Genomic DNA, 144,179 nt, shown 5'->3' with positions numbered 1-144,179 from the left:
TAAAAGTTGCTACTTGACCTTTCTTTTCTTTCTTTTTCTTTTTCCCCCTTGGATTGGCACAAACCTTTAGATTTCCCTTCCTTCTCCAAGCTCTCGGGTTTGCCACTCTCTTTCCCCTCTCTTTTGATTTTTCCTTGATCTTTCCACTCAATATGAGTCTTAGAAACCTTACCTTGATCAACAACCTCATTCTTACCTTCTTGAAAGGATGGTGAAGCCGTTGGTGCCATACTTGCTTTTTCCTTAAGCTTTTCGGCTTCTCTCCTTTGTTGCATTTGTAATTGGTCTTTATAAACCTCTTTAGGAGATAATGGTTCCAGCTTGACCTTCTTCCCTTTAAACCTGAAAACAATACTATTTTCTCGACCAAAATGAGTAGCATCTTTATCAAATTGCCATGGCCTACCTAATAGTATATGTTCAGCAATCATGGGTACAATATCACATAAAACTACATCCTCATATCTACCTATATTAAATTTTACTTTGGCTTGTTTATTCACTTTTATTTCACCACCATCATTAAGCCATTGTAATCTATAAGGTTCTGGATGTTTAATAGTTATTAAGCCTAATTTATCAACTACAATGTTACTAATTACATTTGTACAACTTCCACTATCAATAATCATACTACAAATATTACCTTGAATTTCACATCGGGTGTGGAAGATGTTCTCTCTTTGAATTTCATCCTCATCTTTGTATGCAGCAAGTACTCTCCTAGAAAGCAAGTTTAATTCAGCATTGGATGCTTGCAAGGTTTCGGGTTCATCCTCCAAGTCCTCCTCCTCTTGCTTGGCTTCATTCTCACTTTCTTCACTTTCCGATTCAAGCTCGTCATTGCCCTTTAACACCATGATTCTTCTATTCGGGCATTGGCTAGCAATGTGTCCTCCTCCCTGGCACTTAAAACACACAACATCATGAGTTCTAGAAGGTTTAGGATCTAATTTTACCTCATTCTTTGGTGCTTGGACAGATTTGGTTCTAGTCTCCTTCCTTGGCCAGTTTGAACTTTCTTCTTTGGCTTTCGGCTTTAGCTTGCTTTCATAGATGGGATTGTTCCTCTAGCCACTTGAATTGGACCTTATACTGTTGGAAACACCTCCAAACCATGATCTTACACCCCTCCTCTTGAATTGATGCTCTAATTTAATAGCCACATGCAACATCTCCTCCAATTCCACATATTGTTGCAACTCTAGTCGATTGGCTATTTCACGATTCAAACCACCAAGAAACCTTGCCATGGTTGCTTCCCTATCTTCATTCAAGTTCAATCTCTTCATAAGCATCTCCATCTCCTTGTAATAATCCTCCACGGATCCATGTCCTTGAGATAAAGATTGAAGTCTTTGATGCAGCAACCTATGATAGTTCGATGGTACGAATCACTTCCGCATGGCTCCTTTCATTTGTCGCCATGTAGTAATCAAGTCATCACCAACTCTCCTTCGGGTGTTTTGCTCATTGGTCGACCATTTGAGTGCATAATGGCCAAACTCCATTGCTGCCAATTTCACCTTCTTAGCCTCTGAATAATTATGGCGGTCAAATATCATCTCCATCTTTTCTTCCCACTCCAAATATGCTTCGGGGTCACTTTTTCCCATGAATGGTGGGATGTTGATCATGATATTGCTAAGATTGTCATCTGTTTCTTCCCTCCTATATCTTCCATGGCCAGCTCTATCTTGGACAGCAAAAGTTTCATCCATACCTTTTTCAAAGTCTCCACCGAATGGCTCCTCATCAAATTCCTCTCTCGGTCTCTCGCGACCTCCTCGTCCTCGGCCTCGTCCTCCATGGAATTCTTGCCTATTTCTTGTGTTCGGAATTCCTTGGGAAACTTCTAGCCTTCCCATCCTTTGATTCACATGCTCAACTTGAGCACTAACCCGCTGTATTGACTCCAAAACAGCTCTCATGTCCACTTGGTCTCCGCTCCCGGTAGCTCGAGCATTGCCATGGTATGCTACGGACTCCTCCTCATTGATCCTCAAAGGTGGATCTCCTCTCCTCATTCTTGATTCTGTCATGTTAGTATAATAATGCAATAAAAATAAAATAGGACCTTACCAATTTCACTCCCTTACGTGTTTCACTATTAAAAACAAATTATGAACTATTATTAATTGTTGTAATTATTATTATTGTTAATAATATTGTTACTGTGATTATTACTGTTTTTATCATTTATTTATTCATTATTGCTATCATTATTATTACTTGTTTTTATTATTATTATCATTATTATTTTTATTGTCATTATCATTTACTGTTGTTATTATCATTATTATCATATTACCGCATTCGGATAAGTATCATAGCTTACGGATAGAAACAATAACCTTCGGACAAGTATGTTAGCCTTTAGATAAGTATGGAAGCCTTCAGACAATTATGTTAGCCTTTAGGCAAGTGTGAAAGCATTCAGACAAGTTGTGCTATTATTGTTATTGATGTTATGATTATTATTAGTATTACTGTTGCTGTTTTATTGCCTTCCTATTTACATTATGCATTGGTACGTTTGTAAAATGATATACGATGTAGTATGGCACTAAGTGGGTGGTGTGGGGGGCCGCGAATAATTAAAGGTATTCCTCATTTATTAAATTATTTATGATATATGTACATCTATATTTATATTTTGTTATCGAAGTGCTACCATCTGTGGAATTATTTGTAGTAAGGTGGGAGTAATAAGGCGGTACCGTATAGAAGTGTGTTTTCATGTATGTAATTTTTGGAGCATGCTTTACCCTTAGAGGAGATGTTGACAAATTTTCCGTAAGATGGTCCGATAGAGTTTCCCCTAGAATCAATGCTTATCTAAGGTTCCAAAAAGGGATCCTATATGGATCCTGACAACAGTAACATCATTTTAATATTAAAACATTTTTATGACTTTTAATTCTATTAGATTAGTATAGATAAATAAATAAATAAGTAAACAAATAAATACATCAATAATTTATAACAATTAGCTTTATGAAAATCATATACACGCAGTCTTTTATCTCTCATATATAAATGTGTATATATGTATAAACATACTTTAATGACATATTCACTTATATCATAATTGAAATTTATGATAACCTATTTCGTAAATAAAACTATAAATCGAAAGTTATTTTATTTTTAAATTAACCTAAGTATCTAAACCCTTTTTGAAATTGTATAAGGTACCCAATTAAAAATAATTGGTTAAATAACTTCTTTAAATTCAACTTTTAACAATAACTAATTAAATGAATAAATACACACACACACACACACACACACACACATATATATATGCATATTTAATTATACACATCTACACACGCATATGTATAAATATATATATATATATATATATAGAGGTGAATATAAATAGATATATCTTGCAAATCATAAATATAGGAATATGTGCATATGACTAAATATAACCTGACACTCTATATATATGCACACATATGCATACATATATATATATATATATATATTACATTAGATAAGTGGATGATAAGCATCCTATAACATCCCTACTCAGTAGTACATTTAAAACCTAAACCATCAAGAATAAAGAAATAATTTATTTAATTAATCAAAAATGTAAATAAATGGATAGTCAAATAAATGAATGAACAATAATTTAGCTGAGTAAATAATGAAAAATTAAATAGCTAGAAGTTTAACCAAGTAAACAAATAAATAACTGAATAAATAAATAAATAGATAAACAAAATTATTATTATCTCTTCCGTTTTAGTCCTATGATAACACTAGTTCATATTTAGCAAATCCTACGCTAACACTAGTTCATACTATCGTAGCACAACTTTAACAAAACATCCCATTGTCAACCACAGTTTATGAACCACTTTTGTTATATATATATATATATATATATATTCACAATCTTTTAACAAATATATAAATATATATATATATATATTTATTTATTTATATATTCACAAATATATATATATATATATACACATCTACACACATGCCAAAAGTATACACACAAACATTTATATATATATATATACAAATATATATTTACAAACATACATTTTTAATACTAAATATCATATCATCCTCTTCTCCACCATCCCAAGAAAAATCACTATCAAAGCCAGTACTATACCCATACTGTATACCATCCTTCAAGGTTTGCCAGGCATACTTTAAAATAATCTAATCTTTATAATAGTTAAGACCATAATACCAAGCATGATTTTAAAATAAAACACTCACTACTTTATATTTGCATACTCATATATACACACATATATACATAAACATGTATATATATGTACAATTTAACACAATTTCCACAATAAATATAAAAATTTATTCAAAAATGGAAAAATCCCAAATACCTAACCAAAATTTACAAATTATATGTCAAATGAAAGCTTGAGTGATAAGGATCAAAGATACTTAACTCAAACTTGCATATCCCATCGCTAGTGGCCAAAAATTGGTCGAAGATTTTTTGCCAAATTTCAAACCTTTATATCTTTTCAACCATTTGGAATTTGAAAAAATGGAGGCTATACTTGGAATTAGAGGGTTGAAATCTAGGGGAGGGATCGGCCTTATTGCCAGAAACTACTGGAAAACCAATGAACTGGTCTACACTAGCTGCTTGCGTTTAAACACTGATCCTAATACGTCTGCTAGCCAAACGGCTGAGGATTTGGCTGCCGGTGTCTCCCAGCCATGGGCCTCCATGCCAGCTAGCATGTGTCGGCATCCCGTGGCTGGAGCACAACCAAGTCGCTCGGTTGGAGAGAGAGAGAGAGAGGCTATTTTCCTTCCTATGTGCATGGGGAGACTGGAGGGAGAATGAAAGAAAAGAAAAAGAAAAAGAAGAGGAAAAGAAAGAGGAAAAAAAAAAAAGAAAGATAATATTTTATTTTATTTTAATGTTTATTTTAAAAGAATTGAAAGCTGTCCTTAAAATTTTAGTATTGGGTTTTCTTAATTTTTTTTGTTATTGATTATTGATTTTTGGGTAATACTTAAATGGATAGAGTTATGTTTGATGTTACGGATATGTAAAATTATTTGGTATGTTTAATCCTTATTACTCTTATTTATTTATTATTTATATATTTTATTTTATTTTATTTATTTAAAACATTTATTTATAGTTTTAAAATGTAATTATGGAAAATTGATGCTACCGTATTTTATGTTTATATGTAACTAGTTGGTTTAATGATGCTTCATATAGTATCCATGCTCTTGATATACACATGATTGATATTAGCACGTAGGTTATATGTAGTCATTCTTTATGCATTGTGGCGAGCGAGAGTAGATAAATATTTTACAGTGATAGTATTAGCCACCTTGCCCATAGCTAAAGGATAATGGGCTATCTTTAGCGATCCCACGGGCGCTAAAATGAGCGAGGATAAGTAGGTATTTTTGCAATGACAACATTAGCCACCCTCCTTTTAGCTATGTTATGGCAGATTGTTTAGCATTGGTACCTTTGGGATGTTAGAGGGGCCTTGTGCAAATTTTCTTCCCCCGTAACACCCCCCCCACACACACACACACAAACCCAATCTGTTAAGTGGCATTGGGATGCCAAATACCACTTGGTAATCCTGGTATATTGTATAGTATATTAAGTGTCTTTTCGACATATATATATATATATATATACACACACAAATATTAGGTGTTAGTGTACCATATCGTACCGAGGCAACAACCCGGTTAGACCCATGAATGGTTTAGTATTGTATTTCTGCTGTCTACGATATTAGTGAGTTGGGATCATTGTAGTAATCATCCTTGGATGTATTGGCAACAGTATACCTGTGGATGACTGATATCATGAGACTGTGCACTAGTATATTATATGGTATATCGGATGTATTCCCACTATGAGTAAGCAACCTAAATAACATATTTATTATTTTTGTTACTTTTAGTTTCATTTTATTATTATTATTACTGCTATTGTGATTATTGTCAATTTCATGGTTGTTGTATTCATCTATATGGATAATTTTATAGATTTAGAAGTATGCATAACACCTCGTTCCAAAATTGACCAAGCGGGAGCCATTGTAACTTTTTTTCCATGGGTAGAATTTTACATTGATTGAGGCATCATGGAGAAGTACACATCAACCCAAATTCATAGACTAGTAGCATGTCAAAAACAAAGCTATCGTTCGAAAGTGATGGGCGAAACAAGTTGCGGTCAGGACTATTCAAGAGGTGCCATGTTGGACTTTTCATTTATTTAAAATTTGGCCTTGACTTGTACATTATTGTAAAGTAAAATACTTGTCGATACGAGTTCATGGACTAGTGACACGTTTATTTAAACATTTCATTAAAAAGTTATGGATTTTTAAAATTTGATAAATTTTTTCGAGATTGCTTTTATCGAATACCAATTTGTATATGTGTGAAAAAGTTGTGCATAGTGCTCATCAACATTGTGCGTGTGTCAACCTCTTAGCCAATCTTGTGTGTGCACACATGGGAGGCTTTATTGGTGGAGAAAAAGGAGAGAGAGAGAGAGAGAGAGAGGAGAAAGAAGGAAGAGAGAGGAGAGAGAAAGAGGAGATAGCATGAGTGCACAATGTATTTCATATTTCGACGCTTTAGAAGTCCATTGCAGATTGGTTACACGTGTTTGAGACTCTCGACATCAAGTTGAGAGAAGACTTATCATATGGGGAGCAGCCACTGTCGATCCTATATCACGAGGATCGAGTGTCGCACAACAAGACCATCCCATTAGTCAAAGTCCTTTGGTGGAATCACTTAGTTGAGAAAGCAACACAAGAGCCCGAAGCATAGATGCGAGACTAGAATCCCTACCTATTTTAGTGAAGTACGAAATTTTATGGATGGAATTTTTGGTTAAAGGGGTAGATTGTAACGTTCTATCTCAAAATACACCATAATTTTTCTTGCACTAACTGCATTGATCGAATAGGCCATGGTTGACTTTTTACTGTGGGTAAAATATTACGTTGACCAAGGTACTGACGTGAATTACATGTCAATCCAAGTTCATGGACTAATTGCACGTCGAAAATAGAGTTATGGTTCAAAACTTACAGGCAAAATAGGTTGCGGTTCGAACTTATTAAGTGGTGCCGTGTTTGACTTTTTATTTATGTAAAATTTGGTTTTTACTTGTACATTATTATAAAGTACTCATTGATATGATTTTATAGACTAGCGGGGCACTTAATTAGAATAGTTGATGAAAAAGTTTTGCACCTTCAAAGTTTTATAAATTTTTCCAAAACTACTTTTACCAAGTACCAATATGTTTGCCACATGTTAAGATATTAGCCAATCCTGTGAGTGCAGTGACACCCACAGAAGGCTTGATTGATGGAGAAGGGGGGGAGAGAGAGAGAGAGAAAGAGGAGAGAGGAAAGAGAAAACTATGGGGAGGATGGATAGTGCCATTATTGCAAAATATCTACTTACTTTCGCTCACTGTAACACAAAAAAATGACTTTATATATATATATATATATATATATATATATATCTATACACATATAACCCATGCAAAATTGGTCATATGTATATGGTGCATTTAGAAATCAGCTAGTCACGTATAAACATATAAATATGAACGCATCGATTTCTCACATTTACGTTTTAAGATCATAAATAAATGTTAAAAAAAATTAAATAGATGAATAAAATAAATAAGAAACAAATAAAAATAATAAGTTTTAAACATAATGAATAATTTTACGAATTCCATAAAATCAATGTAAATTTAACACTTAAATATTACCCAAAAATCAATAATAAAAAATAAACAATTTTGAAAATCAAAAAATAATTTTTAAGAAAATACACCACATTTAAATCATCTTAATATTGGATACTTTTATAACTTTCAAAATCTTTAAAAAATCAACGTTTAAGTTAATAAATAAATGAATAATAAAATATTATATAAAAAATTCTTAAATTTAAAAATCAATCCAAATAAATAAACACAACCATTTCCCATAACTTCCATTTTTATAAATCATAACTTGAAATTGTTTATATATTAGGATAACACATACACATGGAGGAACTACCAATGACAGTGATAACGATAATGATAATGATGAAATTCGTTACTTCATTAAATAATATTTACATGAATAACTGAATAAATAAATAAACAAATACAATAATAATAACAGTATTTATAATTGAACATAATGATTGAACTTATATATTTCATTAAAAGATAAACGTAACTTTACTCATTTAAATATTATTCAAAATCCAAAGTTGGCTATCCATAGGTCATGAAAATTTAGGGGAGGCTCATTTTTTGGGTCAGAAAGTGATGGTGGCAGTGACGAAGCAAGACGGTGGTAAGAGAACGAGAAATTGGTTGGCAAAGCCAAAGGCCACCGCCACTGGAAATTGTCAACACATCGTTGGCCGGCTTGCAGTGAAATTTGATAGGTCGATGTGCCATTGAGTGGGCAATATGACAAGGTGGTGCATGTAGTAAACGGTGATTGGAGGTGGGTGATTTGGCAGGAGAAAGAAACTCGTCTTTCTCTCTCTCTCTCTCTCTCCCCTCTTCCTCTCTTTTCTCCTTTTTTCTCTCTCCTAGATGGCCCAATTGAAAGCCACTTGTGGTCCCGCTATACACTCATAGGATGGGCTGGTGTGTTGACATGTGGCACCTGTCAATGAGGGTCAAATCTTCCACATTTTACACTTGTCAAAAACATAGTAGGTAAAGCTAGTTCGAAAAATAAATGAAATTTTATAGGTTCATAAATTTCAACCATAAGTTCAAAAGCATGTCGCTAGTCCACAAACTCGTATCGATTAATACTATACAATGATACACAAGTCAAAACCAAAATACATACAAATAAAATATTAAATATTGTTATGATCATAACTCATAACTTTCTAATGTCAGTTTTGATTTTGGAGTTCATAGGTACTGTGCCAAACAGTTAACTGTTGGTCAATCCGATCAATTCCAACCAAACTTGATCAAAAATTTAAAAATTTAAATTCAAATTACAATAGTAAACATTATGGAATTTCATACTCTTTTGTCTCAAATGATTTTTTATTACTACTTTATTTTGTTTTGTTGTTTTCTTTTTATTATTATTATTATTAATTTTTTTTTTTTTGGGAATTGGAAAACGCAAATTTCATTAACGATGAGAAAGAGTTATATCTTTGCTAAGAAGATTATTCAAAGCAAAAGCAATAAAAAATTCCCAACAACTACGAAGACTTCAATCCAAAGCCTGAGAGAGGCAATCCAATAAACTATTTTATTTGTGGAATGAGAAATATGTCTAAACTGACAAAATAAAAACCTCGTATGTAGAAACAAGGTATCTTTGATAATGATACCAGAGCCCCAAGAACTAGTATTAGAACAAAATATCACATTTTATATCAAAGGCAACATAAATCATTGAATAAATAAAAAATTATTTACTGACAAATAATGAGAAATTACTTATACTAAAAAATTTATCCATTGACAAATTAGTTACCATTTTGAAGAATAATCTCGACCCAGGCTTATGAGGCACGCTAGGGGCACGCACCAACAAAGGAATACCCTAAAAAAAATGCATAATAAAAATAGTGCCAGCATCGTAAACATATATGGTGTATAAAAGCTAGTCCCTTCTACAACAACTTGGCACATCTTGGGTGGCTGAAACTCAAATAACAATGTTGACGTTTGGTTCCACGGAACGACAACCCTGTATTCTTCATTGCACATTGCCCTGATAACGCTTGTAGTTTTCAGCAACATTTGTGTAACACCCTGTCCCGAACCATGTCGGAATTTTTGCACGTTGACCGAAGTTGACTGTTGACCGTTGACTTTGATTTTGACCGAAGGGGTCAAAAGTTGACTTTTTGACTCGATTGGAATTCTAGGTCGACTGAGGTACCGTTACGAGGTACACGTTGGCACGAGTTTGTAGACTAGTAGCACGCTGAAAACGGAGCTACGGTTTGAAAGTTATGGACCTGTAGAGTTTTTTTTTTAAATACTGTGTTATTTTAATATTATTTTTAAACGCGTAACGATGTTTCACGTGTGACTAAATAAATGTGACCATGTGTCACCACAGTGAGGTGCCACATGTCAACCATGTATATTATCATATTAGTTTATTATTATTTTATATAATATTGTTTTAATTATTATTTAATTATTTTTATTTTTATTTTATTTTATTTTCCTTTTTCTTTTTCTTTTTCTTTTCTTTTCCCCACGTGGGAAAACACCTTCTCCTTTCTTTTTCCTTTTCTTCCCTTCTTCTTCCCCGAGCCCGACAAAGACAAGAAACACACAGCAAGGGCTCTCTCTCTCTCTCTCTCTCCTTTGACTCTCTCCCCCGCTCTCTTTGACCGGCCTTTTGGCCGGATTTCAGTCGCCGGACGGCCACACGCGCGGGCCACTGGTGAAGCCCAGCTCCCTGCGACCTCAACCTCCAATTTTCCCAGCCACTCGCCGCCGGACGCGCCCAGATCGGGCCGGTGAAGTCGGCGGTGGCCGGTTAAGTTTTTCCGGCGATTCTCGCCGTTTCCGGCCAAACCAGCTCGACCCATACCTCTATTCCATCATTTTCGACCCCTCTGATTCCATTTCCGGGGTTAGATTGCCCAAAAGCCCCACCGTTTGAGAGATCCCTCAAGTTTAAATTCGGTCGAATCTTTCCGACCAAATTCCGGCCACCGCCGGTCGAATTGAACTCAATGGAAGTCGGTAATGTGATCCTCATCTCACAAGCTTTCCATAGACATATAAATTGTCAATTTTGGATAACGTTTGTGTTTGACCCCCCGGGTACCGGGTATTATTTACCCGAATAAAATATTAATTTATTTGACTGTGTGTGAATTGTGTTTTAGGAGCATCGGTGAGTCATGGAATTGATCCCATGGTGGATCATGGTTTAATTGCGTGCTCCAGGTGAGTGACCCACCTTGAAAACTGTTTTGGGCAATTAATTATATTTATGTGGTGTTAATTTGATATCTGCAGTTATGCTCATGTGGTGGAATTTAAATATAGTCGGGAAAAAATATTATCTTATATATATTTACCCATTGGTGCTAAATGGAATTTTTGGGTTATTAAGAAATCCTCGATTTTTATTATTGTGATTAAATGGTATTTATTACACATGAGCAAGTATTTTCAGTAATTCGTTGTGTTTGGATTTTATATTATTTTTTGGTATAATTGGTTTGAATATTTTAAGAAAATTATTTGTTCAAATTGGTGGTTTAATTTTCATAATTATGCCCGTGGTATATTATTTGTTGAACCGCGTGTTGCAAGGAAAATTATTTTTATCCGTTATCGATGTTTTCGTACCGATTTGTTGAATGAAAATATGTGGGATGGTAAGTGTGAAAATTTGGTATATTTTCCACGGTAATTTTGGAAAACGGTACGGTTGGTTTAATAATTATTTTAGACGCATTCACACAGTATTGGTGTTCTGGTATATGTATATGTGGTTCAGCACGCAAGTATTATTATTTCTCCCGTGAGTTGCCATTGGACCGTGGGCAGGCAAGTCTTATATAGTGCACACAGCCGCCCCCCCTCCTTGGCCGGGATGATGGTTTCAGCAGTGGTACTGTCGGGACGCCGAAGTGCCGTTTGCAAGTTTCTCTCTTTAATCTCCCCGCTAGTCGGTGCTCAGGACGCTGGGTATCAGAGGGCATCATTGGTATATGGTGTGGTGGGTCATGTACAAATTTTTCGGATAGAAATTTCAAACCCCAAAGAGTACAAAATTAATTATTATAATTTATTGCAGTTTATTTATATTTGGGGTATTTATTTATTTATTTGTTGTTTATTAATTTATTTGGTCCCTTGGTTTTTGGGAAGTACGAATATCGGGTTTTGTGAAAATGTTTTAAAAGGGGAACATTTCCAACGGAGTGAATAGTGAGGGTTTTGAGAGAAATTGTTACCTCAATTGTTCGGTATTGATTAATTAAATCCCTCTATTTGGTATATTATTAATATTAAAGGTGTTCGGTGGTTAGGGTCACTCACTGAGATGATTAGCATCTCATGTTTTTAAATTCCGTTCCCCTAGGTCCAGGTTGGAGACGTTGATTGTCCGGGGCGAGCCCAACATCTCAGTTCGTTGCCGAAAGTTCAAGAAGTATTTCTTCCCTTTTTCCTCTCTATCTTGTATTGCCTCTTATCAGTCATGGTATAAATTCCACATTTATTGTATAATGCTCTGTATACTGTATTGGACGTGTAGTTATTATTTATGCACTGATTTACTGTTCTTTGAAGTGCTGTAAGTTTGTGGAATCAATTTGTAGTAACGTGGGAGGAATAAGGAGATGTTTATAGAAGTGTGTTTTCAATGCAGGAAATTTTTGGTTAGTCCTACCCTTAGGGGAGGTACTGCCGGATTTTCCATTGGAAGGTTCGGTGGTATTTCCCTGGGATCAGGGCTTGTCTAGGGTTCCGGAGAGGAATTCTGGACAGGTCCTGACATTTGTGTCCTTACAAAACCCACCAACTCAAACTTGAGATACGAAACCCCAAATTTCTCATTTATGTGTTCGTGATAGTGCTCCACATTCACAACCATGCCTTCAATTCGAGCCTGCATTCTTCCTTTTTCTTTCCACCGATAAAAAGGTGCAACTGTGACATTCGCAAGGAGTTGCGTGCGTTGGAAAGCCATTACACTGACATGGTAGTAAATATTGCTGCCAAGAAATCATTGTTTTGTAATGGAAAAACTACCCAAATTGGAGGTTACCTGATTGTCCGAGGTTATTGACTACCGCAAATGACATTGATTCAATCATGACTGAAGGCGCTCTAGGGAATATAAAACCACCTAATATACCTAAAACAACGAACGCAATAGCAAACACTAAATATAAGAACGGTTCCAAGAAACAGTAGCCTTCACCTTCGGTGTTGTCAGAGCGACCGATCAACGGAGTGGACTCGGAGATGGTGGTGGCTAATTTGGAGGTACTCTCTTTCTGTTGATGATTCGAACATGGCAGTCCAACAGGTGCTACTGGGTAACCGATAACCATATTATCGTGAGGATTCGAAGGAGATTCTGGAAATTCCATTGTTTTTGAAAATTTTCTTCCATTTAATCCAAATAATATATATATATATATATATAAGCCAACCCATTAGGGTTTCGTTGAATAAAGTAATCCAAGAAGGAAATAAAAGCTAATGGAAAGATAAAAATAAAAAAATAGAATTTATTTTAGTTTTTGGAAATTTGGTAGAAGTAGAATTCGAGCGAACTACCTAAAAGATGGAAAGAGTGCTTTCAAGGAAATAATTTATATAATATATAAAAGAAGAACCGTATATGCGATACGTATCAGTATATCTTTCATCCAAATTCTCTCCAAAAGCACCATTTTTATTTTTTTATTTTATTTATTATTTGTTATTATTTATTATAGTCATTATCTTACCACGTATAAATATAATCAAATATATATAAAATTAATTTTTGATATAACATTCCATAACTATCAAATAATTGATATTACTACATATGGTAATAATTTTGAAATAAATTTAAAATAGTTAAAATATTTCATTTTATCTTATTTACCAAATATATATTTTTAACTTTTGAAAATTATATATATTATTATATATTATTATTATTATAATTATTATAATAATATTATATAAGCAGGAATTATATATTACCTTCCTTTTTAGAAGGTATCGTGACTTCTTTGGCTAATTATATATTATATAATATATAATAAAGAAATTTTGGCCTAATTATGATATAATATATAATACAATAATATATAATAAGATGCACTTTCACATATAATATTTGATTTTATTTTATTTACCAAATAAGTTAAATATATTTAGCTATAAATATGTAAGTGACACCTTCCGATTATTTAAAATTTCGGTATTCAATATTTTGTTAATTTTTAGTCTCTCATATTTGGTTTTAGTTGTTCAATTTTTTTTAATTCTCTAATTCCAATACTTTTTTTTTTTTTTTGTGGATCCTAACATGATCTTGTTAATCATAAGCATGGACATGAGCCATGCTAGGGATTTTGATCTAAATTGAAGATGCTGAATCAAGACATGATGATCAAAAGAAAAAGATGCTTCTAACGAAGAATCTTTAATTATTGATTCACTTTTCTCTATCAATTTTTTCAAGATGGTGGAGAAGAAAAAGATAAAAAAGTGAAGACACAATATATTATTCAGATCGAGGGCATGCAAGAAAGAGAAATACGATCGTTTTAGCAACCAAGTTGCCGGAATTTCCTGACTTCGAGATAATTTCATTGAATAAGAAGTTACTTAAGGAGATTAAGCGTTTGTCCTAGATATTATGGTTTTTTTTTTTTCTCTTATTAAGCTTTTTTTTTTTAATTGGGATTGAACTTAAAAAAAAAAAAAGAATGTTTTTATTTTAGTTAGTATAAATTATAATATAGTTTTTTTTAGGCAGACAATTTTTTTTTTTTTTTGTATTTGGTTAATATAATTATTCCGATATTTAATATTTTGTGGTTTGTTTTTGTTGTTTTAGCTTAATTTCCCTCTATTGAGTACCCTTAATTTTTTTAAGAAGAAAGTATTTGGAATAAGAACAAATAATTTTTTTATTTGTCTATAGATGACTCTCTAATTGCATCCAATTGTAAGATATGTCCTGTGGATATTATGATATCACCAATTATATTTATATTAATTAAGTGCTAAAATAGGAGAGCATCCAATACCATTTGCGATTTGATCATACTAAAGACCCGGGATTTCACTAATTGGATAATCTTAATTAAGTATTAATTTATTTCGTTTGAGCATGAACTTTTTTCTTTTTAATTATGTTGACTGTTAATTAATTTAATTGATCCAATTAAGTAAAAACTTTATTAGCCTTTTTTATATTTAGCATAATTACATAATTACATATAATTTAAGGGAAAAATCTTTATCCTTTAATTATGGAAAATAACATATATTAATTTAAATAAGAATAAATTCTCTAATGACAATTAGTTTTGAATAATAGTATATGCAAAATTAGAAATATTAGTTGCAGTCTTCCTTTCTAATTGATGTGTCTTAATGCCATGGTCCTTATAATTTATATCCTGAGTAGTAGTTATATTTTCAAATTAGTTTAAGGTTCCAATTAGCTTCTTCAAAAAAATAAAAAAAGTTCCAATTACCAGTGCATTTTTCCAAGTAGTAATTCTTTAGAACATGTTATAATTTTTTATCATAGTTTTTCTTCATAACATATTAAATATTAATATTTACAAAAACAAAAAAAAAAATACTTTAAATTTGTACATAATAACAGAAAATCTAATAATTAAACTATTTTATAAAAGAAGAAAATCATTTTAATATGTATATAACAAAATATATATATATATATATATATATTGTTCATCGTTACTTATATGTATATATAATATAGTTTTCTTCTTTTTGTTTTCCTTCCTTTTTTAAAATATATAATTTTATGAAAATATAAAAAAATAAAAAATATTTAATTAAAATAAGGAAACTAACTACTGATAAAAAAATGTTGACCTATTTAATTAACCCTATCACTATTAGTATAATTATTTTACTTGAGGATAAATATCAATTTTTTCAATAAATAACTTCTTTCCATAATTATAGTTTTAGGGTTAATTAACCTCTTTCCATGATTATAGTTTTAGAGTTAATTATTTTAGGGTTAAATATCTCATAATTTGATTACTTGATTATCTAATAAAAAATATTCTATATATTTTTATCCATGAATTTACTTTCCTTTTTAGAATATATGTATGGCAATTTTACACTTGGAAAATTGAAAAATTGCGAAGTATAAAAGGTAAATTATAAAAAGTAAAGTATCGAATTGCAAAGTAAATTGGTAAAGTAAAGTATATATTGGAAATTGCAAAGTATCAGCTACTGAGTTATATATGCATGTACATATCTTCACTTGATTATTTAATAAATTATTCCCCATTTCTATGAACTTAAAAAAGTAAAAAAAAAAATATAGAATATTTTTTATTAGATAATCAATTAATCAAATTATGAGATATTTAACCCTAAAATAATTAACCCTAAAACTATAACCATGGAAAAATGTTATTTATGGGATAAATTGATATTTATCCTTAAATAAAATAATTAAAATTTAAATAGTTTTAGGGTTAGTTAAATTGGTCAATATTTTCCTAATTAGTAGTTAGTTTCCTTATTTTATTTTTTTATATTTTTATATTTTCAAAAAATTATATATTCTAAAAAGGAAGGAAAATAAAAAGAAGATTACTATATGATATATACATATAAATAACGATAAACAATATATGCATATATTGTTAATTTGTAAAGAATGGCCCTTGATTCCTAAATTGATGCCAATATCGTCCTTCTCAAATTGGATCTATGAATTATTTTATTACTAAAAATATTTACAATTACAGTTTGCACAATTAGGAATAGGAAAAGAATAATCGAATAGACAACATTACTCACATTATAATAAATTTAGTATTTATGAGTTATCGTTGAATGTCCTTTTTTTTTTTTTTTGATAATTAACGGCATCGCCGAATTGCCACAAACTTGAACCTTTACCTCTTTATCTAATCCAACTTAATTTTTTTTATATATTTATCAACTATTGATAGTAGTTGTACAATGTTTATTGTCTAATCCAATTTATTATTTTACGTTTACTTTTTATCCTTTATAATTATATTGAATTGAAAGTTTTGGTTTAATATTGTTTTTATGATTATTTATACATAATTTGATTACAATTCTTTTTTACAATTTATTATCAAAATAATGTAAGGTAATTGTATATACCGTGCATTGCATGGGGTGTATATCTAGTGATAAACCAAAGAAATTAAGGAAGGAAAAAAACGTTATCTTACCAATAGTAAAAATTGGGATTTACTTGATCTTCTATTTTCTAACTTTCAAATATTACTATATTAGAAAAAATTTAAATAAAATAAAGAAAATAATAAATGAAGGATGAATAATAACCTTTGATAGATTAGTTGCCATGAAAAAAGAAAAAAGAAAAATAAAGGATCACTTAACCTTTTATTTTCATTTATTAATTGTCAAATGTTACTTTTATTTTTAATTTTTTTATGAGCAAAATTGAAAAGAGTTTTTTTTAATTATAAATTAGAAAAAAGTTAAATGAAAGAAAATAGATAAATGAATTATGACCATTACCTTATAAAATGCCATGTGTACATAACTAAATTCTCAAAAGCTTATAGCATCTCCAATGGTTTTTTTTATTGGAGTCTATGTGGCATTAATTTTGGAAAGTGGTCATGCTTATATGACCACTTATACACAGAACCATTGGAGAATATTTTTTTAAAATCTGATCTATTTATCTGATGTGACAAAGGATTTTTAAATAGATACATAGCCATTAGAGATGCTCTTAGGAAGAACTTAAAAGAGTAAAAGATTTGTATCTTGAATTAAGGGGGCTTTAGGATAAGAAGGTCTCAATGGAGATGTGCATTGTAAAAAAAGACATGTTATATAAGCAACATAGATAGTGTTTCAAGAAAATTTGTTAGGATCCAACCCTTCTTGAGACCTTTCCTCGATGACATTAGCTTCCTTAATGCTATGAAAAGGTCAAAACCTTATAAATACATGCTTTCAATTAATAATGTTCATCAAATCAACAATTTTCTTAACGCATGAAAAGACTTAGTCATCCAAAAACAGCAATTCGTAACGAGCTTTCCAAACTAACACCAATCGAATTTCCAATGCAAGTCTTTTAAGCTTAATTGAAGTCTCAAACTAAATCACTATGTCTAAATACATAAAAAAAAATTGAACAAAACAAACCAAAAATACTAGCATGTCCAAGCTTAAGATAACTAGCTTGACCTCCTAAACTCCAAGCTCGTCTACTCCTTTTCTAAACTCAGATCCCACTCGACTTCACTAGAAACCTATAAAGATTTGGAGCGGAAGGGTGAGTACGTATTCTCATTTAGTGGGTTTTCACCTATCACACCAAAATACCAATAGTCCAATCTACAAAATCATTATATAATGTACATGCTATGAGATGCATTAATGCTATGCAATATGATTATCAAAGTTCTTATGAGTACTAAATAATCAATATTTAAGTTTAAAACCAAAAACAAGATGTCTACCAAGAATGGATTAAGGCATATAGGGCATGTCAACTCACCAAACCAATTGCAAATATAAGAACAGATCAATACATTTTAGGTGTGTAAATCACGATGCCACTAACACATACAAAGAGCATGAATGGTGTATAAATAACAATAACCTCATCTCCCATGGTAGAGGAACTCGAAGCCAAGCAAAAGGAATAATCATAATCGTCATATTACCATCATCATAACCCTCTTGTGATTTGGGAAAATACTATCTTACCATATAGGTGATATACTATTTCACTGCCTCTAGTATCTAAATTAGACATATATATGGTAGCTAAATCTAAACATTTTCACATCCACATCCATAATCATATCTATATATCAATAATCAATCATAACATTCATCGAGTACACTTTAGGTGAAACTATATCCATATTTAGAAGTTTGAGATCCCATGGGTTTTTGTGTTATATTAGATAGATTCAAATTAGATATGAGATAGACACACCCTGTTGTATCCTTGAAAAAGGGTTCTAGAATCCTATTTATTTTGCTTATAATTTCTTGATTAATTTTACTTTATTGTAAGTTACTATATTTGAAAAGCGAGCTTAGATTGACCATATTAGAATATAAGATACAATATAGTATATATATATATATATGTATAGAATCTTTCTATGGTTAGGACAGTCCTGATGCGGACCAAGGGAAAAGGTGATGTTTTCTGGAAAAAAACGTCGCCTACATACAGGGAAAATGCGATATTTTTTGAAAAAAAAAATATTGCCTTTTCCTCTAGTCCACATCAGGACCGTCCTGACCATAAAAGTATCCTATATGTATATTTTGTGCGTTTACATATATATATATATATATATATTTGATCATTTGGATTATTCAAATTCAGAACCTCACATATGAGCGAGAGTAGACATTGTCACTAAGCAATAAGGCCAAAACTAATTTGAAAGTGGCAAGTGGGTATTAAACTTCACATCCATTAATGATGACTATTCTACTTAGAACACAAAATATCAACAGGAAGGGAGGGTGGTGTAACATCCTATCCCGAATCACACTGGAAATTTTCTCGTTGATCGGGTTTGACTACCATTGATCGAATGGGTCAAATTTTGACTTTTTGTCCCGGATGAAATTTTGCATTGACCGAGGCACCATTGCAAAGTATACATCGATCTGAGCTCATAGACTGGTAGTACGTGTAATTTGAAATTACAATTTGAAAGTTGCAATCAATAAACAATTGAGGGCATTTTAGTAATTTTTTTTAGAGTGGGTGGTGTGGGCGAACGTGAACGTTTAAAGGTAGTTCATGTTTGAAAATTATTTCTAATATATGTATCTATATTTATATTTTGTAATCGAAGTGTTGTCAATTGTGAAATAAATTGTAGTAAGGAGGGAGGAATAAGGTGGCATGATATAGAAGTGCATTTTCGTGCAGGTAATTTTTGGGACATATTTTACTATTTAGGGAGATACTGCCAGATTTTCCATAGAACGGTCCATTGGGGTTTCCTTGGGATTAGAGCTTGTCTAGGATTCTGAAAAGGGATCCTGGGTGGGTCCTAATAGGTTGGTTCTGGTTGAATTCTCCTCAATAGCACTTTGTATCATATTGGCCCTGTCCTATGCAAAGCAAACTCAACCTTTCAACCAAATACATCAAAATTGAAAAGGTTTCCCAAATTGATATAAAATTCCGTTCAATATTCCCGATATGAAATATCGTCAAGGAAAAAAAAAAGAAAAAACAAAAAAACATTCTCAATATGAAGCTGATTTAGGGTTTCATTCTAGAACTAGAAGTACGCAATAGTATAATCCACATTTGAAGTCTGTCTATAAAGACAAAGCACCAACCAATGAAACTATGCTTTGAAGATTCTCCAAATCATATATTTGTAGACCATTCAAAATCTTACAAGTTCTTTTTCCATCCACGATTAATTTCTTGCAAAAGTTGACTCCTTTTTGAATGGTAAGGACCATATCTATTTACACATTGGTTTTAGATTCAATGTGAAAAATGGAAACCACTTTAGGTTACACCTCGAAAGCATGTACGAACTCATGTGTATATATACATATAAATTTGGTAATGATTCATGATTAATTTCCAATATGTATTTATGGCCAAAAATTTTTTAAAAAAAAATTACAACACGAATTATTGTAACTTTAGTGGGTTTTTCTATGAGAATTTTTTTTTTTCACAGTTCCTAAAAAATTATATACACTACCTTTTTTATGAATTCCTATTTAAATATGTAGAAAAATATAAAATAACTTTATAAAATATTTTTAATACCTAAAATATCCATTATTCATACAATCAAATACACATTTAAAAAAAAAAAAATTTACAAGTTGTTCATAAACATACACCACTTTACGAAAACTCTCCATGAAAACTATTAATTGTAATTGGACAATGAATTAGAACACTTGTGAACAAAATTGATAGTCAAGGAAACTACACAATTTTTTTATTTTTTTATTTGTTTTAGTCAAAATGCTTTTGAGCTATAGAAAGATGTATTTGTTAAATTGCTTCATCTTAAAATTTTGATTGCATATTTTTTAATACATTTGAGATGTTCAATCGCATACTTTTAGAAGCATTGGAAATGTTCATTTTTCAAGGCGTTCAGTTACAAATTTATAAATACACTTAATATGTTCAGTCATATATTTTGAATACATTTGAGGTATTGAGTAATATAATTTTGAACACAAATTTATTTAATTATTAAATATTTTAAATAGAGCTAGAAATATAAATTTATAATGGATCTATATAGAGTTTATTTAATAGTGTAAACCAAAACTTCTTTTTTCTAATTGCGTTAGGCGTTATGAAAGTGAAAGTCATTTCCTATATAACCTTGTTTAAGAGTCATCCTTCTCTAGCTGGCAACATAACAACTATTGCTTATTTAATAGTGTAACTAGAATTTCTTTTTCTAATTTCCTTAGCCATTATGACAATGAAAGTCATTTTCTATATATATCCTTGTTTAAGAGTCATCCTTCTCTAGCTAGCAGCATAACAACTATTGCTTATGGTGGTGGAGTTGATTTAATAGATCCTTGGATGAAAAGTTTCTTTTATACTTTTTGTCAGGACTCCGTTCAAGATTTCTTACCGGAACCCTAGACAAGTCTCGATCCCAGAGAGAACCCTATCAGACCCTCCAATGGAAAATCCAATAGAATCTCCCCTAAAGGTTGAACTTACCACAAATTTTCTACATGGAAAACACACTTCTATATATACCACATTATTCCTCTCACCTTGCTACAATTCATTTCCACAAAGTCAAAAATGAATAGGGATCTAGTGCAATAATTATAAATATCCAATGAAGTTTACATAGCCTTACAAAATTTTAAGTATAAGAATAAATACAATAAGAAGATAAAGGAAATAATACAAGATAGAGAGGGAAAGAAGGGAAAACTTCTTGGGCTTTCAGCAACTGACAAAGATCTTGAGCTCGCCTCCAGACAATCAACGTCTACTAACCTGGACCTAGGGGAATGGATTTAAAAACGCATGAAATGCTAATCATCTCAGTTAGCGACCCAGTCTACTAAACAAATAATATAATAATAATAATAATAATAATAAATAACATTTGCCCTCAAAATACTCACAATTCACTCAGTTGAAAATGTTCCCCTTTTAAAACATTTTCACAAAACCCAATAATCGTATACCCCAAAGAATCACAAATAATTAATTAAATAAATTGCAATAAAAATATAATAAATTAAAGATCTAAAATTTATAATTGAAATAATAAAAGATAATTTTAATAACAATTTTTAAAATTGTAACACGATGTCATAAATAGAATAAACCAAATCACAAATAAATCAATAAATAAATAATAGAACTCATAGTAGAAGAATTTAGCACAAATAAAATTAACTAAACAAGAGTTGAATCAATGAAATAATCAAGAAATACTATTTAATAAATAAAATGCAATTGATATGCAATAAAAAAAATAATGAGACACCAATTAATTAAATAATAAAATCACGATTAAATACCTTTAGTTTCAAATAAAATTTGAAAACATTAATTATTATAAATAGGATAAAACACAATTAAATCCATTGAATCTTTAAATATGATTTTAAAACAGATTTTGTTTAAAAAAATTTCATATCGAAATATCCTGACGCACCATACTATATACCAGTGATGTCCGACGGTGCCCAACGTCCCAAAGCATCGTTTGACGGGGAGGTTAAGAGAGAATCTGCATCCGATCACCGTGGCATCCCACTAGGCCAATGCTATCAACAGTCACCTAGCCATGGAGGGGGCGGCTGATGCTTACTATGCATTATACCCTGCCAGCCCTCAAGTCCAATGGCCTAATCATGCGTGCTAATCATGTCCATATACATACAGTACAGAACACCAGTACTGTATGAGTGCATCTAAAAATCATAAAATCAATATATCTTTAAATATCAAAATCTCTTAAATTCCACTTTCAAATCCGTTGGTTCACATCAACTTTAAACTCATAATATTTTCACAATTCTTTTAAATCATCCTCATAAATCCATCAAGTTCAAATCCATCAACTTTCAAATCCATCAATTTGAATATACGAATTTTCCAATGGCATAAGGTCAAGCCTTTAATATTTCAATGAATAAATATTTTTGGAACGTAATAATTTAAATCAATATTTTTCTCAAATTCTCAAAAATTAATTTAAACTAAAGGTATCCTTAAAATCACGTAAAATTTATGCAGTTAAATCAATGCATAATAAATTTAAAAGAGATAATTTCTTTCAAATCCAAGAATCAATCCATACCAAAAATAGTATTGAAACCACATAAATCCATATATAATTAAATTCATATAATTATGCACAATAAAGTAAATAATAACATAACAATGATTAAGAGAATTTAAAACTACAATTCCTTTAAATTCCCAAATATATTTTTGGTCCCAAAACATATATTAAAAATTATCAGAAATTGGCAACAAAAATTTAGATAGTAATTTTATTAAATCTCCAACACATAAAACATATTTTTTCAAATAATCAATTAACACAATATATAATTAATCACCCAAAATAATTTTGAAGGTGGGTCACTCACCTCGAGCACGCAATTCAATCAAGATCCTCCATAGGATTGGTTCTACAATCTACATGTGCTCCTAAAATATCAATAATACTCAAACCGATTAAATTAATATTTTAATCGGATAAATTATAAACGGTTACCTGGAAGATTTAACTCAAACGTTAACCAAAATTTGTAAATAATATATCAAAATGAAGTTACAACATGAGGATTAAGGATTGAACCTTACCTTCTGGAGATCGGACCTGTGGTGGCTGGAATCTCGTCGGAAAGCTTTCGGATTTTAGGCCGTCGATTCTCACAATCCGTTTAGAATTGGGGAAAAAGGACTCCGGATTTGAGTTCAGGGGGTCAAAATTAGTGGGAGAAGATGGATGGTACGAATGGGAACTTGCCGGAAATTGGTTTCTCGATGAGCCGCCATGATCACAAGAAACCGTCACTGCCAGTGGCGTGCTCGGTGGCCATTGGCCATGATTTTTGGTGGAAAGGTAGATCAGGGAACTGGTGACTTAACTGGACCGACGATGAGGCAAATGGAGGTCTGGTTTAGGAGAAATTGAGCGGAAAAGGATTTGGCACCATCGTCGAAAATCGCCTTCAAGATAGGGTGGCACATGTACAGAAAGAGTGGCTGGAAAATGGCAAATCAACGGTGGCTGGTGGTGGTGGTCTCTCTTCTCTCTCTCCTCCCCTCCCTCTCTCTCTTCCCCACTGTCCACATGTATTTTGGATGAAATAAAAGCCACCCATGGGTGACACTGTTCACTCACAGGATTGGCTGAGAACACGACACGTGGCACATATTGTTCACTCAATTAAAAAAATATATTAAAATATTATGGTATTCGGAAAATTTTACAGGTCCATAACTTTTCAACAAAATGTTCAAATTAGGCATGCCACTAGTCTATGAACTTGTATCAACAAGTACTTTACAACCATGTATGAGTCAAAGCTGAATTTTACAAAAGTAAAAATCAACTTGGGCACTCTTGGACAGTTTGGACTTCAACTTGTTTTGCTCATAACTTTCAAATTATAGATCTGTTTTCGACGTGCTACTAGTCTACGGACTTGGGACGATGTGTACTCTACAATGGTACCTCAGCCAACGCCAAATTCCATCCGGAACCAAAAGTCAAAATTTTGACCCACTCGGTCAGCGTGAAAAATTCCGATATACTTTGGGATAGGGTGTTACACTTTTTATATCTTTTTTTTCCTTTTTAAATATATTCATTCTATTTTTTTTTAATAATTAAGAAATTTTATTCATAAAATGATGTTCACCACCATGTAGTCATGTAAACTTGTAGCTAACGATTTCTTTGGCCTATAATTGTTTTTGTGTATATTTATACATATTCATCATCATTAGTTACAAAATACTGATGTACTAAATATTCTTTTCAAAATTTCATGATCTACTTTCTAGGCCACATGGAATGCTAATTGATAACTATATTCCCTCGGTGTTGAAATGTGGGTCCTATAATTTAAGGTCTAGGTCTCTGATTATCTTTATCTGTTGTCATTATTGTTATTATTATAAATACCGTTATTGTTGTATCCCTTATTACTAAGTATGTTATGGACCTATGATGGTCTCTATTATTATTATTATTATCTTCATGCCTTGGTATAATTTTGAAGTGTTGTAAAATTTTGAATGTAAGTAGAATGATAATAATAATAATAACACGGACCATCCCAGATCTATACTTAGCAATAAGGGATACAACCATAACAATATTCATAATAATAACAATAATGAAAACAGATAAAGATAATCAGAGACCTAGACCTTAAATTATAGGACCCACATTTCAACATCTAGGAAGCAATCATCATCCACTTCTCAAGGGATACATGAGATCAGTCCCTCATCACTGCTTTAGGATTGTTGCTGTACTAAAAGTGGTGGTTTGGAGGAAGAAAAAAAAGAAAAAGAAAAAGAAGGGAGTTTGGGTTTGAAAGAGCACATGGGAGTGAAAAAGGTGAGGAATGGAAGAGAATAGACATGGATGTGGAAGGATGAAGAAGATAGAGGAGGAGAAGAAGAAGGGATTTTTGGAATGAAGTTCCCGCTTTAGAAGGCCTATTGATGATCTACTAATCATGGTGGTATATATGTATGTAAATTTGACTTGTAATTATCACATCTCTATCTCTCTTTCTGTGTCTTTGCCCTTTTTTTTTGTTTTTTTTTTTTGGTGTACTCTCTTTCTCTGTAACTCTCTCTGTCTATCTCCTCTCTCTCTAACTGATATTTGAGGAAAGCAAAACTCTATTTTACCAATAGAGGAGCTTCTTTCTCTAGAGTTTTTCCAAAGAACTTTAGATTTACCCTCTTTTTTTCCCATTTGTTTTTATTAACAATCAAATAATATTTCCTCCATCTTTTTTTTTCCCTTCTTTTCTCCTCAATTTTTTTCCTCAACATTTTCTAAGTTCCAAACAGAGCCTAAAGGTTGTAAAATTATGTGATTTAACATTGTTTGACAAGCACATGCATGACACGTGATCGTTCTGTCATCCATTTTTAACAGACGAACCAACGGTGCAAGCAAAAAGGAAGTTGGAATCCAAAATGTTAAGAAAAAAATTTTAAGGTGCAATGTATCAACTTCGATAAAGTTTGGATGCTTGACTGCCGATATTCCTTAATATTTTTTTGAATAAATTATCTATTTTACAAACTATCCAAAATCTCCTTTATTAAACATAAATAGGATGCTCAACCAATTTCATTTTCTTTTTAATATTTTTAATGATTCATTACTATTTATAGTTATACAAATAAAGAAAAGATATTGCATGTGTTTGTTTTTATTATTTTTTAATGATAAATTACTATTAATAAAGAAAATTATTATTATTATCATCATCATCATTATTGGTAATGTTTTGCTGAAAAATTGAAATAATAATGACTTGATATTTCCAGGAGTAATTCCTTTTAAACTTCCATCATATCTTTTCACAGTCCCATTCATTGTCAAATATCAAAAATACCCAAAATTATTTTTTATGTCAAACTCTAATCCTTTGAGGATTGTATATACATCAAACTAGGCAATTATGAAGTTTAATCCGGTGAAGCTTCTCCTTTAATAGTTACATTAAAACTCTTCTCCTAATTCAAGGATGCAATGGAAAAAAAAAACTTCAAATACCACTTTAATATGGAGTTTAGGATTTGAAATAACTTTTACCTTTTAAGTGGAGTTTGAAAGGCCAACAATCTTAACTCTTCTCAGAAATCCTAAACAATGGTAAGCTAATTTATTTGTAAATGGAGCTAGAGCTATCTGTCTTTTGATAAATATGGTTGCACGGAAGAAGTGAAAAAGGATGGAATAAGGAAAATCAGGGAGAATCACTACTAGGATCGAGCTGATACACGACGCAAATACTACGTCGCACAAAATAAACAGCGACGCATTTGACGGAGTCGCCAAATGTCTTGTCGCGAGATATATAAGATAACAGGCGACGCATAATCACAGTCGCCTAATAATAATTTTTGGCAACGCACATTTAATTTTTAGCGACTCATACAGTGATGTACTTATAGCGACTAATAAAATAGCGACTCTTTATAATAAAGTCGCTAATAAATTTTTAGCGACACGTACGTGATTAGTCGCCAAATAATTATGTCGCTAAAAATTCTTAATGAATAGCGACTCATTCATTTTTAGCGACACATTGTTTTTGTCGCCTATTTAGCGACGCATTATTTTTGGCGACGCATTATGTGAGTCTCTCTTTTAACGACCATATATTTTTAGCGACTATTTTTTAGTGTCTCTAAAATAGCTTCTCATTAATTTTTAGCGACGCGTTTTTGTCCCCTATTTAGCGACGTATTATTTTTAGCGACATATTTTGTGGATCGGTTTTTTAACGACCCGTAACAATTAGCGAGGAGTTTTTAGTGTCGCCATATAAGCGACCGTTCATGTTTTAGCGACAAATTATAAGAGTCGCATATTTATTAATTTTTAGCGACTCTTTTACCTATTTAGCGACGTATACAACAATATACTTATGTCGCTAAAAATTATAAGAGTCGCCAAATTGATCTTATTATATGTCGTTATATATTTTAGGCGACTTTTAGTTATATTCATAAACCGCCATTTCTTTTATTTTTTAGATTTATCTTCATAAAAATTTATTAAAATATAAAATTAATTATAATATCAAAAAACCCAAACTAACTTCGTCCAAAATAATTAGAATATAAAAATTTAAAATAAATACTTGTTCATAACAAAACAATAATCAATATAATTAAATATCATCTCATTGACATATTTTTACATATATATGCATACTTATTGAGATGGAAGTTGATGTACTCGAGTTGACGATATTACGCCCTCATACTGCATATGGAAAAATAAAAAAATTTGTTAGCACTGACGCAAAATAAATTAATAAAAACTTAATCATAATTAATAAATTAAATTGTAATTTGGCAAATGAAAATTTAATGAATATTTACCTTCTTAAGGTTTCTCCTAATTAAAGTGTAAAACACATAAGAAAAAAACACACAATGAATAAATAAATATTACTTAAAATATAATTATAAGTTAATAAATATGCGTACCAATTTATTTAGAAGATATTGTTTATCCATATCCCCTCACAGTCATTACGAACATAGCCACTCTCACATTCATCCTCATTATCATTTTCATCAACACTTGGCAATTGTATGGCAAATGGATTGTGAGCCATTGTAGTATCGCCAAGAACATCTTCTTCAACCAATTCTTCTTCAACCAAAGTACAATGTCTTGGTGGAGTTAAAACAACAGACCATCTCGAGTCAAGTTGATCTTCAACATAAAATATTTGTTGAACTTGTGAAGCCATGATGAATGGGTCAGATTTATATCCAATTTTACTAAAGTTAACACATGTAAACCCCATCTCATCAACTTTCACACCACTGCTGTCAACCCAATCACACTTGAACACTGGAATTCGAAACATAGTGTAATCGACGTCCAAAATCTCTCTTATGATCCCATAGTATGTCATCTCGGCTAAAATTGGGTTATTATCCTTAGCACTAGCAAAATGTTCACTTTTGGCAATAACTTTGACACCACTATTCTGGGTGACCCTCTTATTATCCATATTTATAGTGTTGAATCTAACCCCTCTAATGACATATCCTTCATGTTTCGTTACCACCCATTGCGGACCATGGGCTAACCATCGTAATGTTTCAGACACTGTGTGGTTAGGTTGACTTCGCTCTTGTGCAATCTAGTCAATAGAAAAATATGAAAATTTAAAGCTAAAACAATGATATTATATATTGAATATTTAACTTTCCCATACCTTATCACGTAACCAGTACGTAAATGTACGTTTGTGTTCGTCTTGAAACCATTTTGCTTTTTTTCCTCGATTTTTTTTGCTTGACTTCAAGACTTCAAAATGAATACTAAAACAAATAAAAGTTGTTGTAATTAATAAAAATATCCAACATATCAACTTATCGATGCCTATTAATATATTCAAAATATCAACTAAATTATACATGTTGATATATATATATATATATATATATTAAAAATATCAACTATTTTATACATTAACATGTATATACGCACCTGACATACGGTTCCACTTCTGGTGTATTCAAAAGTATATATCTATGAACTTGCTCCCAAAGTTGTTGATCAATTGATTGATTTTTTTCACCTTTAAATGGGGCACCAACATCATCCTTATCATTTAACTTTTGATATCTACCAATTGGGTTTCCAACTGCATCTAATCCTCTCTGAAATTCACTACAAAACTCAATCACTTCTTCACATATGTAACCCTCGGCAATACAACCTTCTGGCCGATTTTTGTTTCGAACATAACTTTTCAATACTTTCATGTACCTCTCAAACGGGTACATCCACCTGAAATGTACTGGTCTACACAATCTTACCTCTCGAACCAAATGTACAGTTAGATGAACCATTACATCAAAAAATGATGGTGGAAAGAATTTCTCTAAAAGGCACAAAGTTGTGACAAGATATTTTCCAATTCAGCAACAATGATAGACTTCTTGCAAATTGCATTGAAGAAAAAACAAAGTCTTGCAATTGCATGTCTCACATGTTTAGGAAGGATTGCACGAATTGCAAGAGGCAAGAGTTGTTGCATCAATGTATGACAATCATGAGATTTCAATCCTACCATCTTTAAGTCCTCCATTGAAACAAGATTCCTAAAGTTTGAAGAATAACCATCTGGAACCTTTAAGTCCGCTAAACACTTACAAAACAATTTCTTCTCATGCTTTGATAATGTATAGCAGGCCGGTGGTAGGAAAGTTCGATTACCTTGAGGCTTAGGGGCCAAGTCTTTCCGCAAACCCATTTCTTGTAAATCTAACCGAGCATTAACTCCGTCCTTCGTCTTACCAGGAATATTGAGCAATGTACCATATATGCTCTCACAAACATTTTTCTCAATATGCATGACATCTAAATTATGTCGCACATGGAGAAATTTCCAATATTCCAATTCAAAAAAAATGGACTTCCTCTTCCAACATTCTTCAGAATCAACAGTCCTTTTCCTCTTGTGTGAGTTATCAAATCTCATTGCATTAAGCTTATCTAATATTTCTTCTCCAGTCAACGGTTTTGGAGGCACTCCAAATTCTTGAAATCCATTGAAAGCCTTCTTTTGCCTTCTATATTGATGATTTGGAGGAAGAAATCTTCTATGCCCGGTAAAACTCATTTTTTTTCCATGCTTTAGCCTTGTAGCAAAAGTATTTTCACTGCAAATTGGACAAGCATAATATCCCTTCACCGCATGACCGAACAAGTTACCATAAGTTGGGAAATCATTTATTGTCCATAGCAACACTGCCTTCAACGTGAATTTCTCCTGACGGTAAGCATCGAAGACCGTAACACCCTCATTCCACAACCGCTGCAGGTCTTCAACTAACGGCTCCATGTATACATCAATTTGATTTCCTGGTTGCTTCGGTCCAGAAATTAGAAGACTTAATATCATAAATTCCCGCTTCATACACAACCAAGGAGGAAGATTATACACAACCGTCATCACAGGCCAACAACTATACCTACTACTCAACATATTATGTGGATTAACTCCATCGGCCGCGATCCCAAGTCTCAAATTCCTATCTTCGGATGCAAAGTTTGGCCATAAACGATCAACCAACTTCCAAGATGGAGAATCCGCAGGGTGTTGCATTTCCCCTGTCTTAACCTTTCTCCCATTGGCATGCCATGTCAAATTCTTAGCTGTTTCAACACTACGAAACATTCGTTTAAAACGCGGAATAATAGGAAAGTACCATAAAACTTTATTTGGAATATTGCTAGCAACTCCATTCTTATCAATTTTCCATCTAGCAGATCCACATTTAGGACATTCATTAAGGTCCACATATTCCTTCCTAAACAGAATACAACTTTTAGGACATGCATGAATCTTGATATACTCCATTCCCAAAGCACTCAAAGTGTTCTTAACATTGTACATGGAGGTTGGCAACACATTGTCATTTGGCAACATCTGGGATAACAATTGCAACAGTACATCAAAGCTCTTATCAGAATATCCATATCTTACCTTTAAGTTGTATAATTTAACCAAAGCCGACAACTTGGTAAATTTGGTACAACCTAGGTACAAAGGTTACTCCGCATCCTCCAATAAGGTAGCAAATTCGTTAGGATCATTATCAAAAGTTTCTAATGCAGCACGGGTCATGTCTAAGCTATTGAAAGCCACGTCTTCCTTACTACTACTATCATTTTTATTATATTCTACATTAATATTCCCAAAATGAGAAGATGGTCTAATACCATCAGCACATGACTCACCATGCCAAATCCATCGCCGATAGTTGACATCAAACCCATTCCAATATATATGGCCTTTAATATCCCTAATAGTATGGATTTTCATATTCCCGCATTGCATGCAAGGACACCGTATGGCATTACAATCATTGGCATTCTCCATGCTAAATTTCAAAAATTCACTCACCCCCTTAGCAAAATCGCTTGAGGTTCTATCCTTCGTTATCCACGATTTATCCATTTCCCTACCAATCTAATTAAACAGAACAATATCAAACAATATCATAAAAAAAATTTCAGACAAAAGCAAGATTAAGAAAACCCATCGCAAACAAATTATCGACAAAAGCAAGATTAAGAAACCCATCGAAGCAAGATTAAGAAAACCCATTGCAAACAAATTATCGACAAAAGCAAGATTAAGAAAACCCATGTCAAACAAATTTTCGACAAAAGCAAGATTAAGAAACCCATCGAAGCAAGATTAAAAAAACCCATCGCAAACAAATTATCCACAAAAGCGAGATTAAGAAAACCCATCGCAAACAAATTATTGACAAAAGCAAAATTAAGAAAACCCATCGAAAACAAATTATCCACAAAAACAAGATTAAGAAAACCCAACGAACCTAACCTTCGGGTATAATGAATAAATAAATAAAAAATAACCCAATCCACCACATGTCACCGCCAATCATAAAGCGAAAAGAAACTCACTGAAACCATGGAGACGAAGAAAGAAGAATCCAAGCTAACCACGAGGGAGACGAAGAAAGAAGAATCCAAGCTAACCACGAGGTTGACGAAGAAAGAAGAATCCACGAAGAAAGAAATCCAACTTCCAGATAGCAATGCAATCAAATGGAAAATTAAACACGAAATATCCCACTCTTCAAGTATCTTTTAGATTGCTTCCAATTCTAACACCTATTATGAAGTGTACTAACACATATTTTGTGAAAAGAAATGGTATTCAAAATCCCGCGTAAATTTTGAAAACGCGCCAAAATTTTTAAGAAATTGGATAAATTGGCGACGTATACAGATAAACTGTGTCGCTAAAGGATAAACAGTTTCATAGACGCTCTTTTTTTAATTCGTTTAAAACAAATAAGTTTCTCCAAGTACTGTTTATTTCCTCCTTAAACTTTTGGCAATAATTCTAAAATGGTAATTTTACATTTAAAAAGGTATATGATCTAGCGACTCATTGATAGAAACAGGCGACGCATTTACGTATATAAGGGTCGCCTTATCCAATAGTAATTAAAATTTATTTTTTAATTTGTGTCACTTTTTTTAAAATTACATTCAAAAAAAATTTTCACATAGCATTCCAATGAACACCAAGTCAATTAATCTAAAAATATAAAACAGTTCTATCAATGCTCTTTTTATATGATGAGTATACACAAACACAAAAACACATCTCACGACATAATTTGAGATAGGATATCACAATTGTAAATTGGTCTAAAGCAAGGACCCATAGTCCAATTGCTCGATGTAAGTATGTTCAACGAGTTGCACTTTCATACATTTTTTTAAAACCTTCCTTTTTAACAATTTGATTTTGTTGGAGCATCAAATAACCAGTGAATATATTTAAACAAGATAAAGAGAGTTTTTTTTTTTGTTATTGAATTTTAGTAATAGGCGACGCATAATCATGCTTATGCGTCGCCTAATACCTATATATATATATATTTTTTAAAACTCATTTTTAACAATTGGATTTTAGTTGAGCATCAAATAACCAGTGAAAATAGTTAAACAATATAAAGAGAGATTTTTTTTTTGTTTTTTTTATTTTTTAAATTATAGTCATAGGCGACGCATAACCAGTACTATGCGTCGCCTAATACCCACTTTCTTTTTTTTTTTTTCTTTCTTTCAAAAAAACCATGCTTTTTAACAATTTGATTTTCTTCCAGCATCAAATAAGCAGTGAAAATAGTTAAACAACATAAATGAGTTTTGTTTTTTTATTTTTTTAATCAATCTGATTTTATCTTAGCATCAAATAACCAGGTAAAATATTTAAACTAGTTTGAAAGGGTGTTTTATTTTTAAATCTTCCTGTTTAACAATTTTATTTTCTTCCAGCATCAAATGACCAGTGACAATATTTAAAGATGATAAACAGATTTTTTTAAAAAAAAATTAGATAAATAGGCGACGCATAATCTATCTTACGCGTCGCCTTATACCTTTTTTTTTCATATATTTTTTTAAAACCTTTATTTTTAACAATTTGATTTTGTTGGAGCAGCAAATAACCAGTGAAGATATTTAAACAAGATACAGAGAGTTTTTTTTTTTTTTTTTTAATTTTAGTACTAGGCGACGCATAATCATGCTTATGCGTCGCCTAATACCCTATATATATTTTTTTTTTCAACCTTCATTTTTAACAATTGGATTTTATTTGAGCATCAAATAACCAGTGAAAATATTTAAACAATATAAAGAGGGTTTTTTTTTTTTTTTTTGGTTTTTTAGATTATAGTCATAGGCGACGCATAATCAGTACTATGCGTCGCCTAATACCCAATTTCTTTTTTTTTTTTTCCTTTCTTTCAAAAAAACCATGCTTTTTAACAATTTGATTTTCTTCCATCATAAAATAAGCAGTGAAAATAGTTAAACAACATAAATGAGTTTTGTTTTCTTATTTTTTAATCAATCTGATTTTATCTCAACATCAAATAACCAGGTAAAATATTTAAACTAGTTAGAGAGGGTGTTTTTTTTTTAATTCTTCCTGTTTAAAAATTTTATTTTCTTCCAGCATCAAATGACCAGTGACAATATTTAAAGATGATAAACAGATTTTTTTTTTTAAATATTGCAGTAATAGGCGACGCATAAGCTATATTATGCGTCGCCTGATACCTTTTTTTTTCATATATTTTTTTAAAACCTTCATTTTTAACAATTTGATTTTGTTGGAGCAGCAAATAACCAGTGAAGATATTTAAACAAGATACAGAGAGTTTTTTTTTTTTTTTAAATTTTAGTAATAGGCGACGCATAATCATGCTTATGCGTCGCCTAATACCCTATATTTTTTTTTTTCCTTTCTTTCAAAAAAACCATGCTTTTTAACAATTTGATTTTCTTCCATCATCAAATAAGCAGTGAAAATAGTTAAACAACATAAATGAGTTTTGTTTTCTTATTTTTCAATCAATCTGATTTTATCTCAGCATCAAATAACCAGGTAAAATATTTAAACTAGTTAGAGAGGGTGTTTTTTTTCAAAGCTTCCTGTTTAACAATTTTATTTTGCTTCCAGCATCAAATGACCAGTGACAATAATTAAAGATGATAAACAGATTTTTTTTTTAAAAAAATTACAGTCATAGGCGACGCATAATCTATCTTATGCGTCGCCTGATACCTTTTTTTTTTCATATATTTTTTTAAAACCTTTATTTTTAACAATTTGATTTTGTTGGAGCAGCAAATAACCAGTGAAGATATTTAAACAAGATACAGAGAGTTTTTTTTTTTTTAAATTTTAGTAATAGGCGACGCATAATCATGCTTATGCGTCGCCTAATACCCTATATTTTTTTTTTCCTTTCTTTCAAAAAAACCATGCTTTTTAACAATTTGATTTTCTTCCATCATCAAATAAGCAGTGAAAATAGTTAAACAACATAAATGAGTTTTGTTTTCTTATTTTTCAATCAATCTGATTTTATCTCAGCATCAAATAACCAGGTAAAATATTTAAACTAGTTAGAGAGGGTGTTTTTTTTCAAAGCTTCCTGTTTAACAATTTTATTTTGCTTCCAGCATCAAATGACCAGTGACAATATTTAAAGATGATAAACAGATTTTTTTTTAAAAAAAATTACAGTAATAGGCGACGCATAATCTATCCTATGCGTCGCCTGATACCTTTTTTTTTTCATATATTTTTTTAAAATCTTTATTTTTAACAATTTAATTTTGTTGGAGCAGCAAATAACCAGTGAAGATATTTAAACAAGATACAGAGAGTTTTTTTTTTTTTTTAAATTTTAGTACTAGGAGACGCATAATCATGCTTATGCGTCGCCTAATACCCTATATATATTTTTTTTTCAACCTTCATTTTTAACAATTGGATTTTATTTGAGCATCAAATAACCAGTGAAAATATTTAAACAATATAAAGAGGGTTTTTTTTTTTTTTTTGGTTTTTTAGATTATAGTCATAGGCGACGCATAATTAGTACTATGCGTCGCCTAATACCCAATTTCTTTTTTTTTTTTCCTTTCTTTCAAAAAAACCATGCTTTTTAACAATTTGATTTTCTTCCATCATCAAATAAGCAGTGAAAATAGTTAAACAACATAAATGAGTTTTGTTTTCTTATTTTTTAATCAATCTGATTTTATCTCAGCATCAAATAACCAGGTAAAATATTTAAACTAGTTAGAGAGGGTGTTTTTTTTTTTAATTCTTCCTGTTTAAAAATTTTATTTTCTTCCAGCATCAAATGACCAGTGACAATATTTAAAGATGATAAACAGATTTGTTTTTTTAAATATTGCATTAATAAGCGAAGCATAAGCTATATTATGCGTCGCCGGATACCTTTTTTTTTTCATATATTTTTTTAAAACCTTCATTTTTAACAATTTGATTTTGTTGGAGCAGCAAATAACCAGTGAAGATATTTAAACAAGATACAGAGAGTTTTTTTTTTTTTTTTTAATTTTAGTAATAGGCGACGCATAATCATGCTTATGCGTCGCCTAATACCCTATATATTTTTTTTTCCTTTCTTTCAAAAAAACCATGCTTTTTAACAATTTGATTTTCTTCCATCATCAAATAACAATTTGGTAAATTATTATTAATTTAATGATTTCATCATATTTCTATTATGTAATAATTAATATTTATGATTATTTTTATATGTATTAACATAAGTTTCTCATGTTCAGTACGAAGGTGTCACTTGGTTACAAGCTGAAAATGTCAACGAATTTAGAGATGAATGGGCAACAGCGATGATCACAAGTATCTCAAACCAATGAGAATATATATATATGCATGGTAGTGAAATAGCTAGATTTTGTTAATAGCTTTTGTTTGTACATATAAAATATCGTAGACAAATTTGTGAAAATCGCTCATAAGGTAGTATTTGTTTTGCATGAACTTTGGTTTCAAACATACCAATTTTACAAAATTTCAAACAATATTAAAAATAATTAAAATAAACGATGAACAGGCGACGCACAATATGCTTCAGGGTCGCCTGATACAACTAATGCAAAAAAAAAAACAACCATCACAGTTATGTGCTTCAATATTTTAACAGATTATTTGATGCCAAAAGTAAAACAGATTGATAAATATTTTCACAAAACCAAAGGAAAAAAAAATTTAAATAAAAAGTCAATAAGCAACGCACAAAAAGCTTGAGGGTCGCCTGAGGGAAATAAGAAAAAAAAAAACAAAAAAAAAGCTTTGTGATGCTGCTTAAACATTTTCACTTGTTATTTAAAGTTGAAAGAAATCAGAAAAACAAAAAAAAAAATTTCACAATAATAGGCGACGCATAATGATATTTATGCGTTGCCATATGTCAATAAAATATTTGCTAAAAATTTATTTGAAAAAACAAAAAAAAAAAACAGCACTGTGAAGCAGCTATAACATTTTCACTTGTTATTTAAAGTTGAAAGGAATCAGAAAAACAAAAAAAAAAATTTCACAATAATAGGCGACGCATAATGGTATTTATGCGTCGCCATATATCAATAACATATTTGCTAAAAATTTATTTGAAAAAACAAAAAAAAAAAACAGCACGATGAAGCAGCTATAACATTTTCACTTGTTATTTAAAGTTGAAAGCAATCAGAAAAACAAAAAAAAAAAAATTTCACAATAATAGGCGACGCATAATGGTATTTATGCGTCGCCATATATCAATAACATATTAGCTAAAAATTTATTCGAAAAAACAAAAAAAAAGCACTGTAAAGCAGCTATAACATTTTCACTTGTTATTTAAAGTTGAAATAAATCAGAAAAACCACAAAAAAAAAATTCACAATAATAGGCGACGCATAATGGTATTTATGCGTCGCCATATATCAATAACATATTAGCTAAAAATTTATTTGAAAAAACAAAAAAAAAGCATTGTAAAGCAGCTATAACATTTTCACTTGTTATTTAAAGTTGAAAGCAATCAGAAAAACAAAAAAAAAAATTTCACAATAATAGGCGACGCATAATGGTATTTATGCGTCGCCATATATCAATAACATATTAGCTAAAAATTTATTTGAAAAACAAAAAAAAAAGCACTGTAAAGCAACTATAACATTTTCACTTGTTATTTAAAGTTGAAATAAATCAGAAAAACCACAAAAAAAAAATTTCACAATAATAGGCGACGCATAATGGTATTTATGCGTCGCCATATATCAATAACATATTTGTTAAAAATTTATTTGAAAAAACAAAAAAAAAAACAGCATTGTGAAGCAGCTATAACATTTTCACTTGTTATTTAAAGTTGAAAGAAATCAGAAAAACAAAAAAAAAAAAATAATAGGCGACGCATAATGGTATTTATGCGTCGCCATATATATCAATAACATATTTGCTAAAAATTTATTTGAAAAAACAAAAAACAAACAGCACTGTGAAGTAGCTATAACATTTTCACTTGTTATTTAAAGTTGAAAGAAATCAGAAAAACAAAAAAAAAAAATTTCACAATAATAGGCGACGCATAATGGTATTTATGCGTCGCCATATATCAATAACATATTAGCTAAAAATTTATTTGAAAAAACAAAAAAAAAGCACTGTAAAGCAGCTATAACATTTTCACTTGTTATTTAAAGTTGAAATAAATCAGAAAAACCACAAAAAAAAAATTTCACAATAATAGGTGGCGCATAATGGTATTTATGCGTCGCCATATATCAATAACATATTAGCTAAAAATTTATTTGAAAAAACAAAAAAAAGCACTGTAAAGCAGCTATAACATTTTCACTTGTTATTTAAAGTTGAAAGCAATCAGAAAAACAAAAAAAACAAATTTCACAATAATAGGCGACGCATAATGGTATTTATGCGTTGCCATATATCAATAACATATTAGCTAAAAATTTATTTTAAAAAACAAAAAAAAGCACTGTAAAGCAGCTATAACATTTTCACTTGTTATTTAAAGTTGAAATAAATCAGAAAAACCACAAAAAAAAAAATTTCACAATAATAGGCGACGCATAATGGTATTTATGCGTCGCCATATATCAATAACATATTTGTTAAAAATTTATTTGAAAAAACAAAAAAAAAAAAACAGCACTGTGAAGCAGCTATAACATTTTCACTTGTTATTTAAAGTTGAAAGAAATCAGAAATACAAAAAAAAAAAATTTCACAATAATAGGCGACGCATAATGGTATTTATGCGTCGCCATATATCAATAACATATTTGCTAAAAATTTATTTGAAAAAACAAAAAAAAAAACAGCACTGTGAAGTAGCTATAACATTTTCACTTGTTATTTAAAGTTGAAAGAAATCAGAAAAACAAAAAAAAAAAAATTTCACAATAATAGGCGACGCATAATGGTATTTATGTGTCGCCATATATCAATAACATATTAGCTAAAAATTTATTTGAAAAAACAAAAAAAAAGCACTGTGAAGCAGCTATAACATTTTCACTTGTTATTTAAAGTTGAAGGAAATCAGAAAAACACAAAAAAAAAAATTTTGACAATAATAGGCGACGCATAATGGTATTTAGGCGTCGCCATTTATCAATAAAATATTTGCTAAGCATTTATTTGAAAAAATAAAAAAAATCACTGTGAAGCAGCTATAACATTATCACTTGTTATTTAAAGTTGAAAGAAATCAACTGTTTAATACTTACTAAAAATTTCAAAAAAATGTATATGAAAATAGACTAATAGGCGACGCACAATTCTTCTTGTCGCCTGATATCATTAATAAATCTTTTAAAATATTTTTTTCAAAAAAAAAAAATGTCATGCTGCTTAAACATTTTCACTTGTTATTTAAAGTTGAAAGAATATCAACTGTTTAATACTTAGAAAAAACAACCAAAAATATAAATTTATTCCCTAATGGGCGACCCATACTAGTGTATACGTCGCCTTATATCAATAAAATATTTTTCGGAATATTTAAACATTTTCACTTGTTATTTAAATTTGAAAGAAAATCAACTGTTACATACTTAAAAAAACGCGAAACAAAACAAAAAAAATGTTACACTAATAGGCGACGCATAACTGTGTTTATTCAGCGACTCTAAATCTTATGCGTCGTGTGTGTTTGTTTCTCGCGACTTCTCGACGACAACTTTTTTTTTATGCGTCGTCGATTGGTCGAATTTTTACTGACGTATTAACCTCAGAGTCGCGGTTTTATTTTTTTAGACGCATTTATCTCGTAGCGTCGCTAATAATGTGTCGCTAGAGCTTATTTTTCACGTAGTGAATGGACCAATAGTGATATTCCACGTGTTAATACTTGACATTTATTTTACTCGAGAATCCTGCTATCTGTAGAGCAATTTCTTAGTTGTCATTTAGCTCTTTGTTTGGGTTAGATTATTACATTGATTGCACAAGAAAAAAATAGATTGAAAAGAGGACGCCACAAAACCAGAACAATCGTTTCATGTTCGTGCTTGGTGGTGTTGGCATTGTGCTCATGGACCTCGCACTCGATCGCAATCGTGCCATGTCTGTGAAGCTTCGTACGCCTCCGTCGGAATATCCTCCTTCGTCTTCGCCTACGTCATGAGTATGCTGTTTATTCGCATCAAGATCCCAGCATATCTCAGCTAAAATTCGTGCTCTATTGCGATTCTTTTTCTTTTTTCTTTTTCTTTCTATTTTTACAGAACTTTGAAAAAAAAATCATAGTTTATGTCGCAAAAACAGATCGACAAAGCACTGGCATGGCAATGATGTGTCAGAATATATTTTGACGTATATATACAGAGTTATAACAGATATTGATAACAGATGGACTAACTCGAACTATGTTTACATGACATTGTTCTAAATTAAAAAATGTATGGGACTAAATGGACACGGCCCTGAAGGTTCATGTAATTAAACCAAAATTAAAGAGTACCACATATTACATTAAATCTACACAAATACCAACTAAATGGCCAAGCCTATCATAAAAGGTATCCCACCGTTGCTCCAATGAGAGACAGTGGCATTGGCAATCACTTTCGTTCCAATATACCAAATTTTCCCATATTGAATTTTTTAATATGGAAAGCCAAGCATTAACTTGGTAGTGAGTAACGTTGTTATACACAATCGTTTTCGATCTAGAAAAATTGTCTCCAAATTAGTGGTTACCTGAGTATCAAAGGCAATATTGAAAAAGGTTAATGACATAAATTTGAGCGAGACCGAAGGTAATTTGGGAAAGTGATTATGAACTACTAACAGTCACAACCAAGCTAAGTCCATACTGCTATGAAATAGCCAATGGAAGAGCATATTAGGCACCAAACTAGATGATCTTTGGCTTTGGCATTGGCGGCTGTCCCATTCTCAATTAGAGGGAGATCATGATCCATCTGCACTTTGATGGAGATCGGAAAGGAACACTTGAAATCCCATTGGTTTTATAGTAATATTCTTCAATTTAATTAATTGGAAGAGAAACAACAATCTATATATATATATATATATGTTATATATATATATATATAGCTCTTTAGTATAATAACTAACTAGATTGGATTAAAAGTTAAATATTTAAAATTATATTTGCTAATCACCTAGGTCCTAATATGGTTTACTTTTTTTAACTAGTATTTTAATATATCACTAAACCTACATATTTGAACATTTTTTAATTTTAAATTGTAGTCTTTAATGTGATTTAAGGGTTTATAAAAGAAAATCTAATGTTAAAACCATTATATTATCTTAAATGAGTTGAAGAATACAAAGAAAAATAAAAGGCTAAAAGAAAAAGTAAAAAAATTATAAAAAATGCAAGAATTGAAGTAGAATTTGAGCGAAGGGAAAAAAAATAATGAGTTTTTAAGGAAGAAAATCAAAGGAAGAATAATGATATGGATATGTTTAGTTTACGGAATATATTTAGTTTTTCTATTTTGATACGTCTTTGAATCTGGAAAATGGTTCTATAGAATTAGATTTGTCTCGTTGGCAAAAAACAATCCCTTTTTAAAATTTCATAATTCTTATTTTTATATTTTAATCTTCATACACTTTAAAATATTTTTACATATTATAATCTTGATACACTTCAGAATATTTGTACCACATTTTGATAATTTTAGATTGAAATTGATTATCATAGACTAAAATTATATAAATAAATATACAATTAAATTTTTAATTAATTTTTACCAAATTTGAATACATTTTTTAAAAAAAAAATTATAAATGTTAAACTTTAATTCTATAATTCAATATTTTTTTTACTAAATATATAAAAAAAATGTTTATTTTTTAAAATTTTTATTTAGAATAAAATTTTTTATTTCCATGAATAATTATTCTTATTAGGAATAATCATTCCATATACCAAACATATATGATATGATACTATTTAATTAATTTATTTTTTTAATTTATTTCTCTTATTTTAAATTTCCACATCTTTATATTTATATTACAAAAATATGACACTTATTCAAATTTTTATTATATAAATATGTCAATCAGTATTGCATATCATCATCATATATTGGAAGTAGAAAGATTCAGTAAATTAGTGGTTTTTACTACTGATCTTTACACCAAAGTTGATTAGAATAAAAGAAATTGATAATGTTATCGTCTAAGTGTCATAAATATATAATCAAATTGAAAATTGTTTTCTAATGGTATAATGTAAAAATACTAGCGATGATTATTAAGAGCTAATAATTAGTTATATATTCTATAATTTTTTATACTGATTTGCATTATTTTGTTAAAAAAAAGTTTAGTTATTATTAATATATTATTTTACATACTGGCTTGCACTCTTTAGTTAAAAAAGTTTAGCTATTATCAATACATTATTTTAATCAGTATTAGAGAATATATATTATTTTTAAAAAGTTTTATTGATCTTATGCTAAAAATCAATGTTTTTGTTTCAAAATGTTAGAGAAAGGTTAAAAGAAAGTTTGGCTATTTTTCACAGCCAAAAAAAAAAGCCAAAATTTAAAGTTTCAACTAGCTAGGATCTAAAGACGTAGATAATATGTACTGCCTTGCAAAATAGTTTTTTATTTTACAAATTGAAAAATGATAAAAATATGTTCATTAGCTATTTTTGAAATACAGAATATTAAAAAAGTTGAAAATGTTTTCTAAAATATAGATAAATTTAGAAAACGTCCCATAGATGTTTTATATATATCTGCAAAATTTTGAAAACAAAGATATTAAAGGTAATTCATAATATTTATTATTTTAAATTAAAAAATATTTATTTATTTTAAATTAAAAAATATTTATTTCATATGGATATATATATAATTTAATTAACAAATATCGGAAAACGTTTATCATCTTCAGTAACAAATTCTTTTCCATATAGCTATATATTATTTTTAATCTTTGCAAACATGATTTTAGCATTTTTCATTTTATAAATTATTTTTAAATATATTACATGACATATTTTTCAATTTAAAAAAATATGAAATCTTATTTATCATTTTTATTTTACAAAATTTACATATAAAAATTGTTTTAGAAAACATTGGCCCTAAAATTCTAAAATTTAAAATTTACAAATCTGAATCTAAACTCAATACAAAATCGACCATCCAACCCAATCAAAACCAACAATTATCAAATTGGATCGGAATGTATTTAATATTGAAATCGGTTTCGATTAGATTGAAAATAGGATTGGTTAGTGCCAAAATAGATGTTTTCAAACTAATGAACACCCTTAGAGGCCTCCAATTTGAGTTTCGGCTAATTTCTTCTAAAACAAAATTCTAAAATTTTAGAAATTTCCATTCTCTTCTTCATCACAATATTCTATTTATAATAAATTACTTTAAAATATAGTAGAAGCCAAAAATGAGGTGATCCATTTAATAGATTTGGAGAGAGAATGGCTTTTTTTTTTTTTCTTTTCTTTCTTTCTTTCTTTCTTCTTTTTTTTTTTTGTTTTTTTTTTTTTTTAATTCATAGTTTATGCGGTAAAATCAGTCCAAGACATGACAATGATAATATAACAGATATTGATAAAAGGTATGTCACAATAGATACTGATAATAGTCAGGTCATGCCATTTCTTGCACATGGCAAAATCAATCCATTGAAAAATATAACAGATATTCCTTTCAAAAAAAAATATATATATATATATATATATATGTAATAGATATTGATAATAATAGATGGACCAGTTCGATCTATATATCTTTTCCAATAGTGTAGGGATAACATGACGAAGTTTTGAATTAAAAGTGTACGGAACTAAATTGACACAACCCACAAGGTTTATGTAATTAAACTAAAATTAAGGAGGACATACCTTCAATGAACAAAAATACCAACATCCAATAGAAATAGAACTGAATAAGATCATACCTAGAACAAGTACAATCCCAAACCACTCATGCAAGGTAACAAGTACAATCCCAAACCTCTCATGCAAGGTATGCCACTGTCCATGGACTTGACATTCCATGGGCGGTTGTGGTATACACTTTGACGGTGCTCCATTCCATGAAAACACTACTTTGAACTTTCCATCACACATGGCTCTCATACTACTTGTACGTTTCAGCGGTTTGCCTTCCCCTTCTGCACTTATGAAACCCCTTAATCCAAATGTGAGATATGAAACTCCATATCTCCCATGTATTTGCTGCTCATAGTAGTCCACATCCACCACCACTCCGTCCATTCGAACCCGTAACCATTTATCATCTTTTCCATATTGCTCGAATGGAGCGACGGTGGCATTGGCAATGAGTTGTTTTACTTCCACTATATCAGATTGTCCCATAAAACTTCCCATATTGATTTCTTTGATATGGAAAGCCAAAGCATTAATATGGTACTGAGTAACGTTTTCATAATTGTTTTCTATACGGAAAACCACTTCCAAATTAGAGGTTACCTGAGTACCAGAGACAATATTGACGAAGGTGAAAGACATAGATTTGAGCGAGACCGAAGGCAATTCGGGAATGTAAAGATCATTTACTAACTGCAACAACCAAAAAAAACTCGATAATGTTATTATATGGCCAATGGTACCGCATATTACGCTGCAAAATAGATGATGTTTGTTTATGGCTTTGGTTGGCGTCCCATTATCGATTAGGGGCAGATTGGCTTCGTGCCCATTTAGATGGAGATCGGAAGGATGCACTGGAAATCCCATTGGCCTTTGAGTAATTTTCTTCAATTTAATTGGAAGAGAAACATTGATTGAAGGTTTAATTTCTCTTTAATTATATGCATATATATATATATATATTGAAGGTTTAATTTCTCTTTAATTATATGCATATATATATATATATATATATATATGTATATATACACATAGGAGAAAAAGACATCCCATTCTAACTAGGGTTTTGTTTGATAAGCAACCAAGTACAAAAAAAGAAAAATTGTCTTAAAAAAAAAAAAAGAAAAAAAAAAAGAAGAAGAAGAAGAAGAAGAATACAAAGATTAATGAAAGACTAAAGGAAAAATTACACAAAAAAAAAAAAAGGGGGCAAAAGTGGAAGTAGAATTTGGGTGAATTTAGGGAAAAATAATGAGTTTTTAAGGAAGGAAATCTTTCTTTCAAAAAAAAAAAAAAAAAACAAGAAGAAAGGGGAAGAAAATCTTGTTTTCGAGGAAGAAAACTAAAAGAAGAATACTGATGTGTGTATTTTTGGCATACGAAATATATTTAATTTTTTATTTTTTATTCTTTTTTCTATATATGATGCATTTTTGAATTTAAAAATAGTTTTATAGCATTAGGTTTGACTCCATATTTAAAAAAAAGAAGGTTATTCTTTTTTGAAATTTTAAAATTTCTCTTATTATATTCTAATCTCAATAACTTTAAATTATCTTTAATTACCATATTTTGATAAGTTTATATTTAAATTAATTATCATATGCTAAAAATATATAAATAGTTATATATTTGAATTTCAATTAATTTTCATCAATTTTCAAATGCTAGATTCTAATTCAAATTAAATAATTAATTTTTTAAATAAAATCAAATAATATATTTTGTTTGAAATTCTATTAGTAAAAACCATTGTTTCTTAAAATAATCATGAATCCCTCCATTACTCTCAATAATAATAATAATAATAATAATAAAAGCAATTTACAAATTAATATATTCATATAATATAAATATAGATAAGTGAAAAAAACAAGCAAATAAAAAAAATAACTTAATTAATTGTTACCACATCATATACATTTAATATATAGAACTACTATTCCTAAAATAATAGAAATAATTATTCATAGGAATAAAAAATAAAAAAAATTATATTTATATAATTGGTAAAAATATTAATTATAATTAAATTTTAACCTTTATAAATAATTTTTTTAAAAATATTAAAATTTAATAAAAATTAATTAAGAATTTGTAGTATATGATAATCAGTATAAATCTAAATTTATCCGTTAAAAATTAGCTTTTTAAAAAAAAAAGTGAAAAAATGTAAATTTTGCAAAAATTAATTAAAAATTTGATTTTATATTTACTTATTTATGTGTTTTTAATATATAAATAATGCATATAAATATAAATTTATCAAAATATGTAAAAATATTTTTGAAATTTATCTAAATTAAAATATAAAACTAAAAATTCAGAGATTTTTTTTTTTAAGAAATAACTATTCCTTTAAATAGAGATTTATCATAATTATCTATTCCTAAATTTAAAAATATACCAAATACAAGATAAAAAAAAAATGCATGGCATTTATTCCGCAAATGCCTTTATTTTACAACTGAACATGTGATTTGAAAATCCCTCAATTTTTTTTCTTCCTTTTTTCCTAGTGTTTCCCTCCATATATACCCTTGATGAAATTGTACCTGATTACAGACAGAACCAAGGAACAGGTTGAGAGACTTGGAGGAGAGAATGTCATGAGGAGTGACCTTGCGAGGAACAAGTTGAGGAGTTGAAGATTTTAAATTAGATATTACACTTTTTTCTCTAATAAGAAACCATATAAAAATAATGTTGTCAGTGGAGTGGCACGTTAAAAAAGACTGGCGATGTGAGCTAGATACAATACTGAATTGACTAGCCAAGTGACAAATGCAAAAACTCAGATATATCCATCCAATTGACAGTCTACCTTCAAAACATAACTTTTACAAGTAACCGATTAACATGTAGCTTCGAATACAGATGAAAAGGCTTACAGTTCTTTCAGTCTAATAATCAAGAAGCCAGGAAAAAAAAAAAAAATGGAGGCTAAATGGACCCATTATTGAAAACTTTTAAGTTTCATTTAACAACTCATATAAAACTGGTAATTGCCACACCCTTTGATGCATTAAAAACTCATTAAACACACAATAATTACTCATAGCTAGTTGTATTGTCCTAAGCATCTATTTGGCATAGCTGATAAAAATATAGTTTTAGTCTGTAAAGTTTTATATGATAGATTTTTTAAAAAAAAAAATTTATTAAAAAAACTATTAAGCATTTAATTGGAAATAAAAAAGCTGCATTAAATACATATTAAATTTCTATATAAGTTTTTTTTTTTTAAGAGCTTTTTTAAAGAAGTTCAAAATCTTGACTTTTCTAAAACAGTTTAAAAAAAAAAATTTTTTAACAAACGCTTGTTGACTTTTGCCAAACATCTTTATTTTTTAATAAAAAAGCTTTTGATCTAAAAAAAAAAAATTGCTAAATCGACACTTTTATAATTAGTTATACAACTAGGGCTGCGTCAAACATTTTTGAGGTCCTAGGCAAAAAACAATACTTGGAGCCTTAATTAAATATTATTTTTGAAGAATAGAATTTTTTTTTTTAATCTAAGATCTATTTTTTGGCTTTTTGAGATGCAAAGTTACTGATTAAATTTTTAGATTCAAGTTTTGATAATAAATATTTCTTAATTGATAAAATTGTTAGATTGTTTAATATTTTTGAGATATGGTTGAACATAAATAAGATTTTATTAATTTCAAGTTTGAAAAACTTCTTTCTACTAAAGCTACTCTAGCACATATTGTTAGTAGTATTCTGTAAGCTATACATGTATTTGGAAAAGAATTTGATTTTTTTTTTAAATAAAGTTTAGTATTTCAAGTCATGTTTTTATTTATGATTTATTATTTCTTTTAGACTTTTGTTCTAAAAATAAGCCTAACCAATTTATTTGGATTAAGATATTAAGAAAAAAATGAAAGCAAAACTAGAGAAACATAAAGTCTATAATTGTTTTTAACAACAATAATTTTTAGTAATAACTACAATTATGAATTCATAGAAAGCATATATATTATATTATATTATGAGAATAAATGAAATAAATTCATCAAAATAAATAACAACTTACAAGCTTATATTTTATTTTAGAGTTTTTTGGATCAAAATTGCAAATTGTATAGGTTGAATACCAAAATTAAACAAATATATATATATATATATATATATATATGTGTGTGTGTGTGTCAAATTAAATAACATATTTACTTATAAGATTTCAAGAGCACCTTGATCACTTTCAAAAATATTGGTCTCTCAATTGAAGCTCTAGCTAGCATCTTTAATCATGACCATTATTTTATGGTTAAATTATTTACTTATTTTGACCAAGCACAGAATTAAGGTAATTGTGATCTCCAAACTGTTATAAACTCTAATTAATTTTTTTTTGAAAAAAAAAAAACAAACAAAGGAATTCGCATGATATAATTTTAATATACTGTAAATTAAAGTTGCCTATGCGTTTATTTTAGGTACTTGAAAGACTATCACGAAAAAAAAAAAGAAAAAAAAGTACTTCAAAGGCTAGCTAGAGCAGACTAATATTATTTTCAGTTACTTTATCAATTAAAACTTCTATCACTCTATCTATTAAGACTTTTTTTCTTTTTTTTTTTTGAATATTTGAACTTGCATAGATAGCAATCGGCCTTGGTCACTCCAAAAAACTGATCGAATATCAGTCAACTCAAATTCAAAATTCTTACTTTCGATTGAATTAATTTATCCAAAAAACCCAAAAAAAAAATAATAATAATAATTGAATTAATGTAGCTGTATATATGCCCCAAAAAAAAAAAAGGTTAAAAATTAAGTTCTATTTGTTGGTTCTCTGAAAGCCCTTTTTTTTTTTTTTTTCTTCTTTTTGTTAGCAATGGTGAGGAAAGATCTGAATCCTTGTTTTAGCAGTAGGTTTTATTATTTTGTTATTTTTTCTACTAGGAAAAAATTCTCTAGGAAAACAAATAGAATGATCATTTATAGTTGCATGTAGTATCGGCCTCACTGATTGTATAGTATTTGATAGCCTGTGCCGCCAATCTCCCAGTATCTTGTTTTAGTTGTTTATCAAAAAAAATATATATAGGAGAATTTGACTCAGTACTCCTCATTTATAAGGCGTAATGAAATATACCCTCTCCATTCAAATATTTTTTATTTTACCTATTTATTTTTAAATATTTCTAAATTATCCTTATTTAATAGAAATAAAGGGGATGTATTCAATTTTGAATTTGAAGGATTTTAAAAGTCTTTTAAAGTTTTGAGGTATTCGATTTAGATTTTAAGAGAGTCCATACAAATCTAATGATATTCAATTCAGATTTTGATAGATTTTATAAAAGTCCATTAAAATATGGATGTATTCAATTAGGACTTTATAAAATTCTTTTAAAATCTGGTGGTATTTAAAAAGTCATTGATTTTAAAAGACTTTAAAAAATGATGGATTTTAATGGATTTGAAAGGATTTTAACAGGGAAATTGTGAAGAAAATTGTCAATATGAAATCCAGCTTTAAATCTAAAGATTTCATTGGATTCTTATAAAATCTTTATGGAGTCTGTAAAATTCCATAACAATCCATCAAATCCTTTAAAGTCTATAATTCATTTTAAATCCATCAAACTCTAAATTGAATACATCCCTCTAAGTAAAATTCATTTTTGCTTCCGATAAAGTTATCTTCTTCTCTTTTTTTTTTTCCTAACAAACTTGTAAAGCTGGATCTTGACAAGAGATAATTGATAAAAAAAGAAGATGAAAAAAAAAATTCAAAATACAAATCGTAGCATTGCTCTTCGCCTTCTTCATGCAGCCGGACACTCCTGCACTGCTTTCTATCTCAAAATTTGGTTCCAAGTATGTTCCTTTTCCTCTTTTGGGGGATAAGATTATTGGGTTTTGCTTCGTTTTGATATTTTTGGCTTAGGCAGAATTGGGAGTAATAATGTGGGGCAGACTAAGTTTTTGAATATTATGGGCGAAAATGTTGAAAACTTTTCAATGGTTTTAAACACAGGCTATGATGCTAAGCATTGTATATTCATTTCTTCTAGAGATTTTGACATTTTGCTGGGTTTTTGCAGAAGAGAAATCTGGCTCTAATATGTGGGCTTTTGCAGAAAAGAAATTTGCCTCTAATATTGTTGGGTTTTTCCAAAAGAGAAATTTGGAATGAAGGAACAAAAAAAGTAAATTTTTTACTTTCATTAGAGCCCAAGAGTATTAAGCTAAATTCCTGAATTTAGCCCAATGTCTCTTTTGAAATAGCTTTGAGGATATATACCCACCGAATTGTGAACCTTGTTGTTTTGCCCTTTAATATCCATTATGCCCTTAAAAAATTTTTAAAAGACCTGTATGTCTCTTATCTCCGTCTTTTGCTGCTTCTTCTTCTTCTTCTTCTTCTTCTATTTCTTTCAACTCCAAACGCCTTCACTTCCATGGCCTTCATGTTCGTGCTTTTGCAAATGCTACTGCTTCTGCTGACTCTGGCAATGGCAATGGAGCAGTACTAGCTCCAGAGGAGAACCCATATGTTACTCCTTATGGAAGACAGTTTTTCCCTCTAGCTGCCATTGTTGGGCAAGTACTTCCCTTTTACTCTTTTTTTTTTTTTTTTTCCTTCTTGTGGAGAAAACGATGCTTCTTTTTTTTTTTTTTCGGTTAATTCTGCATTTTCTTATGAAAATGGAATATGGATTTTGGTATGGTGTTTTTATTGAAATGGGTCTTAATTATTTAAATTTCTTGAACTCTTTCTAGAGTTTTGGTTATCAGAGAATTTGTAGATTAATTTTGTGTTTGGCTGTGATGGCTTGGTGTTACTTCTCTAATAGATTGACGTGGTTAAATTATTCCAACGAGATGGATTGGTTGAATAATTAGGATAAGAGGCATTTTAAATTTCAGGGAATGTCTTATTTGATTTTGTACAGCCACTAATGCATATGGAAGAAATAAATTAAATAGGACAAGTATTAAAATATTCTTTAAGTTGCTATAAATAATGTGATTTCAGTCTATAAACCAGTTAACATTTACTGATGATTAATTAGTTAATTCTCCACCAATGTGAATTTGTGTATACACAATGTCTTGTAGGATGCGATTAAAACTGCTCTATTTCTCGGGGCTATTGACCATGAAATTGAGGGATTGCCATCTCTGGAAGTCAAGGAACCGGCAAGATAGTGATGACTCATGGCCTACATGCAATTTCGCCACCCATTGATGTGGTTGTTGGTTCATTTTCAAATGTAGCTCTAGCATGTCCTAAGGAGTACGGATGCTGAGGTTTTACTGGTTATTTTGTAATATCAGCAATTGATGTAATGCTGTTTATGAATGACCATAAAATGATTGTGTCATGAGTCATCTGTTTTCTACTCTCATGCCAAAGTGATTGAAAGGGTAGAGTAGGTTTTGCATCAGCTTTCTTACATGACAAGCTTAAGAAACTCTTTCTTGGGAAGTCATATGTTTGATTCTCAATTTTAAACTTTTTCATCACCTTTTAGTTTGCTTTTAGTTTAGTGGTTATTTTGTAATATTAGCAATTGATGTAATGCTTTGATAATGTGTGTTTCGACCAAGAACATGGAAAATCTAACTTTATTAATGATCCTCAACAAAAGAATTCACAAAAAGTTTGGAAAATGTTAGAAAATTTCATCCAAAGTTGATTATCAACCGGGAGAACCTTTTATTTGGTCCGGAAGACATTAGTTGGTTTAGGAAAAAATATACTGTTGAGTTGTACATTAATAAATTTTCAATGTAGATCGTATGTTTAATGTTATAGCACCCTATATTAATATTATCTTAATATGCTGAATCTAGCTTTACTAATGATAACCGTCGACAAAATAAGAGAAAATAAGACCCTCGGTAGTGATAAAAATTCAAACAAAGATGATTACCGATGGTGCATCGGTAATTTCCAATGCCGACGGATCCATCGGTAATTACCGATACTTTTTTGGTAACATCAATTCACATATTTTTTTACTCCAAAGAGTCCACTAATGTGTGTTTCCGACAACAACATACAAAATATAGATTCATCAATGACCCTAAACAGAAAAAACCCCAAAAGTTCGGAAAAGTTCTCAAATTGGCAAAACAATTTGACTACCGTAGGGCTTTCGGTAATTACCGATAAAACCTAGGGTAATCAATTTGTAGTTGGGGAAAAATTACCATAAGTTTCATCGGTAATTACCGAAACCCCTATGGTTATCATATTTTACCAATTTTTTGGCCCCCACAAGTCTCCTAATGTGTGTTAAATGCAACAACATGTAAAATATACATTCTTCAATGATCTTAAAGAGAAAAAACCCCAAAATGTCTAAAAAAGTTCTCAAATTGGCATAAAAATTTGATTACCGTAGGACCTTCGGTAATTACCGATGAAACCTATGGTAATCAATTTGTAGTTGCTGGAAAAATTATCGTAGGTTTAATCGGGAATTACCAAAATATAAGATCTCGTCCCAAAGTACATGGAAATTTTTGCAGGTTGACCGGGTTTGACCGTCGTTGACCGAGAGGGTTCAACTTTGATTTTTTGATTCAGATAAAATTCCAATTGACCCAGGCACCTTGTGAGGTAGGCATTGACATGAGTCCGTAGACTAGTAGCACGATGAAAATGGAGCTACGGTTTGAACGTTATGAGTAAAACAAGTTGAGGTCCGAACTGTCCAAGGGTGCCGGAGTTGACTTTTTATTTTTGTAAAATTAAGCTTTGAATCATGCATGATTGTGAAGTACTTGTCGATACGAGTTCATAGACTAGTGGCATGCCTGATTTGGACATGTGGTTTGAAAGTTATGGACCTGCAAAAGTTTTCCGAATTCCGTAATATTTTAATATATTTTGACTTGTGTGAACAGTATGTGCACGTGTCATGTTTTCAGCCAATCCCATCAGTAAATAGTGTCACCCACATGTGGCTTTTATTTTGGCCAAAACACATATGGGCGGGGGGGGGGAAGAGAGAGAAAGAGGGAAGGAGAGAGAAAGAGGGGAGGAGAAAGAGAGAGGGAGAGAAGCCACCACCACCGTTGACCATTGTCCGATCATTTCTAAGCCACACGTGCCACTCCAGCTTGAAGCCCACCTGAAAACTGGCCGGCCAGCCAAAAATCACGGCTAGATCGCTACCAACGCCCTCAGATCGGGGCATTTTCCAATGAGTGGTCGATTTTCTTCTCTAGCCGATATCTGCCAAACCAGACCTCTGTTTGCCTCACCGCCAATCTTGTTGAGTTACCCATCACCAGATCTACCACTTCACCAAGTTTCAGGGCCAATGGCCGCCGCAGGTAGCGGATTCCGGTGACCACGGCGGCTCACCGGAAAATCCAATTCTAGTGAGTTTCCGATCACCTCACCTATCCCTCCCCACTAATTCAACCTCCCTAAACCCAAATCTAAGGTCGGTTTTCCCCCATTCGTAACAGGTTGAGAGAATCGAGGGCTTGAATTCTAAGAGCTTTTCGACGAGATTTCGGCCACCACGGATCCGATCTTCGGGAGGTAAGCCTCAATCCGTGATTTTCGTTCTATACGCTTCGTTTCGATATATTACTCACAAATTTTGGTTAACGTTTATGTTAAATCCTCCGGGTAACTGTGTATAATTTATCTGATTAAAATATTAATTTAATCGGTTTGTGTACTGTCAAGTGAATTGTAAAATTAATCCTATAGAGGATCTTGATTTAATTGCATGCTCGAGGTGAGTGACCCAACTTCAAAATTATTTTGGGTTGATTAATTGTATATATTTTTGTGTTGAATATATATTTGGAAATTATATTTCATGCGTTAAATATTTAGTAAATTTATATTTGAAATTTTGATGCCAAAATTGAATGAATTATAATTATTTGTGCATTAAGAAATATTTTGATTTCAAGAATTTTATGGATATGGGATTTTATTAATAATTGTTGAATTTTATTGTTAGAATATTGTGTAATTAGAAACGCTTTCATGTGAATTTTAATATATGTTTAATATTTGAAGGAATTTCCATTTGTACAATGCCGATTTATGATGGTTTTAATATATGTGTTGTTGCCAAAAATGTATTTGGGATTTTAAAGGAATTATGGTTTAAGGTTTTTAATAAATTATTGTTGAGTTTGATGTTGATTTTATGATGCATGATAAATGTGTTCACATGATTTTAAGGATATATGAATTTTATGTGGTTTTAATATTATTTTTGGCATGATTTGATTTTAAAATTTCAAGAAAAATATTGGTTTAAGTTATGGTGCTTTCAAAATATATATTTATGCACTTGAAATATTATCTGGTGGATTTTATGATATGGGAAAAATTATATATTATCGATGGATTTATGCTAGTGATATTAAAGAAAAATGTGGGATTGTGAATTTGAAAAATGGTATAATTCTCACGGTGAATTTTGGAAAAATTGGGTATTTTAATAATAAATTTGGTTATTTGTTTTAGACGCACTCATACAATACTGGTGTTCTGTACTATATATATGGATGAGCGCGCAAGTTATAATGTCTCCCGTGAGTTGCCATCGGACCGAGGGCAGACAAGTTCTATATGGTGCACATAAGCCGTCCCCCTCCATGGCCGGGATGACGGTTTAAGCAGCAGCGCTATCGAGACGCCGAAGCGACTATATGCAAGTTTCTCTCTTTAACTTTCCGCTGGACGGTGCTCGGGACGCTGGGTATCGTAGGGCATCACTGGTATATAGAGTGGTGCGTCAAGAATATTTTTTTCAGATATAAATTTCAAATCCTAAAGTTTTAAAGCCGTATTTAAAATAAATATATTTAATTTGTTTTATCACCTATTTCCAATTAGTATTTTCTAAAATGTATTCATTCAAATTTTATGTCAATTAATTTAAATCAATGTTTTTAAAATGCATCTTGCCATATTTTTATTATATAGATTGGTTGAATATTTCAAAATGAATTTCATAATTTTTTTTTTTACCACTTATTTTACATGATTGTTTGTAATTTAAATTTGTAATTATTTAAATTATATTTTTGACACTGTTTATTTTGATTTATTAAATCAAATTTTACGAATTATATATTGAATTTCACTTTTATGTTACATTTCTTTAATGCAAGTATTTTAAATTATTTTATTCATATTTGGATTATATAATTATTTATTTAATTAACTATTCTTTGATTTTTGGGGCATAAAAGATTGGGTTTTGCGAAAATGTTTTAAAAAGGAGAACATTTCCAACGGAGTGAATGATGAGGATTTTGAGGGAAAATATTATTTTCAATTAATTATTATCTATTTATTTATTTATTCATAATTAATCAAGTATACTATGATTATTATTACTATTATAATTATATAGTAGATAAAGTCACTCACTGAGATGATTAGCATCTCATATTTTTAAATTCATTCCCCTAGGTACAAGGATTGGTAGACGTTCGTCCGGAGCGAGCTTGACCTTCATTACTGTCGTGTTTCGAGGATTTCTTTTCTTTTCATTTATTTCTATTTGTAATATTTCTTTCCATCCTATGTTGTACAACTTTCACACTTATTTGTACCTTATGATGCTCTGTATACTATATTGAATCTATTTTATTAAATACTGCATTAGTTCCCTGTTTAATTTATGAAAGTGTTGATTATTGTGGAAATAAATTATAGTAAGATGGGAGGAATAAAGTAGTGTATATAGAAATGTGTTTTCAGTGTATGGAATTTGTGGTAAGTCCAACCCTTAGAGGAAATTCTGCCAGATTTTCCATTGGAGGATCTGATAGGGTTTCCTTGGGATCAGGGCTTGTCTAAAGTTCTAGTGAGGGATCTTGGATGGGTCTTAACAGAAACCCCTATGATTATCATATTTTATCAATTTTTTTGCCCCCACAAGTCCCCTAATGTGTGTCAAATGCAACAACATACAAAATATACTTTCTTCAATGATCCTAAGGAGAAAAAACCCGAAATGTTCGAAGAAAATTCTCAAATTGGAAAAAAAAAATTTATTACCGTAGGTTTTATCGGTAATTACCGAAACCCCTATGGTAATCACATAACATTACCGTGGATTCTTTTATTAAGGATCATTAATAAAGTTATACTTAGCATGTTCTTGGTGGAAACATATATTATCGGAGTTTTCGGATTAAATTGTGGTGATTTGCTTTGAAAAAATGGTTAAATTGAAATTACCGATGGGGTTTCGATAATTACCAATAGAACCGTCGATAATTTTTCTAGCAAGCATATGGACTTCTAATATGGATTACCAACGGTGTCCTCGGTAATTACCGATGACCCATTGGTAATCAACTTTGGTTGAAATTTTCTAACTTTTTCCAAACTTTTTTGTGGATTGTATTGTTGAGGCTCATTAAGAATGTTAGATTTTACATGTTCTTGGTGGAAACACACATTGTCAAAGTTGTCAATTTTTTTTAAAAAAATGACAAATTGTAATTACCAACGGGGTTTCGATAATTACCGATGAAACTGTTGGCATCGGTAATTACTGATGCATCATCGGTAATCAACTTTATTTGAAATTTTCCCACTTTTTTCCATTTTTTTGTGGATTTTTTTGTTGAAAATCATTAATAAAGTTATATTTAACATCTCTGTAACAGTAAAAAAGGTACAAAATACATCTACTTTATGTAAAGTTTATATATAATTATTAAGATTAGATAACACAAAAATTGTGCAAATAAAGCAAAAAACCCTAATTTACTTGATTACCGATAGACTATCGGTATTATTGATTTTGTGCCATCGATAATTGTCAATTCTTTTGTTTTTCATTTCGAATGATTACAATTCAATACACCTATTTTGATAATATGTATTTGCAACAAGAATAAATTTCCCACCATAATTCCATAAATACATTAATATCGTATTATCATGATTATCGAATACCATCTCTATAACTATAAATAACATATAAAATACTTAAGACACAATACTATTTTACCAAAATAATACCACAAATGACTTTTTTAACAAAACAATACCACAATACTATTGACTTTTTTTTACCAAATCACACATCCAACAATTGGGGTACTAATTACATTCCTACAATTCCATTGAAAAAAAAAAAAATCCCTGCTCCACCTCTGCTTTCCTTTCCTCTATGAAAACGCATCGCTCACCTCTGTTCTTGTAAGCATATGAAAGACATAGGAAAAATTGCATTCACATTATAGCCTGCAGCTGATTCAGCTTCCGCTTCTGAGAGATCAAAAGGACTCGACTAGTTTTTGTTAGATGAGAAATAAAGAACATAAACAATAGAGGGAGCAAGGGAATATCAGACCATATCTGCTTTTAAGGTAAGGATGTTTTTAATTATCATCAAAATTTCGTTTAAATTTTTCTTTCACAAATCATCAAAATTTATAATTATTTTTTAATTATGTATTGCACCATAGAACATGTTGAGTGCAACATTCTATAATTAAGATGCTCAGTTTGAACTTCATGTTTACACTAGTTTCTCTATACATAAGGAAAAAGAAAATTTGTGTCAATCATTTTTTTCCAAATTCAATACAAATGTATTTCACCGATGCAAACTGAGAGATTAATATACACCACTAATAACTCTCATTTGAAATTAAGAGAACCAGTCATACAACAATGGATATATGCAAACAAATATAACATTAGAATTTATCATTTTTTGTCAAAAAGAAAAACAAAACAAGACCAGTATTTCTTTTATACAAGAATTTTTTTTTTTTTGGGTCTTTGAAATATTGATTTACACAAGCTTCCAAAGCGTAATGCACTTATATTATATAAGCATTAGCCATGAAAACTGAGACAGTTAAATTAATATGCATTTATAATTAATTCAACATTATAAGTTTTACATGCTGTGACGATGGAATATACATCTCAATATCATCAAATACCTCATATAAATCTTACCTCTAATATATACACATATTTATAATATAGAAAGCAAGCAAAAGAGTAGCACAGTTACCAGGTCAAGGACATGGCCAAGAGCTTTGATTCCATTTTCATCTATAGAATGGATATGCTCCTCCACCCATTTTCTTAGAACCAAATCAAATTCCAAAAACCCACTACTCCTATATAGTAGGCTAACCCCATCCCCATCCAAAAAGAAATCAAAACATGATCATCATCACCAAAACCCAAAAACTCAAAACCCAATTTCCAAAAATTAAATAAAAAAATAGAGCAAATAAAAAAGAAAATACTTTATGAATAGGCAGCTTTTGCTGTCAGGACCCGTCCAGAATTCCTTCCCCGGAACCCTAGACAGCCCTGATCCCAGGGAAACCCTACCGAACTCTCCAACGGAAAATCCGGCAGAGCCTCCCCTAAGGGATTTACTTACCACAAATTACCTGCACTGAAAACACACTTCTATACTCATCCCCTTGTTCCTCCCGCAACTACAAATTGTTCCACAAATTCCAGCACTTCTCAAAAGCAACAACAGTCCAGTGCATAATTAAACAGAAGTATCCCAATAGTATACAGAGCTTTAAGAAGTGCTAAACAACAGAAATACAACAAGGCTGAAAGAAATAATACACTGAAATGAAAGAGTACAGAGTACGTCTCGAAACACAACAACAGCGGAAAACTTGGTTCGCTCCAGAAGAACGTCTACCACCACTTGCACCTAAGGGAACGGAATTTAAGAGTGTGAGATGCTAATCATCTCCGTGAGTAACCCGAACTACTGAACACCTTTTTGCGATAATAAAAATAATAGTAATAGCAATTAAGGAATAGAACAAATACCAGCAATTAATAAATAAATAGTAATTACTGTTGGAAAATAATAATTTCCCTCAAAACTCTCACCAATCGCTCCGTTTGAAATGTTCCCTTTTTAAAACCTTTTCGCAAAACCCAATGTACATACCTCCCAAAAATCAAGGGATTAAACCATTTGATACACAATAAATAAATAAAAACATACCCCAATATATATAATAAAAATATAATAAATTATAGTAAATAATTTTGAACACCTTTGGGGTTTAAACCATTATTTGCAATTTACACCGACAATTACACCTAACGCACCACACCATATACCGGTGATGCCCTCCGATACCCAGCGTCCCGAGCACCGACTGGCGAGGGGTTAAAGAGAGAAACCTGCAGTGGTCACTTCGGCGTCCCGACAGTACCGACTGCTAAAAACCATCACCCGGCCAAGGAGGGGGGCGGCTGTGGCCAATAACAACTTGCCTGCCCACGGTCCAATGGCAACTCAAGGGTGAAGTAAAAACCGTGCGCTAAACCAGATAATAACCGCGCACTACCACGTGTCCATACACCATACACTAGAACACCAATACTGTATGAGTGCGTCTAAAAATAAACAATAACAACCAACCGTACCATTTTTCCAAAAACCACCGTGGGAAGTATACCATATTTTCACAAAACACCATCCCACATATTTTTATTTAAACAACCCGGTACGAAACATTGATAACCAACAAATCACAATTTCCTCGAAATATGAGATGCAACCATAAAAATACCGCGGGCATAATTTATAAAATTTAACCAAATATTTTCATAAAATATTTAACCCAATTATGCCCGGAAAATCAAATTTAAAACCACGTACAAATACTACCAAAATACACCTTGCTCATGTATAATAAATAAATTAAACCAAAATAAAACCACAATAAACCACACCACATGAGCATAAATTTAAATACCAAATTAAATACCAATTAAATATAATTAATTGCCCAAAATACTTTTTTAAGGTGGGTCACTCACCTGGAGAGCGCAAATCAACTAAGATCCTCCTCGGGATCAACTCCACCACTCGTACGTGCACCTAAACAACCACAGTGCACAAACCAAAAATATTAATATTTTATTCGAGAAATTCCCAAATGAATACCCGGGGAGCGAACACCAAGCGATAACTAAAGGGTTACGAGTTATATACCGAATCGAAGCTCGCGTGATGAGGATCACGGATTCGGTCTTACTTTCCGGTGATCGGACCCGACGGGGTCGGAATCTCGCCGGAAAGCTTTTCGAGTTTCGGCTCCGCAACTCTCCCAAACCGTCGCGAATTGGCGGAAACAGAAGCCGGATTCGGGTTCAGGAGGTCGAACACTGCGGACTGGAGCTGGCCGGAATTTCGGGTACTTGCCGGAACAGTACTTTCCGACGAACCGCCGCGGTCACCGGCAACCGTCACCGGCGGCGGCGCGTGCGGTGGCCGTTGGTCGTGAAATTTTGCAGACTTGTAGATCTTGAGGAGAGCAACCTAACGGGACCGGCGGTGAGCAAAACGGAGGTCGGACGGCGGAGAAATCACCGTTTGAAGATTTCCGACCCCTCGTCGGAAAATGCTCCGATCCCGGCGCGTCGGTGGTCCGATGGCCGTGATTTTTGGTGGGTCGGCCGGACTTGAGGAGAGGATGAAGGCTAGCTGGCGCGTGTGGCCGGAAAATGGCCGGAAAAGGGTCGATTCGCGGTGGCCGGCGGTGGAGGGGTAAAACTCGCCGCCGATCTTCGGAGGTCCGATCCGGGCGCGTCCGGCGGCCGTTCGCCGTGAAACTTGGAGGTTTTGCCGGAAATGAGGAGGGCAAGCTTTTCTGGCCGGCGCGTGCACAGTAACTCGACCGGAACAGTGGAAAAATTCCGGTGGCCGGCGGTCTCTCTCTCTCTCTTTCTCTCTCCTCTCTCTCTTTCTCTCTTCCCCGGGAATTTTATCAAATAAAAACCCCTGTGTGACACTATTCATGCCACGTGGACCAATCAGAAGCTGACACGTGGCATTTCACTGTTCACCGACCCAAAAACATTAAAATAATACGGTATCCGGTAAACTTCAAACGTCCATAACTTTTTAACCGGATGTCCGTTTTAAGCATGCCGCTAGTCTGTGAACTCGTATCGACGAGCACTTCACAATCATGTACGGGTCAAAGCTCAATTCCCCATGAACAAAAAGTCAACTCCGGCACTCCTTGGACAGTTTGGACCGCAACTTGTTTCGCTCATAACTTTCAAACCGTAGCTCCGTTTTCGACATGCTACCAGTCTACGAACTCGAGGCATCGTGCACTTCGCCATGGTACCCTAGTCAACTCGAAATTCCCACCAAGTCAAAAAGTCAACTTTTGACCCCCTTCGGTCAATGGTCAACGGTCAACCTCAGTCAACGTGCACGGATTCCGGTGCGATTTGGGACGGGGTGTTACACTTGCTCTCTTCGTCTGAGAGATAGATAGCAAGCGAGTTGAAATTGTTCGAATAGAAACGATAAAACCCAGCATTTACACAACCCACTGATGGCCTAGAACCAAAAACAATAAATAAATAAAAAAGAAAAAAACCCACAAATTGCAAACCCACCTAAGAAATTTTGAACTTCACTTTTATTTTTGATTTCTATATTATACTTCTTCTTCATTTTTTATCTATGCACAAGAAAAAAAGAAAAAAAAAAGGGAAGAAACGGCATGAATACCCACCAAAGCAAAGTCTCCATGGGAACAAAAGAGGAAGCTCAACTGTTGTTGTTGCAATGGAGCTACGGTGGATTGCGGCCATCAATTTTAGAAGTCGATCGACAATCATCAACATCCTTCTCAAACTTGCCATGTGAGAGAGAGAGAGAGGGAGAGAGAAAATGTGAAAGCCCTTTCAGTCTTTAAACCGTTGTCCATGTTCATAAACCAAGAGGTATGACATAAGTCAAAATATATGAATATTGGTTAACTTTTTATTAGGTAATGCAGGCCCACTTGTATTGGTGACTTGGGGAGAGATTTAGATTATTTCTCTTAGTACTGTAAGTTTAGTATTAAGATTAGCTACATGGTGGAACTGGCTTTGAGGTGACTTAAGCAAGCATGAGAAAAACTCTTAGTTCAAAAAATACACACATTAAGGTAATCAAGAAATATTAAATCGATAGTTGTGGTATTTTCAGCTACCAATGATGCAACCAGTTAAGTTGGAAAAATAATCGGATATTACCAAGGGTAAGAAATCTAGTGGCAAGGGTCCCAGGATTCCCAGATATTTCTCCATCATTGAAAAATGCTATAAAATGTGGAAGTAATGACAAAGTCACTAGACTTGTATCAAGAAATGTGTAGAACTACATTGAGATTTAGTAGACGAAGAAAATTAGCCTTTAAGGTTTTTATGCTTATGACATAAGGAGATAACAAAGGCTAACACCCAAAAGTAAAGGGAAAAAAATACAAACTCCCAACACAAACATAAATGTGGATGAGCATAGCAAGGTACCTTCCCATCCTGGTAGAAATATAATTATTAATTTGCGGAAATAAACAAAGATTCCAGTCTTGAGAACACAAGAGCCCCTTTAAACCATAAAACCTATATTCTTCTCTATCAACCATACACATGGGCAATCTCTTTCAAGATAATTGTGTGAGATGGATATATAGGAAAAGTTAGTAAGAAGCAGAGGAATGGGAAGAGTGGTGAGAAGAAGAAGAAGAAGAAAAAGAGAAGGAGAAAGGAGCAAGGAGTTAGATAAGTCTCCAAACCTACCAGGTTTTGGTTTTAGCCTAAACCAAACTAATTATTAGAAGACATAATTCAGGAAACTCAGATTTAAAGTTCATAAATCAACCTACCCACATAGGATGCTAATTTTGGCTAACTGGCTTAACAACAAGTTTTATTGCTTCAAAACGAATGGGATGAAAATAGAGGCAGCATAGCAATGTAAAATAAAAGATTAAATAATACATTTACTGTACTATTTTTGTTGCACCATCTATTTCCATGCATTACTTTTGTCCTTATTTTGGTCAGCACCATCATGCACTATAAGCAAAATATGGAATAGTGTTCTATTTAAGCCTAGAAGTAGAAGATACGATTCTTAAACATCAAGAAAACACCACATTTAAATCTCTTTACAGGCTAATACATTCATTTGGAGCTTATCCATAAGGAACTAAGTTAATGCCCCACCTAGCAGTTTTAAAACTAGCATACTTAAAGTTTTATTTTTCCTTGAGATCTAAATTTAGTTCTCAAAGAACCATGAGGTCCTTACCCTCCTTGATCATTATGAAAAACAAAATCAAAATTTCCAACCTAAAGAAGGATTCAACAAGAAATCTATGTCAAAATTGCTCAACTTTCTTTATTATCGTTAGGTTATAAATGAGGGGGGGAAAAAAAGAAATAGGGAAGCTCATAAATATCCATCTTGTTTATTTTGTTTTTTTCCTTTTTATTAATGACATGACATCATACCCACACAAATAAAATGCTCAAACGATTCAAAGTCAACCCCATAATTTATATTTGTATTGTCAAGTCTCACATCGGTTGGAATGGAGAACGAAGCATAGCTTATAAGCGTATGGATACCTTTCCCTTGCAGACGCATTTTAAACCCGTGAAGGCTAGGTTGTAAGAGGATTCTCCAGGTCCAAAGCGGACAGTATCTCCATACGGGTGGTCTGGACTGTCACAGATGGTAACAGAGCCGGACCCAGATCGGTGTGCCAGCAAGGACGCTGGGCCCTAATGGAGAAGGATTGTCAAGTCCCACATCGGTTGGAAAGGGGAACAAAGTATGGCTTATAAGCGTGTGGATACCTTTCTCTTACAGATGCGTTTTAAACCCGTGAGGGCTGGGTTGTAAAAGGATTCTCCAGGCCCAAAGCAGACAATATCTACATATGGGTGGTCTTGGTTGTCACAGTATTCACCAATTTATCATAGTATTATAGGAATCCATCACATTCACATGTTATCTTCGCAGGGAAAAAAAAAGGCTTAAAATCCCAAAATACCCAGAAATCAAATAATCCAAATAAGATCATGAATAAGTGCAACCGCAATCCCCAAAAATAAATAAATAAATAAAAATCCATTCAAATGAAAATTAAAATAACCAAACCCATTAACAAAAAATAATCATCTAACACAAATAACATATTCATGATGAATTATTTATTAAAAATAAATAAATAAAGGGTTTGAAACATACCTAGAGAGGTGGATTAAGGTAGATCGAAATGGCATATTGAGACTGAAGAGAAAGAACAAAACCATTTGGTTGATGCGAGCAGGTATCCAAAGGCGGCAACTCCAAGGTCAAGACCTGGAAGGATGTGGTGGAGCTGATTAATGAGCCTCGAATGCTTCCTTCCTCCACTCGCTCCTTCTATTGAACAACTTTCTGGTCATCCCAAGCTACTTCGCCATTCTCTCTCACTTTCTCTTCCTCTTCTTGTTCGTGCTCCATACTGGGGGAAAAATAGAATAGTTTTTCATCTCCATTTTTTTTTTTTTATATTTAAAAAGGATAATTTGTGAATATCAAAAAATAAAAGGGTAAAATAAAAAATATTGAAATGGAGTGGACATATTTCATTAACGCTCTTGAAATGGGGGTATTGGATGAAATTCCCCCCAAAAATATAATATATTGGGGAATTCAGCCCATTACCCTTTGTTCGGAGGGTTTAATGAAATATACCCATACCATTTCATACTTTTTTTATTTACCCATCTATATTTATTTTGTCCCTAATAAAAATTTAAAATAACTTGAGTGTCCTTTTTTTTTTTTTTTTTTTCCCTTCGAGAGGCCCACACCAGTTCCAAATTGCTGCACTCTTTCTTCCTTCTTTCCACAAATAATCCCTCACATTGAAAACAAGAAAACCTCTGCTTTCTTCTCTTAGCTTTCTTCCTTCTCCGTGAAAAAGCATCCCTCACCTTAGCTGTATGTGTATTTTTTTTAATTGGATTATTTTCCCCCAAAAAAAAAAAAAAAAAGGCTTGATACATGGATATTGCTGTGTCTATTATAGATATTGCTGTGGATATTGTTCTGTTGCCTATGACAACTAGTGGTAGTTCGATATCCAAACCTTGCCAGCTGACTTTATCAGCAGGTAATTAATTTTTTTATTAATTAATTATAAAAATCTTGAATCTTGATAATTAAATTAAGTAGTTATGATGGATATTATTAGTTAATTAATTAATTGGGATTCTTTGGCAGGGGATTGGCCGTGGAAGATCCAATTGCTCCACACGGTCTCAAGCTAACAATTGAAGACTACCCTTTTGCCAACGACGGTTTGGTCCTATGGGATTCCATCAAACAATGGGTCTTCGACTACTTTAAACACTACTACTCCTACGTCACCCAAATCCGGACGAAGAGCTTCAAGCATGGTGGATGGAGATCCGAACCGTAGGTCACGTGGACAAGAAGGATGAACCGTGGTGGCCAGAGTTGAACACCCTTCAGGACCTGATAGACATCATCACCATCATCGTTTGAATGATGTTGGGTCACCATGCAGCAGTCAACTTTGGACAGTACGGGTACGTAGGCTGCTTCCCAAATCGCCCCATGATAGCAAGGACCAACATGCCCACAAGGGACACTCGAAGGAAGTTTGGCAAAAGTTCGTGAAGAGACCCGAAGAGGCGCTTCTGCAGTGCTTCCCTTCTCAGAACCAAGCGTTGAGGGTGATGATATTCACTTCTCAGAACCAAGCGGTTTTGGATATTCTGTCGAACCATTCCCAGGATGAAGAGTACCTTGGCGATCAGACGGAGGCTACTTGGGATGAAGATCCTGTTATAAAGGCTGCCTTCGAATGCTTCAATGGCAGGTTGAGGAGTTTGAAAGCATGGTTGACGAAAGGAATACTAACAACGATTTGAAGAACCAAAGTGGAGCTGATATTTTTACTTGATTTTATATAAAATAAGGATAATTTAGGAATATTAAAAAGTAGATGGGTAAAACAAAAATTATTCGAGTGGAAAGGGTATATTTCATCAGACCTTCTAAAAGAGGGTCACTGGGTCAAATTCCCCTATTTTAAATGCCTTGCATATATAATTAATGAATATGTGCAAATCATAATATTCTGATGGACCATTTTATTTAAGTTTCGTTCATTACCCAATATAGGAATATATGTTATAAAATTGATTAATTATGACACAGTTATCTTGAGAGGTTGACTATCCTTAAGCGAACAAAAAATAATATAACCACCATTAATGATTTATCTATTTATTTATTTGTTTAATATTATTGAAAATTATAGAAAGTAAATGATATTGATTTTGAACGAAAGTAAATGATATTGATTATTATCATCAAATCCCACAGGTTTCACTCACTTCATCACACCCAATTTCGAACCAACTACTCATTGTTCATGCCATTTTATGACTACATGTATCGGACGATGGATAAATCCTCGGATACTCTGTATGAAACCTCATTGGAAAAAGGTGAAGACTCACCAGATGTCGTCCATTTGACGCATCTAACAAAGCCTGACTCAATTTATCAGCTGCGGTTGGGATTAGCCTCTGTGGCCTCCCACCCTTACGTGTCCAAATGGTATTTGAGGATGCTCTGGCCTATCACTTGGTGGTCTGCTGTTATTACTTCCATTTCTGGTCAAACTTTTGTTTTGGAGAGCAACAAATTCAAAAACCTCAACTTACAAACATGGTTGCTACCAAGATACATTGTACAAGTAAGTAATTAAGTAATATTTTTCTATCGTTATCATAATTTTTTTTCTAATTTTGATTAATTAATTTAATAATTTATTCTTCATATTATTTTATTAATGTATCTTTTTTCCGCCTTCTAATATTATTAGTACTTCCTGCCATGGCAAAGAGAAGCAATTAGCAGATTGATTGAAGAATGCATATTAGATGCTGATAGAAATGGAGTTAAGGTGGTGAGTCTAGGTCTTCTAAATCAGGCAGTTACTTAAATTAAGGGAGTTTTCTTATTTTGTATATTCTATATATTTATATGTTTGTCCATATAAATTTTTTATCGCAAATATATCTTCAATACTATGAGAATAGATGATACGTTCTTTGTTTGCAAATTAACATATAAAATTTACATGTGGGGGTCAATCTTTTAGGCTATCCAACACGAAAGCAAGTGATGATCGATCGATTGACTTAATAACTATGAGCTGCAGGGGAAGAAGCTCAATAAAAATGGTGAAATTTATGTCCAAAGACATCCTGAGCTGAAAACAAAGGTTGTAGATGGAAGTAGTTTAGTGGTGGCTGTTGTATTAAACAGCATTCCGAAAGGAACGACCCAAGTGCTTCTAAGGGGCAATCTTACTAAGGTTTCTTATGCCATTGCTAAAGCTTTATGCCAAAAGGGAATTCAGGTATACCAACTAACTATATCATTATATTAATTTAAATGAAATAATTAATGAAGTGCAGTGAAGTCATTCGATAAGTAAGATTAATTTTTGTAATTTGTTTATAGATCTCTTTGAGGTTATAAATTAAAATTTTCACGTTGCAACATTACACAATGAGTTTAGGATGCTTACTCAACAGCTTCAACCAGAGTACACATGTAATTTGGTACTTTCAAAAAGTTATGGTAATCATAAGGTATTTAAGTTCAATTGTTATCAACCAAAATATTAATTTAAACTTTGCCTTTATTTTAGTTAGTCCCAATATTTATGTGTGTATATATATATGTATGAATATGTGTATGACCCTAAAGAAATTAAAGCTATTAAGGTCATATAAATAATTAAATTTGTATGAAATACTAGTATTGATATTGAAATGATGATGATAAATCAATAAATTGGATATATAGATTTGGTTGGTGGGAGAAGGATGGGCAGAAGGTGAACAAATGAAAGCAAGAAAAGAAACATTATTTATTCCATTTTCCCATTTCCCTCCGAACAAATTGCGCGCAAAGATTGCTTTTATCACACCACTTCTGCCAGGACCACTCGTCTCTCCAAGAATATCCACTCTTGTGAGGTACGCAATTCCCATCAATATATCATCTGTATATATTTTCATGATAATTAAATTATTCGTTGGGATATAATTAATTAATAGTGCAAGAAGCATAAAACAGAAGCTGAAGTGCTTTTTCTTTAATTTCTTTGTAGGTTCCAAAAACTGATTTAGATGTGATTTATTAATCCCACAATAAATTATATGGATATATATATATATATATATATATATTGATTAATATTACATATATAAAACAGAATTGGTTGCCAAGAAGAGTGATGAGTGCTTGGCGAATAGCTGGGATATTGCATACTTTGGAAGGTTGGAACATAGATGAGTGTGGTGACACCATCTTCAAAATTGATGAAATATGGAGAGCAAGTCTTCATTATGGTTTTCAACCTTTGGAAATTATCATCCTATTCCCCAAATTCAGAATCCCTAATATATGTGCTTCTTTGTTACCTTAATTAATTAGCATTTTATAATTAATAATATTGAAATATTTGTTATAGGTCATGAAAATGGTCACCAAATACGGAATTATATTCCAATTATACTACATATGGAGACCATGACCATGACCAGGAGTATATGCAAATTTGTCGCCATATATTATTTTCTTTTTAATGATTCCACATCATTTTGTGGCTATACATATATATAATGATATTTCTCCTTATCTTTTAAATCAAGTGCATGCGTCGGTCTCAGCCAATCAAAAATGATATTTATATATATATATAGCACTGATTAGAAAACAAGTAAAAACATTGTTTTTGATGAAAATATAATTCTACTAATAAATTTATGCATTATTATAGAATTAATTAGGACCAGAGCATATTTCACACATTAAAATACAGTGCAATAATTTTTTTTTTTTTTGGGGTGAATGAAAAACAAGAAAAAAAAGAAGATAAGACAATGTTTTGAAGAGTAATTAATTAAAGAACATATTAGAATGCAACTAATTGAATGACAATAATTATCTCCCAAATTAAGCCATATATAATGCAATAATCTGAAATTAAGTTGAGAGAACTAGATCATTTTCCTTAGAAAATTCTGAAACAGTAATGAAGTATTTGGTAAAAAGAAAAGTATTGAAGAAAATTGATTAATAAAAATCTGTTTTTTGGGATTCAATTTACTGAGAATGAGTATTTTTGATAATTTTTTTTATAGTGTTTGATTAATTATAGAAGAAAATAAAACTTACAAGTAATTAAATAAATTTATTCATTAAAATTAAAAGATAAAATTGTATTTAAAAAAAATACATAAAACTATTTTCTAAGGAAATTTTGACACATTTTTAGTAGAATCTACTTTTCTTCTCAATTTTCCACATTATGAGATTTATTTTCCACTGAATCTCATAAATTTTTTCTTTTAAAAATTATCCAAATAAGAGAAAATTTAACTTTTCTAGGGAATTTTAAATTCCCACTAATTTTACCACTATCCAAACACCCCATACAGGAAAATAAGAAAGGAGACCATGAAAGTTGTGGTGGACAACAGAGACATCATTTCTACAAAGAGGGCATGTAGAGTGGGATCGAAACCATTCATCGATGCAATGAACGTGAAAGGAATGTTTGCATTTGGGCAATTTTCGGATCCTTTCGCCATGGATGACCTCTTGGAGGCAAACTGCACAAAACAACGTCTCGTTCACAGATTTAGCGGGATAGTAGAAGGTGAATATCATTGAGAAGCCATGGCTGTAATGAAGTAAATATTTCGCAGAAAGACGAACAAAGAAGACAAAGATGGCGATGACAACAGCATTCTTGCAGCATAAAATTGTTGTTGCCATTGAGTTCTTGGCTATATGATCTTCCATGGTTTTTTGATGATCACCCAAAACTCTGTCTTCTTCTTCTTCTTCTTCTTCTTCTTCTTCTTTTTTTCTTTTTTTCTTTTTTCCCTCCTCCCTATGTGCCTTTGATGCAAGTGGTCTTCTTCCTTTTGTGTATATAAAGAGTGAAAGAAGTTACAGTATTGTTGAGTCCTAAAGTCAAATATTGGATGTGTCCAAGGAAAAATTATTGTGGCTTCTAAGAAATGTTAGAGGAAGATCATGCTTTTAAAAAATGAAAATATTTGCATGCAAAATCCCAATAAAAGCCTCATCCAATTTAGTCAAATTTGATATATTAGTTTGCTGAATCATTTTGTTCTTTTGGTTTTCATTGATTTGACAGTGAAAACTACTATTGGATAAATATGCTATCAGCATTTTTTTTTTTTTTTTTACTGGAATATTTCCTGGTATAACATCATAATTATGCAGATTCCACCAACCAATTTATAGCATAGAGTGGAAACCACGCATTAATTGCAGGCAGTGGTTTGAAGGAATACTAATAGGGAACATAGGCCTACCTAAGCTTATTTTATATCCTACACATTCCTCCAATAACATATTTCTGTACATAAATATTGCATATATTATTATACAGTTCTTCGTCGTAGGCGAAGATACTTACCAATTAGTAAGCACCTATGAGTATTTTTCCATTCGATACACGCGTATTAGCAAATGATACACATTAGCCGCTCGTCAAATTGTGAGCACTTCCCTTTACCATAATATTATATATGCATATACAAAGTTAATTTCACATTAAAATGATTTAATAGTTTAATATTAAAATTTTTTTTTTATCATTAGATTATATTAATGGTTAACATTTAAAATTAATTAATAACTAATAAATTAGAATTACACTTTATTTAGGAAAAATGAATTTTATTAGAATCTGATAATTAATGAATATAATCTTAAATTTCAACTTTTGATGCGATCCAAAAGCTAAAAATGTTTAAATGATTGAATTTTCATATTCTCAATTTAAAAAGTTGATGATATCCTCGTTGGAGTCTAATTATATATATATATATATATATATATAATCAGTCTCAAATTAAATTACCAATAGATCAACTAAAATTTAAAATTCAAAAAGTGATTAAATATGAATTTAATAATATATTAAAACTCTATTTAGAGAAAGTGAATCATTTCGGGACTCGATGATTAATAAATACAATTTTAAATCTCAATCTTTGATATGATCTAAAAGCTTAAAAAAAAAAATTTAATTAATTTGATGTTATATCCCACATTAAGAATCTTATTTTGAATATGAATATCTATATATATATATATTCATAAATTTTACCAATTTATCAAAATTGATTGAAAACTTATGTGAGGTTTACAATGCCACCTAATGTTAAGAAACACGATTTTTACAATAACCATGAATTGTATCTAATCTTGTGTAGATTTACTCCATGAATCTTATGTTTATTTGTTGTTGTACGTTTACAGCGGAGAAACATATACAAATGGTATTATTTATTGGAACCCAAACTCAAATTGCACCTTGACTCACAAGTCTCAATTTTAATATATACAATTTTTCAACTTAATTAAAGAAAACTGAGAAGTGCTCTCGACGAGTTTGAAAAATTACTTATTCCCTTCTTCAAGTCTCTATATAAATAAGATATCATGTGCCTTTTCCATTAAGAAAATTAAAACATTAAAAAACTAAATAAACAATATTAAAAAAATAAAAAGTTGCACATGTTTAATAGATAAACCAACAACCAAAACCATGCCTCCTAAAAGTTTGAGACAGCGTGAGCTAAATCTGACATATGCTAAGAATAAGTGTTGGTCCTTCTGTATATCGCTGCAAAAACATGTCAAAGCACGGTCAAAAATTATACCTTTGTAATGAACATATCTCCGATGTTATATTGAAACATGAAAAACAGTGTCCCCCAAAAAAAAAAAAAAATTAAAAATAAGAACAGATAGTGAATCAGTAACAGTAAATCAGAATGGCCAACAAATCAATATAGAGGGACATTGACTTGAGTGTAATTCAGTGATTATATGAGTGTAAATTCAATGGTTACCACTTCCAACATCAACAATTTTTTCGTCGACATATATGCCATTGAGGATGTTGGATAAAAATTCCCACATTGCTTAGATTATAGTTTTTTTAAAAGTTCCCACATTACTTAGATTATAGTTTTTTAAAACTTTTATAAGCAGATATAAGGTCCTCAGAAGTGGTGCACCTTGCCCAGCCTGATGCATAATATATATATATATATATATATTGATGAAACGTCAACGATGGCCTTGGTCTTGGGCTAGATAAGGAAAAAAAATATCCATACATTTTCATTTTTTTAAAATTTAACTTAATAAATAATATTTATTATTTAATTTTGTTTTGGTTTTATAAATAAATATTTAATATTTATTTTTATATTTAAAATATATATATATATATATATATACACACCATTGTTTCGTAGGTGAAATGTCAAGTATGCTCGTGGCTTTGGGCTAGATGAGGAAATAATATTAATATATTTTTTCATTTTTTCATAGAATTTAACTTAATAAATAATTTTTATTATTTATTTTTGTTTTGGTTTTCTAAAATATTCGGTTTTATAAATAAATATTTAATATTTTTTTTTATATTTAAAAAATATCTATACCATTGCTTCGTAGAGATACTAAATCTTAAACGAAATGAAACGATATTATAAAACCAGAAACATACATCTTTCGGATTTCTGGAAAGATATATAATTTTTAATGGAGAGATGCAACTCTATCAAAGAGTATTTTCGATTTTTCAAAGATGGCCTTGGTTTTGGGTTAGTTAAGGAAAAAAAAAATATTAATATATTTTTTCATTTTTTTAGAATTTAACTTAATAAATAATATCTATTATTTATTTTCGTTTTGGTCTTCTAAAATACTTGGTTTTATAAATAAATTCTTAATATTTATTTTTATATTTGAAATATATTTATCTGTTGCTTTCCCTAAATGAAACGAAACAATATTATAAAACCAGAAAAATGCATTCGTTCAGATTTCTGAAAAGATGCAATCTTTCAAGGAGAGATGCAACTCCATCAAAGAGTGTTTTAAATATTTTTTTTTTTTTCGATTTAGTGTTTTAAATATTTGTTTATACAAAAATTATTTATTATGTGGACACCGTTTTTCATGCACAGATGCAGAAAGGAAAAAAATACTGGTTCTGTGAAGGTTAGAAATTTAGTGCTTAATTTCTAACATAAGACAGTTTCATCCTCAGAGGGCAATCTCCTACAGAACTTCAGGCACAATAGAACAGGGGAAATATTATCTTTAGGACATTGCAATCTACAACTCTCTTTCCTCGTAATACAAGTCAATTTTCATAATTACTTGTCTCTTAAGTTATATATCTGTTTCATATTATATATATATATATATATATATACGGAAATTCTATGGTGAGGACGGTTCGCATGAGGACCGTAGTATTAATAACGGGTTTTCATAGTATTAACGACGGTTTTTTAAAAAATCGTCACCAATACTATGAAAAACCGTTACCAATACTATGGTCCGCATGAGCACCGTCCGTATATTCTTTACACTTATATTTCTTGTATAATTAGAATTCTATATATATATATATATATATATTCTGAATGGACACAATCTTTCATGGAGAAATGCAACTCCATCAAAGATTGTTTTCGATTTTTGTTTATACAAATATTGCAGGACATTTTTGTCCTTAGTGTTTAATTTCTAACAACAGATAGTTTTATCCTAGGAGGGAATCTCCTGCAGAACTTGAAGCATAAGAGAAGGGGAGAAATATTGACTTTAGGACATTGTAATCTGCAAGACTCTTATCTTCCTGCATAATACAAGTCAGTTTTCATAATCACTTGTCTCTTAAGTTATATATATGTATCATATTATATATATATTTTTTACAGTTATATTTCCTGTATAATTAGAATTCTATACTTTATAATTTTGTCTGATTCTATTCGTAGTTTACTGATTGTTTGTGAATTTCCCGACATATGCTTCATGAGAAATGTAGCACTTGTCAATAACATAAATGCGACAAGTAGCATAATATCCCTTTGACCTTTACAGATCAATGACATAACCAAGTCCAAGATCTGGAGTTCATAACAAATGGACAAGCGCACAATTTTATAAATTCAGTTGTGCTTTTCAAAATAACTTAAGTGTCAGATGCTGTTGCCATATAGCTCCACCACGAGTCACCGTGTGATAAGACTGTAATCTAGCTTTACCTACAAAACAGAAAGAATGAGAAAATATCTAAAGCACCAATCTGGTGCCGAGCAAATATACTTTAACGCTCAAGTCAGATAGTGCTTTTTGAATGCCAAAGACGAAATTTAAGGCTTTTTCTTAGGGTGTGCGTGCCTGGTTATTTGGAACCAGAGGATTTTTATAGATTCTTGACATTGGGTTTTCTTGTTGCTCAAAAAAACCGACTCAACAACCTAAAAAGCTAGACCACGACTTCCAAGATTAGGAAGGCAGTAGCTTTCCTAATTTATTTGATTCAGACGTTCCTGCTTAACATATTTAGAAATCTTGTTCTTTCTAAACAAGTTATCTATAGTCAGCTGAGTTTATGTTCATGCTACGCACATGTTTATACGCATAGTTATATTTTGACATGTTTATGGACAAGAAAATTACAGCCACGAGAGATCAAGGGTAAATACTTTTTCTTTATGAAATAGAAAAGGCACAGGTTGAGATAACTTAGATCATTGTCCCAAGAAAGAAACTGATACAGGAGAAGGAAAATAAGAAAGGAGTCATGAATGTTATGGTGGACAAAATAGACATCATTTCTACGAAGGGGGCATGTAGGGTGGGATTGGAACCATTGGTCGATGCAATGAACATGAAAGGAATGGCTGCATTTGGGCAATTTTCGGATCCTTTAGCCGTGGATGACCTCTTGGAGGCAAGCCGCAGAAAACAAGGTTTCCCTGTTGGCAGATTTAGTAGGACTGTAAAAGGTGAAGATCATTAGGAAGCCATGGCTATGATGAAGTAAATATTTTACAGAAAGACAGATGGAGAAGACAAAGATAGCGATGATAACAGCGTTCTTGCAGCATAAAATTGTTGCCATGGAGATCTTGGCTAAATGATCTTCCATGGTTATTTATGATAGCTAAAACTCTGTTTTTTGTAGCTGTAAGCTGTAATGCTGGATTGCTTATTTTGAATAAATAAAGAGTGCTGAAAGTTATAATATTGTTGGGTCCCAAAATTTAATATTGGATGTGTCCAATGAAAAATTGTTTGTGGCTTCTAAAATTGTCGTGAACTAAAGCGGATTAAGTCAGATACAAATTTGAATAATGAGTAAAAAACAAGTCAAAGTTTTCATGGTGTTGGATAGTTTCATCGTGGTAAAGGCAGCACATTGCTCTGTCTCTTACATATATTTGACAAAAGTAAAGGCAGCATATTTGCTCTGTCTCTTACATATACTTGACTAACTTAACAAAACTGAGTGTATACCTTATACGAAGTTAATGTCCAGACCGAGCAAAATAGTATTACGAAACTTGATTTTCACAATCACCATGAATTCTGATTAAGTAATGATTATTTTTGCAGTTATGCACACTGAAGTGTCTCTGTATTGAGTTCCACCATGATCATCTTATTATTATTATTTTTTTTTTTGGGGGGGCCTGTATATTTAGAATGAAAAACATATACAACTAGTAATATTGGTTGGAACCCAAAATGATCCTTGACTCATAATTCTCAATTTCAATACAATTTTTCAACCTAATAAAAAACAGAAAAGTGCTCCTGATGAGTTCGAAAAATTAATTCTTCCTATCTTCAAGTCTATAAATGAGGTATGGTGTTCTTTTTGAATGAAGAAAATTTTAAATATATAGAAGAAAAAAAATTAAATGAAAAAAAATATATAAATGACTAGCACTATTTAACATGACATTTTTATATTAGACCCTTCTCTTTTCACTTTATCCAGTCATGCAGTTGAACTCAAACTTCACGTACGCACCCACAAGGGTTCCAATGAGAAAGGCTTGTCATTTCGGGTGTGAGATGCAGAAGCCCCACCTGGAGGTGCATGCACTGTTATTGGCAGAACCCATTCACTCCTGTCTCTTCCCTCTATCACTAAAGGATGCTCGTATCTGTGGTCAGGAAACCCAATGAGAATGCCAGACAAAAGGGTTTAACATTTCAAGATCCTGATGATACTACTCCAAATTGATCTGAGCATTGTAATCACTTAGCAAGACATCAAGTGAATATTCAATATAGTCGTACCTGGTCCAATCCACATTTCTCGGTGTGGTGAAAAATTCAAATCGAAGGGCCCATTGTACAGATACGTGGGGAGTTGAAAAAGACATAGGGCCGTCCATGGGAATGGAGAAAAGAAAGCTTGTCTGTACCAGATCAGCGACAACCTCGTAATGATCACTCTGAACCTACAAATTGTAATGATCCAACAAACATAACACAGTTCAGAATCATTTAAACTGTGTGTAAACTCATCAAAAAAGACAAAGTCAAAGACAGGCATCCATTCTACAAAATAAGTAGGCTCTTAACCCAACCCAAATGCAACCCTTTCCAAATCAAAGCATTACTCATAAAATGCTCAAGTTAGAAAACTTTCTTGGCAAAGAATTGATTCGTGTCAGACCATTTATATCACTCATTTACTACAAAACAAAAATATAGCAACATGAATACAACAGCTTGTCAAAAATGAAAGTAAATAACTGAACGGTAACCACACTAATATCAATATGCAAAAACACATACTTGTATGTTTCAGCATCCGTAAAGTTCTCGGAATTAGTAAATTAAAAAAAAAGCCTACATCTTTCAGAAAAATGCTAGCATATTCTCATTGAGAAAATTTCCATAACATTCTACAACTTGACAACTTGATAGATAAACCAACCACCATATCCATGCCTCCCAAAAATGTGAGACAGCATGTGCTAAACCTCACCTATATCTTCAGAATAGATAAAGCGTTGATCTTTCTAAATATCATGTACCCATGTCAAAGCTGGGTCAAAAAGTATACCTTTGTAATTGTGGGGGAATTCCTCCTAGAAGGATGAACATATCGCCGACTTATTGTTTCTGAAGTCTCCAATGTTATTGACACCTGAAAAACAGTCCTCTCATAAAGAATTATTAACAGTAAATGAATAATAACTTTCAGTTAATAATTTATAATTACTATCACTACTACCTCAAGGCATCTTCTAGCTCCCTCTTCATGAAAGAAAGTAAGTGTGCCACCAATCTGTTGTAAAACAGCTTGTCAAAACCTTAAAAGATAAATGCAGATGGAAAAAAGGGATCGTAAATTATAAGAAACAGGCAAAATACATTGATAAAGATTATAATTACCATATCACTAAAATAATAGGTTGAGTCGGAATTTTTGGGGGAAAATCTAAGTAGAATATGGTCATCCATCCGGATATTATAAGACCTTCCTCGAATAAAGCCTTCTGCTGCAGGAAATGTTTGCACCAAATTAGCTTTCCACGATTACAATCAGTTGTAAATAGTAACCATTAGGTTCAAGATATTTTTAGCAGTAAAACTTTAAGGAAAAGAAAGTTCATGAGATTACATGCTTGAGGTTCAACAGCTCCAGCTGCCGGTGAAGAAGTTGCCCCACCATCATCATCTGCAGAAAGTGGCTTAGTGAGCTTCTGCTGCTGACTTGGAGAGACAAGGCCAGATGACCTACGGGGTGATGAAAGATCTGTTTGAAAAGAGAATCTGCCACTCAGAAAAGCTGCTTTTCTGACTCATAAACAAATAGCAAAACCATGTCTCATTCTCATTTCTCCAAGGAATTTGATAGAATTGGGAATAATAACGATCAAATTAAGCCAATAGCATCGGTGAAGCATTTCAATAGAAACAATGCCCGATCTAAGTAAAAACAAAGATTCAAAGCTTAGAGCCACCAAACACGTAGCTATCTCACATGACTCACCAGCACCAGAATCATATGAGACCTCAGCCACAGAGAGCCTAGGAAGTGCTAGAGTGGAAGATAAACTTGTACGTTCTCCTTCATGATATAAAGCATCCTTAGAAGAAGATCTTGTTGATTGCAAGGACAGAGAACTTCCAAATGTCCTGTTCAGTTGGTCTTTCATGGGATTGTAAGAAGAAACAGACGAGATCTCATCCCTCGAGCTTTCATATCCTTCTTCAACACCATCATAGATATCATTTGCTCTAACCTGTAAGGAAGTAGCTCTACCATATATCAGGATGAAATAATTGAGTCAATTCCTATTTTCAAGCTGTTTAAGGGAAATCATTTATTAGAATAATGACAGCTCCACAAACACCAAAAATCACAGAACACGAAATTCAAGAAAAGGTACAAAAGTAAAGTACCCAATCTGAGTCTCCATCTGTCTCTTTCCAAAATAAATCCATTTGGATGGTTGATATAGGCACAATTCCTGATATCAATTAGTAGAAGGGTACTTCTCAGTTGGTATGCAGACAAATAAAGACAAGCAAAAGTAACTTCCACTGCAAGCCTGATATACACTAAAATATAAAAGAACAAATTATTATCAGCAACTAAGGCAAAAAAAAACTCACCATCATTTTGACCTTCTTCAATGAGCAAGCCATTGTTTTTCTGAGTGATCCATACTTGTAATGGATTACGAGCTTCCTGAAATATTAAAGTTGATGAAATTAACAGTTCCAAAATGTAAGCACATCGAATAACCATATAAGGCTGACATATTATCAATGCATGGCTCTTAGGTATATTTTTCAAACATTTCCAACATCATTGCTAATGATTATATAAGCAGGCAAATGCTTTGGTGGATGGATAGCTATAATGGAGACAAAGATGATGGAGTTTGGTGGTTTAGAGTTAAATGGATTATGGTGGCTAGGGCTCTCTTGGTGATTGAGGGATCGAAAATGCTTACGTTCTAAGGCCATGCTAAGTGACCAATTGCTGTAAGAGCTTAAGTGACCAATTGCTGTAAGAGCTTAAGCTATAAGAAGATTTGGATAATTATGAGCTTGCATAAAATAATAGCCAACCCCAAATACAAAACAGACCAACAAAAACTAGGATTTTCAATAATAAAACTACCTAAAAGCTCCCAAGCAAGGATCCTGGATCCTTAACATACTATTCCACGAGTATAATGCCACATTGAACAGAAAATAAGCCATATCAGCATTGGTATATCAGACACTACAGAAGTTAGACATTAAAGAAATTGAGAGTTTGACACAATAAAAAAAGTATAAGTCCTTTATCGCAACATTTATCACTTAAGTATTACATTGAATTTATATTTTTACTTGGGGAGAAAAACAGTTCTATGACCAACCTAAAAACTAATACATAGTTCAGGACCTGCAGCCTAATGGCATAGACCTCCATGCAAAATGTAAGGTGTTCAAAACATGAATAAATTACCAAGCAATGCTCCATACTCTTGATCCATTTTTCAACCAAAAAACTAAATTTAAATTTGCATAACAAGTCCATTAGATAATCTAAAACCAAAATACATCACAGGCTGGCAAACTGCTTGTATCACTTTATTTCTCAACCAATATAATCAAGCAGAAAGTTATATATGAAGCAAAATGTATAATATTGCTAAAATATCTAAGACAAACAGAAAAAACATGATCTAAACTAACCAATACAAAAACCTGTTGCATGTTATAAACAAGGATTCTAATAAAATGAGCTCAATTGAAAAGAAACCAACCAGCTCAGAAAGATCTTTTACTGATTCCCCACGAGAATGGGCATTTTCTAAGCTCAACCACTGCCCAGACATTGTGCTTCTAACATAGTACAGGTAGCGAATAGTAGCACCCTTGTATGAAGGTGGTATAATATTTGGCAACAAGGTCCTCACCACATCTGCATAACAAATTGAATATTAAAGAATCAATTAGCTTGTTTGAAAATGGTGGAACAGAATTGATACAATAATTTATCATTCCATACAATTAATTCAAAAGATCCACAAATCTGGAAAATAACATTAACAGAATGTGTTAAAATTTTAAACGCAAGTTCCTAGTTAAGTCTTGTCCCAGGACAAAAAGGTAGAAAAGTAGAAAGAAAAGCAAAAAGTGAACCCCCGCAGTACATTGCCCAATTCATTTAATCAAGCTTCATAATCAACAGATTAGACTCAAATTCCCTTATGGTTCAACATCAACAAAGTAGGTATCTCGTCTCTGGGAACTGGCAAAACCATCCTATTAATAGGTGAGAAGACCAGAAGCTTGAAAATCCCACCCACGACTTAAATCTCTAACTGCTAATTCTCTAGGTGTTTAAAAGACCAGGTTATAACCCGCTTGACCTATAAAGTCAACACTTTTTTTAAGCACAAAATGAAAAGTGGGCCTTTAGTCTTATCTAAATTTGATCAATTTTCTATAAGCCTCAATTATTTGGAATTTCCATGAACAATAAAAGAAGGACACATGAATGATAAATCAAAGGCACAGCAAAACAATTATAACAGAATCTGCAAATTCACATAGCAGCTTTAAATTTTAACCATCGAATAGCACAGTCGCTTAAACAAAACCATCAAAAACCAAGAAATCATAATTCCCCAAAACAATTCTTACATGATTTAGTTGCTCCAGCTGAAACAATCTGATTCGAAACCAGTGCCTGAGCCGAACACTCCAAAAATACATATTCACCTGAAAAAAGAAAGAAAAAAAAAAAAAGGCTCAAGAACATGTAAAACAAAACAAATAAAAACTTTTTAAAAAAAAAAATTGAGATTCAAACAAAGACGCGAACAGAACTACCTCTCCTCTGTTTGGATCCCGGAATTGGCTTCCGCGTAGCGAACCACTGCGTATCCAACTTCTCAACGCCTTTGATCTCGAAACTGAGACGTTCGACCAGAAGCGACAATGGTAAATCGGCATTGCCGGCCGGATTGCTGATCTCCATCGTGACGATGACCGGATCGCCGGGCCTGTATACTTGCTTATCAGTTTGCAGCTTCAGAGCTGGCAAAACCTCGCTCCCAAAAGCCTTGGTCTGAGATCCTCCTCCACCTCCTAAAATGGAGGAAAACCTAGGCGCCAACATCTCTCTCTCTCTCTCTCTCTCTCTCTCTCTCTCTTTCTCTCTCCCCCCAATTTCAGAAGCTCAGGATTTTTACCAAAAACACAAATATTTCAGAAGAAGCTCTGAACAGAAAGTGTTTTCAGCTGAAACAAAAATCAAAAAAATTGATTTTGAAAATCACAACTTTTGAAATCGAATAATAAAAAATTAAAAAATAAAAAATGGTTAGACTCCGGATCTTGGAGCCCCCATTTGACGTTCTTTCTTTGTTTTCTCTAATTTTCTCTTTTTGTTTTCTGCTATTACTTCAGAAAACATGTTAAATATTTTTCTTTTAAATTGTTTCTTAAAAAAAATAAGGTCAACATTAAAAGTTATTAAAAAAATATATGTTTTATTTATCTTAAAAACTTTTATTTTATTTTCTAAAAACATTATTACACTAATTTTTTTTATAGATTTATTACACATTGATCTAATTATTTTTTACTGATCTTAATTACCAGATATTTTAAAACATGATAGAAAAAAATACAATATTTCCTAAGAGAAAAAGCAAACCAAAAAAAAAAAAAAGATTAAAATTTTTGTTAGAATTGTATAGTCTATAAAAATATTTTACAATTGGCTGATAATAAACCTCTAATTTCTAGTATTGTCTAGAATTTAAATATTCATAGCACAAAGAGCAAAAAGAATTTTCTTAAGCTGAAGAAGAAGTGGGTTGCTTGCTGGAGACGAGTAAGAGAGAGCGTGGAGAGATGGCTTGCATATCATATCCTCCATTTTCATGTTCTTCATCATCCTCAGCACCCAAACCCAGTTCCCTTTCATGGTCAGCTTCCTTTCCCAAGCTTCCCATCTCCTTGTCTGTAAACAATTGCAGCTCTGCTAGTTCTCTTTCCTCACTTAACAAGGTAGTTTTTTATTATTATTTTCTGAATTCTCTTATCCTAAATTTAATCTAGTGTCTTTATCTTTACCCAATTCCTGAATTTTGCAAGAAACTCTGGAATTTTTAGAGACCAAGTCTGGTTTTTTTTTCTTGATGATAAGTTAGGATTGTATATGCGGAAATGGAATATATCATTTTAACTGGAAAACCCATGTCGCTTTTGGATGCTTGAACTGACTTCTGCATTATTATTGATAATTTATAGGCTGAACTAGCAAGTGTTAGAGTCACTGGCTGAATTTTTTATTTTCACGTAGCTAAGGTGTTTGTTAAAAGTAAAAGGAAGATGTGAAAGGATGTAAAGGTAAACTCTTTACTTCAGTAAAATGAGTTTTTAAAACTTTGGAACTTCACTGGAGGTCAAACTTTTTAGCTTATTCCTATGGTGCTTTACGTCAGGCTTGTATGTTAGCCTTGTTGCCTGCAAAAGAATTTGTAAGAAAATTTCAAGTCCGGTTTTTTCACCCAATTTTGTTTGATATGAGATGGAAATATTTTGTTAAAACCATAAAGAAACTGGGTTAAAGTACCATTATGGTTGGGATTTGAAACTGAAAAAATATATGTTTACACCTATCACATTGGTTAGACACTTGAGCTTAAAACAGCAATCTTAGTTATGGAATTTGATACTCAAAAAGTAGAATTTGTAGCTTTAACCACCTGCATATTCTTGAGCTAAAAAGTTAATTTGAATTGTTATGAACATTCTAGAGTACAAAATTCTACACTATCTTTGCCCAAACCCCATCATCACAAGATGTATTAAAATGTCCAAATGAGAATTTGGCTCTGATCAGTACCACATGCTTCTTCAAATCAAAACCAGTTCAAACCTGTATAAAAACTTAGAAAATAATTCAAGTATCCCTTGGTTGTGTTTGCAGAATTCTTTCATTCAAGCTGCTTGGACCAGGAGATCTCGGGGTGAGGCTGCAAAGAGGCCTAGTAGGAAATCATGGAAACAAAGAACAGATATGTACATGAGGCCGTTTTTACTGGATGTTTTCTTTTCAAAGCGATTTGTACATGCAAAAGTGATGCACCGGGGAACCAGCAAAGTGATATCAGTTGCCAGTACAAATGCCAAGGACCTCAGGTATACATTGCCATCGCTAACCGATGACAATGCCTGTAAAGTTATAGGCAACCTGATTGCAGAAAGATCCATGGAAGCTGATGTATATGCAATGTCATTTGAGCCGAAGAAGAACAAGAGAATTGAGGGTAAGCTTGGGATTGTCCTGGATACCATCAAAGAAAATGGTATCATATTTGTTTAGAACCTATAACACTATTCTTAAGCCTGATTTCATGTAGTTGTAACTTATAATTTGTTAGTATTAGTTTTGTTTTGTAGTTCTTCAAAAGATGGTAAAATGTCATATATCCCAAAAGGTACTAAAACGGCTTTATCCATGCCAAGCATTAACCAAACACAGAATTGTTAGAAGGCATTTTTTGTATCTAAATGCACTTCTTGAAAGATAAATTCCAAATATTTTCAACTGAATCTTCAGTACTCCATTCAATAACATACCACAATGCTAACTAATCTCACATTAGATAAACTGTATGTTTATCATGTTCACATCAGAAATGCAAATTTTTTTTTTTTAAATCAACTTGACTTGGATTTTAAAACCATGCATTACATATTCATATGCAAATTTAATTTGATCCATCCAAAATCCAGCAGCTTTAGGCCGAAGTTGCAAAATGAAGAGCGATTGTAAAGACACTGTCTTCCATAAAGATTATACTCCAACCAATTTTTTTCTCGTAAAGGAAAAAAGAATAATTGTTTCCATTGGCACTCAGAAAAAGAGTACTTTATTGTTATATATCCATCTGTCTGGTTATTAGAATACATCAAACAATAATAAGGCTAGAGGGATACGCCTCAATGTATAAACTACAAACTTCTATAACAAAGTAAAATAAGCTAAGGCATGGAAACCTTGCAAATTGAATATCATTATATGCAGCCAACAATAACACCACCTGAAGGAAAATTGATATTTCAGTTAGCAAGGATACATCATACAAGATGATAAAGACGAAAGTGCAAAGAATCTAATTCCTTTCAGCTAAACCCTGAAGAATATTGCAAAAGCGAAGTTGAAACATGAGCCTATTTTGCTTAAAATTGTTTAACATCAACTTCAATTAACAAAAATCATAGAAAGCACTTGTATGGAGGAGTAATGCATGTCCTCAGCTTCACAATACCCATGTCTCAAAGTATTCAAGGTTTCAAATGATTTTCGATCTAGTGCCGATATAGTTTTTGTATTTGAAAAACTTTTAATAATGAGAAGAGTCACAGAATTTTATGCTTTAACACCTGAAAATATGTCTTGTCAACCCTCACATGAAATGGGTATTTGAAGATGATGAGAGTAACACAATGGAGCTTCCATCTTAGATGGTGCTTAAAAACTCATTTTGCCAAGCAAACGGACACATAGAAACACACACACACACACACACAATGGACAAGATTAAAGTTTTACCTCAATAGATATAAAGTCCAAAATCTCAAGTACATCACAACTGCAACATTACTCAGCCTGAAAACACCAAAAACAGGATTAAAGTTTTACCTCAATAGATATAAAGTCCGAAATCTCAAGTACATCACAACTGCAACATTACTCAGCCCGAAAACACCAAAAGTACCATCAAAAGAAGAACTGCATATGCTTCCTAAAATTATTGCCCACCTAAACATGCACATGCATAACAGATTGTCCAGTCAATTAGTGGAAAAAGAATATAGCATATTTAAAATTGTCCTTGTTTCTTTCCATTTATTCCTCTGCATTGCACTTCCAAGCTCAAATCCATTCTGATCCGTAAACAATTTTTTCTCACCCTTTTTGAGGGTATTACCATTGCTAACAGCACTCAAATCTTTTAGGTCACCCACTTTCAGTAAATTTAACCATGATCTCTTTAATTTATGTAATTTTTTTCTGCTTTTAAATGCTACTACTACTACAATTCGCACCAAGTAAAGATAGGTTTTAGATTCATAACCTACACTAAGCTTGGGATCCTCCAGGAAATGTTATGAGAACATTTTTCTTTTCTTTAATTAAAGTTATTCTCCTTTTTTTTTCTCCTTTTCATAAAAGATGCTTTGCAATCTATGCTGCAAATAAAGCTCAATTCCACACTGAAGCATTCATTACTCTAATCATATTTACAAATAACACTACCAAAGACAATACACCTCCAAACAGCAAATCCAAAACAGAGTACATATTTTCTGAAAACACAGCTACAGCCCTTTACCTTCCCATTTTTAGAGGTAAAAATGGCTTTTAACTACTACTACTACAATTGGCACCAAGTAAAGATGGGTTTTGATATACTACATTAAGATTGGGATCCTCCAGAAAATGATGACATTTTTCTTTTTTAATTTTTCTCCTTATTTTCCTTCTTTATTTAAAGATGCTTTGCAATCTGTGCTGCAAATAAAGCTCAATTCCACACTGAAGCAGTCATTACTCCAATCATATTTACAAATAACACTACCGAAGATAATACAACTCCTCCGAACAACAATTAGTAACTCCCTTTCACTACTTTATTTACTCCTTTACATCCAAAACAGAGAACATATTTTCTAAAAACATGGCTAAAGCCATTTACCTTCTCATTTTTAGGGGTAAAAATGGCTTTTACTGACTCAAAAACCTCTTCAATAGGTCTTCCAGCATCAATCTGAGAGTGAACAAAAACTATTAGTCAAAATAAACATGCAAGAACACTTGCAAAGCAAAAGTGCTTATGGTGAGATGATATAGCAAAAAATAATCATCAATAAAGAAGAAATACCTTCCGAACTTTTCCCCTGGATTCATAGTGCTGAATCACAGGGAGACTAGACTCAAGGAAAACCTTGAACCGCTTCCTTATTGTTTCAATGTTGTCATCTTCTCTTCCCTTAAACCACCCAAAAATGACAAAATAAATTGCGAATGTTATAACAATATTAGTAAAAACGAAATAAATAAAGAAGACCATACTAAAACAACAAGAAAGGATAATAACAGTATCCATCTACACAGAGAGACAGTGAAGTCATGTTTCTAACCTCGTTCCTACTTAAAAGGCGCCTTTCCATCTCTTCTTCAGAACAATCGAAGAAAAGGACAAATGCTGGCTCTATTTGAGTCTGCATAACAATTAAACAGTTTCAGCAGTTAACAAAAGGGATCTTCCACTCTCAACTTCTTCATCTTCTTCTTCTTCTTTCTTTCTCTTTTATTTTTTTTTCTTTTTATTCTTTTTTTTTTTTTTTCTCCAGAGCATCAAGGATGTTTAAGTTGTGACATTAAGTGTTGTGCAAGGGCTTACAACAGTCTCGAATGCTGCACGATTTTCCTCATTACGAGGGAAACCATCAATAAGAAATTTGTCGTTACCACTTTCCTCCATTGCTTTTTGGAGAAGCTTAATTGTGACCTCAGAAGGGACAATCTTCCCTTCTTTGATCATGTTCTGTATCATGGTTCTGTATACCATAAAAGGCAAAATTGTTAAAAAGTCTATCAGAGAATTATCATAATGATGATTCAACAACGAACTCCCATAAGTGTATAATTAGTGCATATTAGTTGAAGAAATTAAAATATGAAGCACATGTTTAAGATATATAAATATAGATATAAATCAGCCAGAAGCAAATAATTCAACATCCACAAGCAACAAAAGAAGCAAGCATTGACTAATCCAGTGAAACCTAGAACAATAACTGCAATAGTGTCCAAATAACTTAGATATAAACCAAGATCAAAACGACCTAGCAGCAGGCTATCTATTATGACCATAAGCCCTTTTAGTGGGCTTGTTTAAACTAGCTAAATTCTAGCATTCTTGTATATAAAATAATAAGTCACATGACCACAGGAACTTGGCACATTTTAACAATTACCACCAATAATCATTAGGTTATATTCAGAATGAAAGAAGAAAAGGAAATAAATACTAGGAAATTGAGTGGATGAGAAAAGAGCATCAAACTAAGGTTGAGAACAAGAATATATAGGGAAGGTCCAGAGGAAGACTTCGGTGGCTCAATATTATTTGTAACTTCATATACTATGAGATTAAAGCCTAGAGGTAATGAAAAATACATGTCCTGTTAGAAAAGTCTGCAACACATTACATTCGAATCTAGGATGATGTCCAGAAAGTTAACCTACTATTAGCCCACATATAATATCAACTTCAATGATAAAACTTCCTAAAAGAAATTTTATTCACAAAACTTGACCATTTTCTCCCAAATCGAGCACTTGGACAGTTTCTACTTTGAAGATCCAAAGTACTCTAACTTCTTACGGATTTCTGAGGTCTTTATCGGCAACTAAAACCCATAAACAAACTTATTTCATTTGCTCCATAACAATAAAAGTAATAAACTAAATAAATAAACAAAAAGTAGGAAAAATATAAAAATAAAAATCGTCAACTTTAAATGCTCTACTAGACTGGTTGGAACTCACAAGTTCACCACGATAAGATAATAGATGACCATCCCCAATTTTGTAAAATGGTTTATTAAGTACAAATCATAGGCCAGATCAGGGATGTAATCTCCAAATTCTTTAAGTAGAAAAAAGTCTTTTAATAAGAAATTAGAACAGACAGAGCGGACAAGTAAAAGCTAGAGTAAAATAATAAGTAACCTATGTAGTCATACATAACTGAGAAGAATAGAAAACACAAAGAATCAAGAAAATTTTCCTAACATACCGAACCATACAAAAAAAGCCGAAACATACTAGCATGATGTTTCATCTATAGCAAAAATATACTGACCAATTAGAACATAGATTATTACACACTTGGCCAGAGGTATTTTGAAGTGTAAATCTAAGAAATTTTAAGAAATTGGCCTGAAAAGTGATTTTAAGCCAAGACACATCTTACAACACATAGAGAGCAAAATCACAGTAAATAAGAGATTTAGTTTACAAGAAAACAGACTTCGAGGCATATGCAGTATCCATACCCATTTTCAGAACCAGATTTTTGTTCAGCTCGCAAAAGATCACCAGCACTAAGATGGGTAAACCCGAAGTGCTGAACAATATTTGCACATTGGGTACCCTTTCCACTGCCCGGGCCACCTGGCAATCAACAGTATCATGGAAAACTCAGAAAATTCGCTATAGTAGTAAAAAAACATAAGTGGCGTATATGACTGCATGGAAAGATTTAGAAAAGAAAGTACAAAAAACAACAAAAGGAAAAAAAATGAAAAGAAAAAGAAAACAAAATGAATAAGCCAGATTTACTTTCGACTATTTGACAAAACAGTCCCTTCAGGGACAGCCCGGTGGCAAAGCCACTGTTTCCTCAAGCAATAATCCAAGTTCAAATTCCCCCACCCCCAAATTCTTAAAAACAAACCATTTGACAAAATCTAGAGGTGAAGAGTTATAACCATTAGGTTAAAACTGGACAAACATAGGTCTTATGTCAGCTCGTAAACAATAGTTAAACAACTGTAGGCTAACAAGCTCAATCACTTAGAGGTAAATCTAAAAAAGAACTTAGAATGAAAAGCTTACCTAAAACAAAAACAACTGTAGGCTTCTTCTCGGCTAAGCTTCCATTAGTATCCTGTAAATAAGTCGTGTTATTTGACAACACCAAATTAAGATACATCTCACTCTGTCCTTGCTACATGACTTAAATATGTATGATCAGCTTAAGTTTGAGAAAAAACATTAAAACAAAAAAACAAAAAAAAAACAACCAAAAAAAAAAAAAAAAGGGGGAAGAATATGTGCACAATTGGTAACCAAGTATACCTTGTTTGCAGCATCACCAACTGTTCCCATTATCGCCAATTAAATTGTGTATGAATATACTAACTGCAAAAGACAAAAGCATTAGAGTGTAAATTATAAACATATGGACAGAAATACACACGAATAAACATGCATCCACACACACACAAATACATTAGGATAGACTCATGACAAATGAAACATATATCACAATGAAGCCACATAACTACCAAAAGAATGTCCAACCATAATCTTAAAAACGTGTCTTACGTACACTTGAACAAATATCCTACAGAATTTCCAGATCTATATGCACAATCTCCGCCCAATTGAAGGTCACATAAAACTCTTTATATTTTCAATCATCACCTCAAATGGTTATTATTTTTAGTTCTTTCCGCCCGTACATACAGCTTTTTAATATTTGATCTTCAAAGTTACTAAAAGTGTTTCTGTCAGATCCATATATTTATGCAAAACTAAGAAATTTCCAATTACAAGATTAAATCTTTTGGATTCAGGATCATTAATCATTCAATTTTCCATAGATCTAACAGAATAGAAACAATAATGTTACGGTACATAAAAGTTAAAACTTCGATCTAATGCTCAATTGAGAAGATTTTTCTTTAATATAGAGCATTTAATGAGGTTCAAAACTTCGATTCATTTCCCATTATCATTCTTCGCTTTCTCATAAACCAATGGCTAAGAAGGTTCAACCTGAAGGAAGATCAAACATATAGCCAAACAGATCAAAAAAAAAAAAAAAATTATTTAAAAATAGATGAAAAATGCAGGCTAATAACCAAACAACTACACCACATGCCACACATAAGACACAAAAAGGGACAAAATGGTCGACTTCGCGGAGACATAAACAACAAAAAGAAGAAAAAATAATTCAAAATCGATTTCACAACATTTCCCTCCAAATTTCTCAGTAATCAAACAAGAGCCTTATCGAATCAGCGGATCACGATGACTACCTCAGATCCAAGCCAAAAAAATATAAAAATTCCGCAGAAATCAAAGGACCTCGAGGTCAGAATCAGGCTTACCAGCGCAGAGGAGCTAGAGAGTAATAGAGAGAGAGAGAGAGAGAGAGAGAGAGAGAGAGAGAGAGAGATAGGGGAAGAAGACAGAGATGCGTAGCGAAAGCTAGTCCCCGCGTTCTTAAATAGAGAGAGAGAGAGATTTGAACAAATGGAAAGAGGCACGAAGCCAAGGAGTAGCCCCGTTTCGGTGCGTTTCGGTCGGTAGGGGTAAACTAGTAATTGCACAAAGAATAAATAACTTTGCGTAATTGTAACGACCGCTGATGACAGTTTTTTTTTTTTTTTTGTTTTTTATTTTATTTTTAAAGTGCAATGAGTGCTGCGCACTCTGCTTCCTAAAGGCTAAGCCCAACTTGATTCGTTTGGGTTAGGAACCGTCGTTGGAAAATTTTCCGACCCGTCATTATATAATTGGATCAATTTTATTGGATTAAATGCTATAGGTATTAAATTTTTTTATTAAAATTTTAGTAAATAATTATGTAATAGTTTTTTAATGATATTAAATTGATATTATTTTATATATAAAAATAGATAAATCATTTAAAAGATTCAAAATTTTGTTAAAAAAATTTAATTATATTAGATTTATCCTTATATATTTTAATTTTCCCTTTATTTTACTTTTAAATTACTTATATATTTTCACTTATTTATAAATATAACTGTATAAAATTAGCTGAACTAATTTGTACTGATATGGAAACGATGTTAACCATTATGATAAGGGAACTAATTAGAAAAAGTAACAAAATTCATTTGGAAGCAACATTTACTTTTTTGAAATATTTGAAAAAAGAATGTTGATTAATTATGAGAAAAAAAGAAGAAGAAGAAAATTGTAGAAAATTAGAGCACAAGAGGCTTACATGAATTTTAATGGAATTTAATTCGATTTTTGTTTTTACTTTGTTTAATAACAAATCTTAATTTCTCTACTTTACAATTCAAATAGAAATATAATACAGACATTTGACTGGTTTTTGGATAGTTAATAATTGTCCAATGTATACCACATCTTCCAAAAAAGTTTAAAGAATTTTCAAGATTATGAAAACAATGTCACATTCAGATTATCTAAACATATACCAAAGAGCACTTGATAAAATTATTCTCTTTTTCTAAAACTCAAGTCTTGAAAATTCCATTAAAAAAAAAAAGAAGAAGAAGAAGAAGAAGATTGTTTAGATTGGCAACGCGGCAACCTTACTATTTATACTCTATATTCTTAATGACTTTGCCATGTGCAAAGCCAAGAGCTCCCAAACCCTAAAAAGAATTTTTAGAATTGGCCTTCCAAAGGAATACTATTCTCATCCCACAATGAAAGCCACTTTTTCTTTTGCAAAATCGTACAAAAATTTCATTTGTGCTTAATGCGCATTTGGGTGCGATTTTGAAATGTGTAACCTGGCTCTTTCTGCTGAAATGATAAAATGCTCCCAACACCATTTTGGCTAAAATTATTTTTAAAAAAAAATTAAGAAAAAAATTAATTAGTGATCTTTATTCATAGAAAATCAATTTACTAAAAGAGAAACCATTTTTACAGAATCATTCCCAAAATAATAAAATCTTTACCAATTCCTCCAACTCCATTCTGTCTTGACTGCATCTTTTTTGGCACATTGCGAGCCATTAAATAAGTTAAAAAAAAAAAAAAAGTTAAAAGGCCATGTTCTCGGATCCATCTGCTAGCTATAAATTTGTTCCCTCGATCACCAACATGCACATAGGAATTTTCAATCAGTGGATTGCCACGCGTCATTTCGGTTGAATCTTTATTTGCCACGTTAAAGTTCCAATATCTTTTGGAGTAAATTCCTGATACGTTCACAATTAGGTGCTCCCGCTTCTAACATCCAAATGGGATCCACACGCATCTCTGTATTACAGGCGAGAAAGCATACAATGTAGAAGTACAGTAGTTTTTTTTTTATTTTTTTTTTTAAGGTGATTCAAAATTATGAAATTATTATATTATGTTTTTCTAAAGTTTTCAATTATGGTGAAAGAGTAATTTTGGTGAGGTCATTTATTATTATTATTACTGAGTAAGCTGTTGCTAAGTGTCTATATTTGTGCTCTTAGGTTGAGTTATGGGCTATGTAGGTTTAGATTAGATTTGTCTAAGTAATTAGATCAAAAAATATATGTATTATTATTATTTTAAAAAATATATTATTATTATTATTATTTTTCACAAATAAGAAATTGAATTTTATTTTCTTGTTTCCTTTTTATTGAAATACTCTGTAGGAAAGTGTGATTGACCTCATTTTCAGCGAAAATGCATCTACTTGTGTCCAAGTGAAATTCCAACTCAAAATCAATTCGTTATGGATGAAATAACCAATTTGGGTTATATGGTACGTGTATTTTTTATATTTGTTACCCATGTGAGATTTGATTTAGATTTCCAACACATCAATTGGATTAAGTTTTTTTTTTTTTTCCCTTTTCTTTAAAGGAAAATTTGTGGATGTTTTTTGCAACATGTTATTTATTTTGTTGAAATTTAAAAGGATCCAAGAGCAAAAAGTGATAAATTTTGATTTAACACCTCACTAGACAAACATTTAAAAACTATGATATATATGATGACAGTATTTGTACAAAAACCAAGCTATACGACATACGAGCACAGTATTATTACAAAAATCAAGTTGTTTATCAAATGATATGGTAAATATAACATATTATTTTATTGGTTAAAATTTAATATAAATTAAATATGAATAATTAACTTTTAAAGAGATAAATTAAACTAAATATAAATTAATAAAATAATAATATCTCATTCTGCCACATAATTTAATGAACACCTTAATATTCATAGCACTATTGATATGGTTGTATATGTATTTATCCACCAAAATCTAGACAAAATTCATTTTATGTAAGAAAGATTTGAATCAATTTTGAAATTGTCATATTAGAGATTTCATTTTTTATGATTAAAAACCACATAACTTTAATCCTTAAAGATTGCTATAATTAGCATGCATAATTTGTCAAGTTTTTCCAACACTTTGCGTAACCCTGCACCTGTCTTTCCCCACCCTAACTCACCCCCACAACATCAACAACAAAATAAAAATAAAAAACGTCTGTCTATCGTCTTGACTAACACCAAGTAGCATATGAGCAATCAACGGGTTAAATGATTTTTTTGTTTTTTTTGTTTTTTGGGGTAAGATGTTAAATGAAAAATTATTGTTAACATAATTTTTAAACTTTAAACTTTTTATTTTTTATTTATTTTTTGAGCCATTTATTGTTTAAATTTAGAAAATGTACTTTAGCAAAACTTATAGTCTAATAGTCAAATTTATAGCTTAGGTATAATAATAGTTTTTATTTTTATTTTTAAAGAGGTAGGTATTATAAAAGTTAAAATGAAGATTTAATCTAGAAAAAAAATATTTTTCAAATATTTTAAATAATAAGTTCATTACTAAAAACATTGAACTTTTTATGTTTGTTACATTAAAAATTGACTAAACTGAAAACATAAATAAATAAGCTCATCTTGGTTTATTAAATTGAACAATATTTTAATCAACATATTATGAAAATTAAACTTGCATCAAAAATAGAATTTATCAGTATGTTACAATTCCATTTTGCATAAAGAATTGCATGTATATTATATATTTAATAATTAGTTATGCCAAATCTTTAAATGAAATATATATATATATATATATATTTGAATAGAAAAATAATATTTCAAATAATGATTTAGCCAATATTTAAAAGAATTTTGCTGTTTATCATTGTTAATAATGGTTATTATTTTATATGGTAAATTGACATTTGGCATATAATTTTTATTTATGAGTAACGATAAATAATTTTTTTCTATTTAAAAATATAAAAAAAATTAAAATCTATATGATGATTTTCGATTTAATAATTGTACTCATTTGGTATAATTTGTACCATTAAATCTATTGCACATAGAATATAAATGGCATAAAATGATTAATCAAATCTAGATTCTGCATCCCTATAAAACTTTAAAGCAGTCAAATCCTTTGACAAATTTTTAACCATCATTCCATGTGTAGAAATTGCTATTGTGTAAATATGCATCCCGACTCTCTCTGTGTTTATCATTCCATTCTCCTCATTGTTATCACCCAATTCATTTTCAACTATTACGTTTTAGCAAAAAATATCTATCTCATTTATAATATGGACAAAATGTGATTCCACTACAATAGAAAACTCATGCCTAACATTTGGCAAAATCCATTTGGCAAAAGCCACGCAATGAATATTCTGACGTTATCAACAATGTGATTATCAATATTGAACTTAATGGCAAGGACAACATCTATAAGAACCAATTACCTCTCAAATGTGAAAACTCCAATGTCTTTGTAACAATTATGTAATATTAATTTTCTATCTTATAAAATCAATTCAGTAGGAGGAATACTAATATAGTTTCGTTTAATTTATATTTGCTAATATAAAGCATAACAAATATTTTGAATTGTGATATACACAGGATTTGTATTCAACTTAAGAATGTATTGTAGTAAAAAAATTATTAACATCATGAATTGTTGAATAAAATTATTCTCTCTTTAGGATTTTTCCTTTGTTATTATTATATATTTTTTAATTATTCCTTTTTTTCATCAAATTTCTATCTCTTTCTCCTATTATGCAACTAATTATACTAATTGTGAGTTATATTATCTACAATGAAACAAAAGAGCTTCTTCTTTTTTTCTTTTCTTTTTTTTTCCCTTATTTTTTCTTTTATTTTTATTTTTGGGTGATTAGAATCCAAAGCTTTACATATGGAGGTGCCTTTAATAAATACCATACTGTAATCATACTTTTTCTTTTTTTCTTTTTTTCTGGTAATAATCATTTTGCTACTAATAAAAATTTATATACATATATATATATATATATATGTACAAGTTCTTTATAAGGGTTAGTTTTATAGTTTTCAAAGTTATTTGTAACTATTTAACAATTTAATAATAATGTGATTATAACACATATATATATACATAGAGAGAGAGAGAGAGAGAGAGAGAGAGAGAGAGAGAGAGAGAGAGAGAGAGAGAGAGAGAGAGAGAGAGAGAGAGAGAGAGAGAGAGAGAGAGAGAGAGAGAGAGAGAGAGAGGACAGTAATTATTTATTAGGAGCATATGTTCACAATGTAAAAGGGAAACATATTGACATGTTAAATATTAAGAATAACATGGTAATTAATAATTTTAAACTAAAGTTCTAGTTAGATAAGTAATTACCTTTAATAACTGATAAAACAATAGATGCCAATATAAAATAAGAATTGTATTGTCAACATATCCAAACCATATAGTAATGATTTGTTGGAAATATATTTCCAATATAAGATAAAATCATATTAATGCGTTAAGTGCTTGTAATTTGAAACTAAAATCTATAATATAGAAACATATTAACTTGTTAAATGCTGGTAATTTAAAAATAAAATCCCGTTTGGATGACTAGTAACCTTTAAAATCCTAACTAAGGTGGCATAATATATATATATATATATATATATGCAAGTTTGATATGATGAGGGATCTGTAAATAATGATTGTAAAGGATAATTATCCATATTTGTTAAATTAGTCAAATTATACATATTTACAAATTGTGAATTGATAACTTTTTCTATAAATCCATTATTATATCAAAATAATATATATATATATAATATATAATATACCATATAAGCTACAATTTGTTGTGATTTAAATGTAAACACCAATTTTGTTATGATTACTGTTAGGACATATGTGTAATTGTATAATTTTGTTAAGATATATATTACCTTATTTAGTTATTTTTATGAACATTAAGCTAGGGTTGCCGTATATCTTATCTTTAGGAGCACTTGTGTATATTGGTATATGTATTTCGTTTACTCGATAAGACTGTTGAATTTTTCACAAAAACTAAATCTTATAATTATAACGATATATATTATACATGGATAATAATTAATCAAGAATATAAAATATAAATAATATGCAAAATATGTGTCTCTCGACAAAATTGCACCAACAAATTTAAAAAAAAAAAAAAAAAAAGAAAAAAAAAGAAAGAAGAAGAAGTTCATATTGGCAACATGACAGCCCTATTGTTGATATTCTACAGTCTTGATGGCTTTGATAGGTGCAAATCGTAAAGGAACCAAATCTAACGTGGAATTGTCCTTACGATGAAATTCTATTCTCATTCCTATAACCATGATAACCACTTCTCCTTTAAAATCAAATCCCATTTATTCACCATAAAAAATAAATCTCTCACCATTATTTTTTATCACGTACAAAAAGGAAAAGATCTCTCACCATTATTTTTCCTTTTTTTTTTTTTTTTTCTTTGGAAAGAAAATTATCACAGTATTTAATGTTCAAGTTTGTAACTAGGATAAAAGAGTCATTTTGTTGAAAGCCCAATAATTTCTAATGCTGGGGACAGCATGACACGAGCCGTGGAGTTGTCTCCAAAAGAACATCCATCGAAATTTTTTTTTTTAAAAATTATTATTAAAAAAAAAGAAAAAGAAAAAGAAACGTCCATTGAATTAAGTATTGTCTTTCCTTTTTCTTGTGTCCATCAATTAAATTGAATTAAAGTTGAAGACTACATAAAATGTGACCAGTATTCACGCTTAAGAAAGAAAATGGAGTATATAAGGAAAATTTGTGGCTGGATTATAATGTGTTGTTGTAGTAACCAAAATGTGACCAGTATTCATGCATAAGAAAGAAAATGAAGTATTTAAGGAAAATTTGTGGCTGATTTATAATGTGTTGTTGTACAAACATGCTTTATATATTGTGTTAAAATTTTAAAGGATCCGAGAAAAAAGTAATGGGAATAAATTCTGATTTAATACCTTAAAATAGACGAATACATAAAACCCATATAATATAATATGGTTATATCCTGTAATGGTCCATAATCCAGACTAAATCCGTTTTTATATAACAAAGATTTGAATAAAATTTTGAATATCGCCATTTTTATGATAAAACCATATAATTCTAAACCCTTTAAAAATTGCTATAATTAACATGCATAATTTCTCTATTTTTTTTTTTTTTTCTTTTTTCCATGCTTGCTTAACTAACCCTTCTTGTGTCTCTCATCATGACTTCTAAGTAGCAGATGAGCAATCACAGAACTCGAAATCAAGGGGTACCATTGGCAAGAATTTGCACAATACAGATCCTGAGCCCCTGAATGAGCCAACTTATAGTTCTTGCCTGACTTCTTCTTGCATGGCGTGGATGATCCAACTTGTACACACTACCAATATGCTTGCCTGAAGTTTCTGAATGAACTTGACGCAGTCACAGAAACAATCACCTTAAGTAAGAACTTGTCGATTTTCTTCTTTTGTATCTTGAGCTTGGATCCTGGCCATCTGCAGTCTCAGCAGCTCATGCACTCTTCCCTTCAACTGTAAAGCCAAAACATCAATGTGTAAACTGGAAGTTATTAGGGAAGTATGAACTACTAAATAGATGAATGTTGGAACCCCACTATGAAGTAAGTTAAAGGATTTAAAGATTATTAATAATTAAAAACATGATCAAAGAAATGATTGATGGAGACAAAACTTGTCATATAGATGGTGTACCTCATTAAGCCCTATTTCACTCTTTAGCGATACACGAATGGCGCCATCAGGTCCCGATTTACGGTACTTTGCCAGCTCAAGATCGTTGTCATCAAAATCTTCTGTGATAAAGGTCACTGGAGACTCCTTTAGCAGATCACTTTTGGAGACAACATCAAGCCACAGATGGTCACAGAATCTCTCTTTTATTTCTTTATATATGACAAACTGCATAATCATCATTAAAGAAGCATTTCATCAACGAAAATGTAAAGCATGAAAATAAATAAGAGAGTTGAAGAAGATATCAGTTATGATGTGTTTAGGTCAAATTGACTTATATCTACCAGACAAAACACAATCATCCTTTCTCATATTATATGCATAAACCACATGACTTTATGACAAAACCCATTCTCCTTGGTACCTTGAATTATAACACCATATGATTGATGATGTAATCATGTTACGAACCCAGCAATTTTACACCATGCTACCAAATAATACCTGATCAGAAGGTGAGGTGCCACATTCTCCAGAGAGGTCATGAACATAAAGTATTGCAGTTGGCAGATGCGAGAGGACAGCAAGTGTTAGCTTCTCCAAATTATTCCTGTCCTCTGCAAAAACAAACATGAAAAATGATGTGATAACTGACAAGTAACGACGAGAGAATAAACAAAAATAAGCATAAAGGAAACACTATCGATACTAAGAACCACACACATAATGTGACAACACTTCTATTGAAACTCAAGTTCTGCAAGTAGTTTGTGTTTTAAGTGGTTCACTAATTTGACCATAAGCCAAAAATGAGAGTGAGTATCTCAGTTTACAAACTATTTCTCAAGAAGACACTAAATATATCTTGGTTCATCGAATAATCCCAAACTTTTCAAGGAGATAACTGATCCTTGTGTGCAGAACTGGGATCAGAAAAAGTAATCCTTGTTTTCTTTATGACATAATATTTACATCTGGGTTTCATCAGATTGTTGTATTAGAAACACCAGACACTTGCATTACAAAAAAGATTGTGTAAATTTTCTATGAAAATGTTTTTGAGAAATGTTAGTTGGTGTATGATGCTTTGTTAACTGTTTAAAAATTAAAATAAAGTCCATAACATATCCAGCAAATCCCCAGGCTGTAGATTTTTTCAGAAACTAAGAAAGCTAAATATGTAGTTCACAAAACTTGCAGCCAGTTTCTTACCATCAGATCTCTTAAGCAGACCAGGAGTATCTGTCACCTGCAACCAGTGTATGATGGAAAATTATACTGAATAATATAACTCAAAGAATAGAAGTTTACATAATGAAAAAGGCAATTCACCTGAAAATTCTGGTAGCTTGAAAGAATATGGCCCATAAGTATTCCTCTTGTTGTGAAAGGATAGTTGCATATCTGAATAAAGGAAAGAGAGAAGAGGAAACCAACATTGTGGCAATCAATATTTATGAGAAAAGCATTTCATTAAATAATAATCACTCACATACAACTTCTATAACTATGCAACTTCAACCATGTTTTGAAATGGAATTATTTAAGGATAATATGCTATTAAATAGTTGAGATCCAATGAGAAATTGGGCTCTCTCCTATAATTCCACACAAAAGCACACCTTTCAGTCTATCTATGCATACCTCAGGCTTCCCTGTAGAGAGCACACGAACCAAAGATGACTTCCCCACATTTGGAGCTCCAACAAGACAAAGTGTTGGTGTTTCTAGATCAACTACTGGCATTGAACGCAGAGTCTGCAAATATTATTTTATTGGAGAAATAGTGTCAGAAAAGCCCCTGTTATGGATCGGCTGATGGCCGCTTAGAAACATGAGCACATAAAATGATCAACCTATCCATGTGTGAGTGCATATTAGGGATACATTTAATTTGAAACGAATTTCAGTTCATAGGTTCTAAAATGCATGAGTAAATAGGTGAAACTGCATGAGAACTGCAATACTTTATCAACTACTAAATACAGGACCATAGCAAAATAAAGAACCTGCACACAGTCTTGGAAATAAAACGCACACATGTATCAGGGCAAGTCAACAGTTGCCAAACAGGTAAGCATTAGCAATAGGATAAACTTAGCGTAAGATAATAGAAAGAAACAAAAAATATATATCAGAAACAAGAGGATAATCTTTCAGCTTCCATTCTAATTAATAGAGTGCAATTTCAAAGGAAGTATACCTTGGCAATGTTTAACAAATCCTCAACTGCTTTCCCTTCACGATTAAACATCTCCTCAATCTTCTTCATACCCTTTAGGTGAATGCATGGAAGATTCATTAATATCACAGATATAAAGGGACAATAAGAAAAATAAAAACTTACCTCACTTAGTCGTTCCTCTGCTTCTCGCTTCGATAATGACTGCCACCGTCATGAGACTTTGTCAATATCTCAGTTTTTCCAGAATCAGTATTGTATGTAATATTAACTAATGTAGAGTTCTCTAAAGATGTAAAGAATTTGGAAAATATACTGAGAACATAAAGAGAATCCAACCTTAGCACAGAGAGAAGCATGTTCCTTTCCAACCGACACCACTTTCTTCCTCAAAGCATCTACCCTTCCCAACACCTATAAATAATTAGTTTGATTTGTGAATTACTAGCCCCAATATGTCAATAGACCTATACGAATACTCAACTTCTTGCAATTGAATAACCCCCAAAAAAAAAAAAAATCAATGGGAAAAACTTCAAAAGTTAAACCCCTTCCAAAAGATGATGAATGCTTTGGCTAAAAGAAGTGAAAGTAGTTTATATTCCTTGTCTTGCTGATTGAGAAAAGCTAAAGTTATAAAGATATTTATAGCATATTTTACAACTTAAAACATTTCCCAAAACTTTGTTTAAAGAGTACCTCTTCATAGTTTCCATCCCCAAGAGTCAATTCAATAAGTGACCGCTCATAAGGATGAAGACTCCTTTTCTTTGGAAATTTCTCCAGGTAAGTCCTCAAGGGAACTGCAAGCTCCTGAAGATGGAATAAAAAAGATTATAAGCATTGAACAGATTTTCTTTTAATAGCTGCTAAAATAGTAGATCATGTTTTTTTAAGTACTTAAGTAGAACATATAACAGGTATATATATTTTATTTGATAAGTAACAACTAACATTTATAGATATTTAAGTTAAGGACAAACTTTCATCAGTGCATCAAGTTGCTTTGCGCCTCTATTTCTCTCTCGCTTTGCAATATTGGCAATGCCTAAACAACAAACAAACTAATCAAGGTAATCAGCTAGCGCTATGACTTAAATGGCATCTACATCCCAGTCAACATGAAAATAAAACACATTGCCATAGAAAATACCCTTAGTTGCTGGAACCCTCTTCGCCTTCCTTAGTGCTGAATAAAGAATATCAAAAGATGGCATCACCATAGGAAGCTTTTGAAATGCACCAATATTTTCAAGTTCTGCTGATGATTTTTCCTAGAATTAGAAACTTGGAATCAAAAAACAATATTAAATACTCCTGATAATTTTATATTCAAGTAAAAGCTTAATGAAAAGGAAGGAAACACTAGCAAATAAAAGTATTAGAAAAGAAGAAAAATGACAGAAAATTAGGGGAAAAAACAAATTTTATATGGACATTTAAAGAAGCTGAGGGAAGAGTTCCATTTGAAGTACCAGTAGAAGATTAACTAAACAACAACATAAACAGTATGACGCTCTAGTCATACAGAACTTGTTCATATTATTCCCTATATCCCGATATAACTGTTCAAATAAATCTCGAAATTACATAGATAACAATTACAGGAAGAGGTACCGTTGGTTTGATTTCTTGTTTAGCTTGAGTTGTGGGTACGTAGCTTCCATTGACAACTTGATATGAGGTAGTTTGGATGCTCTTGCAGGAGCATAAGGGTCGATATATTTTCGCACCAGGTACGACATATATCCCTGCGTTCAGAGGCGACTATCAGTCACTGCAATGGTAATGGTACAATCCATTTTAAAACTGAAAATGGAAATCACACAATTGAAGTATGTTTCTGCAACAAGTTGGGACTTTTCATAACATTCAAAATGAGAAAAACAAATAAGTGCTAACAGAGCACTTAAGAAAACAATACATAGAGAAATTACATATATAGTCCATTACAAGGCATCCGTGAAACCAAAATGCTTAATCCAAATAAAATACAAAAGATGTTTGAAAAATGGTATCACTTTGGAAGCCAAGGATATGGAAAACACGAACAAGGCCATAACGCAAACTGGGTCATACCCAGATTAACACAAACAAATGGCTTTGAGGCAATGCTTGAGACTCCATCTATACTGGGCACTTGAATTTGAAAAACACAAAAGAACACCAACATCAACAAAAATTAAGGCAAAAAATCCATGTTACGCAACTACCCAGATAAGAAAGTTTGCATCTTTATTTCTTTTGGCAGAGAAATGAAATCAGGAATTAGAGAAAAACCTTTGTAAAAGTTAGAACTTTTGAATAGTAATCTGTTTGGAGGAGTCTGCCATAGTTGAAAGAGACTGGAAGCCCTGCTCATCCTTGCTCTTTCTCTAACTCTGCAGTAAATTATACAATTTCAAAATGAAGGAGTATCCACTGCTGTTTGATAACAGAACAGAATCCCACTGGGTTAACTCATTAACTCCTTTTTTTTTTCTTTTTTTTTTCCCTCTAAACTCAGTGTGCCGTCCAAGTCGAACGTGCTTGCAGCCTCTCCTTTCTTTCGCTACTTTGTTTTTGTTCAATGGGCCAGAGGTCACTGCACCCCAAGACATTAAATTTTATTTTTATTTTTATTTTTCAGATAAATTTTAAGCAAAATATAATTATTAGACTATAATAATAATAATAACTTTTTTTTTTTTTTTTTAGTACAATCTCAAAAAATGTTTAAGCTCTGACGACCATTATATTCACAATTCAATGGTATTATTCTGAAAAAGTAAAAAACAAAAATACAAACCAGACTCAGAAATTCTACCCCAAAAAGAATCACTGGAAATAAGACCATATATTCTCTTGCCTTGTATAATTGTATTAGAATCACTTCCCTCTAACAATAATAAAATCAAATAAAATATTCTTTTTTTTTTTTTTGTTAAGTAAATGTTATTTTTTTGGGTGAATTTTTTAAGTAAATTTTCAGTTGCTATTGGTTAATTAAAAACGATAAACTATATATAAATATAGTAAAAGACATTTTATGAGATGCTAACATCGTCTAAAACAAAGTTAATCTTTAGTTGACTGGTGCAGAACAGCCCCATAAAGCAGGGGAGCATATCCTGAAGAACCATTCAATTTCCAAGAGAGAGAGAGAGAGAGAGAGAGAGAGAGAGGAGATTTTCTCACAATATCTCACTCTCTCTCTTTCTCTCTATCTTCTTCAATCACATTACCCATTACCCATTTTCCATACTATGGCTATGGTAGCTCTTGCTTCTGCTCAGCTTCCTCATCATCCAAACATCTTCTAAGAATATCTTTCCAACACCCGTTTCAACAAAACTAGAATTTATGCACCAATCCCCAGAAAAGTAGCTTCCATTACTCTTCCTCGGATGTCCATTTCTTCAGATCCCAATCCAGTTGAAAGGTAATTTTGATTTCCCTGATCCATTTCAGTGGTATTAAAACCTACATTTATGCAAGTATTTGTCATTCTCTTCTATCAAATTTTCGTTTAGCTGTGCCACTACCTTTGGATTGTTCCATATACAAGTTTCTTCTTGATATTGCCATTTCCTTGTACTAGTTTTATTCGCAGTGACCAGTATAAAAATGGTAAAATTTGCGTGGAGATGGAGCACTATATCTAAATGAAACATGTAGACTATTTGAAACACATTATCGCTCTTGATGTAAAGTCTCTCTAGAAATACTTCTTTGCTTTGAGGAATGCAGTTAGCATAATATGAACCATAAAGTTGTAGGCATCTAATTTGAACAAATTGATTGTCATATGAGAATATAAATTTACGAAGATGGTGTTAATAAGTACTTCACGCCATGCACATGGGAACTACAAGGGTCATCCTTTCAAGAATTTTCATCTTTCATCTATGTTGCTTCTGAAAAAATCTGGTATGATTGTCCTCCTTTTGGAGGCTCTATATTCAGGTTCCAAGGGAATCTTAAGTTAGAATATAAAAGATTGAAGAAATTATTTCCAAGCCATGGAACAAGATCATAATCCATGGAAAAAACCTCAAATTTTTTAAGTTCTAATCATTAAACAAAATCCAGAGTCCTCGTAATCATTGAACAAATTCCAGAGTCCTTGTATTATTCTTAGCCTTCAACCTTTTGCACAGTCTCATACTTCCTCAACAATGTAGATGATCTCTCTCTCTCTCTCTCTCTCTCTCTCTCTCTCTCCCCCTTTTTATGTGCATGTATTTCGTTTTTATCTTAGATGATAGACAATGGGCATTTCCAGATTTTGGATCCATATTATATCTTAGTATAAATCCCCACTTCTTGTAACTTCAAATGATTTTGCTCTATTATATGTGTCCAGAAACAATCTTCTTCCTTTTTACGAATGTTTGCTGTATTGGTATTCCTTACTAATTTCTCCCATTTGTGATGGCAGCAGTCATTCCTTCGCTGTTGTTGCTCCTCTCAAAGCAATTCTATTTGATATTGATGGAATATTGTGCGGCTCAGATCCTCTCCATTATTATGCATTTCGTGAAATGCTTTCAGAAGTATCTCTCTCTTTTACCCTCTGTCTCCATCTCTTCATCTAGCATCCTGTGAGACCATTTCAGTGGGTGTTGCACAGGTAGGTTTCAATGGTAGAATCCCCATCGATGATGAATTCTTTATTCAGAATATTAGTGGCAGGCATAACGAGGAGCTTTGTGGAACCCTCCTTCCTGATTGGGATATCCAGAGAGCAAGAAAATTTTTTGAAGATAAAGAAGACATGTTCCGAAGGTAACTTCAAGATTCTGTTTTTTGTTTGTGCATGCAAGTCTTGTGCACCAAGAAATCTATTGATCCTTTTGGAGCCTGACAAAAGGTAACTTCAAGATTCTGTTTTTTGTTTGTGCATGCAAGTCTTGTGCACCAAGAAATCTATTGATCCTTTTGGAGCCTGACAAAACCATGATACTACAATAATTGATTACTTCTTTTTTTGTTTTTTTTCCCCCTCAAGTTAAGAAGACGTATGCTTTCTTTACTTTTGGCTTTATCTAAATCATGGTCTATAAGATATGAGTTATAGCATCCGTCTTTTTATCACTTTAACCTCACCAATCACTAGAAAACTCTGGAAAAGAATGATTAGTGACTATACGAGGAAAGCAATCTGACCAACCAACTGTTTGAGCTCCAAGATAAGGCATCCAAAGGCTTTTGAACAGGATACTTTGCTTATTTAGAGTCTAAAGCAAACATAGAATATTTGTGTTAACAGTAGATCTTCATGGTAATCTTTTACATTGGAGGAGCAGATAGTGGAATCACAAACTAGAAGCAGAACCATTTTTTCTGTCTAATCCCTAAAGGAATTCTTTGAGTTTTTCTCTCATAGAAAACTCTTCATTTTGAGCTTCTATATACATTTCCTGAGAGATTCTGCCTAACAGATCCTTATTACATGCCCCAGTATTGACAAGTAGGAGGGAGGTCTAAAAATCTGATATTGGATTTTGAGCCTGCATCGACAATGTCATATGAGATCCTTTACAGAATGTCTGTAATTCTAGAAATTGATTAGTTTTTAATCATGTGGCTTTCTTGATTGACTTACAAATTTTGTTTTTCTTTTATTTGCTCAACGAATAGTAGTTTGCTACTGGACCTCTCTTAAACCTGACTTTCTAAGTGAATATATTTCAGATTGGCATCCAAGCAATTAGAGCCAGTTAAAGGCTTGCAAAAGTTGTGCAAATGGATAGATGAACATGGATTGAGACGTGCTGCGGTGACAAATGCTCCAAGACCAAATGGAGAGCTCATAATATCAATATTAGATCTTTCAAACTTCTTTGAAATTCTTGTTATTGGCAATGAATGTGAATGGGCAAAACCATTTCCTGACCCCTATTTGACGGCTCTTAAAGCACTCGAAATCTCACATAAACATGCTTTTGTCTTCGAGGTTTGGCTCTCTGGAAACTGTCTAAACTTTTGCATAAAAACCAGTATTTGTTTATTAGAAATTTGATCCAACTTTCCTTCCTTTTTCTAATTTCGGTTTTGGTTGTTAAAGGATTCTGTTTCAGGAGTGAAAGCTGGTGTAGCAGCTGGGATGCCAGTAGTGGGTTTAGGCACCAGAAACCCTGAAAAACTATTACTAGATGCTGGAGCCTCCTTTGTTATCAAAGATTTTGATGACCCAAAAGTGTGGACTTCATTGGAAGACTTGCTAGAGACAAAGGCATAGATCATATTACCTTATTGGAATATTCCATGTTACTGTGCAGAAATTGGATTTGTTTTTTCATTGTTATTCTTTGGTGATTTCATCTACGACCTTAATTTGTTTCCTTTGTCATGATACACTTTATTAGATACCAGTGGCAAAATACTTAAAAACGCTATAAATTATTAGGGTTACAAATAATCTAACCAACCTATGACAGTAAAAAAATAAATCTTTATACTATGAGAAGATGGTGCATATAAAACGTTAATATGATGTAACTAGTCAAATGATTACATTAGCCTCTTTTTTTCTTTTTTTTCTTTTTTTTTTTAAAAAAAAGATATGCCCCAATGTTTTTATTGTAGTATACATTATTTTATGACACAATACTTTATGTTAATTGATTAGATGTTGGATACTCTTAAACCTATTTTTTGAAGACCGTTTGTCGGTCCGTAGTTGATGCAAATCAATGATTTTTGCCACTAAAAAGAAGCAAAACAGAAATATCTCCAGCATTGACATAGGATTATAGAAAAGGGGGAAAATTAATAATCAATGTCTAATATATTACATACTTAGAAGCCAAACAAGTTCTACAGATTTACATAATACTCGTACAAAAGAAAAAAAGGGTAAAAAAGAAAATAATCAGACAAAAACAATAATAGAGCATCCCATCCCTAAGCATGAGAGACTGCTTAACAATGAAATATAATAAAGGATCATGAAAACAAAATATAATCAAAAGAATATCACGTCTCCCAACAAGTCAAACCATCAAGGGACTCGATCATCCGTGATCATCTCTATACTGATCAATCTAGCGGGCCCATGACACAGAGTCAATCTCATCCCTTGCTGCCTTGTAAAGTTCAAGCCTTTTTGCACACTGCTGCCTCCTCTCCATCAGTGCTGGGTCTTCATCTAACAACTGTGAAAACTGCTTAGCCTGAAACAAATGCCAAACGCATTAAATTACAGTTCAGGAAATAGAAAAGAAAAAAGGGAGCTTTTCACAGAGACAAATGAGCCTTCATATAAATAAAAGCGAAAATGAGATAGAGAGAGAGAGAGAGTGAGTACCTCTTTCTTCCCTATTTGTGTGTAGAAGTGATTTAGCAAGGACTGTTTGGCTTCCCTAACCTGACAATACACCACAGCTTTAGGAATTGTGTTCCTCAGTGTTTCAGACACCATTCCCACATATGAGGATACATTTGATCCTATCCTTCGAAAGTGTCCTTCTGAGTAACGATCTGCTGCATTTGATGCAGCTGGGCCTCCTGGCCCTCCTGGCCCTCCGGGTCCTCCTGCTTTTTCCACTTCTTGCGGAAGCTTACGAAAGAAATCCACAGTCAAATATGAAGATTCCATGTCAACCAATCTTACAACTGTCTTCCTACTATCTTCACGGAACCTTTCCAAGGCCTCATTAGCAGCGGCAGCTATTTCAGCTTGCAGAGTTGGAAACCGCTTCAACTCCTATTGAGTGACAAACATTTAAGCAAACTCACTTTCTTCTGACAGCACATTTGTTAAACTACATACCAACCAATTAAAATTCCTTCAATTCTCACCTGAGTCTCTCCAATGGACTTCCTCACAAGTTCTTTCAAGACAAAGTGAACCTACATTAAATTGTCTAGGTCAGTTAAAAAAATGATAGAAGCTTCCAAATATATCTCACTTAGATTGAATATACATTTCTTTATGAAATTTACAGCAAGTATGGAAAAAATGACAACTTACAGCATCCACAGAAGCTTCAGCTGGGCCTCTAAAGTAATTAAGTGATCCCTCAATGAGGCGTCTGTAACCTTGCTCTGGGGCAATAAGATGTGGCTGATAACCATCCGCCTCAGAAACCACTTTCCTTACGTTCTGCAAAGAAAGATGACGATCAAATGGAAGCTTTCTCAAAGCAGCAGGTAGCTGGTTGTCAAAGACGCCATAAATCCGATCACCACCAGGCCGCCTATGATTAAAAAGGGGGGCCAAAAAAATATATGGCGAGAAAATTTTATTAGAAAATTATATTAGCTATCAGGGATGCAGCTGAAGTGACAAATGGTAATAACATAAACAACCAAAATAATAAACGCAAAGAAATGGAAGTATTGTCTAAGTAAGACTATGTACAAGACAATTTGGAAATTACAGAACCAACTTAGCAAGGGCTGGCAAAGCATGGATGCAGGCATTAGTGTGGTGATAAAAGCCACCCAAACTATTCCAAATACTTTCATGAGATAGAAAAATACTAAAATTAACAACATCATGATTTTCAATTAATTGTCAAACCTCAATTTCCTTAAGTAACCTGCCATCAAATACTGTTCCAACCAAACCAGCAGAATAATTATGACACAAGTAGATCAAGTGTGATAATTGACTGATATGTGCATGGCAGTTGGCATTATCTTAAGTGGTAAAATACATAGAGTTGCACACAGAAGCAAATCAACAATAAATCTTCTATACCTGCTGCTACCAATAAGTATGTTATCTTGGAAAATTAAAAAGTCCAGAGGGATTGACTTATGAAAAAGTAAGATCCCAAAAACAATGATAAGCTCAAGTTGAAAAGGATGATAAACGTTTTACCCTCCATCCAAGTGCTCCTTGAAAATCCGGTCAAATGCACGACAAAGTTCCAAGATAGTGTATAATTGAGCCTAAAAGAAACATATTAGTTAATAACAAAAGATAAATCTTATTTGTGAAAGAGTCATTAAATAATTTAACCACTCACCCCAGCATCAACGGCAATAGGCCTACCAAGATGGTCCATTTCAGATTCAAGTTCATCAATGCTTTTGTTGATCAAAGATGTGATACTTGGAATCCTAGCCCTAATAACGGACTCCAAGTGCTACAATGAAGATAAACCATCAAAGTTATTTCAGGAAAAGAGAAGTTCCAGATTCCAATGAAAGCTTTAAAGAAAAAAACCTTGGAAAGAAGTTTTGCAAGATACTCTGAACCCATTTTACTAGCCAAGTGTCCATAGTCGGGACTCGTTGCAAAGTACTCACGCTCCTTGCGTCTTGCAACAATCATGTCAACATTTTTATTAATATCAGCTTGTGAACGGTTCACAATTCCAACCCATGGCTGTTGCAGCCTATAGGATCTTCCTTCAAGAACCTTATAGGGTAAAAGCAGAGTAAGAAGCATACATTTTATTTTTTATATACAATTTAATAAAACGAAATTGACATGGAGTTTTAAATAACAAGATGGAAACTGTAAAATTAGCATTTCCAGAAATCTAAAAAAAGAAACAGAACAGCAAGTTATGTGTGGAAAATGCATCAGTTCGAATGCAAAATACAGAAACCATAATCCAATTTATTGGGTATTTCAAATGCAATAAAACATAACAACTCTAGGGAGCCTGCTTACTAGAAATGGAATTTATAATGGTACTGAGTAGTAAAATGCAATAAATTTGCACATTCAGAGTAGAGAGAGAGAGAGAGAGGGAGAGAGGTAGAGGTCTTACATCCAATGCATTTGTTCCTTTGTCCATCAAATCAAGCTTTGTCAACACTCCAAACGTCCGTTCACCTGTGAAAGTTTTAAACAAGGTTTTGAAGAAGTGACAAGACATAAGTCTGTAAAACCAAATTACAAATGACAAAGGCATACCTGAAGGATCCACTTCCCTGGCAAGTTTGATTGCATCAGATGTTGCTATATCTTGGTTGGCCGGAGAAATTGCCAATATGATGCAATTAGGCTACAAAAGCACATAATCATCACTTAGAACATATACAATCTCATGGTTGCTTACACCCTATTGGTTTTCATTAACAATTATGTTTTTAATGGTTTGTTGGAAGTACCCAAAAAACAAAAAAATTGCACGGACATCTAATGATGATTCCTTTTTAATGTTGAAAGAAATGGGATATACTAGAGAATTCAAAATTCATTTGTTCTGTTGTGAAAGAATAAGTGCATGGCTTCTTTATGGGCATCAACTTCTAAGGAATTTAAAGATACATCCAATTAGCGACAACTCAATTTTTGGAAAGATGCATTGCCTTAGCATCTTTAATTAATAGGGGATTTCTCACCATCTTGAGATGTTGTAATCTCTTTTATTTTAACAAAGTTTAGTTTCTAACTAGAAGAGAAAATTGATGTAAAAAAGAAGGCGCAACAGCCAAAATCTGATGGGTATGCATAAAGGTTGCCAATCCAGCACACTAGAGAATGACAGAAAAAATTACACCTGCATCAAAAGAAAAAATAGAGAATATGTGGGGGGACATGCTTATGCGGGATACTAATGCCTAATGCACTTAAAGAGTTTATTCGTAATGTCTATTACAGGAAAATGACGAGAATATCAAAATTTTACATAAAATTTTATCTGAGGAATTGACTTCTTGTCACTCAAGATCTAGCCAGCCTATTTTTTGCTCCCAAGTCTACCCATAAAAGTTAGTCAGCATTAGAAAATTAGGTGTCTTATTCTTATACAAAAAAGTTAATATTGTACAGGTCCACCAGTGAAATAAGTAATAAATATGGAAGAGTTAGAAGGACCAATAATGAGCAGCATTAATTGCATAAAGAGGCTAAATGAGAAGACTATTGATAAACATGAAGTTAAAGCAAGAGAAAGCCAAACAAGTAACAAGTAAAGCTTTAACTACTTATTCTAGCAAATATATCCTACATACATATAATTGCTTAAAATTGATATAGTTACAAATATAACTCATTATATTCCATTCAAGTTTATCCCTTTGAGATCAAATGTTACGGGAACATAAAGCAATAAGAGGCCCCAGTTCCCAAATCTTCAATGAATGTTTATACATATGCATGTGCATGGGTTTATGTCTCTTATACGTATGCCCATGCATGTCCAAGAAGATAAATTATCAAGATTAAAGCTATTATAATTTATAATTCTGAAAATGAAATGATAATTCTCAATTACCTTCTCAACATAAGACCGGACCATGGCTTCAATATCTTGAACAATACTCTCAGGCTGCCCCTCTGATTAGAATAACAGCCTTAGTGAATGACTAAATAAGCAGTCAAATATGTGCCATATAACATCATAATGAGTGATAAAATATCCAACGTACCAATGGCAACTTTTGTCAAACCAGGTAAATCGACGAGAGTTAGGTTGACAACTGCCAAGTGAAGGAGAAAAAGAAATTTGCATAAGGAAGACGGGAATTACAGTAATTAGCAAAATAATAACAATAATAATAACATATTTTAATCTGCCATGGGACTCTTCACAATTTAAAAAAAGTGTTATAATAATGTTGCAGAATCTAGAAAAATTCTAAGATGCTTGGATGATAGGACTTCCCTGCTTTTATTTTAGAAATAAGAAACAAGTAGACATATTTTCTAGAGATAAATAAATTAACTGAAGGAATAACAAACCATGAGGAGAGTAGATGCTAAGATGGATTGGAACAGGAGAGATCTGTTTAGTTTTCCCAGTCATTCTATCAGTTTCATCCTGAATTTCCTTACGAACCATGGCTGCAGAAAAAACTCAGACAACATAAGTTAGTTTTGAAATTAACTTATCTCATTTGCAACGTTGCAAAACAACAACATAATAAGAAGACACCCAACTGTCTCTAACAAATGCTACACACCTAGAACGTCAAGGACAGGTACGTATGCTATTTATGACCATATGACCATATATGACGAAAGAAAAACGATAATGCTTGCCACACAAAAAAAAAAAAATTGAGAACATAAAAAGAGCAATCTAATAAAGACAATTGACTCTAAGGTTCTTAATCAAGTAATGAACCTTGCCATACGACTTCTGTCAAACTGCTTATTGGTGTACCCTTGGGTGCGACCAGTATCCCCCATCACAAATATAAAAAAGAAGAAGCTACATGGTGTCTAAACTTGTTAACTAAATATCCAATGTTTTCTCTTTCATATATTCTAAACCCAAATTGAACAGCTATATATAATACACACATTATGATTGTACAAAGGAAACACTGAGGTTCACATTACATACCAAAATCAGTGAATCTCCTCTTAGGGAGGTGAAGGAACTCAGCATACTCATTAACTCCTCCCTCAGTCTTGTGAAGCTGCAAGACAAGAGGCCGCCTCGTCACAATCCCTGCATTAATCCAAAAAAGCAACTCCATCAAATTTTAGAAGAAATAAAACACTTCAAATTCAATATCAATAATAACAATAACGATAAAAAAAGCTTGTTAACCTGATCCTCGGGGAAGAAAGTCACGCCCAACTATACTCTCCAACACTGAAGACTTCCCCGAACTCTGTTATCAATTCCAGCAAACATCCAAAAGTAAAAGAAATCAGATTCATATTTGAAAAATTCACATTTCGTCTTTACTGAAAAAGCAAGCTTTTTTTTAAGCTTTCACAAACTCATATTTCCGAACTTGTGGAAAATTCAAATCTTTATCTCTCTCTCTCGCTCTCTCTCGCTCTCTCTCTCTCTATAGAAACATTGTTTATATCCCCCTCAATAAGCTTTCAGCTCTTACAATATACTCATCATACATAAATTCAATCTCTACCCAAAATCCCACCTCTCTAAAAAACCCCATTACGATCTCTTCAAAGAACCCCAATTTTCCCTCTCTAAAACTCCGCCCCTACCTCTCCAAGCCTTAAACTTTTCCCATCCACACAATTCAACCTCCCCATCTCAAAAACCCAAAACACAAATCCAAAATCCAAAAATCTAAAAAGCTAAAGAATGGATGAAAGTTCTAGAAGAAGACCTGGCCACCGACAACGGCAACAGAAGGTAGAGCTTCCCAAAGAGAAGAAAAAGCATTATCGCCACCTCCATAGTCACCGAGAGCCGTACAAGCCCTCTGGATCCGATTCACCAATCCGATCAAGCTCTCCATGGTCGTCATCTTCCCTCAAATATCCCCAGAAAATAAATTTTTTTATTTTATTTCCTTCTTTCCTTCTCTCTTTGCTAATAAGTAATAAAACTCTCAAAATAGAAACCCTAGAAATCGGCTTTTCAAAGAGAAAAGGAAGAAGAAAAATCAGAAAGAAAAGCCCAAGCAGCAGAAGAAGGAAGAAGAAGAGAAAGCAGCAAAAGCTTGGACTTGAAATGGACGCCAAACTAAGCAAAAACTGAGGGGCAGAAATGAAATTAATCACAAAGTTAGGTTCTTAGTTTTTACTGGTTTTCGGACACAAAAGGGAATTAAAAGATATATTGCGCCTGATGCGCACCGTTGGGAGTACTTTCCTGGGGTCAACTGGGACGACGCGTTTTGAAATTTTGAAATTTGAAATTTTTTTTTTTCCACTTTGTTTGCGTTTTAGTGGGTCCCCCTTCGGACCGTAAAACATCTTTCCTTTCTAGATCCGTCCGTTGTTGAGTTTGGTTTGGCGGCTGTTGGCTGGCTTTATGGGCTTTGTTTTTTTTTCTTTTGTTTTTTTATTCTACCGGTTGATATACTATCCGACCCGATGAAATCCTTCACATTTCTCTCAAGCCCCTCAAACACCATTTTAGATTTTTTAAATTTTAATGGTTTATTTTTTCGTTATTATCAACTCTCTTTTTTTTTTTTTATTCTTTTATTGAAACGTTAATTATTTAACTTTACAACTGTAAATTGATTCATAATAATAAATCAAATTATATTTCATGTTTTTTTTTATTACTAAAATAGAACCTTTATTCAAATGATATTTCATTAAATTTAACTTATGTTGTATTTTTTGACTAATAAATACACTACTGATGAAATGTATTTGTCAGAATTTTAGAGCTTTGAAAATAATTATTCATCATCAATAAAACCAACAAAACAATTATTCTTTGAAATGCAATTAAATTTTCCAATATTTTTTTTTTTCATATATGATTCTTAAATTCAAAACTATACTATGTTTAGGTTTATTTCTAAGATAAGTTTTGTTTGGTACAAATTTTTCAAAAGAGATAATTAAAAAAATAATCGCAATGCTATCCTAGTTTATAATAGTTTTTAAAGTCATTATATATTAAATTTATAAATAATAAAATCTGTTAAAAGATGAAAAGGATAATCATGTTAGAAAAAATAGTCATACTGCACTTTTCTAATTTGCATTTTGGAAAGGAGTTTGAAAAAAAAGTAATATTTAGTTAAGTAATCAGTTTTTTATTCCAAGAAAAAGAAAGATGAAGAATTTTCAAGTCGCGAACTTTTTTGTCAAATTAAAAGTCACGAACTAGACATACCCTTTAGTTATCTACAAAGTAATTTTGTCAAATATTTTTCTCTTAAAATACCAAAAAAAAAAAAAAAAAAGGAATTCCAATGTTTTTTGGTGAAGAAAAAAGTCCAATATTTGTTGTCTATCATTATTTATTATAACAAACTATTACATGCGTGTGACTTGCACGAAACCATTAGACTATGACTTCCATGGAAGTACTTCCAGGCTTTGACATGGTTTTTCTTCTTCTACTCAAAATATTTGTTGTCCTGTTGCCATGAATATTAAAGCCCCAAAAAGAAGGGGAAAAGAGAGAGAGAGAGAGAGAGAGTATCCAAATTGTCATTGGCCAAACAAATTTCAATAGGCAAACTCCAAAAATGGTAAGGACAAATGAGCAACAAGATATTGGCTTAAAGAGGGTCGGTTGGAATAATAAAAGCACCAAATCCCCATAAAATACGACACGGGTTAAAAGTTATTACATGGTCCACAGAATACTTGTCAAACAACCAAAAAACAAAAAAGAAGGAACAAAAATGAAGTTCCTAATTCTAGCTGAGCTGTTAACATCTTTGGTAATAATAATTGCTTAATAAGCAAGGTAACCAAGACCAATTCAAGAATTCAGATCAAATTATGTAACTATTAAGATATGGTCTTGGAGAGATTTTCAAAACAATTTCAAAGGATTGTCAATTTTGTATCGCACACACTCTGTAAAAGAAAACATTTTAAAGCAACAAAGAAAACAAGTTCCACGATAAATTGTGTAGAATTTGATGATTAACCACTAATAGAGTGATTGTTTTACTTTCTAGGATAGAATTTTTAAATCTAGCTCACATATTGTTGAATATAATATGCATGATTATGAGTAACATGCCAAAACAAATTAGTTAACCAAACGAACTGATACGTACAACAATGATTTGTTTACAGGTATGGGGAATCAATCCTTCTTATAAACCACTGTGGGGTAATCGGGACTCCACATATTGTTCTTCACATACTCTCTAATTTCTTCCTGCAAACAAAAAATTTAATTTCGTTAGGCAAAACTATCAAAAACTCATCATGGATAGAAATTAGAGACGAGCAATCCATAGATGGTAGGGAGAGTAGGTAGGGAGAAAAATAAATACTTCTTGCAAACAATACTAATACTGTTCAAGCTATTGTTTTAAATAATTGATATACTGTTCGACCCATGGAATTATACAAGTGAATCATTTGTGCAATGGTTATGCATCTTGATAACATGGAAATTGACTCGTATCTTCAGAGTTTCTTTCCTCTCATGAACATATCCTTAAATAAAGTTCAAATATCAGATGAACAAAATGCTGGGAATGTTCATATACCCATCTTTCCATAAGAAAGCCAACTAGTCCTCAGCCAAAAAGCTTGAGGTTCTTTACTAGCAGTATCATACTTGCAACAAGCCAACCTATCTTTTGAGGGCATTGTGATGCTAATAACACTAACAGTATGTGGTATCTGGCCGCGGTTGGTAATTAAGAATTGGATGGGTGGAGCTTCTGGGGAAGTAAGCTAAACCATGCAAATATTGTGTAAGTAACCAGGCAATACGTGATGAAAATTGGAAAGAATAAAAATCAAAAAATCAAAAAATCAAAAAATCAAAAAATCAAAAAATCAAAAAATCAAAAAATCAAAAAATCAAAAAAAAAAAAAATCAAAAACAAAAACAAAGACCTAGGCAATATGTGAGTGATTCCAAACAGGGATAGATATCCAGTTATCAGTTTACCAGATGAAGATATTTCAATAAAAAAATTTCTTTGGCAGATGTATGTGAATGCTGGTATCCTGATGACATTTTATTTTATAACCATCAAATTAAATCTCCCTTTGCACCGAGAAAAGGGGCCAGAATCACTGTCATGATTGCAATTTAAAGTTGCAGATTAAATTAGGTGCTGCTTTTTTCATATTTAATAATTATCATATTCATTTTCCACATGCTGCAGACAATAAGCAATCCATTTATTAGTGAATTCTAACACGCCTGATTCTTTCATCTACATGCATCACAAGCATAGACATACTTGGACTGCTTAAAAATAAAAAAATAAAAAATCAAGTATTACATAATCCTAGGAAGAATAAATTAAAACTGGATTTCTCATAAATATCAGACCTGACTAAGTTTCTGGAGTTCTCGAGCATCCATTCCACGGTAACCTTCGGCTAGACCCTCTTCTATAGCTTCCTTTATCACAGCTGCAGCCACTTCCTTTGTTATATCTCGTATACTGCATTTTGAATTTCGTTTACTTATATGCCAATACCTTGACCATATATCTGTTCAAACTTATAGGAAAAGAGAATATAGGAAGAACAAAGGCCTCTCAAAAAGTACCTTGATATAGAAGGGTATATAATCCCCTTGAGAACCTCCTCTTCTGTCATATATGCAGCTAGGCTGTAGATTGCAATTGAATGTGAGAGTATCTAAAGCATATTGTTCAAATTAGGATAGCATCCTAAAAGTATTAGAACTTACAAATCCAAAATTTGTCCATAGTGTAACAGAAGTACCAACATAAAATTCTCTTTCATTTTCTACAGTGACCTCTCTATTTCCTTATTCGCTCTATTCACAAGACAATTGTCATAAATTTCTGCAATTGTTAATTATAATGGCTCATAATTTCTATTGTTCTTTTGAGGATAATGTCTTGATTGTTTAGGTTGTGAAATTATTTCTAAACTCTAGTCTTCAAATGTTCATAAAGTAGAAGTAAGGAAATATGAGAAGTACCACTCTGCTGCAGCCTGTAGCATATCATCAGAAATGATCCTAGAGCCAGACAGAAGGGTACCAAGCCCAATTCTGTGTGGACAGATACAAACACGTATTATAAGATAATCAAACTAAAGTGGTCCATCCTAGACTTATTTTCCTTTTAAAAAGAATAAGTGGTTAACACTTACCCTGGAAAAAGGTACATGTTGTTTCCCTGGTTGCAGTGGCCAATATGACCATTACCTGTTATGGAAAGTAGTTATGATTTAATGAGAAAATTTTGGCAGACATTTAATTATCAAATTAAAATGCAGTGGAACGATAGAATCGTAAAGAGGAATGGGATGTCAATCTGATATTCTTTTAAACTTTCTAACAGTCTCCACTGCAATAAGAAATAAAATATACAAAAGCTAGTGAACAAAACTCATTCTAATACATACCAAGATTTACATCCTTGAATGGACTTCCACTTGCAAATATAATATTGTCACCCACAATGGAGAATGCTTCTTCAGGGGTACATTCAGCTAATCAAAATTATTGAAACAAAAGAAAGTAGGTCAGTCTTCCGAGATTAAAAAACTTCATTACCATACCATGCCACCAATCCCCCTTTTAAATAAGAACATACCATTTTTCGTAGGATTTGACATTGCAAAGATGGCAGGTCTAGTCGAAGTTGAACCTTTAAGAGCCTCTAATACCTAAATAGTTCAGGTGTGAAGTCAATTTGGAAGTATGGACAGGCTAGTAAAAATATTGAAAATCGTAGAAAATAATATTGAGCTAATATGACAAGCTTGGACAACAGTTAGGTTTAAAACATAATACTTAGTTTATCACATTCAAATGAGAAAGACACAAGGCAGATAACAATAATTAAATTAGAAATAAACTACTAAAATTCTTTCTCTGCTGACTTAAAAGAAATAGACATTATGCCTCACACTTCTGGATTAGGGTAAGCTCGCTAGCATCTCACAATTGGAATGAGAATATTGCTGCAAAATACCCCGATTCGTTTCCACTGATTTAAATGAAAAACTATAAAGGCCATATTGCAGAACCAAATGACATAGGAACACCCAAAATAAGCTCCAAGAATTCAAATAAGCTTATTCCAGGAAAAATAAAAACAATGAAAACAAACTTCTCACCCAAGACTTAAATACACCAAGCAGAGATGAACTTACTTATACCTAAAACTATGACACAAAGCTCACAATATACTCTAACCAGGTGACATATCATAATTAAACCATATTAGATGGCATATTAGGTTCTTAAGCTTGCTTATTCTTAAGCTTCCAGTATTATGCACTAGATTCATTTGGAATGCATTTCTCTCACATTCCCATAATGACATTGTATAATACTTTCAGATCATGGAAACAAAATGTCAAATTACTCCAAGAATAAATAAGCAATTCAACAAACTTTTAAAACCATTAGAAGAACAAGAGCATCCCTTCTTCGTACCTCTTTAGAGAACAATCCCCCAACTGCAGATAATCCAAGAAGCACATCAGGCTTCACTTGCTGCACCTGTTTAGGGAAGTAAGCAATGTAATCAATATCATGTTAGTACATTAGTGTCTGTGGATAAGATATTATGACCCATTGTGACTTAAGTACTCTTCAGATTTACATGGTTAACAATATATGTGTAACTAGTATATTAAATATGAAACAGAAAATAACATTTAAATCTACTAATTTATAAACAACTGAATATGAAAAAGTCACGAACCACTTCCACAAGACTTGCACCTTCCCTTAACCCTTGCCGATGAATTTCTTTGATCTTCCTAGCGAATGGAAGGGCATCTGGATCAATATTTTGACGTTCATCTGTGATCAGACCCTGGGCATGCATAAAAACGACAACTACTGTTATCTTTTTTGGCATTGGTAAGCGCATTCAAAAGGCAATGATGGAGACATACCAAATGAAAGGCCAGCACCAAAACTTCTAGTTGATCAGGTTACAAAGTAAAAGTACAAGGAAAGAACCCCTTGTTTTAAAAAAGTTTTGCACATAAACCATGAAATTTTAAATGCAAAAGGTATCACACGTCTACTTGTGGGTACTAGGTAATGAGGAAAAAATTATTTCCCACAGTTTGACCATACGTTGAGAGAAAATGGAGCATCTGTGAAGACAGTTTCTTTTAATAGAATAATGAAAAACTGAAAGGTAATTACAATACCACAACTTCTTTTGCTCTGATAACTGCACTTCGCAAAAAACATTCAGAATAATTTATAAATAATGCATAAATAAAATCATCATTAAGACTATAAAGAAGCATGGTTCAAAAATTAGGTTCTAAAATGTCAATAAATGAATGTTGCCCCATTCTATCAGAAACAATAGGTCAAGTTGGAGACCATATTTGGCAGTTTTCAAGGAATTGATATACTTCCACCGACTACTCACATTGGCATCAACTACCCAGAATTGACTCCCTGCACTCTTAAAAGCAGTTTCATTATTTCCTAACATTCTTGCCATTGTTTTTCTTGCAGTGTTAAGGACTCCAATTCCTGCACTGCAGCATTACAAAGATTTAGTAAAGAAGCTTTGATTGTTGATTTTCAATAAGAAGTAGAAAAACTAACCTTCCAGCACCAGCAACAACAATCTTTTGTTTCGGAAAGTCAATCATTGGCCTTCCTTGTGCCCTCACAGCTCCTAAAAGTCCAGCAATAGCTACTCCTGCTGTTCCCTATAAGAAGAAATCACTTCAATATTGCTAGAAGCTCAACTATATCTATAAATCAAACCTAAGACAATTTCAAATGCTTAGTCTATATCCCATTTCTGAGTTCTTTATGGAGTTTAGATGGTGAGATGCTATGACATGTCTTCTGTGCTAAAGTAATCAGTTGGTTACCTGAACATCATCATTAAACATTCTGTAGGTATTTCTGTATCGTTGTAACAACTTAAATGCCCATTTGCTTTGAAAATCTTCAAACTGTTGAGACAAAAATGTTAGTATTTCTCAGAAAGATTAAAGAGGGGGGGGGGGGGGGGGGGGGGGGGTGTTGGTGGGGGAAAGAAAAAGACATAAGAGGACCATTAATTAATCATAGATGCTAATGACTATGTAAACATGTAGTACACCTTACATTACCTGCACAATCACATGGGGCCAACGAGTAAAAACTGCCTCCATGAATTCGTCGATGACAGCCAGATACTCATCACCATCAAGACGGTGTTCTTGCAATCCCAAGTCTAATAATAAAAGACAAAATGGTTTTCTTTTGAATAGAGGCAAACAATGTCTATAGTATCATTATCAAACCAGCAACAAATTTACATATCTTAACCATGACCGTAAGAGGAAATACTTACATAAGGGATCTTTGAGCAGCTTCTCATTGTTGGTTCCAACATCAATCATAACAGGAAGTACCTATTTTAAATGGAAGAGAAGTGATAAGAACAAAAAGTTTTTAGAGAAAATTTCAACCAGTGAAAGTCAGGATACTAAAAGTAAAAAGATCCAAGGGTAAATCATGGTTAATATAGCAAATGATATGAACAAACAACAATGATGAAACGTCCAAAACGTAACATAAATAGTTGAACCTTTTCAGTGTAGGCTAGAGATAGTGTTTTCGCATCATAGTTAAAAGTTAAAGCTACAGGGAAGTGGGGGAGGCGGGTGGGACTTCATCAACTGTAAAATAGGATTGCTGTGCTTTTTTTGGTCATTTCAAGTAAAATGAATCCTGAAAGTTGATTTATATTGAAAAGAAATGCAATCAAAATCATTTTCAGATAATAACAAAAAATAAAATAAAATAAAGCAGTAAGACTATGTGCAATCAAGAATTAGCATTAGAAATTTTCACTTATTCCCATTTATAATTATAGTCTATCAAAATGGTGTTTTCAAGTGTTCAATAGGATTAATGGGCTTTTTTGGTCATTTCAAGTAAAATGAATCCTGAAAGTTGACTTGCATTAAAAAGAAATGCAACCAAAATCATTTTCAGATAATAATAAAAAATAAAATAAATTAAAATAAAAAAGTAGTAAGACTATGCATAATCAAGTAATCAGTATTAGAAATTTTCACTTATTCCCATTTATAATCAAGTAATTAGTATTCATTTATAATCTATCAAAATGGTGTTTCCTTTAAGAAACAGAAAAACTTAACATGTCTGAATTTCACAAAAGATTATGTAGAAAACATATAAAATACTCTTATTTGCAAATTTCAAAATGCCATTAACAACGATAGTGAAAAAGATCATACACATTTGTTGTATAGTTGAGTAAATATGTCAGAATAAGCACAGGATAAATATTTAACCAGAAGAGCATGGTAGCAAGGAAATAAAATACCCTTTGAGGATTTATCCCTGCAGCAGCAACATACAAATCAAGCTTCCCAATTGCAATTCCAATTCCATGAACTCCAAGGTCTCCAAGACCCAATATTCTGCTTCCATCAGTAACAACAATCATATCAACCTGCAAAATAAACATTTATACTCAATAAAATTGTTCATATGGTTAAACTGCAATCTTTTCTGAAAAGTGAACACTGAAATCTTGAATAAATTAACTATTTATACACAAGCCAAAGCAGAGTTCAAAACTTCTGCACACACAGTTATTGACATCAAAGAAACCCAATATGAAAGGTTTTGTATCTTAAATTTTCAGAACATACAATTAAGTTAAGTAAGTATTCGTTTAACTTCTAGTTTGTGGAAAGCTAAATACGTATGGTTTGTTACAGAAACAAAGGCCATATTGGTTGTGTCCAAGTTGATGTCGGGAGGCGATTTAATTATGGAATTAGTTAGTTGTGGCATTGAGAAGTATTAACAACCTGGTCAGCTGGCCAATTATAAACCATAGACATCATTTCTCCACGATCTTCTGCACTGAAGTACATTCCTCTTGGCCTTCTAAATAAACCACTATAATTTTGGCAAACAAGACCTACAGTTGGAGTGTACACTATAGGTGCATATTCCTCGATGTTGGCGATCAAAACCTGTCCAATTCAGTGATGAATTTAGGGATTAGAGATGATATGTTAGACATAAGAACCATAAGATTTAGATTCATATTCCAAATTACTTAGTTACTAAATTAAAATAATAGTTATCAATTTCCAGAGGATTATATATCAAAATGGAAGTAGATGAAACGTAAGTAAAGAAGCCTTTAATTACTTTATAGTACATGGTCTCATTTCTGTCATGCAGCCGGTTAAGTATCCGCCATTTTGCCAGTGCATTTGTATCAGATGGTCCATCTCTAGCATGAACTTCAAGCCTCTTCAGATCAGCCACTGCCATTTACAAGTTACAATAATGATATTGCTGGAACACCATAGTATAAGTCATCTTAAAAAAGTAGAACATCTGATTTCAAGTCCCTGACAAACTAGGAAAACAGAAAAGAAAATAAGCACCTCAGTTCCTACCACCGAATATTCTTATGCAAAAGAGGCCTCAAATACTAACTTGCAAGGTAGACTATTTAAAGCTGAAAATTTATATATATATATATATATATATATACATACCAAAGGCATTTCTCTAACAAATGCAAACACTCAGCTAGACAAGAACTTCCATTTTTAAACAACACAGAATGAACATTGGTGTTTTTACTTTACCAATTTCAAAAATTAAAACAATTAGATCCTCTACTTATTAGGATAGGAGCAACACTAGGCAATGATCTTAATCAGCTTAATAATACACAATTTCAGAGCTCATTCTTGCGGAAATCAACGCCCAACAAATTAAGTTTATATAGCAAAGATTGACCACTAATTGGTTTCAGAGCTCATTCTAAAAGATTGGCCACCAGAATTTATTAGAATTTAGAAACATCGCAAAAAACCTATAACTACTGTCCCATATTCATGTTCATTGAACTGAAACCGGTCAAGACTCGATCCATTGCTAAAGGTTCTCAAACTCCAAGTTCCAATAAACAAGTACACGCAACAAATTACCCTGTATTAATGCACAAAAAACACCAAGGACTTACTGAAACGTTCAATTTGCTGCTCGGAAGACATAACATTTGGAGGCAGAAGTCCCCTGAGATCAAGACGATCTCTTTCAGTCATCGAGAAAGCCGTTCCCTGCATCAACAATCCAATCAAAACAAATAAATCACCATTAGCAACTCCATTATCGAGCAAAGAAGGAACTTCAATTTCAGTACAGAAACTTCAAACAAAGCGAACAATCAACCAGAAACTAGAACAACTTTAAAAAAAAAAAAAATTAACAATTACAGAAATGAATTAGATTTACTCGAACAACAATATCGACATCATTATGGAGCCCCCAGCCCCCCCCCCCCCCCCCCCCCCCAAAAAAAAAAAAAAAAGAAACTAAGAACAAATAATACGTTGTAAGAGACTCCAATTTCGAAGAAAAACAAAGATATTAAAAAAAAAAAAAGGATTGGAAAATAGACAGAAAAATGGGAATTAAATGAGTGAGAGAATTGAAAAGGGATTTAGTAGGTAGTTACTTTATTGAACCAAGGATCATGGAGGATGTCGAGGCTGCGTTTGTGGACGATGGTAGGTCGGTGACCTTCCGTGGTGGTGAAGGATCTTCTCACTCCCACTCCCGTTGACTGCCATACCACTGGATTACTACTCACCCTCCTCTGCTTCACCCGTCTGATCAGAGACCAAGCCGAAGCTCTGATCTGATAGTACATTCTTTATTTATTCGCCGTCGTTTTGTTCCTTTTCTTGGTGTCGTTTTTGGGTTTGCCTTTTTTCTTTTCTTTTTTTCAGTCTCTTCCCGGCACGCGGCAGCCAACTGGTAGTAGCAGACGAATGGATGAATGAAAAGAAGAAGAAGAATTCAGTTGAGTAGTGAGTAAAGACCGCCTTGTCCTTTTCCAAGTTTTGACTGTGAAGTCAACCTTCTCATTTTGTGGATGGCATTACCCGTAAATCTCACAATAATTTCTGGGTTTTACCGGGAATTTAACCCTTTTTATCCCAACTGTTCTATTGCTGTCTGAACCGCCACCAATTCAATTCGGGAAATTTATCAAGGACCACTCTCAACTTCTTTTTAATAATTAAAATAAGCATGAGATAATTAAAGTTTTAAATTAATTTAAGGATAATTAATTAATTTAAGAATATTTTAAATTTTTTTTAACAAATCATGTAATTTATAAACTATCTCAAATCTTTCTTATTTTATGTGATTTGAATATATATTTTCATAAACAATCTGATTCGAATCGTATTCTCATAAATACAAATAAAAATGCTCAACTACTAAAACTATCTACTTCATTAACAAAGAATAATTTAATTACATAATGAATAATAATTACAAGAGGGGCTAACATTAGCCGTTAAATTTTGATCAAAACTGTTACAATTTTCCGATAATAATTGAAAAATTAATTTCGTAAGAAAAATATTATTATAACGATGGATTGGATTTAAACGTCATTTCGTTAGTATTTTCTGTTGCTGCAAAGAAGGGAGCTATTTCAATTGCTATCCTAAACTTTTTTTTTTTTCCAGATTTGATTCCCTTTTGAAATAATTACTGGGTAAACAACATCAATAAAAAGTATATAATTTGACACCCGGATTCTATTTTACTTCAAAAAAATTAAAAGACATCCCATTAGTGGACAAAATTAAAGGAATCACATGTAGAGGCAAATATAAAATTAGAACAGAATCAATAAACCTTTTTAATGGCAAGTTTGGGCCATCACCAAAATTTTCTTGGTAATATATGCATTGGCATTCGCATATCTATAACCACGTTAATAATATTATATTCCTTTTTTATGCCCAATATCTTTCAAAATCTTCCTGGTTTAAATTAGGAAAGGCATTCAATAGGAAATTCATTAATTTTCCAAACCAAAAAAAAAATCCCATTATCCTTAAACCCTAAGTCGTCGTCATCATCAAAATCAAAATCAAAATCAGAAGCAACATGAAGAAAACCATATTCTACAATTTCCTCAACACAGAAGTAGAAGAGGTAGACCAACAAAACACACCATCAAGCCCTTATCGAAGATATATTTCCTTAAACTCTACAAAACTTAAACGATCCATGGCGATAAAGAAAGTTCTCAAACTCAAAGAAATCCAATCTTCAAAACTAATTCTAATGAACGTCGAAACTTTTAATTATATATTCAGATATTAAAATATGGAAATAGTGAATTATATTTTGATAGGGAAAAGGTATCACATTGCATTCTAAGATGTATCGGATAACAATGTTTCTAATAATAATTCTAGACTTGTTTATAAGTAGGAAAGCAATGGTATATTTCTTGAGAAAGAAGTTAACAAAGACCATCAATGGCGGTAATGGTAACTGCTTTTATTACTTAGGATGGAAGGATTTGGCTGTTCAAGATTACCATTTCAATCCTAGAGATGAAATTGGTTTGTTTTGGATGCCAAACTAGCTGCTTCCCAAGTCAAATTGTTGCGACGAAAGGCATGAAATTTTACAAGTTTTGCATTTGCATGCATGCATGGAATCTCTAGCACAATCTAGCTCTGTCAATGTCTTTTTCTCTTTTTTTTTTTTTTTTTTTTTTGGGATTTTACCCCCTCTTTTTTAAGTTTCTTAACTGGTTAATTAGTATTTTTGGGTCCTTTTATGATACATTCCGAGTGGATGTTCACTTTATACATATATATATATATATACCTTCTTTTTTTTTTTTTTCCCTTTAATGTTATCTTTCTGATTAATTGTCTGAAAATTGGCATATATTATTAATATCCTCTGTATATTTGGACCTGCAGAAGATGGTCTTTGAATGAAAGAAGGCATTGGGCCTAATCCATAACAAACGCTGAATTAAACCCACCGTCAAATTAAATGGCTACCATTAGTCCTTACATTGGGCTGGCCTTATGCCTTGGAATGGGCTAACTATAAGCCTTTTTGTAGAGGAATTTTTTTAAAGACCATATGTATTTACAACAATGAACTCTTTTTATTTTTTATGTTTTTTTTTTGGGTCAATTAAAACAATGGCTTTTGTTTGACAAAAGAGAACAAAGATTATCCACAAGATTCTACTTAGAATATATTATTAACATTTTTAGCAAAGTCAATGGCCTGTTTTTTTTGAAGAAATGTAGAAAGTCATCGTTAAACAATTGTTTTTGGTGTCTTGTCGTTTTGATTGCTAAATTATCGGCAAAATTTGCTGAGACAATTTTTTATTGTCTTTCTGTTTTAAAGGACTTCCTCGCTTGAATGCAATGTGTTGGTCAATTAAGATGCATGATTTTTATGACTTCTTTTTTTCTTTTTTCTTTTTTTTTAAGGTTATAGGCTCTGAATCATCTTATAGACAAGTGAAACAGAAAAAACTAGTTAAGCTAGCTACAATGTATTAAGAAATTAATTTCAATTTTTTAGATTATGTATATTTAAAAAAAGAAAATCTTTTAGGAATTTAGAATGGTAGGTTTGATAGTCATCCTCATTATCCAATTGAACAATGTGTTTAACTTTTTAAGCAGAATTTTTGGAGTAAATAGAATCTTAGCAGTGATATTACTTGCATTAATAATTGAAGCTTATCCATTCAAGCATGCTTTTTGGGTTGTCTTATATTAAATTCAATTAATAGTATTTAAAAGAGTAAGATCTGGTTTTAATTTGGTCCCCTAAGGTTATTTTATTTATATATATCTCAAAAAATTGTATAGATTTTTGTTGTAGAAAAGATTATCCACTTTAATTTGTCCAGTGTGGTTTATTAGTATATAATAATTAGTCAATTAAGTGAACTAATGATTCTTTTCCCCCCTTAATTTTAAACCTTATGTAATTTTCAATGTGTTCAACGCATTTGCTAGGGTCAAAATTGATGAAATTAAAGAGTGCAATTACATCATCATAACTCATTAGCAGGTATTTTAGCCAAAAAAAAAAAAAAAAAAAACTCATTAGCTGGTAAAAAAATTAAGAAAAAATAACTTATATATTTATGTGTTATAAAAAAATATATATACATGACATACAAGAATTTCATAAACAAATTATTAGCCTTCTGATTTTTTTTGTTTTTTCCTTCTCGTATAATTTTTATAAAGTAATCGATCTTAATCTTGGATACATTTTTTTTTTTGTTTGTTCCAAATTCCTTTGAGTTCCTGTACTCTAGACCATTCCATTCATTAGGCCTTGTGGTATACACTTTTCTTGTAGGTTTTTCAAGCAATATATACGATATTTTTATTTGATCCACCTAATACATTTTACATATATATATTATTCCCCATGATTAACCAATCTTTTCAACTAGGGAATTCAATATATTTATGTGTTAGAAATTATTACTACAATTGGGCATGGCCCAAAATAAAAAAAAAAAATATCATGGTTCTCTCTTTACTAGATTTCCTTTTCCATCTACATGTTTATAATAATTTTGTGATGATAATGACATATTTTGCCCAAAGCTTTGGCTCCTAATTAAAAAACAGAAAAGCTTAAGATTTAGCTTTTTAGTTTCTTTGTTTAAATCTTAATCTTGAAAGAGGGACCATCTTGTTTGTTTTTGATTTTTGTCCTCAACTCAGAGTAGTTAAGAGAACATTGTGAAAAGCTTATACTGGATATTTATTTTCTTGCCTCACTGCCTCTGAAGTAAAGTTCTCGATGCCATGTGAAGACCCCACCCCCCTCTTCTTCTCTTTTTTTTTTTTTTTTTTTTTAATTCCCTTCACAAATAAAATTATACTGCCTCAGAATTAAAGAGTATGTTACTTTAATTCTCTGAACTTTAATTGCATAATTGTCCATAAATAAGTTATAAGCTCGCATTTTCACACATGAGAAACTGGGCAAATCAACTAATCAATATCCTTCACTAATAAATCTCCCTTGAATAGCCAAAATTCTGTCCATTAAAAATATTCAAATTTGGATTTTTTTTTAACATAATATAACAAACTAAATGTAATAATCTATATATATAATCAAAATTATTGATGTCAGTGCAAACAAATTTGACTTCAAATTCCTTATGCATTTTTGAGAAGTTTTTAGCTGCATCTTCAATCCTTTGGATATTATTATATTACTAATAAATGTAATTAACTTTTACTTATTCATTTTGGGTCTGGTTTGCATTTTATAATGAGAATGACACAAATATTAATTTTTTATCGAATACAAAATATTGATGAAGGAATAATGTTATAGTAATATTACGACATTATAATCAACATTATACCGTTAAATGATCAAATTTTGATAAATAATTTACTAGGATATAATATTGTTCGCCTTTAAATAAACTAATATATTAAAAACATAGACAGTATACGCAGGCCACTTATCTTTAATTACTTGGACTATACGTATCTTTATTGTTGAAAATATCAACATTGTGTTCCTTTAGACATTTTGTATGAATATCGATCTTAATGATACTAACAACTAGCCATCCTTTAATTCATTTTGCTAATGGAAATTGGAGGGAAAAAAAGAAAAAGAAAGAACGAAGAAGAAGAAAGGTTTTTAATGCTTTCTTTTCACATAAACACACACATATTCCTAATTCCCAATGCACAAATAATAATCTAACAATAAATCAAAATCATAGTAATTCTTTAATTTTTTTTTCTTTACTATTAACAAATTACATTTTTGATGCAACATAATAGGACTTCTGAGAGAGATATTAAAGTACCACTTCAAATAAATTGGTTTTTAAATTGTTTCTCTAGTAACATTACGATGTTAAAAACTAATATTTTTTTTTATAATTATTCGAGTTTAAAACTCCCCATCTACAATATAAAAAAGGAAAAAGAAATTGTTTTTTAAGTTCATATGAAATTTAAGGTTATTTTTACCACCATTGTTTAATTTGAATTATTTTAAATATCTTAATTTGATAATGACTTGTCAAAATGTATCAAAGACCATCTTCTATCAATGACATGTAGAGAAAACTACTTTTGTTCATCTTTTAGATGTCAATGAAATATATTAATGATTCATCATTGAGTAAATGAATATTACATATTAATAAAGAATAACAATTTATATTTTTAAAATCGTTCCCTAGCTAGTTGGAATTGTTATTGTCTATTCCTTTTTCACCATGGGATGCTTCCTTTCGTAACCTAATAATAAATTTAATACATAATCTTTGCAATAACTATGCATAATTACCTATTAGTTTGAAGCATTATTTGACAAATGGAAGTGTAAATTAGGAGTATTTTGAAAGCCATAAGTAAAGAATATTATATTTTGAAACCGAAAGTTGGTTCATTGGGTGTTGTTCTTATGTGCTAGGATAGTGATGAAGATGAAAAATATTGTGCATATAAAATATTATAGAAATGAGAAGGACTCTGTTTTACACATCATTAATTTTGTACTTTTATGAAATATTTAATTAAAAAAAAAAAACTAAAAGAGATTGTTCAACACAAATTGGCGGCTAATTGATTAATTTTCCAAGCACGTGGATTCTTTATATTTGGCCTCCAGGATTTGAATTCATTTATGATATTTAAAATTCTGAACTTTTAATTTTTAATTGGTAAATTGGTTTAGAGGCAGAATTAAAGTTAATTGATCGGAATGTAATTCTATAAAAATTCCGACATATTTAATATGTTGTTTACAAATGTATTATTGTTGTTTTTATTAATAGAAAATGCATTAAATTTTCAATCTAGAGAACAAAATTTTACATTGATGTCTTTTGATGATTTTCATTAAATACAGGCTAAAAAAAAAAAAAATTACAATCAGCCGCCGGGTTAATTTTTCACAAATACGATTCTTGTAATTTGAAAATTTACATTTGTCTTTTTAAAATGAATTAATATTACTCTCTTTATATTAAACTTCTAAAACTGACACTAATTAAGTTCTCATTTGGTTAATCGTCCTATTGATGATATAGATATATACACCAATAATTAAATAATAGTGAGTCACATTTTTCAAATCGAACATATTATTTAAAAGTCTTCATTAAAAGTTGGAATTCTTATAATTTTATTGGAGAATCTGTATGGTGGAAGTTCAAATAAATTAAATAGGGGACCTCTTTTTTCTTTTTCTTTTCTTGTTTTTTGGTTTTTAACATCACACATTGGAGGTTACTTTAGCTAAAACTAAAAAATTATTTCTTTATTTGGACAAATATTTTCCTTATCCTCTCTCTGAGAATATTCATATCTCTTAAAATCTGATTATACACGGCTATATTTAATACATATATATGGTGGTTATTCGTGAAACGTGTTATATTATTAGGTACAATATCTCCATCACATATTGGTCAAAGAGGTGATTTTTATTTATTTATTTATTTATTTTGTTTTCAAACTAGAAAAGAGCAATAAGCCATCTAACTAGTTAAATATTCAGTAAAAAAAATAACTTCTTAAATTAAATTTGATTAAAAAAGTAATGAATTCCTACTATTTTCAATTGATAACAACCAAAATTTTATGCATAAATCAAATAGTCAACCCCTTCACACCACCTGGCATCAATTATCTAACCATTTTATTCTTAAACTTATGTCATTTTATTTTATTTTATTTTTTGAGTTTACAATATAAAATAAAGTAGCCCTTATAATCAAAATTAGTTAAGCCATATGAAAAATTATTATCTCATATTCTTTTAGTATGTTATTTTTCCATCATTGGAAATTGGATTCCCCATAAAAATTAGAAATTATTCTATAATTAGATAACTAATATATATGGGTATCTAATCAAATGTTTCAGCTAAGTCCACAGAGTAGATTGGTCAATGAAACCATTTATTGTTATTAGAAACTCAATCATAAACTATTTACCTATAAGTTTTAACAAGAAACAAACGTAAGTGACCCCACTGATCAGAGCCGTCCAATGTATGCAAATGTACAGCTTAATTTAGTAAGACGGGCCAAAATACTATACTTTTTATGATTTTGATCCTGATAAAAGAGTAGTGTATACAAAATCATGTGTATGTGGGGTGTTACTTACCCCAAAAGAAAAGGAAAAAAACAGGAAGAAGAAGATAAAGAAAAGGAAAGTGTGTGTGGGGTTTCTTATTTTTCTTTTGGATTTTTGTGTTTGGCAAGACAATTACAAAAAGGGGGGAAGAAAAAATGGTCAATTTAATTAATTACAATAAAGAAAGAAACAAAAGTGGCCCATTGATCAGAACCGTCTGATTCGCCAATCAAGAAATCACATCCATCCATAATATACAAATTGTATTTAAAGTCCTAAATGCAGTGCTTAATTTGGTATGTTGGGCCACACTGGATATAGAGACCCCATCAAATTTTGTCGCTCACACCGATCACAGTTGTGAATAGTGTATACGACATTGTTGCCAAAATTCAACAAAAACACAATTCCTTCTTCGTCTTCTTCTTATTATTCTCGTTCTTTACTCCTACACATGTATGGAACAATATAGTCTGCAAGAGGGAAAATTTACAATTTATTGATTGTATATAATTTGATCTTAATTTAACGTTGTCACACTTTTCTTCGGACAATGGAAGAAAAAATGCTCTACGGTTTTAAAAATTCTTGTTTTGTGGTTGAACCGAGTTCAAAGAAAATTCTACAATTTTGGACTAGTAAAAAAAAAAAAAGTTTTTGTTAGAAAATTCGTGCATAACATTTTTCTAATGTCATTAAATAAGTCTTCTTGATTGGGTACCTCTACCGAAGCTTCCTAACATTTTGATTAGAGGGTCAATGCTAATTCCTTCTTTTTTCTTTTTTTTTTTTTCTTTTTTTTTTTCTTTTTTTCTTGTTTGTTTATGTATTTGTTTTTCATCTTGTTTCACAAGTCTGCCCCATAAATTTGAATATTGTTGCTCTGTCACCATCTTTTTTTTTTTTTTTTTTGGGTGAATAGCTCTGTCACTATCAAATGTAAGGGACTTCAGATTTATTCATTACATTCAAGTCTATTTGTATAAGTATTTCAATATTTACACCTTTTTTTTTGGGTTTGAGAAGTATTTCAAAAACAAAATTTCTTATGGGAAAAAAGAAAAAGAAAAAAGCGAAAGGAAATGTGTTTTGAATGGGAATTTGCGGCAATAGCATTTCAAATTTATGGTAAGAAATCAAAAGAAGAAAAGGGTAAAAAAGATGGGAAAAAGAAGAAAGTAAGATGATTTAGCTTATGGCCATTGCACCTGGTTTTGAGTTTCATGCAAGACCTAAAGTAGGTGCCAAATCAAAGCTATGAACTTTCCAAATCACCACCCAACTTTAAAATTTTAAATCCACAAGCAAACACCCCAATCTTTAACAAATTTTTTTGTTCTTGGTAAACAATTCCTTTTTCTTTTTTTGGGCTTTATAGTAGAAAAAAAAAAAGTTGATAGTCATCAAATTTAAATTTAAATTTCAAAAAAAAAAAAATCAAATTAAATTATTTTATATTCATTTTTTTTTTCTCAAGCAATATTATCCAAGATTTCAATGCAGCAAATCCCTTGCTCTTACTTCAATCCATAAGAAAAAATCTTTAAAATTCCGAGAAAAGAACCTATTAAGAGCAAGAAAATCAAGCATATAATGTATGGTAATAAATGAAATATGTAATTCTTTATTTTCCATTTATTAAGTTTGACAATCAAAGGAGCATAGTAAGGTATTTTGGTATTAATATTTAGTATATCCTGTTTTTATTAGTCAAGAGACTTAAGAGCCTCGCCGACCATAAAGAGAGTTAAAGGCACATTAAAATAGTGGTTGAACCTCCAGATAAGTCATTATTGGGTCAAACACGGATTGGGTTCGGTCACCCAAACCTAGATAACAATCAAGATATTCAGGCCCAAGCCCAACCCAAGGTCTTCAAGTTATCATTATATTATTTTAAAAAAACAAAAACCTCCATTTTTAACTGATGATCAAAGATATAAAAAGTCGTAATTATGAAAAATATTACTGATCAGCGGAGCTTTTTACCCTTTTTTTTTAATTATATATTTAAAATTTTACCTATTCAAGCTGTTATTAATCTAAATCCAATCTCAATGAATTTATAAATATGTAACGAGTAAGTCCACAAACTTTAAAAAATAAAAAATAAAAAAATTGCACCAATCACATGATATAGAATATGCGGAGGTGATGATATTTTATACACATATAAAAATACTATTTATCAATAATGATAGAAGAACACCAATAATTCAATTATCCATTAAACATTGAATCTTATATTATACTAGTTCAAAAAATAAATTAAATATAATATATATATATATAACTATTCTTTCAAAAAAAAAAATTAATATATATCTATAGTCACATATAAGCAACTGAATATTATTTTTATGGTGACGTTTTTATAAAAGTTCCAAATAGAGAGAAACGCATACCGATTCAAACAAGTAAACCCGTATAAGAAAATGGTTAAAAAAAAAAAAGCAAAAACAAAAGTAAGCAAACCATTATCTTCCACTGAAATCAGACTAATACATATACACACGAAAACTTGGTGACAAATAATCATTACAAAAACACACCCAAATCCAACTAAGATTTTACACCCAGAAAAATAAAAAAGTCAAACCCCTATTGGATAATTTTTCCTTTATTTATATTAAAGACTTCAAATAACAAAAGCCCCAAAAAAATAGAAAAAAATTAAAATAAAAAAACAAAATAAAAACAGAATCAAAAACCTGAGAGCCGTTTGTTTTTTGCTTTAACAGCTAGGTCTCTCTCACGGTCTCACCTTCTTCCCAAAGTATTTTTGGCAAAAACCATTAGACAATTACTGTTAAGCTAAGTTAATGAGACCCACCTCACCACCCTCATCTTCAACTTTGACTCTCTCTCTCTCTCTCTCTCTCTCTCTGAATTTAATAAATATTCTAAATACCCATTAGCCCCTACAATACACTCACATAAAAACTCTCACCCACTCTCTCTCTCTCTCCTAAAAGCTGAGAACAAGACAAAGCTTCCTCTTTTGTTTCTTCGTTGCCACAATAGATCTCTTCTTTTTTACAGAAGGGAGAGAGAGAGAGAGAAAGAGGAAGAGAAAGAGAGAATATAAGGAGGAGAGAAGAGGTTGGAGGTGGCAATAGCAAAAGCAATATTGGAAGAAGAAGATTCAGACCTAGAAATGCTGCAGCCCAATATCCCAAACCCAGAAGTAGCAAAATTTACCACCCAGAAATGAAGTTCAACAGAAAATCTTCTTCTTAGAACAGTTTTTTTCTTTTTTTCTTTTTTAATCAGAGATTGGAAATCAGTCAGTGTGTGCTGTGTGTATTCAGAAGTAAATGAGGTGTAAAAAGCACCCCTCAGACCTCAGCAGCACCGTCGGAGTCTGCGCTGCTTGTCTCCGGGAACGCCTTTTCGCTCTCATCGCCGCTCAGGCTCAGGTTCAGGCTCAGGCTCAAGCCCAGGCCCAGGCTCAGGCCCAAGCTCAGATATCGCGTGGGCATCATTCTCGCTCTACCGCAGCCGGTGGTGGTGGTGGAGGCCCTGCGGATGCTCGGAAATCCGACCCCAATCCACCGCCTCTCGTATTCCCTCGCTCTGTATCTCCATACGTATCTCGCCGGAAATCCGCGGACGCCACGTGGAACAATCTCGGCGCTCCGGAGAATCAGCACCCCCACCGTGACCATCTCCGGTTCTACAGTACTCCCCAAGTGGGACCCACGTTCGCAGCCACATCCACCGCCGGTTCGCGCAAGAAGAAGCCGAGCAGGTTCTCGTTCTGGTCGAACCTGTTCCGTTCCAGATCCGAGAAATTAGAGTCGGATCATAGGGTTCACAACCGCGATTCATACGCGGCGTCTTCGTCGTCGTCTCCGTCTTGGTTCACCGCGATCTTCACCGGCCGTGGTAGGGATAAGCAATCGAGGCAATTCTATCCGGATGACACCATCGGAAGCCGCAAGCCTCGCCGGAGGATGGATCGGGGAATGTCGCCGGTGAGGGATGCAGAGTACGACTACAATTACGACGATGGCGATCGGTCTCCCTCCGGCAGCGGAAACTCAACGGAATCGACGCCGACCTGGAAGAGAACGCCGTCGGTGGCACCTCCGTCGGCGAGGCGATCACGGCAAGGGAACAGCCGGAACGTTGCGGGGTTGGCGTTCTGTTTGAGCCCGTTGGTGAGAGCAAGTCCAAACCGGCACTGGAACCAGAAGCCCTTGCCACCGGAGATGGGAATGGTCATGGCCGGCGGTGAGGCTAGGGTTTCGGTGAAGCCCCACCTAGCCACTGCGGCGGGGTATTGCGCTAACCGGTCGAGAAAGCTCGCAGATTTCGGGAGGGCCAATCACAACCGATGAAATGGATGACCGTTGACAACGACCACCGTTGTGACCGTGTGGTTTCTAATGAAAGTACGGTTTTACCCTCTTTTTTTTTTTTTTTTTTTTTTCCCCTTACCTTTGGTTTCGTTTTTCACGTCCATAATTTAAAAAAAAAAAAGGTTAAAAAAAGAAAAGAAAAAAAGAAACATCTTGTTCTCTTTCTCTGTATACTAGCGCTCACTACATTTTACAGCAAAAAACACGGGATTATTTTTTTTTTCCTTTTTTTTATTTGTAAAATTTTATAATTTGATAATTTAATACAGCAGAGCTATATTTTGAGATTATTATATTCTTTGCGTGTTCGTCAACTATATTTTCTCAATATAAAAAAAAAAAGAAGAAGAGAAAAGTATGAATCGTAATAGATCAGATAGTTTGAACCGGTCCGGCCGCTTGTCTGAAATTCGACGTCGTCGTACAATTTGTGCAAAATGGGTGGAGTGTGGGGCCAAGGGGGGAGTTGAAATTTTGTTGATCAAATGGAGGGAAATGGGTCCACGTAGACAGGTAAGGGTGAGGTGGCATCCTGACCGTTAACTACGTTGACAAAGTGAGATGGCAGTGGGAGGAGAGTGTGTGTGTGTGTGTGTGTTAATGGTGGGTGATCTGTGACCTGTGATCAAAGCAAATAAATAGACAGAGAGAAATTTAATGAGAATGATGAAGACTTATCAGACGTTGGTGGGAGCAATCCAGCTGCCTCGATTTCTCTCTTTCTCTCTCTTTCTGTCTCTATGTCCAACCTCAGGGCTAGGTGGGACCAGGTGGGTAATTGCTGGGTAGGGACTGATCTAAGTGGGACCCAGATCATCTTTATTAACGGTCGTGAAAAAGGTGGGTCATATGCCCTTGGAAAAAGGTACTACTCTCACTTCTGCTGCTTCTCTCAGTTCTGCAAAATTTCATGGATGCGGTTCCCTAGAGAATTGTAATTCAGTACGGTCTACTGTCCTTTGGCTTTTAAACACCCACCTCCCATTTAGATTTTCTTACTTTCTTGTTTGTCTTTTTATTTGTTATTTTTTATTTTTTAATTTTGGTGGTTATGTATAACTATCACTGTTTTATTTAAAAACTTAAAAGCAATAGTTCTTGGAGGAGGAAAAAAAGAAAGAAGGTCTTTTACAGTAAGAAAAATGGTTGGATTTTGAATTTGCTTATTTACAAATTTTAGATGGGTCCTTTTTGGTTCTTAGCAATGGTGCTTGAAATTTCATGACATTTAAACACAATGTGAAGAACATTATGTTATACATCACAATCAAATTGGCTGGCTGGATTTGTTAGTTTATTTTACTTTATTTCTTATTTTGGGGTCAGTCACTGTTGTTTTATTTGAAGTTCAAAGCAAAGAATTCATGAATGAGAAAAGGGGTTTTAAAATTTAAAATTATTTTTAGCAAGCGAATTGGAAGGATGGATATAAATTGCTTAAGAAAATGTCGGTCCTTTACTTTTAATTTTTATTATTAATGGTGCTTGAAATTTGCTGACCTTCCAAACACAAAAGTATAAGGAACATTTTATTCAGAAAAATATATGGACTGACTTTCCATGTGCCATTAATACTTTCCCATCTTCTACTCCCCGCTTTTTTTCTTTTTTTTCTTTTTTTTTTTTGTCGTCTCTCTGTGTGTGTGTGTGTGTGAATTTATATTCTAACTATATTCTTTGCATTTTGCCGCCAATTCATTCAATTTGACCATAACGCCACTAACTTGAATGCCAATTTTAGGGTTTAGACTTTTGGGAATTTAAAATTCATCACCATTTAAGGCACCCAACGGTTATCATGAATTACAATCTGAAGTATGAACATAAAAGAGGGGTCAATTTTGATTAAATTGCATTTACTCCTATCAACTTTAGTTTGGTTGAATAGCTTTTAAAACCCCTAAACCGAACAATCTCTTCTTTAAAAACATGGTCTTTTTTAGCCAAAACTTCAGATTTTTCAGAATTTTCAGCAAGATTTTTTTACTTCTTTAGAAAATATCTATGTGCTTTTTACCTTCTTACCCATCAAACAAAAATCAAGGTCAATTTGTTTCTTCTTTTTTTTTTTTTTTTTCTTTCCTTTTCTTTCGTACTTTCTTTTTTCCTTTTTTATGAAAATTTGCTTATTAAATTAGAAATATCCCCATCAACCTCATGCTATTGTACAAATGATACTATAATGTTTAAGTCATTAATATGTCTCTATCATGTTAACAATGAATGGACATCCCTATTATATATATATAAAAAAAAAAAAACGATTGGACATCCTAATTCAAAATTAATATTGAAATTATCAATAAATAGGTGGCCAGATTTGCATATACAAAAAAATAAAATAAAAAAAAGGATGGAGTTAATTTAGAGTAAGGTACAATATTTGATGTTGGTTGTTGGGGCATGATATTTATATTTTTAATGTCCAATTATCCTTTGTTTTGTTTTCTAAAGTAGTTTATTTTTTTATTTTTTATTTTTTTATTTGGCAGTGCAAGTATTTTGGTAATTTTGTTAACATATTGGGTGGGTCATGGATTATAATTACCTTAGTTCAAGTTCCAAAGGTGTGATGTGGGGACTAATTTGTCTTAGCGAAATAGGGCATGACATACACCTATTCCCTCGTTTTTATGCTTACCTGTATGTTCCATCACATATAGTTTTTAAATTTTTATTTTCTTACCCAAAAAAATAATAAAAAAAATAAAAATAAAAATAAAAGGTTGGATGAAATTTTATGCCATGTAGTGTATTTTAATTAAAACAACTGAGTATAGATCCTATTAACAAAAGACAAAACAATCTAATTACTTACTAATAAATATGGTTCTTTTTTTTTTTTAATAAGTTCCTTTGGGTAATAAGTATGGTTCTTTTTTTTTAATAAGTTCTTTTGGGTATTTGTCCTATTTCATTTAGTAAAGCAATATGTTAAAAAAGTCTTAAATATATACTCATGTTCATTAACTCATAATTAGAAATGTTGACCTCCCAATGACTTTAATTTTTATAATTTTTTTCCACTCAAGTAGGAGATACCTTGATGAAATTAATCCCATGTCCACCAGACCAATATTATCCTATTGATTAAATTATACTCTAGTCATTTTTTAATTGTTAATTATACTCTAGTCATTTTTTAATTGTTCTCTCATTTGAAAACCTTAAAAAGAGGATTAATTACGGCTTCTTTTTTTTTTTTTTTTGAATTATGGGTTATGGATTACATTATATTTTAAATCTAGGAGAGAGAGGAATTTCATTCAAATTTGATCGAATTAGTTGAATTTAAAATCTGAAATGTATTTTTAATGATTTTATCATTTAACCGAACCTAATTCAAGTTTTGATATTGCTTATTCAATAAATCAATAATGACTTAATTTGAATAATATACTCATATTTGTTTTCTTAAAAGAATAAGAAAAATCAAATTTGTATGCAGATATTTTCTCCCAAGGTTTGTGGTATGTATTTTTGGGTTTTCTAAAAAATAAATAAATTTTTAAGGTTTGGTGAGTGATAAGATTACAATCATTAAAGTGGGTCTCTCATCATTTATATTCTTTACTCCACCATTAGTTTAATTGGTGCATGTGAGATAAAACCAAAGGCAATATTGTTGGCAAAGAGGTGTGTGCTCAACTCATCAAAACACATAAATATATATAATTACTTTTTTTTTTTTTAAATGTTACTTATTCCACAATTTTCCTTTTCAAGATGCTTCCAAGAAGTAATTCCAAATCTTAGTAAAAGCAAGCTGGACAAACCCATCATTCAATCTTCTTTCTTTCAGCTTTTCAAGTGAATTTAAGCCAGATGTTCATGGTTTTGGACTGTTGCAGCACTGACCAAATGCATCTTACTATTGTGGCCTTGTTGCTCAAGAAAAACTAGAGCTTGGGTCATGTACTATTCAGATATTGGACAAGAGTGATAATGACACCTTGTATAAAAAAATATTACTTCTCACTTTCCTAAGTTTCTGATAAAGATATGCAAAAAAAAGCCGGATACATGTACATAGAATCCAGTACAAACTATATGACAACTGATTTTAAAAGTTGTTTTAATGTTTTATAAAAGTAGATTTTTGCTTTCCATGTTTTTCATGTTCATATGTTGATTCGCAATGAAAGGATGTCAACTTTTTTCCTTAACCATTTTAGACGCCATTTTGAATTATCAATTCAACTTGGACATTGGGATAACCTGTTATTGTTATTATTATTATTTTTTCACAATAATAAATGTAATTTTTATGATTCATGAAGTATTTGGAAAGCTGAATAAGGTTAATAATTCATTTTGGAATAATAAATATTTCTGGAGTAAATGAAGAACCTAAATAAGGTCAATAATTTATTTTTAAAAGTTTGCTTATTGATGAAATAATTAAAATAGCCTGAATAAGGCTAGACTTTTATTCTTGAAATATAATTTGTAATTAATATTTGATTTGAAAAATTAAATATCGATTTGTAGCCATTCATGGTTATTTTTCAAATTGTTGACAAATAATATGGAAAAATGCTTTGATTGGAAACAATATCATTAATGGAGTAATTGGAGCAAAATTTGTTTCCATCAAGGATTTGCCATGCAAGACTTGGTTCTTCAAGATACAAAAATGGTTTCATGTAAGAAAATTGTGACTCCCCCTAAACACCAAAAACTTCAACTATAGAAGTTATCTTTTAGAATCTATCTATAATCTCCTAGGTATTCATTGTCCTTCAATATTTTTATTTTCAAGCAAGTCTTTATTTTTGTCTTTATTTCATCATTCAGCTTATTAAGTTTTATTTTTTCTAGATAAGGAAAAAACACTTTTAATTTGATTATTCTCTGTAAATTAATATAATCATTCTGCTTTATGGATATATTTTGCTCAATTTTTCTTTTGTTATTTTTATTACAGTCATTTCTTTCTTTTTATAATTAAATTTAGAGTGGCATGCTTGCACACAAACAAAAACAACCCAAATTGTTTCGTATTTGCTAAAATACCAAATATATATTTTTAAAATATGATAGATTACTTTATATTCCGTTTTCCAACAAAAAATTAAAGCAACATGGGGCAATGTTTGGACCATCTATTATCCATTATTACTATTATTATTTTAATAAATAATAAATGTAATTTTAGTAATTGGTGGGCCTGATAAGGTTTGAAATTTTTTTTTTAATAAATCATTGCTTTTTGAAGATTGTAAGATATTAGGTAATTATTTGTGGCCAAGATTTGAATTCAAAGTTAAAATGGCTTTATTTATCTTAATTAAATGGAGATGATCATGGAATCATCTTTATTTGTATAATTTCTAATGAAGGCATAAATCATATAAGATTTTATGTAATTTCTGTATACATCAAAGCTATAAGAAGACTATAAAAAGAAAGTTGCTACAAGATGATTTGGGACCTCTTCTCCGCACATCAAAGCTCCACTGTGGAAATCATATATGAGAATATCTTTACAACTCTCTAAAATTTCATTGTCTTTTTGTAATTGTTTTTAAGCAAGCTTCATTTTAGTACCTATTTTACCATTTATCTACTATTTTCTTTAAGTGAATTTCATTTATTAAATTCTATTTCTTTGAGCATTAAAAGAACTTCCAAATTATTTTGTTCTTTACAGTTTTAATACATTTGTTTGATATTGGTTAGATTTTGTGCAATTAATTTAACTTTTTTATTTCAAATTTTTTTTAAAAAAAAATACTTTAATTTTTGAGATGACGCGCTTGTATTATTTAGAGATACGGTGTTAGAAAGATTACCTTATTTTAACCTCTTTTATCATAATTATGATTTAGTTTTTGTTTTAATATCCTTCTTTTTAATATATAATTTATTAAAATTTTAAAATATACATAAAAGAGGAGAAATGATCTTCTCCATCACATCGAAATAGACAAACTAAGACTGGTTGTCTTCTTGACAAAAATTCAATAAAATATGAGGTTTTAACAAAAGGAAAAAAATAAAAAAAAAATCTTACCTTGAGGAAGCGAAGGAATTTTAAAAATTAATTTATACTCAAAATGATGGACAAGGAGAAGAGAAATGAGGTCAGCCTTATGCATGCAATTGTGTGGGTGAGTAGTGGAGCAGAGGTTGGCAAAATGGCAATACAAATGCTTTGAAAGAAGGACAAAAAGTAATGTGAAAGAACATCAAAAGCGAGTGCAATAATTTTAAAAGACCCAAAATGCTAGTAATTATTGTTGCTGATAAATTATCAATGATGTAATTGACTCATGTTTGTCTTACACTGAAAAGGAAAAAACTAAGTTAGAAAGAGAAATATCAGTCAGTGGTAAAAAATTTCATTAATCTCCTAATTCAATGATGAGTTGGAGCCGTTTCTATGAAATAATCAAAGTAGTTAAATTACTATTTTCTCAATTCGAATCTCTACCTCCAAGATTAAAAATTAATAATAATAATAATAATAAGTTCAAATCACCTCAAAACACCAAATTAATCTATGTATTTCACAAATTTTCGTTGGTGACAAACAATAATATTCACTTATATATATATATATATATGTATTTATACATTAAAATTTGATTAAGGAGAGGAACACCCTTTTTATTCTTCTTGTCTTTGTACATTTGTTTAGGCCAAGAAATAGAGTAGATTTGGGGGATCAACTTTATGAAACATATTATATATGCGTATGGCACTTCCCACTTTGAATTGGGAATTGAGGGGTCAGCTAGATGAGTGGGTGGGTAGAAGGCTCAGGAAGCAAACGTATTTAGGTTTTTTAAATGAAAATTGAATTATTAAGTAAAATAATAACCCACTAAACAAAACCATCTTTTAAGTTTCATTCATAGGAGGCAAAGACACATTGCAAGTGCAAACACTTTTCTACACCTGTTTTCTCCACTAAGCTTTACCTTTATTTTGTGTTCTTGATTTTTATATTTTTATACAGAGGCTAGGAGGTACTTTTTTGGTGGAAACTTAGTTTTAATTTGTTGTTTTTTGGGTTATATTTATAAAGTTTATGTTTATGAAAAAAATGTTACAAGTACATAACCGTAATTTTCTTTTTAAGTATTCTTAATTTAGTTCTTTTGTTCATTTGTGTTTTTTTTTTTTTATAAGTGAAGTCATTAATATTTATAGTTTTTCCAATTCATCATTGATATCATTTCTTTATAAAATGTGTTGATTTGACATTACATACCCTTTTTCTTTTTTTCTTTTTATTTTTTAATAATTATTTAGCTTCAAATTTAGCACCTTTTATCATCTACATACAAACCCTTTAAGTCAAGACCGGCCTACACGAAATCTAGAGAACAAATTACAGCTTATTTGGATATTTTAAACTAACTGGAATTTATAATAGTTTTAAGCTTTAGAGTAAATGTAAAAAAGCTATTCGCATGTTAGCTCGGTTGAATCTGATTTTAAAGCTAAAGACTTATTAATCGTAGTCTTTGATTGATAGAAGGACTTATTAATTGTAGTGTCTTTGATTAATAGAAAGACTTATTAATTTGAAGTTCAAGACTTATTCATTGTAGTCTTTGATTGGCAGAAAGACTTATTAATTGTAGTCTTTGATTGATAGAAAGACTTACTAATTTGAAGTTCACCACAAAATGAAAGACTTAAATATACTGTTTATAAAACTATTTTAGTGTAGTGATATTTCAAAAGATGAGTAATTAAGAAAAAGATCTAATTGTAAATTGAATGAAACTGTTGATAATTAGCTTTGATCAAAAAAAGGGAAAAAAAATGATGATTAATTAATTAGCAATATATATTTAGTTGTCACACAAAATTAATTGATTAGTTTGTGATTTTGACATTAACATGCATGTAAATTTGAGATCATTTTATTAGCTTTGTTTAGGTTGAAACCCATACTTTCAAGTGAAATAAAAAAATTAAAATTAAAAACATTAATAACTGAAAAATGAGTTGTAAGACAGAGGGTTGAACCGGTGAATAAATTAGCAAGTAATAAACTTTCTCTCTCTCTCTCTCATATTTATGTTAGAGCAACCCCAAACACTCTTTAAAATAAAAAAAATATATTCTATAAAGAGCATCTTTAACTAATAAAATTTACATATATTCTCCAATAAAATTTTTTATTTATATTTTTTAGTTTTATTTTTTCCATAAACACTTTTTGTTTTATTTGTCCTCTTTCTTTTTTACATAAGTTATCTATTTTTTAAATATTATAATAATGATATAAGAACATGTGTGATATTTAATTAAATTTATATAATATTAAAATAAAAAGTGGTTTTGATTTTCTAAATTTGGAGAGCCTAATCAACTTTTTATATTAAAAAGTTAAAATAAAAAATCAATTAAAATTTTTTTTAAATATTATCTTTTTAAAATAAAAAATATGACATATCTAAAAAATTCTTTCGGATGCTCTTAAATTGTTATTTTTATAGTTGTTTACGATACTATACTAAAGCCTGGAATTATAATTCATCCTTTCTCCTCTCCACTATATGTTAATTTGTAAAATAAATTGATATTTCCATATTTTTTCCAATAAAGCAATAAAGAATTGTTTTGTCTATGCGTATTGTCATATTCTGCAGATACATTCTTCAGAAAAATAATAATAATAAACAAATATTTATAACATCTTGAAGTTGTGTTCAGAAGACGCGTTTATCATTGTACCACATTCACACGTACATAATAATAATAATAATAAAGCTCTAATATGCCAAAATCATGGAGAAAATTTTAATTTTTTTTATTCAATTAGCTGGATAAAGTAAATCCGAGTGGAAAAGTGAGTTAATTAAGAAGAGGAATTAAAATACGAAATTATCTTTTTTTAAGGAATTATAAGCAAGTTTTGAGTTCTTAATGTGAATATATATATATATATATATATATCTCCTCGTGTAGATTGTTTCTATATCAACTGTGCATTCAAATTCAATGAAATATTTCACACACAAAAAAAAAAAAAAAAAAAAGAATAAGAAAACACTATATGTACTCTGTTGAAAAAAATTCTTTTAAAAATCGTTTTAGTAACCATAAATTGGATAAAATATTCCAATCGAAAAGCAGAAGGTTTCCAGATTCTATAAAAATTAATGACATCATGCATACTAACTAAAACCTTTCATTCTCAATTCTTGTGATCAATATTTTTACATAAATTATTTTAGTTTTATATTAGGGATACATTTTCGCATCAACTTCTACTTATAAAAAAACACGTCAAA

At 31.6% G+C, this 144,179-nt stretch overlaps 9 protein-coding genes across 16 annotated transcripts; 4 read left to right on the top strand and 5 right to left on the bottom strand.

The window, feature by feature from the left end:
- Window positions 1-64,651: 64,651 nt before the first annotated feature.
- On the top strand, window positions 64,652-67,168 carry LOC125422979 (very-long-chain aldehyde decarbonylase CER1-like). Its single transcript, XM_060817353.1, has 6 exons — window positions 64,652-64,760; window positions 65,195-65,492; window positions 66,002-66,377; window positions 66,507-66,614; window positions 66,846-67,046; window positions 67,151-67,168. The coding sequence occupies exons 1-6, from the start codon at window positions 64,652-64,654 to the stop codon at window positions 67,166-67,168; spliced, it is 1,110 nt and encodes a 369-aa protein (XP_060673336.1).
- Window positions 67,169-75,274: 8,106 nt separating this feature from the next.
- LOC107421709 (uncharacterized) lies at window positions 75,275-81,006 on the bottom strand. The gene is made up of 12 exons (XM_016031000.4): window positions 80,420-81,006; window positions 80,231-80,308; window positions 79,348-79,505; window positions 78,200-78,275; window positions 77,987-78,054; window positions 77,574-77,826; window positions 77,202-77,336; window positions 76,973-77,079; window positions 76,812-76,865; window positions 76,641-76,724; window positions 75,866-76,029; window positions 75,275-75,729 (listed from the first exon to the last, which is right to left on the bottom strand). The coding sequence occupies exons 1-12, from the start codon at window positions 80,706-80,708 to the stop codon at window positions 75,582-75,584; spliced, it is 1,614 nt and encodes a 537-aa protein (XP_015886486.3). The 5' UTR covers window positions 80,709-81,006; the 3' UTR covers window positions 75,275-75,581.
- A 307-nt stretch (window positions 81,007-81,313) lies between these two features.
- On the top strand, window positions 81,314-83,004 carry LOC107421717 (uncharacterized). The gene is made up of 2 exons (XM_016031013.4): window positions 81,314-81,604; window positions 82,530-83,004. The coding sequence occupies exons 1-2, from the start codon at window positions 81,449-81,451 to the stop codon at window positions 82,923-82,925; spliced, it is 552 nt and encodes a 183-aa protein (XP_015886499.3). The 5' UTR covers window positions 81,314-81,448; the 3' UTR covers window positions 82,926-83,004.
- Window positions 83,005-83,452: 448 nt separating this feature from the next.
- LOC107421715 (UMP-CMP kinase 3) lies at window positions 83,453-89,645 on the bottom strand. 2 transcript variants are annotated; one of them, XM_016031011.4, is made up of 10 exons: window positions 89,519-89,642; window positions 88,479-88,541; window positions 88,236-88,287; window positions 87,674-87,791; window positions 86,014-86,170; window positions 85,751-85,831; window positions 85,492-85,599; window positions 85,306-85,377; window positions 84,159-84,215; window positions 83,453-83,646 (listed from the first exon to the last, which is right to left on the bottom strand). In XM_016031011.4, the coding sequence occupies exons 2-9, from the start codon at window positions 88,506-88,508 to the stop codon at window positions 84,207-84,209; spliced, it is 627 nt and encodes a 208-aa protein (XP_015886497.3). In that variant the 5' UTR covers window positions 88,509-88,541; window positions 89,519-89,642; the 3' UTR covers window positions 83,453-83,646; window positions 84,159-84,206. The 2 variants fall into 2 exon arrangements, with proteins under 2 accessions (XP_015886497.3, XP_060673080.1); XM_060817097.1 differs by lacking the exons at window positions 83,453-83,646; window positions 84,159-84,215 and adding an exon at window positions 84,247-84,306 and having other exon boundaries at window positions 85,307-85,377; window positions 89,519-89,645.
- A 6,744-nt stretch (window positions 89,646-96,389) lies between these two features.
- Window positions 96,390-101,916, bottom strand: LOC107421705 (nucleolar GTP-binding protein 1). 4 transcript variants are annotated; one of them, XM_048475081.2, is made up of 14 exons: window positions 101,614-101,916; window positions 100,951-101,110; window positions 100,487-100,591; window positions 100,317-100,381; window positions 100,033-100,146; window positions 99,673-99,747; window positions 99,499-99,537; window positions 99,355-99,426; window positions 98,796-98,909; window positions 98,484-98,555; window positions 98,364-98,400; window positions 97,656-97,768; window positions 97,170-97,376; window positions 96,390-96,989 (listed from the first exon to the last, which is right to left on the bottom strand). In XM_048475081.2, exons 3-14 carry the CDS (start codon window positions 100,554-100,556, stop codon window positions 96,897-96,899), a joined length of 1,071 nt encoding a protein of 356 aa, XP_048331038.1. In that variant the 5' UTR covers window positions 100,557-100,591; window positions 100,951-101,110; window positions 101,614-101,916; the 3' UTR covers window positions 96,390-96,896. The 4 variants fall into 4 exon arrangements, with proteins under 4 accessions (XP_048331038.1, XP_048331037.1, XP_048331035.1 ...); XM_048475080.2 differs by having other exon boundaries at window positions 100,487-100,607; window positions 101,614-101,915; XM_048475078.2 differs by having other exon boundaries at window positions 100,487-100,607; window positions 100,951-101,084; window positions 101,614-101,915.
- Window positions 101,917-102,450: 534 nt separating this feature from the next.
- LOC107406072 (haloacid dehalogenase-like hydrolase domain-containing protein Sgpp) lies at window positions 102,451-105,659 on the top strand. Of its 4 annotated transcripts, none has more exons than XM_016013166.4 (5): window positions 102,451-102,754; window positions 103,754-103,868; window positions 103,994-104,100; window positions 105,010-105,271; window positions 105,383-105,659. In XM_016013166.4, exons 1-5 carry the CDS (start codon window positions 102,720-102,722, stop codon window positions 105,554-105,556), a joined length of 693 nt encoding a protein of 230 aa, XP_015868652.3. In that variant the 5' UTR covers window positions 102,451-102,719; the 3' UTR covers window positions 105,557-105,659. The 4 variants fall into 4 exon arrangements, with proteins under 4 accessions (XP_015868652.3, XP_015868649.3, XP_048331039.2 ...); XM_016013163.4 differs by having other exon boundaries at window positions 102,452-102,754; window positions 103,946-104,100; XM_048475082.2 differs by having other exon boundaries at window positions 102,453-102,754; window positions 103,757-103,868.
- A 427-nt stretch (window positions 105,660-106,086) lies between these two features.
- LOC107406070 (phragmoplastin DRP1E) lies at window positions 106,087-112,804 on the bottom strand. Its single transcript, XM_048475077.2, has 15 exons — window positions 112,318-112,804; window positions 111,783-111,846; window positions 111,573-111,680; window positions 110,966-111,067; window positions 110,653-110,703; window positions 110,499-110,560; window positions 109,193-109,283; window positions 109,047-109,111; window positions 108,494-108,688; window positions 108,294-108,413; window positions 108,146-108,216; window positions 107,291-107,516; window positions 107,119-107,169; window positions 106,625-107,023; window positions 106,087-106,490 (listed from the first exon to the last, which is right to left on the bottom strand). Exons 1-15 carry the CDS (start codon window positions 112,456-112,458, stop codon window positions 106,362-106,364), a joined length of 1,875 nt encoding a protein of 624 aa, XP_048331034.1. The 5' UTR covers window positions 112,459-112,804; the 3' UTR covers window positions 106,087-106,361.
- Window positions 112,805-114,523: 1,719 nt separating this feature from the next.
- On the bottom strand, window positions 114,524-123,399 carry LOC107421706 (NAD-dependent malic enzyme 62 kDa isoform, mitochondrial). The gene is made up of 19 exons (XM_016030998.4): window positions 123,076-123,399; window positions 122,581-122,677; window positions 121,752-121,870; window positions 121,403-121,570; window positions 120,910-121,038; window positions 119,908-119,968; window positions 119,684-119,787; window positions 119,441-119,524; window positions 119,166-119,272; window positions 118,984-119,095; window positions 118,294-118,407; window positions 118,023-118,088; window positions 117,175-117,247; window positions 116,984-117,070; window positions 116,729-116,783; window positions 116,556-116,627; window positions 116,154-116,216; window positions 115,932-116,046; window positions 114,524-114,794 (listed from the first exon to the last, which is right to left on the bottom strand). Exons 1-19 carry the CDS (start codon window positions 123,268-123,270, stop codon window positions 114,720-114,722), a joined length of 1,896 nt encoding a protein of 631 aa, XP_015886484.3. The 5' UTR covers window positions 123,271-123,399; the 3' UTR covers window positions 114,524-114,719.
- A 9,838-nt stretch (window positions 123,400-133,237) lies between these two features.
- On the top strand, window positions 133,238-135,215 carry LOC107406069 (uncharacterized). The gene has a single exon (XM_016013161.4). The coding sequence runs from the start codon at window positions 133,876-133,878 to the stop codon at window positions 134,899-134,901; it is 1,026 nt and encodes a 341-aa protein (XP_015868647.2). The 5' UTR covers window positions 133,238-133,875; the 3' UTR covers window positions 134,902-135,215.
- The last annotated feature ends 8,964 nt before the right edge of the window (window positions 135,216-144,179 follow it).

This window comes from Ziziphus jujuba, chromosome 5 (assembly GCF_031755915.1).
Source record: "Ziziphus jujuba cultivar Dongzao chromosome 5, ASM3175591v1".
Taxonomy (NCBI): Eukaryota; Viridiplantae; Streptophyta; class Magnoliopsida; order Rosales; family Rhamnaceae; genus Ziziphus; species Ziziphus jujuba.
This window is presented reverse-complemented; position numbering and strand designations above follow the sequence as displayed.

What these genes read in the sequence shown, in the direction of transcription:
- LOC107421705 (XM_048475078.2), bottom strand. Translation starts at nt 101,695, where the DNA reads ATGAGCAGGGCTTCCAGTCTCTTTCAACTATGGCAGACTCCTCCAAAC. An exon ending in ATGCTTCTCTCTGTGCTAAG is followed by an intron (nt 99,538 to 99,672) that starts GTTGGATTCTCT and finishes TGACGGTGGCAG; the next exon opens with TCATTATCGAAGCGAGAAGC. An exon ending in CAAGCTACCAGAATTTTCAG is followed by an intron (nt 98,401 to 98,483) that starts GTGAATTGCCTT and finishes CACTGGTTGCAG; the next exon opens with GTGACAGATACTCCTGGTCT.
- LOC125422979 (XM_060817353.1), top strand. Translation starts at nt 64,652, where the DNA reads ATGGATATTGCTGTGTCTATTATAGATATTGCTGTGGATATTGTTCTG. An exon ending in TTCGAATGCTTCAATGGCAG is followed by an intron (nt 65,493 to 66,001) that starts GTTGAGGAGTTT and finishes CAAATCCCACAG; the next exon opens with GTTTCACTCACTTCATCACA. An exon ending in GTCTAGGTCTTCTAAATCAG is followed by an intron (nt 66,615 to 66,845) that starts GCAGTTACTTAA and finishes TATGAGCTGCAG; the next exon opens with GGGAAGAAGCTCAATAAAAA.
- LOC107421709 (XM_016031000.4), bottom strand. Translation starts at nt 80,708, where the DNA reads ATGTTGGCGCCTAGGTTTTCCTCCATTTTAGGAGGTGGAGGAGGATCT. An exon ending in CAGATGGAGACTCAGATTGG is followed by an intron (nt 77,827 to 77,986) that starts GTACTTTACTTT and finishes ACTTCCTTACAG; the next exon opens with GTTAGAGCAAATGATATCTA. An exon ending in CCTATTATTTTAGTGATATG is followed by an intron (nt 76,866 to 76,972) that starts GTAATTATAATC and finishes GTTTTACAACAG; the next exon opens with ATTGGTGGCACACTTACTTT.
- LOC107406072 (XM_016013163.4), top strand. Translation starts at nt 102,720, where the DNA reads ATGTCCATTTCTTCAGATCCCAATCCAGTTGAAAG. An exon ending in GATCCCAATCCAGTTGAAAG is followed by an intron (nt 102,755 to 103,753) that starts GTAATTTTGATT and finishes TTGTGATGGCAG; the next exon opens with CAGTCATTCCTTCGCTGTTG. An exon ending in AAAGAAGACATGTTCCGAAG is followed by an intron (nt 104,101 to 105,009) that starts GTAACTTCAAGA and finishes AATATATTTCAG; the next exon opens with ATTGGCATCCAAGCAATTAG.
- LOC107421715 (XM_060817097.1), bottom strand. Translation starts at nt 88,508, where the DNA reads ATGGGAACAGTTGGTGATGCTGCAAACAAG. An exon ending in TACAGTTGTTTTTGTTTTAG is followed by an intron (nt 87,792 to 88,235) that starts GTAAGCTTTTCA and finishes GTTGATTGCCAG; the next exon opens with GTGGCCCGGGCAGTGGAAAG. An exon ending in GCCTTTTAAGTAGGAACGAG is followed by an intron (nt 85,600 to 85,750) that starts GTTAGAAACATG and finishes GGGTGGTTTAAG; the next exon opens with GGAAGAGAAGATGACAACAT.
- LOC107421717 (XM_016031013.4), top strand. Translation starts at nt 81,449, where the DNA reads ATGGCTTGCATATCATATCCTCCATTTTCATGTTCTTCATCATCCTCA. An exon ending in CTCTTTCCTCACTTAACAAG is followed by an intron (nt 81,605 to 82,529) that starts GTAGTTTTTTAT and finishes TTGTGTTTGCAG; the next exon opens with AATTCTTTCATTCAAGCTGC.
- LOC107406070 (XM_048475077.2), bottom strand. Translation starts at nt 112,458, where the DNA reads ATGACGACCATGGAGAGCTTGATCGGATTGGTGAATCGGATCCAGAGG. An exon ending in CTATTGCCGTTGATGCTGGG is followed by an intron (nt 108,217 to 108,293) that starts GTGAGTGGTTAA and finishes TGTTTCTTTTAG; the next exon opens with GCTCAATTATACACTATCTT. An exon ending in AGTCCATTGGAGAGACTCAG is followed by an intron (nt 107,024 to 107,118) that starts GTGAGAATTGAA and finishes GTCACTCAATAG; the next exon opens with GAGTTGAAGCGGTTTCCAAC.
- LOC107421706 (XM_016030998.4), bottom strand. Translation starts at nt 123,270, where the DNA reads ATGTACTATCAGATCAGAGCTTCGGCTTGGTCTCTGATCAGACGGGTG. An exon ending in ATGATCCTTGGTTCAATAAA is followed by an intron (nt 122,678 to 123,075) that starts GTAACTACCTAC and finishes TTGTTGATGCAG; the next exon opens with GGAACGGCTTTCTCGATGAC. An exon ending in ATAATTGGCCAGCTGACCAG is followed by an intron (nt 121,039 to 121,402) that starts GTTGTTAATACT and finishes TTTATTTTGCAG; the next exon opens with GTTGATATGATTGTTGTTAC.
- LOC107406069 (XM_016013161.4), top strand. Translation starts at nt 133,876, where the DNA reads ATGAGGTGTAAAAAGCACCCCTCAGACCTCAGCAGCACCGTCGGAGTC.